The 121,896-nt window shown below is 42.4% G+C and overlaps 1 protein-coding gene and 1 pseudogene across 1 annotated transcript; both read right to left on the bottom strand.

Moving 5' to 3' along the window:
- Positions 1-630: 630 nt before the first annotated feature.
- PLCXD2 (phosphatidylinositol specific phospholipase C X domain containing 2) lies at positions 631-87,165 on the bottom strand. Its single transcript, XM_049875756.1, has 4 exons — positions 86,465-87,165; positions 26,721-27,181; positions 21,451-21,692; positions 631-7,185 (listed from the first exon to the last, which is right to left on the bottom strand). The coding sequence occupies exons 1-4, from the start codon at positions 86,625-86,627 to the stop codon at positions 7,026-7,028; spliced, it is 1,026 nt and encodes a 341-aa protein (XP_049731713.1). The 5' UTR covers positions 86,628-87,165; the 3' UTR covers positions 631-7,025.
- A 1,584-nt stretch (positions 87,166-88,749) lies between these two features.
- On the bottom strand, positions 88,750-91,905 carry LOC126057400 (nuclear factor interleukin-3-regulated protein-like; annotated as a pseudogene).
- Positions 91,906-121,896: the final 29,991 nt, after the last annotated feature.

Genomic DNA, 121,896 nt, shown 5'->3' with positions numbered 1-121,896 from the left:
TGATCTTTTACGTTTCTGCTAAATTGATACAAAGGACTTTCATCTTAACCCATTATTTTTGTAGGGTATAGGGCAAAAAAAAAAAAAAAAGTCATTCACTGAAATTAAGTGATCTCAGATATTATCTTACAGAGAATTAAGAATGAGGAAAATACTGGAATCTTCATTGCCAACAGAAACTGCAAGACATCCTCACTTATTATTTGTATACACAAGTGCATAATGTCTGCATTCTTCTGTGTCCTGGCATTTGGCAATCATTCAAAGTAACGTGGGCCAGAGATGGCAGTCAGGTGAGAATCTGGCTGTTGTCAGGACCCAGTCTAAGGCTAGTGGCTATACCTGCCGTGCTAAGGATGAAGCCTGGAACAGCCTGAATGACAAGGGTGTCTACCCATTCCATGTACCACTCATCCTGGAGACTGCAGGCACGTTTAGTTAATGGCAAAATGCGCTAGACGTGGCCGAGACGGTCTTTATCCAACGTTAGATAATAAGGGTTATATAAATGCTGAGTCTACAGCTCTTCCTAAAAATTTATTGTTTCTTATTTTTTGAGGCGATAGCTCTTTACAATAAAATTAGAAGTAGACCCATAATAAAATGCCCATTCAAAGGAAAAGTGCCTACCAAAGTTTTGTGTTTATTATGTTTTAAAGCTATTTAGATAAACTCAAATACAACAGAACACATCATCTCATCACACTGATTCAATTTTTTTTTCACAGTTACAATGAGGTATCCTGGCTTTACAATGTTGTAGGTTGGATTAAGCCGTTTAATCAAGGTTACAAGAAAAAAGGAGAGAAATATATGCAAACAATGATTTCCTGGGAGGGTGGGGGAAGCCAAGCAAAGTATGTGTGTGAATAAGGTAACCACAAAATACATTTCAGCTTCTCAAGCAGCATATATGCAAAACTTCAATCTAGCCTTAAAATTGATATTATTAAGCATTATTTTAACTTACCAAACAGCATGCATTATGGTAGAAAACAAGCAATAGAAGGCAAAATATAATATCTAGTAGAGCACTCATCAGATTCATGTATCATCTGAATTGACCAAGACTCATTTTCACTACTGCAATCTCTGCATTTTCTGATCGCTGATCAGTGCGTTAAGTGATATTACAGTTAGCATATACACAACACAAATAATGCACACGTAATCTGTATTTAAAACTTATTACCACTGGGGTGTAAGCTGGTAAGTGTAACAGCACTTGTTCTTAGGACTGTTCTAAGTCTGTTCTAAGATTTATCACACTGATACTAGAGATTCATGACTCAAGCGTTATTAGTGCTATAATCATGTAAATGGCAAAGGTACAAAGCTACCAAAGGCCTATTTGACTTTTCAAAGTGTTGTGCTTCTTACTGGGCTCAAAGCTTGTCAGCAAACCCCTGCCATTTGAATTAAGTATTGGCCCTAAGTTCTGGGCTCCAATCAGTCATATTTCTACCTTTGGGAGTGAGGGGTGACAGAAGAAAGCATTTGGGAAGAGTAAAGACCAATAACCACTGTGATAAGAGTGTGCTTGGTCTTCATTGAATAGATGTGCCTTCTACTCTAAGTCTGGCCAGCATCTTGTGATTAACAGTAATCAGATGACAGAGAATGGCCAGGGGACAAGAAGAGATGAGAAGGCGTGAGATAGGAGATGCCTCTCAACTGTTGATGGCCTGTCTCAACAGTCTGTGGGATTGAGCTCCTAGAAAAGGAAACTATTTCATCTAAAGGATTTTGCTTAGAAATGAGTTTGAAAAGTCCTAAGAACAAGTTGTGTTGGAGAAAATGCTAGAACACTGTATCTACCACAACACAGAAATTTATCTCAGACTGTTTTTTACTGTGTCTAAGATGGTGCTATTTGAACAAAAGCAATACCGTTTTGTAACATATTCTTCTGGGTTAGGGCCAGTTTAGAGATATGGTACCACTGGGCAGAGCCATTATTTCTAGTAGGAAGCTGGGGAATCCAGAGGACGAGGAGATAGCAGGTCTCTCGGGGGCAGTAAACAGCTGTTGGGTATAGTTTGGAATTTAGTGTAAAGTTGCCAATTAAAATTTCTTATCAATCAGTGTTGTCCCAAGGCAACACTGTGAGTGACAAAGCTGTGGTGGCGAACACCAGGGACAGCCCAAGACAGAGGACCAAAATGTGCTAGAAAGTTAGCGGAATTTAAAGGGACAACTATGTTCCATGCCATACAAAGCAAACTTAGTGTCAGCTTGGAGGCTCGATGTTATTAATTTCTATTGGTTGTCTCTTGGCATAACACAGCTACTTAGCGTGTACTTGGGAAAGCTCGCCTCTCAGGAGCAGATTTCCTTCTGCCCTGTCTCATTCTACAGGTCACCAAATGCACCACTCTTGGACAAGATCTGTCGTCCCACACACTTTTGGGAAACGAACCCAAGTTGTATTCTGCACACATACCACAGAAGGAAGAATTACCACAACTGTACACCCCAAACATAAAGCATTTAACCTCAGCACTATTGTGTGATGTCAGGTAGATTCCGAGTCACAGCAGCCCCATATAATAGAGCAGAACGTGCCCCACAGGATTTCCCAGGTTGTAATCTCTATGGGAGCAGACTGCCAGGTCTGTTCTCCTGTGGGGTGGCTGGTGGGTTCCAACTGCTGACCTTTTGGCTAGCAGCTGAGTGCTTAACCATTGCACCACCAGGGCTCCTTACCTAAACGTTGGGAACCTTGTGTTTTGGGTCAATAGAGTGTTGCAAAAACACTCTGCTCTCAAGTAGTAAACAGCCTCCCAGAACCTAACAGTGTGTTATCTACAGTCAGCCAATAGGGAACATTACAAAAACTTCAACTACAGCATGAGCTAAATCTGCAAGATGGCCTGACTTTGTGTGGCCCTTTTGCTACCCAGGAAAACGGAGGAGTTTACTTTCAGTCTTAATTTCCTCTTTTTCTCCACCTTTAGCTTTGGGTGGCAGCGTCTAGCTGGGTCATACTAACGTCTCTTTGGACAGCCCTTTCTAATGGTAAAATTCAGAAAACCAGAGATACAAAATTCTGGCAGACCAGAGAACCACATTTCATTCCAGAATGTTCCACTACCTTGTCTTTTTGGATAGAAACAAAACCTTTTTGTTCGGTGTGAATATGAGAAGGTCAGGAAGAGAAGAACTAGGAATCTTCAGAGTCCATTTCCTGGGTCCAGATTTTGTGCTTTTATTTGAGTTTATATGAAATCCTGGATTTGGACTGTGGTGTTAGGGTTCTCAAGAATTCAAGGGCCTGGGCTGAGACCTCAGGGAAATGACTAAACTTAATTCATATAGCATCTAATACAGGCAGTTCCCAGAATTCGAACATTCCAAAGTCTGTCCTTAAGTGGAATTTGTACGTTAAGTCGGAACAGTCAGGTACAGTTCATATCTAAAGTCAGTCAAACGTTTGTCTTAGTATATAGTATATAGCGTACCTTTCTACGCATAAAAAAATTAAAGAAACACTTCCAGATACACTGAAACATCTTTAACATAATAATACAGTAATAATAATATTTTCATGCACGTCACGAAGTAGAACCCACTTGTTATTACGAACCATTGTAGGTACCTCAAATTTTTAATACAATAGGCTTTATGGGGGTTGGCTCATAACAGGTTGTATGTAAGTTGAACGTTCGTTTGTAACACTGGCACTACCGTACAGCAAATACAAAAATATATATTTTTTGGCATGACCGGCTTAGATCTGCCATTAATTTAAAATTTAATCCTCAATAATTTATCATTTCCTTCCATCAATTCCATCTTGCCTTCTCTCTCCCATCCTAAGGGTATCTTCCATACCCATCAAAACACAGTGGTAGCTGTTCAGTGTTCCATCCTTAAACACTGCTCTAGACTAACAGAAATCTGTGATGGTCACCTTTCCCACAAAATCATGGCAACATGGCTACGTGAGAAATGGTCCAGGTAGCTCATGAAAAGCTCTCTGTATTTCCAAATAAACATGGTTCCAAATCCTGTGAAACGGAAGTCGTCTTTGGCTCAATCAAGTAGAAGTTTAGCCGATCCTGAAGTTAACGTGGAGCAAGTGTGATAGCCTCGTTCTGACAGGAGAAGCCCCCAGGAGTTGTCAGAATAAGTCGCCATTTTTGTTGTCGGCAGTTGCTAAAATGCGCCACAGAGTTAAAAGGTATTTTCTCTCTGTCCTATCTGCCTCCCTGAGATCTCCTACCTGGCTTCAGGGTCAGAGAGCAGAATGCACACATTATTTACATAATAATAATAAGCAACTTTATTCTGAAGAAAAACGCTGCCAACTCAAGGGTGTTTTTCTCAGGGAACTGTAAATGGCTTTCCACCTCCCTCCCAGGACTCCTCTGCAGACTTTCAAATGTAAGCCAGGCCGAGCGACAAAAAGCAGCGGGAAGGAGGGAGCACCTGCACCCACCACGCAGAGCACACATCATGTCCAAAGCCTTGGTGCAGTTCTCTGTGCTTTTGTGTCATGCCTGATGACTTTTCCCTTATGCAAACACTGAATTGCACTCAAAGGTTATAGCCCAAGTGAAGTGCAACTACAACAGGTGAAAACTAAAGAAGAAAATCAAGGAAACATTTCCCTGAACAGTCAGCAGCCTCTGGGTGCCACTGGTATCCCATGCAGATAGATACCTGTCAACACACCTGGCCTCATAGCACCAAGCACCTGGACAAAGCTGAGGCTCAAATAAAACAGAGCAGAACGATTCTCCTCTTGCCTCCTTAACTCTTTGCCAAGTTGTACAGGGTTAAAAGAGGGGAAACGACCTAATCCCTAGGCAAGTGACCTAGAATTAAAAAAAGAAACAAAGTAAAATAACAAAAAGATAACCCTGAGGCAAGGCCAGGGATTTTAGAGCTTGTCACTGGGGTTTATTAATAGAATCGAAGGGAAACCTAGAAAGAGAGGGCACTCACCTTCTTATTCCTATCTAGAGAAGCCCCTCCAGAATTTGACAACAGTATCCCACGAACCTCTTCAGGGAGACACTCAAATGCCAGAAAAGGGGAAGTGAAGCCAGATTTTCCCAGAGGCATTTGTGTTGTGACCTTGTCAAGCAGTGAAAGCTAAAGGTGAGGGCTTAAATTACTTTAGAGAAATAAAGGCTACAAGACCAAAAGCTGGAGGAGTGTAGGTGGATATCCCTAGGATACCCCCACTGCAGGTAACACGCAAAATTCAGCTGTGAGCATCGAAGGATAGAAACTGGGAGCTGCTGGGGGAAGGGTCCAAACAATCTTTACAAAAGCACAAATCCACGGGGTCCTGAGTTCATCTTTCCTCCTTGAGGGATTCTTAGACAGTGTCAGGAGCATCAAAGCGCACACATTCCCAGGCCTTGTCTTCCTTCCAACTCCTTCCCTTTTCAACTCTCTTCTGGAGGATCTAGCTCAAAGACTCAGAGTTCTTCATGACCCATCTCATCTTCTGTCCCAGTGCCTGGCTTGGTAGTGGCTTATCAGATCTGGACCACATGCACACATATCCACTGTCACCAGCATGATTGGGGTGGGAGAGTCAGAGGTCGCACACAGTCCTGAGATGTGTGGTCCTGTAGATGGGAGGAAGACCACGGCAGCATCTATCCTAGGTGAGAAAAGTTTAGGAAGCTCCTTTGTGAGTGCTCCTAAGGCAAGAAGCACTGCAGATACTTAATCTATAAATAAATAAATGCATGAATAAATAAATAAATACAGACAGATGCAGAGGGCGCGTTATAGATAAGCACCTCTTATCAATAATAATAATTAAAAAATCCCTTCTTGAGTTTCAAAGCTCTCATGCACTGGTGGGTGATTATAGGCTCAAAACAACCTGCAGAAAGTATAACAATCAAGACAAGAACTGGAAATGTTCCAACACTGGGTGTTGACCCTTGATGACCACGAGTCATCCTAAATGTTCCCGAGGTAGTCTTGTTTCCAGAGAGTTGCAGAATGGCTCCAAACCCACTCAGAGCTGCCTCCTTTAAAGCCACTGCACTTCCCCACATATCCGGTGTCTGCCTCCATGGTATCATGGACAAGGTGCCCTTCGCTTAGCATTGTGTCCCCAGAGTAGACCCAAGTCCTAGGCAGACAACAAAACGCAATTCCAAGATCTAGCTGGAAGATGCCACTCCAAGGAGGACACTGCCAAGATAATTCAGGTGCTTGCCTGGCAGCCCTTTTGGAGAAGGCTACAGAATTAAATCGAAGCAATCAGGCATGCAACAGGCGTTTACGTCTGTCTTCTGTTGGCCCCACAACTGAAAAGATCTCCCGTCACTGTTCTTTTCACTTTTAACAAGGGGCCAAAAGAAAGGGAAAGGAATCAATGTTTTAAAACTGGGAGACAAAATTCTGACCTCAAGGGCAGTATTCACTGTTTACAATCTGAAGAAATCAGGTGACCAGGCACCAGCCCAAGCTATGCCTGAATAGCTTGTAGCTGAAACAACTTGGTGATAAGTAAGTCGTTCTCTCTCAGGGAAGAAGTGGTGACATTCAACATTTCTAGAGAGAACACTGCTGAGCCTCTTCCTCACAGCAGCAGCCCAGGTTGGTGTTACAGCTGCCCCATGGGGCAGCCCACACCTGGAACGATCCATTCTTTGGATCAGGAATGAATTTCTGCCATCAGCCCTATCCCCGGCTCAAACAACTACCTGGAAGACAATAGGGAAATAGGCCAATTTGGGGGCACTCAATACCCCGGTGGAACTGGGAGCCCTGTTTCCATATTCCATTCACCATTGTAAGTAATTGTGGAGATCCTTGATCACATGAAACAGACTTCTTTCCCTGCGACTTAAGTTTTTAAAAAGTCTCATTTGGGAAAAATGCAATTAAAAGCCCTGTAATTTTACCCAGACAGTCCTGTGAGGAAGGAAAAAATGCCTTCCTCCTCTTCATCACTGCACCATCACTGCCCAAAGACCATCCTAACACGGAACCCTTCAGAACTCTACCCTGGATCAATAATTCAACATCAAGTTAAATAAAAATTTAGGTCAGCATTTAGCCAAAGCTTTGTCCTCCTGGAGGAGGTCGTTCAACTCAATGACGGTCGTGGCAAAGTCCACCAGGTCCACGAAGTCAGATGTGATGATGTTGACACCCATGGCTCCAGGTTTTTGAGTTTTCGCCCAATCCAGGATGGCAGGAAGATTCCTACACAGAGAGGGAAGACAGAACAGAGTACAGTTGAGAAGGACTGCTCCAGGACCTGAAATAAAACATGTCTGCTCTATAGCAAAGGTGTGTCAATCGAAGCACAGCCCCTGGAATTTCATCCACTTAAGCCTTACATCTCTCTTCTTCAGGGATGAAGTAATTTCTGTTTTGTCAGACAATCGTGTTTTCAGGGGTTTTTTTTTGCTGGAAGAGATTATTTGCCCAAGTGTCAGAGACACCACATCAACAGGAACTTCTAAAACTTAAGATTGAGCCTAACGATTGGTTAAAAAAAAAACACCAAACCCACTGCCATCGAGTTGATTCCAACTCGTAGCGGCTCCACAGGGTTTCCAAGGCTGTAAATCTCTGCAGAAGCAGACTGCCACGTCTTTCTCCCGAGGAGCTGCCGGTGGTTTCGAACCACTGACCTTTCAGTTAGCAGTTGAGTACCTTAACCGCTGCACCACCAGGGCTCCTTAAACCACTGGTAGGTTCTTTAATTCTTTTATTATGAAAAATTTTAAACCTACAGAAAAATTGGAAAAAATTTACAGTAAGTATACCCACCACCTAGATTCTACCATTAACATTTTACTACATTTGCTTGTCACATCAATCCCATCTTATATTTTTGACAAATTCTAACTGCAAACATCTATACATACCCCCTAAATACTCCAGTATACATATCATTAACATAGGTTCAATATTTGTTTTCAGTTTGGTTTTCTTTTGACATAAAGTTTACATACAGTAAAACGCACAAATCTTAGTGTACTGACAAACGCATACATCTGTGTAACCCAAGCCCCTATCAAGGTATAGAACGCTACTGGCACCCAAGAAAGTTCCTAGATGACCCTTGTCAGCGAAGTCTTGCCCCATCTTCTTAGAGGCAACCACTATTCTGATTCTTTTCACCAAAAATTAGACTTGCCTGTTCTAAAATGTCATATATAACCATCTAATGTATATTCTTTTGTGTGATGTATCTTTCACTCAGCACAATGCTTCTGAAATCCACCCATATTGTTGCATGTATCAGTAGTTTATTCTTTTTTATTACTGAGTAGTATTTCCAAACGGTTAAAGTTCGGAAAGGTGTGCATCAGGGTTGTATCCTTTCACCAGACTTATTCAATCTGTATGCTGAGCAAATAATCCAAGAAGCTGGACTATATGAAAAAGAACGGGGCATCGGGATTGGAGAAAGACTAACAACCTGCATTATGCAGAAGACACAACCTTGCTTGCTGAAAGTGAAGAGGATTTGAAGTACTTACTGATGAAGATCAAAGGCTACAGCCTTCAGTATGGATTACACCTCAACCTAAAGAAAACAAAAATCCTCACAACTGGACCAATAAACCACATCATGATAAATGGGGAAAGGACTGAAGTTGTTAATGATTTCATCTTACTTGGATCTACAATCAACACCCATGGAAGCAGCAATCAAGAAATCAAACTACGCCCCTGAGGGAGCAGGGGAGCACGGGACCCAAATTCTCATAAAAAGACCAGACTTAATGGTCAGACTGGGACTAGAAGGACCCCAGAGGCCATGGTCCCCAGACCTTCTGTTACCCCAGGACAGGAACCATTCCCAAAGCCAACTCTTCAGAAAGGGATTGGACTGGAATATGGGATGGAAAATGATACTGGTAAAGAATGAGCTTCTTGGATCAAGTAGACACATGAGACTATGTTGACCTCTCCTGTCTGGAGGGGAGATGAGAGGCAGAAGGGGCCAGAAGCTGCCCAAACGGACACGAGGAGAGACAGTGGAAGGAAGGATTGTGCTATCTCATTAGCGGGAAAGCAATCAGGAGTATACACCAAGGTGTATGTAAATTTTCGTATGAGAGACTGACCTAATTTGTAAACTTTCACTTAAAGCACAATAAAAATTAATTTAAAAAAAGAAATCAAACTACATATTGCACTGGGAAAATGTACTGCAAAAGACTTCTTTAAAGTGTTGAAAAGCAAAGACGTCACTTTAGGGACTAAGGAGCACCTGACCCAAGCCATGGTGTTTATAATCACTTCATATGCATGCAAAAGCTGGACAAAGAATAATGAAGATCAAAGAAGAAGTGACGCCTCTGAATTATGGTGTTGGCAAAGAATATTGAATATACCATGGACTGCCAGAAGAATGAACAAATCTATCTTGGAAAAAGTACAGCCAGAATGCTCCTGAGAGGCAAGAATGGCGAGACTTGGTCTCATGTACTTTGGACATGTTATCAGGAGAGACCAGTCCCTAAAGAAGGACATCATGCTTGGTAAAGTAGAGGATCAGTGACAAAGAGGAAGGCCCTCAATGAGATGGAACTGACCCAGTGGCTGCAACAATGGGCTCAAGCATAACAATGATTGTGAGGACGGCATGGGCCTGGGGAGTGTTTCGTTCTGTTGTACACAAGGTTGCTATGATTCAGAATCGACTTGATGGCACCTAAAAACAACAATATACCATTTTAATAACATACTGTAGTTTGTTTATCCATTTTCCTACTGATGGATACTCTGGCTATTTCCAGTTTTTGGCTATTATGATTAAAACTGCTATGGGCATTCTTTTGTAAGTCTTTTACAGACGTCTGCTTTCATTTCTCTTGAGTTAGTACCAAGGAATGTGATTGCTGGAGCAGAGGCTAGGATCACACTTAGTTTTACATGGAGCTGCCAGAACTTTCTCCAAAGTGATTGTACCATGTTATACTCCCAAAAACAAAATATGAGAGTTCTGATTGTTTCACAGCCCCACCAAAATTTGGTGCTATGAGTCTTCTTAACTTTTAGCCATTCTAGTTGGTGTGTAGAGGCATCTCACAGCTTTTCATTTGCATTTATTGTTGACTAATGATGCTAAAAAAATAAAATAAAATAAATAACATTTTTTTTTTTTTTTTTTTTAATGATGCTGGGTACTTTGTCATGTGCTTATTGGCCATTCTCGTATCTTCTTTTGAGAAATATCTGTTAAGTTCTTTTGCCCGCTTTTTCTTGGGTTATTTGTGTTATTTATTACTGAGTTGTAGGAGTTATTTATATATCCTGGATACTAGTGTTTTGTCAGATATGATTTCTGAATCTTTTTTCCCAGTCTGCAGTTCGCCTATTCATTTTCTTCATAGTATATTTTGATGAGCTAAACTCTTTAATATTGACAAAATCTAATTTATCAAATTTTCTTTTATGGTTTCTGTGACCTGTCTAAGAACTTCTGCCTGCTAAGACAGAGCCTCAAACAGTTTTGCCTTAAAATCCTGTTTCTTTTGCTTGGCTTTCTCCCCCGGCTTTGCACTGAAATCCTTGTTTGCTTGGAGGTTACGTGTGAGGCCCACTGCGCCTGTGTACTATGATTAAGAATGTTGCTGATATAACTCGTATGAACTCCCTTCTTGTAAACCCCTTAAAAGTAACTTTTCCCCTTGTCCTTGGGGAGCAGTCTTAGCGCAACAGCTCCGACTGACTCCTTTTCCTTGTACAACAAAATAAAGGTGCCTTTCCTGTTCTTCCACCTTGGCTTCTTGTTTATTGGCCAATTCGAGTCACATGGAGCAGAGCCTGGGGTTTCCACCCGGTAACGCTATTCCCAAGTCACTAAGATACGCTATGGTTTTATGCTTAGCTCTAAGATCTGTTTTGAATTGGTTTTTATATATGGTGTGAAGTAAGGGTTAAGGTTCATTTTTTCCATATGGATATGCAGTTTTTCCAGCACTATTTTCTAGTTATTCTAGCACCATATGTGCCTTCTTAATAGACTACTGGTTACTCAGCTGTCTGACAAACACAGTCTTCCTATTTGAAAGCTAGTCTGAATGTTTTGCCCAAAGACACGCAAAGGTTAGAGACATGAACAATTAATGACAACTTACTGTTATAATTTCTATATTAGTTGCAAGTATAAAGAACTGAACAGAATATTTCAAAGGGTGGCTCAAGAAGACAAAGTATTACAATGACACGTACAAAGATCTGGAGTTAGAAAACCAAAAGGGAAGAACACATCTGACATTTCTCAAGCTGAAAGAACTGAAGAAAAAATTAAAGTCTCGAGTTGCAATTTTGAAGGATTCTATAGGCAAAACATTGAACAACACAGGAAGCACTAAAAGGAGATGAAAGGAATACACACAGTCACTGTACCAAAAAGAACCGGCTGATGTTCAACCATTTCAGGAGGTAACATATGATCAAGAACCAATGGTACTGAAGGAAGAAGTCCAAGCTGCACTGAAGGCATTGGCAAAAAACGAGGTTCCAGAAATTGACAGAATATCAGTTGAAATGTTTCAACAAATGAATGCAGCACTGGAGGTGTTTGCTCCTCTATGCCAAGAAATTTGGAAGACAACTACCTGGCCATATTTGTGTCCGTTCCAAAGAAAGGTGATCCAGCTAAACGTGGAAATTATTGAACAATATCACTAATATGACATGCAAGTAAAATTATACTGGAGATCGTTCAAAAAATGTTACAGCGGTACATCAACAGGGAACTGCCAGAAATTCAAGCCGGGTTTAGAAGAGAACGTGGAATGAGGGAGGTCACTGCTGATGTCAGATGGATCTTGGCTGAAAGCAGAGAACACCAGAAAGATGTTTACTTCTGTTTTACTGATTATGCAAAGGCATTTGACTGTGTGGATCATAACAAATTATGGATAACATTGTGAGGAACGAGAATTCCAGAACACTTAATTGTGCTCATGTGGAACCTATATATACACCAAGAGGCAGTCATTCGAACCGAACAAGGGGATGCTGCATAGTTTAAAATCAGGAAAGGTTATATCAGGGTTATATCCTTTTACGATACTTATTCAATCTGTATGCTGAGCAAATAGTCGGAGAAGCTGGATAATATGAAGAATGCAGCATCAAGACTGGAGGAGGGCTCATTAACAATCTGAAATATGCAAAAGACACAACCTTGCTTGCTGAAAGTGAAAAGGACTTGAAGCACTTCCTGATGAAGATCAAAGACCACAGCCTTCAGTATGGATTACACCTCAACATAAAGAAAACAAAAATCCTCACAACTGGACCAATAAGTAACATCATGATAAATGAAGAAAAAACTGAAGTTGTCAAGGATTTCATTTTACTTGGATCCACAATCAATGCCCATAGAAGCAGCAGTCAAGAAACCAAATGATGTATAGTATTTGGGCAAACGTGTAGCAAGAGACCTCTTTAAAGTGTTGAAAATCAAAGATGTCACTTTGAGGACTAAGGTGTGTGTCTTCCTCATCTACTGCTGTTATAACAGAAACACCACACAGTGGGTGGCTTTAACAAAGGTAAGTTTATTCTCTCACAGTCCAGTAGGCTAGAAGTCTGAATTCTGGGTGCCAACTCCAGGGGAAGGCTTTCTCTCTGTGTCAGCTCTGGAGGAAGGTCCTTGTTATCAGTCTTCCCTTGGACTGGGAGCATCTCAGCACAGGAACCTCAGGTCCAAAGGACATGCTCTGCTCCCGGTGCTGCTTTCTTGGTGGTATGAGGTCCCCATGTTTCTCTGTCTCAACTTTAGGCACACCATTTTCCTAGCCCATCTGAGTGGTGACTCCACCCTTACAAACACCAGAAACCATGACTCCACCCTTTGAAGCCCCTGAGGTCATGGCCATACCTTTTGAGACCAAGGCAGCTCTGCTTCCTGTGTTCCTTGTCTCTTCAGCTTCTGCTTCCTGGTTTCTTGGCCTCTTGGCTCCTTGGGCTTCATACCTGCATCTGTCCTGCTGGGGCAAGTGTTCCAAAGCTCTGTAGCTCCACAGATAAGTGCCTGGAGGCACCCCACTTGGCCAGTAAACTTCAACCAGAAGGCACTCTGCTCTTTTGCTCTGTGGGTTGGCAAGCCCAGGTCCGCCAATAAGTGCCCAGAGGCACTCCGCTCCATCAGGAAGCCACCTGCGCCAAGGCACTCGGGTCTCTCACTCCGTGGGTTGGCTCCAGTGCAGTCTGGCGCAGGTCTCCTGGTCCTGCTGCTGCCGGTCCTCTGCTGCTGCTTCTCACCATCTATGCCATCTCTGTAGTTAACAGTTCTCCTCACTTCCTTCTGAGTCCTCTATCCATTCAGTTTCAAAACCATTTCCACATTTTAGGTATCTGTTAGAGCAGCACCCCACTCCCAGTACCAAATTCTGTCTTAGTCATCTAGTGCTGCTATAATAGAAATACAAGTGGATGGCTTTAACAAAGGTAAATTTATTATCTCACAATCCAGTAGGCTAGAAGTCTGAATTCAAGGCGCTGGCTCCAGCGGAAGGCTTTCTCTCTCTGTCAGCTCTGTCATCAATGTTCCCTCAGACTGGGAGCATCTCAGCACAAGAACCTCAGGTTCAAAGGACACGCTCTGTTCCTGGTGTGGCTTTCTTGGTGGTATGGGATCCCCATGTTTCTCTTCATTTGTCTCTTTTATATCTCAAAAGAGATGGGCTAAGACACTAATCTTGTAGATCTCATCAATATAACTGCCACTAATCCATCTCATTAACATCATAGTGATAGGATTAACAACACATAGGGAAATCACATCAGATGACAAAATGGTAGACAATCATACAATACTGGGAATCATGACCTAACCAAGTTGACAGATAGTTTGGGGGATACAATTCAATCCATGACAGTGTGCCGGACCCAAACCATGGTATTTTCAATTGCATCATATGCATGTGAAAGCGGTATAACGGATAAGGAAGACCAAAGAATTGATGCCTTTGAATTATGGTGTTGGTGAAGAATATTGAATACACCATGGACTGCCAGAAAAACTAACAAGTCTGTGTCTTGGAGGAAGTACAGCTGTACTGCTCCTTGGAAGCGAGGATAGCGAGACTTTGTCTCACGTACTTTGGACATGTTGTCGGGAGGGACCGGTCCCTGGAGAACAACAACATGCTTTGTGAAGTAGAAGGTCAGTGAAAAAGAGGAAGACCCTGGACAAGATGGACTGACACAGTGGCTACAACAATGGGCTCAAACATAGCAATGACTGTGAGGATGGCACAGGGCCAGCCAGCGTTTCATGTTATTGTACATAGGGTCGCTATGTGTCGGAACCTACTCCACAGTGCCTCACAACAACAACAACATAAAGTGTTACAGGAGGAGTAGAAGAGGGAGCAATAAGTTTAGCCATGGTTTTCAATCATCGTAAAGATAGCTCACTAAATACCCAACAGGTTGAGAATGCTTTAAGGAAGACAAACTAGAGCTTGCATTTGGTTAAGGAACTGGAGTTTACTTATAAAGAACCTGTTCTAGGGCAAAATTGGAAGTAAGCAAAGTTTTCATAATTGGTCCCTTTCTCTTCTTTTGGTTACACTCTCCTTCTTTGACATCTTCTACCCTCTCTTCTTTCAGCATGTATCCTGACTTCTCAGAGTCTGCTCCTAGACTACCCTAACAAGGTCTTTGTCCTTCTGCTCTTTCTTCTCTTTTCACCATGAGAATTGTTCCTGGGTCTCCTTTCCTCACTCAGTGAACTCTACAATCAGCCGTGGGCTAAAACACATGTCATAAATCAACTCATTATTCCTATATTAATAGCTGATTATGACTTAAGAAGCTACCTCTTAGAGGTACTTCCATTTTTAACTGGGACTCCTGAAGACTTAATAACTTCAATTTGACCTTGACTTATTGAATTTCTCTGTGCTTCAGTTTTTCCCCCTAAAATGAGGATAATAAAAATACTTACCTCTTATAGATTTTTTTTTTAAACTCAAAGTAACACATGTAAAGTGCTTAGAACAGCATCTGGGGTATAGGAAGTATACTATATTAGCTCTGGAAACCCAGATGGCGTAGTCGTTAAGAGCTACGGATGCTAACCAAAAGGTCAGCAGTTTGAATCTACCACGCACTCCTTTGAAACTCTATGGGGAAAGTTCTACTCTGTCCTATAAGGTCGCTATGGGTTGGAATCAACTTGGTGGCAACAGGTTTTACATTAGGTCTGAAAGAGCCCTGGTGGTACAATGGTTAAGCGCTTGGCTGCTAACTGAAGGGTCAGTGGTTCAAACCCACCAGCTGCTCCATGGGAGAAAAGACTTGGCAATCTGATTCCGTAAAGATTTCAGCCTAGGAAACCCCATGGGGCAGTTCTTCTCTGTCCTATAGGGTTGCTGTGAGTCAGAATCAACTTGATGGTACACAACAATAACATATTAGGTCCTTGGGTGGCACAAGTGGTTTACACTCATCTACTAACCTAAAAGTTGGCGGTTCAAACCCACCCGGCAGTGCCATGGAAGAAAGGCCTGGCAATCCACTTTCATAAAGATTACAGCCAAGAAAACCATATGGAGCAGTATGGGGTTACCGTGGGTTGGCAATGGGTTTGGTTTTGGGTTTATGTAAGTCTCGCCTTCCACTTGGGAGACCTGGTTTGATTCCCAGCCAACGTACTTCAAATGCAGCCACCACTTGTCTCTCAGTGGAGGCCTGTGTGTCGCTATGACACTGGACAGGTTTCAGCGGAGTGTCCAGACTAAGGTGGACTAGGGAACAAAGACCTGGCATGCTGCTTCTAAAAACCAGCCAGTGAAACCCCTATGGATCACGGTGATTCGATCCTGTTGTGCATGGGGTTGCCACGAATTGAGGGCCGACCTGATGGTAGCTAACAACATATGCCCGCTCCTCACTTACTGACCCTCTCCTTATCTGACATTTTACGTTCATGACAATAGTAAAAAATCTCGTATCTGACTGTTACGCACATTAACGACGTACATCTGGCAGTAACGAACACCGAGGTGCAAGGCAAGAGTAACGCTGGCTATGATGGTTAACCTTATGTGCCAACTTGGCTGGACCATGATTCTTAGTGGTCTGGCAGTTATGTAATGTTGTAGTCATCTACCATTTTTGCTTAATGACGATTTTTGTATAACAACCTAGACTTTGGAACCTAAACATGTTGATAAGTGAGGAATTGGTGTATAAGTGTTTGACGTGACAGAAGAGGAAATAATGGTAGAGTGTAAGGTAGAGATATTTGGGGGCTGGGGGTAAGAACCTTCCCTAAGGCCTTCACATCCAGCTGCTCGGAAGACAAAATGTTGTACCCTGAGAATGAGGGGCTGCGAATACAGTCTTCCCCTGGAGACAGAGGCCACAAATACAGCGGCGCACGTGAAAGACACAGCAGTACTGAGCCTCACACGTTCAAGGCTCGTCTACCTTTTAAAAAGCCCTGGCCAGTGTTTAAACATGCGACAGAGGCGCCATCTCCTGGTTATCATGGGGAAATGAGAATTGAACGGAGGCAACTCCAGCCAACTGCAGCCAGTGCCAAAACTGAGGGTCCCTGGAGCCTGGGCAGAGAAATGTGGGAAAGGTGTGTACCTGTGGTCTGCTGTGAGAATGAGCTCTGTGTCAGCTTCGGGTTGCATCTGCCAACCTTCCCAAAGGCAAGGATCAAATAACCCGGATTACACACAAAGAACAGAAATTGTAGAATTACTGTGAAGGGGAGCCACTTTATTTTCTTAACTCCTGGCATTTACCAAGACGAGAGATCTGTGTAAGAAGGCTGAGCCAGATATTGCTGACAAGCCCCTGAGGTGCCAAATCCTACTGGCCACAGAGCGTAGGTTATAAACTTCCCTTTGACCTTGAGCCCCTACCTGAGAACAGGGCTGAGCCACTGTGTTCCTGGGTCTCTTCACAAATAGGGAGGGCATGCCTATTTGATGGCAGGCACTGTGGTAGGCCTTTTCATGTTATTTAATCTAAGACTCCACAACCTTGCTTTTGCAGTAATATTGTTGTTACTGCTTTTAGCAGCGGTCCAGTCAGCCCCCAGCTCATGGCAACCCCACACACAGTGCCCTGGTCCTCTGCCATCCCCATGATGGGTTGTGGATCAGACTGTTGTCATCCATACGTTCTTCACTGGCTGATTTTGGGAAGTAGATTGCCAGGCCTTTCTTCCTAGTTTGTCTTAGTCTAGAAGCTCCATGGAAACCTTCAGCATTATAGCCACACACAAGTCCCCACTGACAGAAGGGTGGTGGCTACGCGTGAGGTGCACTGACCAGCAATCAAATTCAGGTCTCTCACACGGAAGGCAGGAATTCCACTGAATTCTACTGAACTACCAATGCCTCTGCAGTAACACTTAATCCATTTAATTGGTGAGAAAACCATAGCTCAGAGATGTCAGGGCCACTCCACTGGTAAGGGACCAAGTTAGGCTTCAATCTGAAGCCTTCTGATTTCTACCCATGTTCCCTTTGAGGGTCCCATGGATGCTATGTCCTCAGGCTTAAGTAAAATTGGCTTCCATTTATGTGGGAGTGTATGGTTTCTAAGACTCTGAGGGAAACCACCGTACACATTCTGCCAGAATGGCTGTATTTTTTGAGGTTTCCTTCTAGTGTGATGAGCCAGGGTGAACAAGATCTCAGGGCCGAAGTTCAACTAAGAGTTTAAGGTTTAACTCCCTACTGAGAAAATGACTTCCAGATTTGTAGTGAAATACACCTTGTCTTTTCCCCCTGGTTTGAGCTTACTGCAGTGCCCAGGATCAGTGTGACAGTACCCCTGTGTGGCTTATAAGTTAGGATTGACCACCAGGATTCTGGTGGTCAGGGGAAGGCCCCTGTCAAACTACTGGTCTCCTATGCTTGTTCCATGTGGTTGGGTTGATTCCAACTCATAGCAACACCATAAGACAGAGCAGAACTGCCCCATGGGTTTTCTTGTCTGTAATCTTTTTTTTTTTAATATTTTATTTTTTGTGAAAATTTACACAGCAAAACCTGTTCCCGTTCAACAGTTTCTAGACATAATGACCACTCACATTGGTTACATTCTTCGCATTGAGTCAACATTCTTGTTATTTCTGTTCTAGTTGTTTGACTTCCATTGACTTAAACTCCCTGCCCCTCAACCTTCCTGTCTAGCTTTAAAATAGCTGTTGTTCATTTGGTCTTACACAGATAACTTATTTAAAAAGCGCAATACTCAAGGATGACAATCCCTTTTTTTTTTTTTTTAATTGTGCTTTAAGTGAAAGTTTACAAATCAGGTCAGTCTCTCATACAAAAATTTACATATACCTTGCTATATACTCCTAATTGTTCTCCCTCTGACCAAATAGCACAGTACTTCCCTCCCCCCTCTCTCCTCGTGTCCATTTGGGTAGCTTCTGGACACCTCTGCCCTCTCATCTCCCCTCCTGACAGGAGATGCCAACATAGTATCATGTGTCGACTTGATCCAAGAAGCTTGTCCTTCACCAGTCTCATTTTCCATCCCCTATTCCAGTCCAGTCCCTGTCTGAAGAGTTGGCTTTGGGAATGGTTTCTGCCATGGGGTAACAGAAGGTCTGGGATCCGTGGCCTCCAGGGTTCCTCTAGTCCTAGTCTGACCATTAGGTCTGGTCTTTTTATGAGAATTTTGGGTCTGCATCCCACTGCTCTCCTGCTCCCTCAGGGGTTCTCTGTTGTGTTCCCTGTTAGGGTAGTCATTGATTGTAGCCAGACACCATCTTGCTCTTCTGGTCTCAGGCTGATGTAGTCTCTGGTTTATGTGGTCTTTTTTGTCTTTAGGCTCATAATTATTTCATACCTTTGGTGTTCTTCATTCTCCTTTGGTCCAGGTGGGTTGAGACCAATTGATACATCTTAGATGGCCGTTTGTTAGCGTTTAAGAGCACAGACACCACTCTCCAAAGTGGGATGCAGAATGTTTTCTTAATAGATTTTATTATGCCAATTGACTTAGATGTCCCCTGAAACCATGGGTCCCCAAACCCCCGCCACGCTGGCCTTTGAAGTGTTCAGTTTTTTAAGGAAACTGCTTTGTTTTTGGTTTAGTCCATTTGTGTTGACCTCTTCTTTATTGTGTATCATCTTTCCCTTCACCTAAAATGAAACTTATCTACTATCTAATTAGTGAATACTCCTCAATCTTTACTTTTTGAACCATACCATTATTTAGTTTAAAGGTGGCTTCAGTGGATAGTTTCAAGGTTTGAAGAATAACTCAGGGAAACAGTCTTGGGGACACCGCCAGCCTCATTAGGTCCAGTAAGTCCAAGGTCTCTTCCACTCTTCCACATCTGTCTCCCTTTCTATCAGGATTCATCTATTGTGTCCCTGAGCAGAACGTTCAGTAGTGGTTTGGCTGTAATCTTTATGAAAGGAAATCTCCAGGTCTTTCTCCCCCAGGGCCACTGGGTGGGTTTGAACTGCCAATCTTTTGGTTAGCAGCCAAGCACTTAAATGTTTGCACCACCAGGGTTCCATATGCTTGTTCCACAGCCCAGAGGAAACATTGCTGCACACTGTAGTGGCATTTGGGGACAAACTCTTGACCAGAGTTGCCATTTCCTGTTCAGTTGAAGGGCAGGCTTAGGAATGCATGCTCTATCCCTGTACTATTCTTGTGACCTGCAGGAGTCAAGATGCCAAAACATTTTCCAATCTCAAAGACATGCATCAGCTTGCTACCAGCAGGCAAGGACTCTGGTATGCAAGAATACCCCGGCTTTAGGTGCCTGCCACCATCGTTACCACTAAATGAAAGAGCCTAGGACTTCTTTTGCAGCCAGATTAAAGTTCTAGGGATTTACAAGTGTGAAAATCATTCTGACATTGTGGGTTAACAGTTGTAACCATTAAGAGCTGAGCAGATTCAAGTACCAGTAAGACAATTATAGGCCCTTGGATCAGAAAAGTGCAGGGCGCTGAAAAATGCCAGATCTAGTCAGTGTTGAACGTTGAAAAAGACAGTGGTCTGACAATCACAAGTCCAGAGTTTGAGACATATTACTGACTCTTACTGGCTGTGTGGATCTGGGTCACTTAACCTCATGGGGGTTAAAATAGAGATGATGATCTGCTCTAGACAACGCGCCCTCTACAGGCTGGCTTGATTTAAGACTCAAATGAAATCATCTGTAAGAAAACACTTTATATTCAGAAGGCAGTATACAGGTATAACTTATTCGTAAATATTCCTTCTTCCTTATTAGCACAGATCTCTGCACATACTTTTATTATGGTGATTTTTTCCACTGCTTTAGAGAAATTTACATGTTTGTTTTTCCTGCTAAGAGGGCAGAGACCATATTATTCACTAGTATTTTTGGACCTAGCTCCTTCTAGGTATTCAGTGTTTGCTGAATGAATGAACGAATTATGTTAATCTACAAAACACCAAAAGGCATGAGAAAAACGGTGGGGTTCATGAACATATAATTTAAAAAAAAAAAACTTGTAATTCTGGATATTTCAGAAAAGGTATCACTGGTTTACAACATTCTCTTTTCCAAGCTCAGCACTAGTCAGCCAAAGACTTGGCAGAGCCAGGTAAGGAGGGTTTCTGGTTCTGCCAACGGCAGGCGTAACCAGCAGCCCTCACCAAGAAAGAAAAATACAGGTGCCCTAGACTCCTGCTAGCTGAGTTCCTGCCATCTGAACTCATGTTATCCAAACTCAGAACCAAATAGATAGTGTCCCATTTTTGGATGAATCTCACTGTCTCAACTCTTATTGTGCTCCCCACTTGGAACTCGAGAACCAAACGGATCCTTGTAAATATCTCTTGCTACTGAAATTTATTAGGTTCCTGAGCTTGGATAGAGAGGGATGCATTATTATATGAATGTATTTATAACATTCTCTTTCTACATATACATGGACATGGACACAGGCCATATACATGCACACATATGTATGCACAAACCAACCTTTTTCTTGGCAGCATCTATTGTTCACTGGTGTCCAGGACAAAGACCATAATCGAATACAAACCAACTGGAGCTTTTCCTGCCTAATTGTTCAGTTAGGCTTAACTCTGCTCTGAGGAAGTAGTGAAAGCTGCGGCAGGGTAGGTGACATCTACAGTGGCTTCTTAGGACTGAATGTTGCCACGAAAGAGGAAGAGATGCTCCAAATACCTGAAGAGCCATCCCTGAACCCCAATACCTAGCACAGAGGTCTGTATTTGATGCTTCTCAAGTGAAGCTCCAAGCTGCAAGTGCAGGGGCAAGAACATGACGTGGCCATGGGCCAGAAATGAACGGGCATTGTGTTGGCTTAGAGAGCTTCACATTAGTGCCAAAATTTGTAAAATACGGCGTGATGTATACATTGTAAGGAAGTGTTTAGAGATCACGTGGACATGATTAACGTAATCCACCTCAATGGAAAGCTATTTATTCAGAAGAAAAGCTGAATTTCTAAAAAGTTTACTTGTGAAACGAAAGCAAATCCTTACCTATGAACCAGAGTGTTCTTGAGGCCACCCACTAGGCCTCTGGCAATGGTCTTCACTCTGGGGGTGAGAATAGCTTGAGAGACATGGAAGGTGCCACGTGGGGCCCGCTCACTGAGAGTGGTCTCCAAGAAGAGAATTAGCTTGCGCACACTTGTGGTATTTGCCCAGGGTGCTGGAATTTTCTTTCCTGGCCACAGGAAGGGGTATTGCTTGTAGAAGGGACAGTGGTAGAAAATAAGAACCTGAAAAGTGCGAAACAGAAAACATAAGAGTGATTCATGAAAATGCTGAAGGCTAACTCCTTGGTTTTCGACCGATGGTGGGGAGGGAAAACCAACAAATACAAACACATGTAGATATTCAAGAATTGAAAAAAATCGATTAGCACAGATTTACTGAGCACCTGCTGAGGGTCTTGCTAGAGGATTATTCACTTTTTTTGCCACGAATATCTTTGGAAGTACCATAAAATCACAGACTCCTTCTTAGAATAATGTTTTTAAATGAGTGTATACAACAGACAGGATGACACAAGAAACCAATGATACTGACATAGTTATTAATAATTACAAATTTATAATAAATATATTAAATAAGAGGATTTCATTGTGGGTCTAATAAAAACAAACAAACAAACAACAACAGCTGCCACAGCACCAGCCCCAACTCATGGCGACCCTGTGTGTGTCAGAGGATAACTGCGCTCCACAGAGTTTTCAATGGCTCAGTGTTGGAAAGGAGATCGCCAGGCTTTTCTTCTAAGGTGCCTCTTGGGGGGACTCCAGCCTCCAACCTTTCAGTTAGCAGCTGAGTGTTTAACTGCCTACACCACCCAGGGATGTCTGGGGGCCTATTAAGCTCCAAAATTCTGACTCGGTGATAAGTGCGAAGGATATTTCAAAATATGTGTGATAACTGAAATGTGATATAAAAATATCTGTGATTTCCATCAGGACAAAGTCACAGCTGACAGTCGCTACTGATGGGTATACTAATTTTCAGTTAGAAGTCAGCACAAATAAATATGTACTTTTTTTTCCCCATCTAAGTTCACAGACTTCTTACGTTCTAGCCACACAGCCTCCTTGGGAGCCCGAGGATCCCGTGCTGAGAGCCCCTGTAGCTAGTTAGAGAAATTTCACTTAGCTCTTAGAGTTGAGGTAAACACACTGAAATCCCTCGGGAATAACCAGACTCTGAATGCACTCGCCATTCCGAGGAAAGGGAAAGCCAGAGGCCACGGGCCTCCAGTGGGACCTCTCGGGATGGTGATGACTTTGAAATAATCAACAAGCCATATCCATGGCATTAATTACTTTCTGGGAGAGAGCTGAGGCCCAGGGAATTGCTATTTTGATTGTCCCAATCCAGAGCTCAGCTGTGTAGGTTTCTAAAAACCAAATCTGTTGCTGTCGAGTTGATTCCAACTCATAGCAACCCTACAGGACAGAGCAGAACTGCCCTACAGGGTTTCCAAAGAGTGGATTCAAACTGCTGACCTTTTGGTTAGCAGTTGAGCTCTTAACCACTGAGCCACCAGGGCTCCTTGAAGGTTTCTAGAACTGATTTCTTTTTTAATCTCATGGGCACTGGTGAGCTCTTCCTCCAGGAATGCTGTCTGTGTTTATTTATACTCCCTGGACTGCAATCCTCAGATAGCTGGCCCACCCAAGAGCACAGTCCTCCAGACACCCAAGAACGAGGGCTCCAAATGCCTGGCCTGTTTGCAGCATGACTAAGGTGTGTGACCAGCTGCTCCTGAAGGCCCAGAGCTAGGGAGCACCAGGCACGGTGCACCCAACAGGGCAATGGCTGTTGTTTTTAATAATATCTGGCTGACTGCTAATGCCATCTGAGGCAACCACGTGTGCTAATGAGGTTAATCACTGGCTCACGGTAAGCAGATTGCCTGGGAGATTGGGGAGGAGTTTCTCCTGACAGTCTGGCTGATTTGGAAGGCTGCGGCCTCCAGTATCCTGGGTGAGGGAAGCTGGTCTGTGAAATGCAACCTAGGAGAGTGAGGAGGCTGTGAGCCCCTGCGATCGGGCCTGTGAGCCCATCTTCTCGTGCTTTGCTCTGCCTTGGGAAAGCTGCAAAAATTACAAAGTACACAAAAGGGGCTTTATGCCTGTCTTCAAGGGCAGTCTCATCCTAAAATTACAGGGAAAATTTCTGCTCACAGAAGGTTGGCCTGGGTAAACCCAAAGCTTCTTCCAGGAGATTCTAGGCACGATGGCTCTCGCTCTGGCCTGGGTTTTGTTAACTGCTCCTGCGTCTCTCTCTGCTCTATTTTTCTCTGAAATCTCCCCGCTCCAGCTTAGCAGTTCACGTTCAGTTCTTCTCTTGAGACTCAAGTTAAAAGCTCATTTCCTTTTAAGAACTATCCCTTGATTGACCCCTCTTATCCCAATCATTCCTTGGCTGGGGACCTCCAGGATGCAGACTGATGCTCAGTTCTGTTTTTCAATTTAGTTCTTACACAAAGCCAGTCTTCATACAGCACAGTGTCTGAAGCAGCCTTATCTTGTCAATGTATGGCTGTTGCTTTGTATTTTAGTAGCGTCATGTATTCTTATCTTTCCTTTAAGATTCTAAATACCACCATGATGTAGATTAAATCTTCTAATTCATTGTACCCTCAAAACCCATAGCCACTAATGTATAAATATATACCTGTGAGCTGGGATGTAATTTCATGTGGAGTAAATGAAATCTGAATGAATGGTGGTGTACTTCTTGCGACTGAATTCTAGTAATAAAATACTTAAGTCCCTCCAAATTAGACCTGTGAGTCTGAACAGAGAAAAACTTGGGCTTTGGGGGAGAGGTGTGATAAATATTTGGCAAAATGTCCCCCACAAAAGTTTTAGTGAGGAAAAATGGCTTAGATGTATTTTAACAGATACTAAAAGTAAACTCATTGAGCCTCTGTGGAGTCAGGCATTTGCCACTTTTATGGGTGTGTAAAATTACCAGTACTTCTACCTAACAACAACAACAACAACAAAATAACCTGCCTCCATGTGTCTGTCCATTTGTCCTACTGTGGTGGTTTGTGTGTTGATGTGATGCTGGAAGCTAGGCCATCAGTATTCAGATACCAGCAGGGTCATCCATGGTGGACAGGTTTCAGCTGAACTTCCAGACTAAGACAGACTAGGAAGGTGGTGGTCTACTTCTGAAAAGCATTAGCCAGTGAAAACCTTATGAACAGCAGTGGAATACTGTCTGATACAGTGCTGGAAGATGAGCTTCTCAGGTTGGAAGGCACTCAAAAGACAACTGGGGAAGAGTTGCCTCCTCAAAGTAGAGTCCACCTTAATAACACGGACGGAGTGAAGCTTTCAGGACCTTCATTTGCTGATGTGGCATGGCTCGAAATGAGAAGAAACAGCTACAAACATCCATTAATAATCGGAAAGTAGAATGTACAAAGTATGAACCTAGGAAAGTAGAAATCGTCAAAAATGAAATGGAACGCATAAACATCAATATCCTAGGCACCAGTAAGCTGAAATAGACTGGTATCGGCCAATTTGAATTAGACAATCATGGGATCACCCTGAGTCAGAATCTACTTGGTGCCAAGTGGTGGTTTCAACGTAAAAAAACCTCCTTCAATTGGTTCTTCCTCCCTGACTCTTTCCCCCATGACCCAGAATTTATGAAGAGGGCCTTTTAAAATGTTAATACCCCTGAGATGAAACACTTCACACGCTTTTGTCAGCTTAACTTTACGTATCAGTCAACACCTGGCCATGGTTATCTGACCCAGCTAAGGACAAGGAGTAACAGACTCTTCTCGAGGTGACTAGCACAAACGCCAGTTGTCACTGAGTGGATTCCAACCCACGGTGATCCTCCTGTGATGCAGGGAACTGTTCCACACAGTCTTCAGGCTGTAACCTTTCAGAAGTAGAACACCAGGTCTTCCTTCTGAGGCAACTGTGGATGGACTCAAACAGCCAACTTTTCAGTTAGCAGCCAAGTGCTTAACCATTTACACCACCCTGGGACTGAGGGTAACTACCAAAAAATCAAAACCAGTGGTGTCGAGTCTCTTCTGAATCATAGTGACCCCACAGGACACAGTGGAACTACCCCATAGGGTTCCTAAGGAGTGGCCGGTAGATTTGAACTGCTGACCTTGTAGTTAGCAGCTGAGTTCTTAACTATTGTGCAACCAGGTCTAGGACAGTAAAAATGGACCCTGTGAACACAACAGAGAATCCCTGATGGAGCAGGAGAAAAGTGGGGTGCAGACCTCAAAGTCTAGTAAAAAGACCAGACCTCATGGTCTGACTGAGACTGGTTGGACCCCAGAGGTCATGGCCCCCAGACTCTCTGTTAGCCCAAAACTAAAACCATTCCTGAGGCCAACTCTTCAGATAAAGACTGGACTATAAGACAAAATGATACTGGTGAGGAGTGTGCTTCTTAGCTCAAGTAGGCACATGAGACTATGTGAGCAGATCCTGTCTGGAGGCAAGATGACAAGGCAGAGGGGGACAGGAGCTGGCTGAATGGACACGGGAAATACAGAGTGGAGAGGACTGTGCTGTCACATTGTAGGGAGAGCAACTAGGGTCACGTAATAATGTATATATAAGTTTTTGTATGAGAAACTGACTTGAATTATAAACTTTCACTTAAAGTACAATAAAAATAAATAAAAACAAAACCAAAAAAAAAAAAAAAAAAAAAGGACCCTGTGGGAGATAAGAAAATGGTTAACCGTCAACTTGTCCAATTTCACAGTTATGCATTGGGCCAGTTCTGGTGAGATCATTCAAAGTCAACTCAGTTGCCAAAAAGGTTGCCAAACAAATTTTAAATATTTGGCAGGTGTTCATCCCAGTTTAAAGGTGCCCAGCAGGGCTCCTGAAGCTATCCTAGAGCCCAGGAACCAGTTTGTGTATGTCTAATATTCCAAACAATCTATGCCTTCTAGCTAAGGGCTCTGGATTGAGCTGTTTTTGTGGTTGTTGTGTGCCATCGAGTTGACTGACTCCTAGTGACCGATTAGGACAGAGTAAAACTGCCCCATAGGGTTGCCTAGGTTGTAATGTTTACAGGAGCAGATCACCAGGTCTTTTCTCCCACGTAGCTGCTGGGTTGGTTCAAACTGCCAACCTTTCAGTTAGCAGTGGAGCGGTTAACCATTGTGCCACTAGGGCTCCTACTGAGCTGTCATACACCCAATGATATAGAAAAAGTAGAAAAAGCTAGGTTACTGTCCTTTGGAAGCTCATCTCGGGTTTCCCTCCTACCTGGCACTTCTTCTCCCACAGGGTTTGCAGCGTTACACTCTCTACACTGCAGGCCAGGCACAGCTTCTTTCCAAAAGCCTCATGGATCCTGAGAACCAGGCGTCTGTGATGGGCCTCATCCATGGCATAGAAGTGGTTGAAATCCAGGAAGATAATCTCTTGGGGGTGCTGTGTCAGAAATGAGTCAATCTCCATCAGCCCATCCCAGACCTTGATGCCAAAAAGCCCATGGATGAAGTAGATCTCCTGGTCGGCGTCCCCAGGCTTGGAGGACACACGCAGGTCAAAGTAGCGGATCCCAGCTTCCAGCTGCTCTCGAAATGTCAGGTTCTGTGTTACTGACCATTTCTTCATCAGCTTCTTCACCAAGGAGATCCTGGCGAGGCGTTTGATAGCTGGGGTTTGGTCAGGCCCCACCGGAGACTTTTCATCTACCCAGTAGCTGAATGAGTCGTGGGAGCCTACACAAAGCAACAAAGGTGAGGAAAGTAGTTGAGACAGAAGCTGGGAAACTGATCAGCCAATGGACAAGAAAACACAGAGATCAAAGTTTATTAGTGGTTACCTGGGGTGGGCAGGAGGATGGGGGAAGGAAGACACAATGCTCAGGGTGACATTCTGGTACAGGTGATGGAAAAAATCCAAACCGGTTTATGGTGATAGTTGAAAAACGTGATGAACGTAATTAATGTCACTGAACTGTACACATGAAGAAATGATATTGTTACCTATGTACTTACCACAATAAAAAAATATGGAAAGAACCAAAATACACAAAACAATTGCAAGCTAACACTCAAAAAAGATGTCCAAGCTTGCCAGAAATGAAATGAACACAAATAAAAGCAATGTAATCTAATTAGCCACTTATTAGGCTGGAGTGGTACTGCAATTCTTATATATTGCTGATATAAGGTGATAAACACCCTTTTGGAAAGCTAGTTAGAAATATGCTTGGAAATAGGGGCTCTAAAATATTCATACCTTTGAGGTAGTAATTTCATTTCAGGAAAACTGTTCTGAGGAAATAAAGTCTACCATTTGGAAAAACAAAGATGTCTGCTGAAGAATATTCCTAAAAGAGACAAACTGGAGGTTGGTTGTTTAAGTGTTCCATATACAGGAATGCTGAATCATGGTGTATCTATGTATTCCTCAGTCTCTGAAACAAAGGATATGAAAACCGCATGTCTATCTTCATGATTCTTATAAAACTGAATGAGAAAGGGAGACCTTAAAAACTGCCTTCTTTTTATACTCTTGAGTATACTATTTGTCTTGGTTATCTAGTGCTGTGGTAACAGAAATGCCACAATTGGATGGATTTAATGAAGAGAAATTTATTCTGTCACAGTCTAGTAGGCTAAAAGTCTGAATTCAGGGTGCCAGCTCCAGGGGAAGGCTTTCTCTCTTTGTTGGCTCTGGAGGAAGGTCATTGTCATCAATCTTCCTGGTCGAGGAGCTTCTCAGCACAGGGACCCCAGGTCCAAAGGGCATGCTATTCTCCTGGCTCTTGCTTCTTGGTGGTATGAGGTCCCCATGTCTCTCTGTTCACTTCTCTCTTTTATACCTCAAGAGAGATTGGCTTAAGACACAATCTAATCTTGTAGATTTCACCAATATAACTGCCACTCATCCATCTCATTAACATCACAGTGACAGAATTTACAACACACAGGAAAATCAAATCAGATGACAAAATGGTGGACAATCACACAATACTGGGAATCATGGCCCAGCCAAACTAATATACAAGTTTTGGGGGACACAATTCAATCTATGACATTTCATCCTTTGGCTCCCCCAAATTCATGTCCTTGCCACATGTAAAACACATTCACCCCATCGTATCATAGCAAAAGTCTTGAATGAGCTCCAAGTTCAAAATCCAAAAAATTCTTCATCTGTGAAATCTAGAATACAAGTTATCTGCTTCCCAAGTACAATGACAGAACAGGCACAAGCTAGACATTTCCATTACAAATCAGAGAAACTGCACGGAAAGAAGGTATAATACGCACCAAGCAAGTCAGCAGAACACATTACATTAGCCCTCAAGGATTTGAAAATAATCCTTCATTCTCTGAGATCATTTACACAATAGCCCTGCCCTCCAGACTCTAGGTATTGGCCACAGTCTTTGGATTCTGAATGGAGGTCCCTTGGCTCTACGCTTCAGCTTTGCCTTCCAGGCCCACTAGGACAGCAACTCTGCTCCCTCGGCTTTAGGCGCACCATTCTCCTAGTCCATCTGAGTGGCAACTCCACCCTCAGAAACCTCAGAGGCCATGGCTCCACCCTTTGAAACCCCAGAGGTCATGGCCATACCCTTTGAGATGGAGGCAGCTCTGCTTCCTCTGTTCCTTGTCTCTTCATATTCTGCTTCCTGGTTTCTTGGTCTCTTGGCCCTCAGGCCCCATCACCTGCATTTGCCCTGTTGGGGCAAGTGTTCCAAAGCTCTGTAGCTCCACCGATAAGTGACCGGAAGCAGCCCACCAGGAAGCCTCCTGTGCACAGGCACTCAGCTCTCTGGCTTCATGGGTCGCCTTCAGTGCTGTCTGGAACTGGTCTCCTGGTTTTGCTGTTGCCAGCTCTCTGTTGCTGCCAGTTCTCTATCCATTCAGTTTCAAAACCACTTCCACATTTTAGTATCTGTCAGAGCAGCACCCCACTCTCGGTACCAAATTCTGTCTTGGTTATAGTGCTGCTATAACAGAAATGCCACAAGTGGATGGCTTTAATAAAGAGAAGTTTATTCTCTCACAGTCTAAAAAAACCCAGTGCCGTCGAGTCGATTCTGATTCATAGTGACCCTATAGGACAGAGTTGAACTGCCCCATAGAGTTTCCAAGGAACACCTGGCGGATTTGAACTGCCAACCCTTTGGTTAGCAGCCATAGTAGGCTAGAATTCTGAATTCAGGGGACCAGCTCCAGGGGAAGGCTTTCTCACCCTGTTGGCTCTGGAGGAAGGTCCTTGTCATCAATCTTCCCTTGTTGAGGAGCTTCTCCAAAGAACATGCTATTCTCCTGGCTCTTGCTTCTTGATGGTATGAAGCCCCCATGTCTCTCTGCTCGCTTCTCTCTTTTATATCTCAGAACAGACTGACTTAAGACACAATCTAATCTTGTAGATCTCATCAATACAACTGCCGATAATCCATCTCATTAATATCATAGTGATGGGATTTACAACACATAGGAAAATTACATCAGATGACAAAATGGTGGACAATCACACAATACGGGGAATCATGTCCCAGCCAAATTGATACATAAATTTTGGGGGGATACAATTCAATCCAGGACACTATTTTACCATTGGAAAAATGTGAGTCAGTAGGAATGGTTACTTGACAGATCAGATAAACATTTTGAAGGTCTCAACACTGGTTAGTTACATGGCCCTCTTTTCTGGACTCAAGGAGCCCTGGTGGCACAGTGGGTAAGTGCTCGACTGCTAACCAAAAGGTCGTCAGTCTGATCCCACCAGCCACTCTTTGGGAGAAGATGTGGCAATATGCTCCCATAAAAACTGGGAACCTTCTGGGGCAGTTCTACTCTGTCCTATACAGTCTCCACAAGTCGGGATCGACTTGACGGCAATGGGTTTGGTTTTGGTTTGGTTTTCTGAACTCATATCTTGATTGGCCAAAACTGCTGTTAAATTATCTGAATGCAAGTTCTGTTCCCTTGCCTTAAAGAACAAGAGGGTGAGGATCCTCCTACACACTGAGATTACCTTATTGTCATAAAGTATGACTGGTCACAATAGACACATTTCTAACTACAATAAGAAAAACATTCCAATTAAAACTATTTTAAGGTGAAAATTATCTTTAACAAATATCTTTCATTGTATCACTGGTTTCTCTCCAATGTTAGCCATTACTGAGCTTATTATCCAGTAACTCATGCAGTAGGCCGGCTGGGTTAGCTCTGTAACCGGCGCCAAGACCCAGGGACTCCACATAGGTGGCTGCACTTGGCAAGCAAAATCTAGGAGGAAAAAGCCCTTGTTTTACCATGACCACCCATATTAAGACAAAAATTCTTGTACTTACATGATTTGATTGCCACCAGTTATTCTACCTACTAAATTTCAGAGTAGGCATTTCATACATAACACTGAATTTTTAAAAAATTCTACTCTTTCCAATTTCTTGAAAATAAATCATTCTGTGATGGCTTTACTGTTTTATCTTTGCAGAAATAAGGTAGAAAAAAGGGTGAAAATGATGCTTTATTTTTATGTAGCATCTAGGACAGGGAAGATATCCAGTAAGTATTAAAAAAAAATATTCACCCTTAGGCAAAGTGAATTTTGCAAATGAGAAAATTACTAACATATATCAGGTATAATAAAAAATGCCTTCCCTAATGAAAATGTGGAGCAGATCCCCCTGGATTTTCCGCATTGGTTATCTCTGCTAACGAGGCTGAGTGGATGCCTCCCTGACTCTCTGCTTCTTTTCGCTGTACAGAAACAGGACATTTTCACATCTCCTCATTGAGAGACGTATTATGAATACATTATATATAGATGGTGAACAGTCAGCTCTCTCTACTTTTTAAATTGTATTAACAGCCCAACTGTTCAGGATTGAGTATGTACTGTACTGCGAGCCACATACGGACTTAATTCTTTCCTGGCCATCAGGGAATAGCCCTTACCCAAGCACTGAGGAGGGAGGAATTCCCTCTGGTGCCCTCTGGTTGGTGCTGAGCCAGTTTCATCTCCAGAGAAAGATGTGCTAAAAACCGGCAACACTTTCTGCAAGTGTCTGAGGACTGTGCAGAAATGTGACAGGGATGGGGCCCTAGGCTCCATCCTTGTCCATCCCACAGAAAGAGGAGAGCATGCACATTCCCTGCAATATAAGTATCTCTTTACCCCTCTGCTCCCTGTTCCACTTCCCTGGTCCTGCCCATCCTTTCTGACACCCTGTGCACTGCCCCAACCCTTACAAGATGACTGAATAGACTGTTAATGGAATTTTTTGTAGCGGTTGTCCTACCTACTCCTACAGCAGTCAAAGCCAGCCATCACTCATTAATCACTATCGATATTTTCACTTTCTACTTATTTTTTCCCAAAGCTCTTCCTCATAGAAAGAGGTTGAAATAACATTCAAATACTTAAGTGGATTTAAGTACTTTATGGAAAAATGGGCTACAAATCCCCTCTCCTCTTCTGTACATATTTATAGGGCTGTAAATATTTACAATCTGAAAGTAATGCTTATATTAGATAAATATTTGCTACATATCTGTATATATGTATATTAATATATATAAACAATACTTTAAAAACCCTAATGTAGTGGGTTAGAGAGGGTCCCTTAAAGATCCATGCCCATCTGGAACCTCAGAATGTGACCTTATTTGGAAATACTGTTTTTGCAGATATAATTAGTTAAGATGGGACAATATTAGATTATCCTGGCTCCTAAATCCAATGACTGATGTCTTTATAAGAAGAGCATAGGACACGCAGACATACACATAGAAGATGATCACGTGAAGATGGGGGGAGAGATTGGAGTGATGCTACCACAAGCCAAGGAATGCCTGGTGTCATCAGAATCTGGGAGAGGCATGAAATGTGTCTCTCTAGACTTTCAGAGGGAGCATGACCCAGCTGGCAACTTGACTTTGGACTCCTAGCCATTAATATCCCATGCAAGTAAAATTATGCTGAAGATCATTCAAAAATGTTGCAGCAGTACACTGACAGGGAACTGCCAGAAATCCAAGCCAGATTCAGAAGAGGAAGTGGAACAAGGCATATCATTGCTGATGTCAGATGGATCTTGGCTGGAAGCAGAGAATACCAGAAAGATGTTTACCTGTGTTTTACTGACTATGCAAAGGCATCCGACTGTGTGGATCATAACAAATTATGGATAGCATTGTGAAGAGTGAGAATTCCAGAACATTTAATTGTGCTCATGAGGAATCTGTACATAGACCAAGAGACAGTCATTAGAACAGAACAAGTGGATACTGTGTGGTTTAAAGTCAGGAAAGGTGTGTGTCAGGGTTGTATCCTTTCACCATACTTAGTCAATTTGTACACTGAGCAAATACTCCAAGAAGCTGGACTACATGAAGAAGAGCTCAGCATCAGGTGTGCTGTTCTCTCTCTCCTACTTACTACTATATTCTTACAAATGTAAGCAGTCCTGCTGCCTTTGTTTCCTTGTATGCACACTCCTTATCATCTGGGCCACCTCCTCCCATCCTTCTACTGCTGCTTTCCATCCTGGCAACCTTCCAATCAACAAATCCAAATGGCTTTATTCTTCTTGGTTTCTATGAGAGTTCACCAAGTTCTTTCTTTTCTGAAATCTTCCTTCCCCTTGTGTTTGGTGATAAGGCTGTATACTTTTGGGTTTTTCCATCCTTTCTTTACTACTTGTCATGTGTTAAATTATGTCCCCCCCCCCCCCCAATGTGTGTATCAACTTGGTTAGGCCACCATGTGTAGTTGTCCTCCATTTTGTGACTGTAATTTTATGTTGAGAGGATTAGGGTGGGATTGTAACACCACTCTTACTCAGGTCACCTCCCTGATCCAAGGTAAAGGGAGTTTCCCTGGGGTATGGCCTGCACCACCTTTTCTCTCTCAAGAGATAAAAGGAAAGGGAAGCAAGCAGAGAGTTGGGGACATCATACTACCAAGAAAGCAGCACCAGGAGCAGAATGCGTCCTTTGGACTCAGGGTCCCTGCGCCTGAGAAGCTCCTTGACCAGGGGAAGACTGAGGACAAGGACCTTCCTCCAGAGCCAAGAGAGAGAGAAAGCCTTCCCCTGGAGCCAACGCCCTGAATTTGGACTTGTAACCTACTAGACTGAGAAAATAAATTTCTCTTTGTGAAAGCCATCCACTTGTGGTATTTCTGTTATGGCAGCACTAGATGACTAAGACACTACTCTCCTATCTACTCTGCTGGGCCCCTTCCCCCTTTCTTGTCCCCAAATTTAATTGTTTCCCCAAGGATCTGTTCTCCTTTGCTTCCTTTTCCCACCTTCAGAGATTTCATACTCTTCCCAGTTTACTCCAGCACCATTATACAGATGTCACAAGCTATCCCTCTCACCCCCACAAATGGTCTCTCCTGAATCCCTGCCAGTAGCTCACCCAGTTACTCAGACTTGAAACCTTGTATTCTATTTAAATTCTTTTCCCCTCACTCCTTAATCCAACCACTTATCAAAACTTTACATTTGACCTTTATAATACATAACAAACCCATCTCTTCATTTAACCTTCAACTGTCACCTCCTTCATTCATACTCTTGTTGTTGTTGTTAGATGCCATTGAGTTGATTTTCAACTCATAGCAACCCCATGTGACAAAGTAGAACTGCCCATAGTTTTTTGGGCTGTAATTGTTTTTTATGTCTTTTTCTTATTTTATTTTTTTAATTGTGCTTTAGGTAAAAGGTTACAGCTCAAGTTAATTTCTCATTCAAAAATTTATACACCTTTTGTTTTGTGACATTAGTTGCAATCCCCACAATGTGACAGCACACTCACCTTTCCATCCCAAGTACCCTGTGTCCATTCCACCAGTTTCTGTCCCTTCCTGCCTTCTCATACTGCTTTTAGACAGGTGCCACCCATTTGGTCTCATGTATCCGATTGAACTAAGAAGCACACTCCTCATGTGTATTAGTTTTTGTTTTATAGTCCTGACTAATCTTTGTCTGAAGAGTGGACTTTGGGAATGGTTTCAGTTCTGGGTTAACTGAGTGTGTCTGGGGGCCATAGTTTTAGGGGTTCCTTCAGTCTCTGTCAGACCATTAAGTCTGGACTTTTCATGTAAATTTGAGTTTTCCTCCACACTTTTCTCCTGCTCTGTCAGGGACTCTCTGTTGTGTTCCCTGTCAAGGCAGTCATTGGTGGTAGGTGGGCACCATCTAGTTCTTCTGGTCTCAGGCTGGTCGAGTCCTTGGTTCACGTAGTCCTTTAGGCTTTTGAGCTAGTATTTTCCTTGTGTCTTTGGTTTTCTTAATTCTTCTTTGTTCTGAGTGGGATGAGACCAACTGACGCAGCCTATATGGCCACTTGCAAGCTTTTAAGACCCCAGACACCACTCACCAAAGTGGGACATAGAACATTTTATTAATAAACTTCATTATTGCAGTTGACCTAGATGTTCCCCAAAACTATGGTCCCCAATCGCCAACCCCAGCTACTCTGTCCCTTGCAGTGTTTAGATGTGCCCAGGAAATTTCTTTGTTTTGCTTTGGCCCAGTTGTGCTGACTTCCCTGCATTGTGTGTTGTCTTTCCCGTCACCCAAGTTGACCCTTGTCTACTATCTAGTGATTTCCCCACCTCTCCCTCCCTACTCTCGAAACCATCAAAGAATGCTTTTTTCTGTTTAAACCTTTTCTTGAGTTCTTATAATAGTGATCTCACACATTATTTGTCTTTTTGTGAATGACTTATTTCACTCAGCATAATGCCCTCCAGATTCATCCACGTTGTGAGATGTTTTGTGGATTCATCATTCTTCTTTATCATTGTATTGTGTTCCACTGTGTGTATGTACCACAGTTTTTTTAGCCATTCATCTGTTGATGGACACTTAGGTTGTTTCCATCTTTTTGCTATTGTGAACAACGCTGCAATGAACATGGGTGTGCATATGTCTGTTCGTGTGAAAGCTCTTATTTTTCTCGGGTATATTCCTAGGATTGGGATTGCTGGATTGTATAGTATTTCTATCTCTAGCTTTTAAAGGAAGTGCCAAATCATATTCCAAAGTGGCTGTACCATTTGCATTCCCCCTGGGCTGTACCTTTATGGAAGCAGTTAGCCAGGTCTTTCCCTCATGGAGACACTGGGTGGGTTTGAACTGACAATCTTTTAGTTAGCAGCTGAGTGCTTAATTGTTGCACCATCAGAGCTCCTTATACATGCATAACCTGCTATATAATCAGGACTCAAAGAACCCTGTCTTGTATCATTTCATTACAGCCTCTTGCTACTCTTACTTATTTTTACTCAGAGGTTAAATTGTCTTAAGATACTGTGCTGATTATGTTCTTTCCTCCTCTCTGCTTCCTCCCAAATTGAGTTCACACTCTGAGCTCTGGTGCTCAGGGCCCTCTTCAATATGGCTCCAGTGTATTTTTCAGACTCATCCCTCGCCAGCCCCACACTTAGCCTGGCATCAGCAGATGTGCAATGGAGTTGTATGCAGCTCTCTTTTTGGAATCTGTTCATTTTCTTTTTTTAACACCTTCCTGTGAGACATTCTCTCACCCTGTTTACATCTTTGTCCCAGCCCTCATAACCCATATTAAATATCACCTTCCCTATGAAGTCCTTCCTGATTCCCTGATTCTCAGCCCCTTTTGAAAACCCATGACCTTTTGCTTATACGTTTTTTTTTTTTTTGGCCCACTTGTGACCTTTGATTTTGAGTTATTTGTGAACTTGTCTTATTTTCTCTTCCTTTCTTTTACCGCTAGAGACCACAGGTTTCTTGAGGACACAGATCCTTTTTTCTTTTAAGGTGCACTACCTTGGCATGAAGGAGCCCTTGTGGCGTGGTAGTTAAGAACTTGGCTGCTAGCCAAAAGGTGAGCAGTTCAAATCCACCAGCCGCTCCATAGAAACCCTATGGGGCAGTTCTACTCTGTCTATACGGTTGCTATGAGTCAGGATCGACTCAACGGCAATGGGTTTGGTTTTGGTTTTGGCCTTGGCATGAAGGCACTGCACCCAGGTGAGAGTGGGAGGAAAAGCCTCCCTCCTCCTCCCAGCCACCACCACTAGTGAAATGAATCATGGATGCATTCCAAAGCTTCTCCTATTGTTACCTTTGTATTCCTGAGTCTTTAAGAAGATAGAGGTATTTGAAAATCTTAGGTATTTACTTGATTTAAATCCATTTGTTCCTAGATAGGAAACCGTGGAGGTGTAATGGTTAAGTGCTACGGCTGCTAATCAAGAGGTCAGCAGTTCCAATCCGCCAAGCGCTCCTTGGAAACTCTATGGGGCAGTTCTTCTCTGTCCTATAGGGTCGCTATGAGTCAGGATCAACCAGATGGCAGTGGGTTTTTTGTTTGTTCCTAAGTAAGTTCTCCCTCCCCCAAACCCCTATCCTATGTTTTATTAACTTTCATTTCTATCCTTAATTCTGTAAATAACAACTGAGAGACATCTATTAAGTACAAACTCGTGATCTCTTTAAATCAGAGTTTAAGGAAGAAAGAAAAAGCAAGTTTTTATCTTATCTCACTCGGTCCAGTTAATTATTTTTCAGGTGTTACTTATTAATAGGGGAGACCATTAAACAGGTTTCCCTGTTCAATGAAGGCAGGTACCTGGGCTGCTCTCTTATCCCGGGGGGATGATGGAGGAAGTACTTCCAGTCCTCATCCCTGCTTTGTGTTCACACCTTCCGGGTGACTTGTCTCCTGGGGGAGTTTGGTGAGAGCCTGGCATGGGCTGGTCATGGCTCAGATCTGGGACTCCTCTGCATTTTCATTCAGGGAACTGACAGTCAGCTATGGAACCTGCTTTGCAGACTCAGCTCTTCCTCACTGAAGGTCTAGTTTTGAGGAAAGGCAACAGAAGGCCGCAAATTTGGACTAAGTTTCTAGCCAGTTCTACAATTCGGCTTGACAGAAAGCCCTATTTTGGGGGGAGTTACTGAACTTTCCAGGAAGAAAGGCCTGGCCACCTACTTCTGAAAATCAGCCAATGACGCCCTATAGATCACAAGGGTCTGATCTGCAACTTATCACGGGAATGGCACAGGATCTTTCCCTTTGGCACAAGGCATTGTGAGTCTGGCGCCAACCTGACAGCAGCTAACAACAACAATGAACTTTTGTTAATAAAGCTGATATTTGGCTTTCCAAATATCAGAAATTTGAATTTGTTAAAATTAATATACAAGGGTATGCACAGAGTACAATTCAATGAGTTTTGACAAATCTGTATATCATCCATGCAAAAAATACCCCAATCAAGATACATTACATTTCCATTACTCCAGAAAGCTACCTTGGGCTCTCTTCCAGTCAATTCTTCTGCGAAAGGCAACCAATGTTGTGATTTCTGTCAACATAGATTAGTTTTGTCTGTTTTTGAACGACACATAAATGGAATTATATAGTATGCATTCTTTTGTGTGTGGATCATTTTCTGAAATTTACCTGTGCCAAATTTCCTTTTATTGCTGGATGGTATTCCATTGTATGGATATACAGCACTTTGTTTACCATTCTTCTGTTGATTTGCCACTTTTTTTCTTCCAGATTTTGACTATTATGAATAAAGCCATTATGAACATTCTTGTACAATCTTTTGGTGGACATCATGTTTTTATTTTCTTGAATATATATTGTCATGGTCTGAATTGTGTCCCCCCAAAATATCTGTCAACTTAGCCGGGCCATGATTCTCACTATTATGTGATTGTCCACCATTTTATGTGATTTCCCTACGTTGTAAATACTATGATGTAAAAAGATGGATTAGCAGCAGTTATACTGATGAGGTGTACAAGATTAGCTAGTGTCTTAAGCCAATTTCTTTTGAGATATAAAAGAGAGAAGTGAGCAGAGAGACACGGTGACCTCACACCACCAAGAAATCAGTGCCGGGAGCAGAGCGCGTCCTTTGGACCTGAAGTTCCTGTGCTGAGATGCTCCCAGACCAAGGGAAGACTGATGCATCACAAGGAGCTTCCTCCAGAACTGACAGAGAGAAAGCCTTCCCCTGGAGCCAGCACCCTGAATTCGGACTTCTAGCCTACTAGGCTATGAAAGAATAAACTTCTCTTTGTTAAAGCCACCCACTTCTGGTGTTTCTGTTACAGCAGCACTAGATGACTAAGACATATACTAAGGGGTCAAACTCTAGGTCATGGGTTAGTTCTACTTTAAAATAAGCTTTAAAACAACTTTTCAAAGTGGTTGTAGTCCTCTACTTACAACATATTCAGGTTACAATGAACCGCACTTAAAACCGTCCTTTTTTTTTGTACATCTTATGGTTCGTAATACGTACTACATAGCTCATAATTTGCTGATGTTGTCATTTTCAGATGTTCCCTCATAGGTGTTTAATCTTATGATTTACTGTTCAAGACACTGCCATATAGATTTAGTTTTCTGAACTAGCTCAGGGGCTTCAGTTGTTTGAAAACATGGACCCAAATGCTGATCACTTTGCTCAAGTTGGAGCCCTGGTATCTCAGTGGTTAAGAGCTCGGCTGCTAACCAAAAGGTTAACAGTTCAAATCTACCAGCTGCTTCTTGGAAACCCTACCGGACAGTTCTACTCTGTTCTACAGAGCTGCTACGAGTCAGAATCGACTTGACAGCAACAGGCTTTGCTGAAGTTGATAGGCAGATACGAGAAGCAGTGAGATGTTACCTCGAAATAGATGAAGAAAAAAAGAAAAGGACCATACAGACAACTCTCACCAATCTTCTGACTAAAAAAACCATCCCAGGGATAGTCCTAATGATCCAGAACCTTCCACACATGGAATTATTACTGCAGCTGACAAAATGCCAACATTCTCCAACTCTTTTTCATCGTCAATTTTTATGATTTATGTATTTTTTACTGTATGTATTAAAATATATCTGTATGTTTATATGTAATGTTTCCAATCCCCAAAGGCAAATAAAGATTGGATAATAAAAGGCAATAATAATGAAAACTTAAAAAAATGAGGGATCCAACTTGTGCAAAACCAACTTATGACAGAGTCGTCAGAACAGTATCCCGTCGTAAGTTGGGAACTACCTACATTTCATACTTTGAACAGCAATTTATGCCCTATATTCTGCTCAACATTTAGTGTTGTCAGTCTTTTTAATTTAGCGATTTTAGTGGGTGCAAGGAGTCCCTGGGTGGTGCAAACTGTTAAGTGCTCGACTACTAGCCAAAAGGTTGGTGGTTTGAACTCAATCAGAGGCACCCTGGAAGACAGGCCTGGCGATCTGTTTCCGAAAGGTCACAGCCATGAAAACCCTATGGAGCAGTTGTACTCTGTACCCGTGGGGCTGCCATGACTAAGAATCGACTTAATCAAAGGCAACTAACAACAGTGAGTGTCAAGTGGTATCTCATTGCCATTTAATTTTCATTGCTTTGATTACTAATAATGTTGAGAACCTTTTAATATGACGTTTTATGTCTTCTTCTGTGAAATGTCTACTCATGCCCATTTTTAAAACTGAAAGTTTAAAAATTTTTTATTGAGTTCTTAATGTAGTCTGGATACAGATCCTTTGTCAAATATACGTATTGAAAATATTTTCTCCCAGTCTGTGGCTTGCCTATTTATTTTCTTGACGGTATTTTTTTTTAAACAACAGTTTATTTGTTGTTGTTTTTAAGAATATAAACGGCAGAATATACGCCAATTCAACAGTTTCTACATGTACGATTCAGTGACACCGATGAGTTGTGCAACCATTCTCACGCTCTTTTTCTGAGTTGTTCCTCCCTCATTAACTCACTGCCCACTATGTTTTCTATCTAATCTTTTGAGTTGCTGCTGCCAATTTGATTCTATATAGACCTTTTGTACTAGTTAAGCTAAACTATTGTTCTAAAAAGACTTCAGGGGATATTTTTGGTTTAAGGTTTGAAGATTATCTCAGAGCAATAGTTTAGAGAGCTCATCTAGGCTCCATGGCTCCAGAAAGCCTGGAGTCCATGAGAATTTGAAATTTTGTTCTGCATTTTTTGATCAGGATTATTCTATAGACTCTTAGATCAAAATGTTCAGTAATGCTACCCGGGCACCATGCAGTTCTGGTCTTCTGGCAAAGGAGGCAGTTATTCACGGAGGCAATTAGCCACACATCCCATATTTTCGTCCTATTCCTGACTCTTCTTCCTCTGTTGCTCCAGGCAAATAAAGACTATTGTTGGGCCCTTGGATAGCTGCTTGCAAGCTTTTAAGACCCCAGGCACTATGCAATGAACTAGGAGGTAGAACAGAAGCACTAAATATGTTATCGGGCCAATTAACTGGGATGTCCCATGAAATCATGTTGATGGTATCTTTTGATGAGCAAAAGTTTTTCATGATGATGAAGTCCAATTTGTCATTTTTTTTTTTTTTTTTTTTCCTGATTAGTGCTTCATCTTTCATGTTTAAGGAATCTTTGCCAAACGTAGAGGTCAAAAAAATATTCTACTTTCTTCTGGAAGCTTTACATTTTAGCTTTTATATTTAGGTGTACAATTCATCCCTATTTAATGGGAACGTTAGCTAGGGTAATGGTTAAGAATGTGGATTATACAGCCAGTCTGCATAGGTTTGACTCCCAGACCCAATACTGACCTTGGACAGGTTGCTTACCCTATGCCTCAGTTTTCTCATCTGTGAAATGGGCACAACTCTACCTGTTACCACAGAATTGTTGTGAATGCTGAAATGCACAAAAGAGTTAGAAAAATACTGACACATAGTAAATGCTGAATTATTATTACTGTTATCATCAGCCATTCTCTATTAGTTAGAAACCAGAGGGCAGAGAGGTTAAACTCTATCTTAAACACTTAAGTCTGGAAGGTTTTTTTTTCTATGGCCAACTCATTGTTCCTCTCCATCTTACTGGATAACATGTATATGACAGTTTAGCCTCCACTTTGTTGATCAGATTCACCACTCTCTTGGTCACAGCCTAAACTTTGCTGTTACTTCAGAAATTTTAAAACTCGATATCCTATTTCTGATCACAGCTTATTTCTACCTCACTGCAACCTGATTTCTGTATTTCCTCCCAATCTAAGGGCCCAGCTTCACTTCATCATTTAGCCTATATCCAAGGTGACTCACTTTCACCCGAAGAATTACAATAATTATTATAGTAACTATCTTATAAATAATAATATATTATTACTCCAGCAAAAGCTGTTAGGATCACAGTTGAGGCCCATGCATGTCTACATGTGCAGATCACATGTACATCTCCAAATGCACAAAGATGCAGTAATATAACATTTTCTAATACATTTTTTTACTAACTACAAATATTTTTTTCCCTCTATTCCAGTAACACCGATTTACAGAGTAGGCTCAATAAGGTTTTAGGGAGTAATGGGTACCAAATACTACATGACTATTTTCAGACTTCTCTCGGCAGAGAATTTTGTAAAATCATCTCAAGACAGAACAGGAAATTTGGACACACAAGCTACACTGCATGGACTGATATCACCCCGGTACTAACCCTAGAAGGGTGTGTCACTTTCTTAGGACTGCTGTAACAAATTATTTCACAAACTTGGTGGCTTGAAGCAACAGAAACGTATTCTCTTACAGTTCTGGAGGCCAGAAGTCTGAAACGAAGGTATTGGCTGGGCCATGCTCCCCGCAAAGCCGCAAGGGAGAGGTCCTTCCTTGCCTTTTCCAGTTCCTGGTAGCCCCAGGTGTTCTCTGACTTGTGGCAGCATAGCTCCAATCTCTGCTCTGTCTTCAGCTGGCTCTTTCTCCGTGTCCAAATTTCCCTCTTCTTTTCTTCTTTTCTCTCTTCATGCCAGTCATACGGGATTTAAGAAACATTCTATCCAGGAGGGCTTCATCCTACTTCAACTAACTACATCTGCAAAGATCCTATTTCCTTGTAAGGTTCTAACGGATGTGAATTCGGGGGGACATTATGCAAATGAGCACAAAAGGTGAGCCCCCCCCCATTTTCGAAAACTTATTTTTTCTGAATTCTTTGATGTTCACAATGACTACTTTTGCCTCTATTTCCTGATACAGCCAGCAGGCATTAACAACATTTCTCTTTCCTCTCTACGTATACAAAATTCTGGATAGTGTACGTGAAAATATTTTGTAACCTAAAGCGGTGATTCTCAATCTTAGAGGCCCAGCACAATCACCTCAGGGAGATTTTTAAAAAAGCACCAGCGCCCAAGCTCCCACCCGAGACTGAGTTAGGATCTCCCTGGAGTGGAAGCTGAGAATGGAAGACTGGAAAACTCCCCAGATGGTTCTACCGTGCACCCAGGCTTGACACTCACCGCCGTAAGTATAACACCATCCTTTCCTAACAGCTTTTCTGACTTGGGTATGCCTTTCTCTAGCTGGTCTTCTAGTACCTAAAAAAAAAAAAAAAAACCCACTGCTGTCGAGTCGATTCCGACTCATAGCGACCCTATAGGACAGAGTAGAACTGCCCCGTAGAGTTTCCAAGGAGCACCTGGTGGATTCAAACTGCGGACCTTTTGGTTAGCAGCTGTAGCATTTAACCACTACGCCACCAGGGTTTCCCCCGTACCTAAAGGAGTCTTCAGATAACAATCCGGTGGATTGCTTTTCCCGTATCTTGGTAGAAGCTTTCTTCACCATTCCTTTTGTTCCCAGAATGCCTCCAGCCTTCTGACCAACTGAATAACCACTGCTTGCTTATAGAGAAGATAAATCCTGTAAGGCCTCGCTTTCCTCATCCTGACTTCTATTAAGTGAAATTAGATGAGGTTACCTAAGGTTAGCTGGGGCCTTTGGGATGTGTCCTGGGTTACTGAGGTCAGAATCGAGTTGCTGGGGTAGAAGATTGGCCAGGGAGAAGAGATCTGACTGGGAAAAGGTTAGCAAGATCTTCGTTCAGTGTTACAGCTTTTTCCTCCTTGATAGCATCAGGTTACAAGGTCATCTAAGAGGTTAGGTATGAAAAAAACACCTGGTATTGTGAGGGCCAGGGACGACCACAGTTTGCTTCGACCTGGATCAGGAATCGCTGCTTGATTCTTTCTGAGACTTGTTATTTGGAGATTGGAAAATCTCGAGTGAGTGCACAGTAATTTTTAGTTAAAGCACTTTCATTAGCCATTTCTTGCACATTGGAGTAGCAGCCATTTTCTGAACTCAATTAAAAAGAATTTAAAGCAGGTGTTCTTGCAAACCTAGTCTCTAAATAAAACAAAAAATTCAAACTATAAGCCCTGAAATCATATATTTAGTTACAATAAAATGGCATTTTAGATTAGACGAACTTTATTTGCAGCCAAGGAGAAAAGAATGAGATGAGAATTAAGTGAAGCGTATGAGATGTGATAAAGGCAGCAACGCTCTCTACCGTATCTCTGGGTGGCATCCAGGGAGGTGGGGGTGCTGACAAGGAATTCCTGACCTCATGTATTTAAGAAAATCTCTTGTCCCCACCTCCCTCAGGTACTACTCTGCCTTTGGTGAGCTCTTCTAACTCTGAGGCCTCTTTAGCACCTGCTAGGTGGGTTCCCTGACCCCTGCCCTCCTGTCCATGTTCATTCATGTCTCTAGATTACGCTCCCAAGGGAGCAAAATTGCTCAGAGGAGGGCAAAAAATATACATACACAGTACATAGACAGATAGACAGTACATGTGTGGTACTGAAATGTCATGAGGAGCAAGTAGGATAAAAATATGAAAGGACCTTAAAAAAACCCCATTGCTGTTGAGTCGATTGTGACTCACGGCAATCCTACACGACAGAGTAGAACTTCCCCGTAGAGTTTCCAAGGAGCACCTGGTGGGTTCAAACTGCCGACTTTCTGGTTAGCAGCTGTAGCACTTAACCACTGCGCCACCAGGGTTTCCAAAAAAGACCTTAAGGGGACAATAATGAACAAAATTTTGAGAAATTCTGCTCTAATACGAGCTGCCTGGTAGTCAATGGACGTCTGATTGCCCAGGCTGACCATACCTCTCTTTTTATCCTTAGCTGTTATAATGGTTAAGACTGTGTGTCAGCTTGGCTGGGCCGTGATGCTCAGTGTTTTGTCAGTTGTATAATGTTGTGATCACTTCCCTGTTGACACCTGATATGTGATCACCCCCCACGATGGAATCTGCTGAGTGGTACCAGCAGGGGTGGAGCCCATGGAGGCTCACCACCCCTTCAGCCTTCATCTCTCCACCTTCCGTTGCCTCCCTCCTTCCTGCTCGCCTTGCAAAGGTGGTTGGCTTGTTCTGGATCCAGCAGCTGTCTCTTGTCTGACCTCTGGTTCTTGGGACTTGAGTTAGCAGCTTACCTGTCCATCTTGGGATTCCCCGATCTTCACGGCCTATGAGTAAGAGTCCTGCTCCCTGACCTGCCTATCTTGGGTTTGCCAGCCCCTGCAGCTATGTGACTCAGCACTTGCGGTTTGCCTGCCGACTTTGGGGATTCCTCAACCATCACAACCTATGAGTGGGATCCCTGCTCTCCAATCTGCTCATCTTGGGTACACCAGCTACTGTGGCTCCGTGAATTGGGAAAGGAGACTCTCCTGATCCAAGGACTTGGGGACATTCCAACCCCTACAATCACGTAATGTTTCCTTAATATAAATCTCTCTATATATTTATACACATAACTGGTTTTGCTTCTCCAGAGAACCCAGCCTAAGACACTTGGCACGCCTCACAATGGCTCCCAGCTACTGCTTCCCCCTGGACTGGAAGGCTCTGTTCTCATCCCCCACCCCAAGAACACTAACAGGATAGGAGCTAACTCAATTCCTGCTTTTCTAGCTATCTTTGAAGTATTTCCACTAGGTACCTCAGTATCGGCCTTTTCTCTGCCAGCTCAGTCCCAAAGGACCCAGATTTGCAGTTTACAAGATGTGAGTTTAGCAAGAAGAAACAAACTGTGACTCCTGAGACTTAATTTGGGGAATTAGCAAAGCACTGATGAACTGAATGGTGAGCTCCTACAGTGGGATTAAGAGCATGGGATCTGAAAGCAGGCTGTCTGCATTCATAATGCTGGCTCTATTGCTCACTAGCTGTGTGACTGAAACGCTGTGCCTCAGTTTCCTCATCTGTAAAGCGGGGATAACAACAATACCAACTTCACTGGTCTGCTGCAAAGATGAAATGAGTTAATTCAAGTAAGTGCTTAAAGGAGTCCCTGGCTTCCAGAATGAGCTAAAAAACTATTAGCTATTATTATTATTATTTCACTATTAAGCAATTTGTGTCATCTTCTACTTGGAGGACACTACCTGAGCAACAGATAATTCTGGTTTTTAAATAATACTGTGAAACATCATAAATTGTTTATGTGTAGGAGCTGCTGTGGCAGTTACCTTATAGAGCTGGGAGACATGAAGCCTGCTGTTTGACTGCTTCTCAGTTATGCCTAGAATTGGCATCGAAAGGAGTAAGCTCTGATCACAGTATCATAGAGTTTAAATGGCACTTCCCTTAAAACGATCAATCCTCTCTGATCTGCTCCTCTGTCAGTAAGGTGGGGAATAAGTAACTACAGCGACAACACTATTTGAACCTATAGGATAGGAAGGTCTAAGGACGTTCTTGAAAATTTTATTTTATTGTGTTTTAAGTAAAAGTTTACAAATCAAGTCAGTCTCTCATACAAAAATTTATATGCACCTTGCTATATACTCCTAGTTGCTCTCTCCCTAATGAGACAGCACACTCCTCCTTTCCACCCTCTATTTTCGTGTCCATTCAGCCAGCTCCTCTTCCCCCCTGCCTTCTCATCTCGCCTCCAGACAGGAGCTGCCCACATAGTCTCATGTGTCTACTTGAGCCAAGAAGCTCACTCCTCACCAGTATCATTTTCTATCTTATAGTCCTGTCCAATCCCTGTCTGAACGGTTGGCTTTGGGAATGGTTCCTGTCTTGGGATAACAGAAGGTCGGGGGACCATGACCTCCAGGGTCCTTCTAGTCTCAGTCAGGCAGCAATTTTTTTTAACATCATAAAATTAGACACCGGTAAGTGATTTCTATAGAAAAACAAATCCAACCAATTCCCAAAAACATCTTAGCAGCTTTTTGGAGAGTGAAAACCTATAACCCATTATTTGAAATGGGGGGAAACAAAACAAAACAGTAACGCCCTTCCAGCCCATGCAAAAACTCTTCTTGGTTTTCACGAAAACACTCAAAACACCTATGTAACCACCTACAAAGATTCTCTGCAAAGTAATAACACAAAGTACTCTGAACATCAAACACCAGAATCAGTAACACTTTCAGAAGCGTTCTGTATCTTCTCAGGCAATGAAAATACTGCGTGCATAGTTCATAGGAACATGAGTAAGGTCAAGCTCACATGGGTCTGCCTCTCTCAATACGCTTTATTACATTCTAGTTTTCTTCACGCAAGCGGGTGTTTGAGGGCTCTTGGGTTCACTTATTTTACCCACAGGCTTTTCTGCCTTTTTAGGAGACATGTTCACTCAATAACATGGTAAGCAGAGGACACTAATGCATGACTTGTGGGAAAACAGCCAAGCTGCGGATCCACCTTCTCACCCGCGTGTATCTGCAACTTGAATGGAATTCACATTACATAATGGGATTTTGATTCAGGTAGAGAATGCTGAGTAGAACAGATCTTATAAGCAGTTATTACAAATGTTTAGATAGCGAGGGTTCACACAGTAAGGGATACCTATAGACGTTACCAAGGTATTTCTGGGCATCAGTGTGTACATATTGCAACTAAAGCTGACCCATCTGCAGCTGAAGTCCAGAAACATCTCTTATAGGGGTGTCAGAGCTTCATTTATTCGGAACATACGTCTAAAAGACCTGAAAAAATCCACAATTTTACTAACCAGTTGCCATCGAATTGACTCCAATTCATGGCGACCCCATGTGTGCCAGAGCAGAAAATTTCAAGCATACTAACTGCTCTAGAGGGTTTTCAATAACTGATTTTTCAGAGTAGATTGCCAGGCCTTCTTCTGAGGTGCCTCTGCGTGTATTCAAACCTCTAACCTTTTCAGTTAGCAGCCAAATGGATTGACTGTTTACACCACCCAGTGACTCTAGCCACTTCACTCCTTAGTAAAAATATGCTTGCTAACCTCAACAGAGAGCTTCTAATAGATGTAGTAATCATTCTGCAATGTTATTTTAAAGGTAAATTTTATTTGAGCTCATTTTCAAAAGGGTCATTTACACTCCATATAAAATGCAAGTTTTGCCAGGACTTCATCATGTTATTCCTACCAAAACGAAGATGGCCAGGTCCACTGCAAGCCTAGCCTGTAAATGTACACTGAACATACCTGTATTTTCTATTAGGAAGAGTCAGAATGTCCAATTAGGGCTTCTCTATTTTATTTCAGTATGAAATATTCGATGGCACTGGGTTTTTATGAAATATTTCAGTTTGAATTTTAGGGCATAAGATTTATAAATTGCATATTCTTTGCCTATTACCCTATATCCTGTCAAGTGAGACCAGGGCAATGCAGGCAGTTTGCAAAAAACAGGTTCAGTGTCTTCCCAGTTAACCACCACAGCTGGTGTTACATAAAACAGCATTAAATGTGAAATTTACTTTTCCAAATTAAAATAAAATACATACACCAAAAATATGCTATCAGCAAATTAATGAGTCTTAGCTGCAAAGGCTCCTCCCCATTAAAAAACAAACAAAAAAAAACCATTAAATGTGCCCAAACGCAGAAGACCAAAAACCTTGCTCAGGCTTTATCTTAACAGAGCCAGGTCATTCACGTGATGCCAGCCACCAGAAGGTGTCTGGGCAGGAGTAAAGCCTTAACTAGGTCGGGAGACAGCCTGTGCAAATAGCAGAAGAGAGAAGCCCTAGCATGGTTTAGAGAGAAAAAGACATAAGTGTTGAAGCCAAAGGAAGAGAACAACGTGCTCTCATCTCTTAAGGCGGAAAAAAACCAAGAACGGACTTGGGAGAACTTGAGAGGCCCAGCTCAAGAGCATTAGCTCCTGAAACTCTCAACTCATCTTTGAGTTTCAGAGATTACTGCTGGTGACTTGTTAAACCATTTTAAAAGATTATATTTTGCTGAGAAAATAAGATTTTATGCTTTGATTTACACAGAGCCCAAAAGACTTATCTTTATAGAATTTCTATTAAGAAATCTCTCAGCAATATTTTCCAGAAAACAATGGGCAAAAAATTGAGATTTGGGCCCTCAAGCACATAATCTCACTAAAGGTCCTGCAGCTTAATGGAGCTGGCGATTTTTAAGCAATTCAGAAAAATTTCGAGCTTACTAAAACTAAGTCAAGCCATCCCCGCTCAAGATCATTTGATTAAAAACTCTGGCTATTCTTCAAAGGTTGTAGAGACCATTACTTAATTTTACTAATGATTAAAAACACATGTCTCAATAAACACATTGAGCTTATCAGCAAGGCCAAACTTCCTGAAGAAAAGCCATCTAGGTACTGCCTCACCATCTGTCAGTGTGTCACACTGTGGTGGCCTGCATGCTGCTGTGACGCTGGAAGCTAGGCCACCAGTATTTCGGAAAACAGCAGGGTCACCCATAGTAGACAGATTTCAGCAGAGCTTCCAGACTAAGACAGACTAGGGAGAAAGGCCTGGTAATCTACTTCTGAAAATTAGCCAAGGAAACCCTGCGGATCACAACAGAATGTTGTCCAATATAGTGCTGGAAGATGAGCCCCCTAGGTTGGAAGGCACTTGATATACACAACAGCCGCAACAATGAACCCAGCACACCAACGATTGTGGAGATGGTATGGAACTGGCCAACATTTTGTTCTGTTGTACATGGGGTCCCCCTGAGTCAGAGCCAATTTGACAGCAACTAACAACATCACTCCCTCAGCACGAGTATCCACCTTCGGGCCATGACAAGGAATATGCAAGGACAACTCTCTGGCCCTTCAGAAAGCACTGGCCAACTGGACTCTTGATCTTGGCTGCTGGACTCTGGCTTCCTGTGAAGGCCATCGCTGGGTCACTTCCCTCTCCAGCATCTTCCTGACCCATGACACCCAGCTCGGCCATAAGCATGGGCATAGTGATGAGGAGGGGCCGCACTGTCTACAAGGGGTGGTGAACCGTTGCTAGGGTACATCCCAAATCTGGTGCCGGCTGATGCAGGTTTTTACCAGTAACTCCTTGTTTTTGCTCTGTTAGGTATCCTCAAGGTGATTCCTGCTCAGTGAACCCATGTGACAGAGCAGAACTGCCCCACAGGGTTTTCTAGACTGTGGTCTTCACAGGAATAGATCTCAAGGTCTTTCTGCCAAGAAGCCATTGGATGGGTTTGAGCAGCCAACCTTTCAGATAGCAGTCAAGTACTTAACCTTTGCACCACAGAAAAAACTTCAGTAAATTCTAAAAAGCTCCCTTCAGTGCAGGTAGGAAAGCCTTTACCTTGCATATTAACATGTGATAAGAAAAAAAAAAATCACTTTTAATCCCCACTACCCTCTAAGCAGGATGGATCCTGGTAACTGTGGTATCTTCTGTTTGCCAAGCACAACTGAAATATTCTCTTTGGCATTAACCAGTTTCAACATGCTTGAAGCAGCATAAAGCAGTAGTGGGAGTGTGCAAGCTTGGAGACAGAAGCTTGCAAAGACCTAAACAGCTCTGTCTCAGAAGGGGAGAGAGACTGAGAAGCTCAGAGAGAAAACTGAGAAGGGAGCAAACTAGAGCGGAAGAAAGAGGGAACCATAGGCGCTGGAGAAGAGAGAAACCTAGGAAGATTTTTAAAAAATATAGTACAATTTCATTTCTAACTAAACAATGAGTAATGTCTTTAAAGTGACAGCTTGAAGGGGTGCCATACTACTGGCCCATCTGAAGCAAATACCCTGTTTCGTCCAACCCTATTTTAGGACCGTGACAAGCACCTGGCCCACCTCTGGAAGCCTGCTCTGCTGGACCTTCCCTCCTTGCATCACCTCACCCAAAACCTGGACCGAGGTCCCTAGGGCAGGACAGAGCTGGCTGGGGGGCCGGTGGCTGGGAGGGAGATAGCAGCCCGCCCACATAAAGGGGGGTGAAGGTGGAAAGGCGAAAGAGAAGGCTTCTCCCTGACTGAGATGGACTTAAAAAGATCCCTTAGCGAAAAGTTTTCTTGATCTGCTAGAATTAAAACTCCAGCAGGAGGGCTAGCAATATAAGCATTGATAAACAAGACAGATGGATCTGGGGGGCAGTCTAAGGAGAAAAATGATGTGTAAAGGAACAAAATCAACTCTGTTTGAGTGCTAGAAATACAGTGTTTCACGAGTACTATTGTGGTTTCTGCAGCAGCCAGGAGACATTGTTCACTTAATCACACAAACAGGAGACCTTCAGGTATGAGGCAGGGGATATCTTTTCATTAGCTGATAAAGATTTATGACCACAAAGTCCAGCTGAGGCTTCACACTGCCCAGCACAGCCCTAGATGGTGGAGAACGCAGCAGGTTGTCACTGCTGAGGCTCGTACTCTGCTTCTCCCCAACCATGGAGGGATCCGATGATGAATTTCCATAAATAATAAATGCCTGCCCCATGCACTGCACAACAGATTACCAGAGGAGGTGAGCAAGACCTTGGGCCCCAGGGAAAGGCTTACAAACCCTTAGCAGCCTATATCTGCTCTTTCAGATCTACAAGGAGTCCCTGGGTGGTGCACACGATGCCCTTGGCTCCTAATCAAAAGGTTGGGGGTTCGAGTCCACCTGGAGGCATCGCAGAAGAAAGGCCTGGTGATCTCCGTATGAAAATCAGCCACTGAAAACCCTATGGTGCACATTTCTACTCTGACACACATGGGATCGCAACGAGTTGGAATCGACTTGATGGCTATTGGTTTACTGGCAGATCTACATAATCTACATAAACCTGTTCATGATTGTTTTATTCAGAATAGGAATTTAGACAGCAGTGGCCAGCCCAATCCTCCTTTCACTTTCCCCTGGTTATGTAACAAGGAGGAGGCACAAGTGGTATGTTCCTTTCACGTGTCCCTTCACCATTCATGTTAGCGGGCTATTTCCCTCAGTTCTCCAACAAACTAGTGGAAGATACAGACAGAGTCGCCAGACTCCACACTTCCACTGACATCTAAAGTTCAGGCCTCCTTGTATCAGACATAATGATAAGCCCATATTTCGCTCCTGCATATACAAAAAGGATGGTTGTGAGAATTACTGGGGACAGGAGAGAACCTTTGAAAGTTCACTGGGGCAAAAGGACCTGATTTACTGCAATTCTGTTGGACACGTTAGCTGCAATAGCTTGTTTCATAAAGTAGAGTTAAAGACATTAAAATCTAAGGATTCATTCATCCGGCTATTGTTTTCACCTCTGTTCTTTATTGACTTGAATATAGTTAGCCTTTCACTAAATAAAGGCTTCTAAAAGAACTGGATCAATGTCATAAATAAATCTAGTTGTCAAATACAGTAAAACCTTGGCAAGCTGGAACCAGTGTAAGGCAGAAACCTGTTAGAGAAGGAAAACTCAAATAGTTTTCCACTAAAACAAGCAACAGAAAAGTGGCAAGACTGCACTCTGTCAAAGGTGGAAAACTTGAGAGCCTTGGAAAAACAAGGCAGTTGCGCTCAGTTTCAGCTCTCACAGGTCTCACTGTATTTTCTTTCACAGCAGGAACACCTTTTGTGGCTCCTGGGCACGTAATGCCAGAGACCAGGTGTTACCTCTGAAGACAGTCCATCTGTATGAAAGCCACTGGGCTGAATATCATTTAAATTTCCCATCTAAGATCTAAAAATTAAACACTTATGTTCATCAAAAGACTTCACCAAAAGAGTAAAAAGAGAACTTACAGACTGGGGAAGAAATTTTGGCTATGACAAATCTGACAAAGGTCTAATCTCTAAAATCTACAGGTAAATCCAACCCTTCTACACAAAGAGACAAATAACCCAACTAAAAAATGGGTAAAGGATACGAACAGACATTTCATCAAAGAAGGCATTAAAGTGACTAACAGACACATGAGGAAATGCTCACAATCACTAGCCATTAGAGAAATGCAAATCAAAACCACAATGAGATACCATCTCACCCCAACATTACTGGCATGCATCAAAAAAACAGAAAATAACAAACATTGGAGAGGCTGTGGGGAGATCAAAACTCTTATGCACTGCTGGTGGGAATGCAAAATGTTATAACCATTTTGGAAAATGATATGGCGCTTCCTTAAAAAGCTAGAAATAGAAATACCATATGATCCAGCAATCCCACTCTTAGGAATATATCCTAGAGAAATAAGAGCCGTCACACGAATAGACATATGCACACCCACGTTCACCGCAGCATTGTTCACAATACCAAAACGATGGAAACAACCTAGGTACCCACCAACAGAAGAACGGATAAACTGTGGCATGTACACAAAATGGAATACTGCACAACAATAAAGAACAATGATGAATGTGCAGGGCACTATGCTTAGTGAAATTAGTCAATCACAAAAGAACAAATATTGTATGAGACCACTACTATAAAAACTCATGAAAAGATTTACACACAAAAATAAGCAATCTTTAACGGTTACCAGGGAGAGGAAGGAGTGGGGAAAAAAACTGACTAGACAATACACAAGTGGTAACTTTGGTGAAGGGCAAGACAGTACACAACTGTCTTGGTCAGGACAACTTGACCATAGCAAGGTCATGGAAGCTCCACAGATATATCCAAACTCCCTGAGGGACCAAATTACTGGGCTGAGGGTTATGGGGACCATAGTCCTGGGGAACATCTAGCTCAACTGGCATAATATAGTTTATAAAGAGAACGTTCTACTCACTTTGGTGAGTAGAGACTGGGATCTTATAAGCTTAAAAGCGGCCATCTAAGATACTCCACTGGTCTCACCTCGTCTGGAGTAAGGGAAAATGAAGAAAACCAAAGACACAAGGGAAAGATTAGTCCAAAGGACTAATGGACCACAAGTACCACAGCCTTCACCAGACTGAGTCCAGCACAACTAGATGGTACCTGGCTACCATCACCAACTGCTCTGACAGGGATCCCAATAGAGGGTTCCAGACAGAGCTGAAGAAAAATTCTAACTCAAAAATAAATAAATAAATAAATAAACAGTCAGATTTACTGGTCTGACTAGACTAGAGAAACCCAGAGAGTATGGCCCCTGGACACCCTTTTAGCTCAGTAGTGAAATCACTCCTGAGGATCGCGCTTCAGCCGAGGACTGGACAGGTCCATAAAACAAAACAAGACTAAATGGGCACACTAGCCCAAGGGCGAGGAGGCAGGAGGGGACAGGAAAGCTGGCAATGGAGAAGAGAAGGGGAGAGTGCTGCTGACATGTTGTGAGGTTGGCAATCAATGTCATAAAATAATATATTAACTGTTTAATGAGAAGTTGGTTGTTCTGTAAACCTTCACCTACAGTTAAAAAAAAAAAAGCGCTTAAAATTAAAAGTAAGCAAATAAATAAATTTCCCCACCTGAAAGAGAAGTTTTTTTGGAAGGCATCACATGTTTAGTATGTATTTCTTTGAAAATGGTCTACCCTCCCACCTACGGCCCCCAAGAGCTCACGGACGCCTTCTCATCCAAAAGCATCCCAAAGGCATTTTGTTTACCTCCCCAATATTTGTACCTCAGTTTCTTCATCATTAACTAATTGTTGATCCCTGGTGGGGGCTGTTGTCTAAAAACAACTAATAACAACTTGAATTCATTGAGTGCTGATTACACACCAAATGCCAGTCTAGGCACTTGGTTTAGATGATCTCGTTTGATCTTCACCACAATCCTGCCGGGCAGTGACTACCTGCCTTTGACAGATGAGGAAACTGAGGGTCAGACTGGTTTTGCAACTGGTTCAAGGTTACAAAGATTGCGAGTGGCCGGGCTTGGACATAACCCAGGTCTGTCGGAACCAGGTCCACACCAAGCTATTCTAGGGATGCTATTACCGCTTCCATCTCCTTATTGAACACGAATTTCCTTGCTGATTAAGTAAGTCAAGTGCATGGCGCCTTTGTTTTAGCTAACATGGTGATCACAGGTTTGTCTCTAGAGCTAGATGCCTGGCCTTCAACCCAATGCAGAAAAAATGATGGTGGCATCAAAGTGATTTACACTTTCGTAAAGACCTAGAGAATTTCTATGTAGGGACACACGAGGGCACTCTAACCTTCTCTCAGTTGAAGAAAATATTTTCTTTGCAATTCCACAGCTTCGAGCTTTGAATTCCAGTGCTGGTCTACTCTGATTACTTACATGAATTTGGGCTTACAAATTCATGCTGGACCTCAGTTTCCCTATTTGTTAATTTAGGAAGGTGAGTGAAATGAGCCCTAAGGTCTCTTCTAGCTTAAGAATGGATGGCTCCAATTTATTAACAGCTCATTTAGGGAATTTATGACATTGTTTAACATGGATTCTCAATCACTGCATAGAAATAATACATGCTACTTTCTAACTTACAGTATTTAAGCAGCAACCATGCTTTAGACTTAGTTCATGATATTTGCAAAAAGCAAATCATTCCCAGGCCTGAGGGTGCACTTTATTTATTTTTTGGCTCATCTGAGATCTGACAAATTGCTGGAGAAACTCCACACTAAATCAATCCAATGCCCTGGCCTGTAGTTCATTTCTTACTTAATGTTATCAGGACATTTCCCTTCACTACAAAAACTGCTGCTTCATTGCTTCGTGGGGCATTTTTAAGAGCATTTATTGTGGGCACTTTGGGGAAAAAAATACCTTCTCATTATTTGTGGATTCCATGTTTGAAAATTTGCCTACTTGCCAAAATTTATTTGTAACCGCCACAAATTTATTTGTGAACGTGCACGTGTGCAGAGTGGTGGAAATTTTGAATCACCCGATGCACGCGTTTCCAACAGAGGTCAAACAAAGCCGCACTCTGCCTTCTTGTTTCAGCTCTCACACTGTAAACAAGTGTCCTTCATATAGCCGGGTCGGTGCCACATTTTTTGCCGTTCCATGTTTTTTTGATGATTTCACTGTTTAAAATGGCCCCCAACACAGTGCTGAAGTGCTGTCTAGCATTTCTAAGCGCACGAAGGCCACACCGTACTTTACGGAGAAAACGTGTACGTTTGAGCGTCAGGTAAGCTTCCTTTATACAGAGTGACAGCGCTGTTCACGGTGCATTCAACGTTAAAGAATCCACGATATAGACGTTAATAAGGTGTCTTCTAATAGAAACACTACAAAACAAAAACCAAAAAAACAAATCAAACCCACTGACATGGAGTCCATTCCAACTCATAGCGACCCTACAGGACAGAGTGGACCTGCCCCATAGAGTTCCAAGGAGCGCCTGGTGGATTCAAACTGCCGACCTCTTGGTTAGCAGCCATAGCACTTAACCACTACGCCAGCAGGGTTTTCTCTATAAAATAAAGTTACATATTAATCAGGTGACAAAATTGTTGTGACCAGAGGTTAGAAGGAACCTAACTCTGTACTTCCATGAGGACCAACGGTTCACAGTTCACTAATTCAGCGCTCATGGCAACACAACCTCCGTGAATAATGAGAATTGACTGTATTCCTATTATTATTGTTAGTATTCCGGTGCCTTGACAAGACTTTGCATTTCAGTTATAAGATTTCGTCTTATCCCAGGCCTTGTTATTTTCCTCAGTGTGTCCTGGTATCTCCTTAAGTAGAAATATCTCACTCTTTCTGTTCAGATTCCTTGTAGATGTTTCAAGATGCCACGTCTTTCTCTTCCCTCCCTTTTTTCCATAAAGTGCTTATTCTGAACCAAACCAAAACCAAACCCACTGCTGTTGAGTTGATTCCAACTCAGGTACTGTGAATGGCGCTAAGTACAGAAATGACAAACTGCGGCCCTGACCTGTGGAACCCAGTGAGGGACAGGTAACGGGCCCAGAAGTGCACAGAGGTAGAAGTTGAGCCATTTCTTTCAGGATGAATTGTTATTGGCCAATGACGTGGAGGTACTGGAAGGCAGGCTGTTATGGACTGAACTGTGTCCCACAAAATATGCGTCCAATTCCTAACCCCTACAGCTGTTCAGTATGACCCTGTTTGGAAATAGCAGTTTTCTTTTTATATATTGATGAGGTCATACCAGAGCCGGGTGGGTTCTAAACCTAATCATTTCTGAGCTATAAAGAGAGTAGAATAGACAGAGATACACACAGGGAAGATGCCACTTAGAGACAGACACACACGGCTGATGCATCTACAAGCCTGGAACTCGAAGGGCTGCTACTAGAAGCTGAAACAGGCAACGGAAAACCTCACCCTAGAGCCACACTCCGAATTTGGACTTCTAGCCCCGTGGGCTGTGAAAAAGAATCCCTGGGTGGCGCAAATGGTTAGGCGATCGGCTACTAATCAAAAGGCTGTCAGCTCAAATCCACCCAGAGATGCATCAAAAGAAAGGCCCGGTGATCTACGCCCCAAAAACCACAGCCACTGAACACCCTAGGGGGCACAGTTCTCCTCCGACACACGCAGGGTCACCACGTGTGGGCATCAGCTTGATGGCAACGGGCTTGGCCTGGCCTGTGAGAAAACCAATTTCTGTTCTTTAAAGCTACACCCTTGTGGTATCTTTTGTTATGGCAGCACTAGGTGGCTAAGACAAAATCTGGTACCAGTGACTGGGGGTGCTGCTCTAACCAATACCCAAAATGTGGAAGTGGTTTTGGAATTGGATAATGGGTAGAGGCTGGAGGGGTTCGATGCACTCGATAGTCAAAGCCTAGACTGCCTCGAAGAGGCAGTTGGTAGAATTATGGACGTTAAGGGTGACTCTGATGAGGGCTCAGAAAGAACCGAGAACTTCTATCATCATGAACAGAATGTTGCTAGACATGCCGGTGTTAAATGTTCTCCTAGTGAGGTTTTAAAAGGAAATGATGAACTTGTTATTAGACCCTGTAGGAAAGATGACTCTTGTTATACAGTGGCAAAGAAACTGAATTACGTTTGAACGTTTTGCAGAGGTAGAATTTGTAAGTAATAAACTTGGATATTTGACTGAGGAGATTTCTAAGCAAGATCTTAAAGGGGCCACGTGGTTTTTCCTTGCTGCCTATAGAAAAATTCTGAGAAAAGAAATAGATCGAGAAATGAACTTTGCAAAAAACAAATAAACAAACCCCAAAAACCAGAATTTAAAGATGTGAAAAATTCTGTTATAGAAACTAAGAGAGTATGTCCTGAAACTGACACCAAGGGTGTGGCTACACAATTTTTTGCTAAAGAAATTAGACCTATGACCAATGGGTCTAATCAACAACTTCAGCAAAAACCCTATCAGCTTAGTCTGTAAGAGCAAAGACAGGATGAAATGAAGTAAAACTGTCTGCCTCCTGGAATTCTACAGGCAGGAAATTGGCCAATGGAGGCACTCTGTTTCAAACATCTGTTTTCCTCCAAGAAAATGAAAGGACCATCCAGGAGCAGTACAGAGTCCAGCAGAACTGTCAGAAGGAGCATGGGGGGGCAGGAGGAGGGTAAGGCCACTGCTTCCTCAGTTTCAAAGGGTGGGGCCACCACACCCTAGATTTCAAAGGGTTCGGTTACCATCTATGTTTCAAAGAGTGAGGCAGCTGCCACCTTGGTTCTGGAGAGTGGCTCTTACATTCTTGTGGGCCAGGAGAATGGGGCCACCACCCAAAGTTGAGGGAATGGAGCCCTCTGCCAGTGGCTGGGAGAACAGGATGCCTAGGGCCAAGGTGGTAGGATCACCACTCCGGTGGACCAGGACAATGGGGCTGACTAGAGCCAAGGAGGCAGGGTCACAGTCTCAGTGGGCCTGAAACGTGGATATGATGCCCAGGGCCAAAGGCCCTCCACCCAGAATCTGAAGAGCATGGCCAGTGTCTCAAGTCCAAAGGATGAGGCCATTGCCCAGATGTGCCTGGAAATAGAGGATTATTTTCAAGCCTTGAGAACTAATGAGGCCTTCTCTGCTGAATTTTGGACAGCTTGATACCCATGAACCCTTCTTTCCCTCCAATTTCTCCCTTTTGGAATGGGAATGTCTACTTTATTCCTGGTTCCCCCTGTATTTTGGAAGAAGGTTAAGTATCTAGGTTTCACAGATTCACAGACAGAAAGAAGTTTTGCCCCACTGTGGAAGACACCCAGAGTCTCACCCATTTTGATTTAGATGATTCAGAAGATGAGATTTAGGATTTAGAGTTGATGCTGGAATAGATTAATGTGACAGGGTGAATGTGTTTTGCGTGCTGGAAAGACGTGAACTGGTGGGGTGGGGGGAGGATGCAATGTGTCCTGCAAATATATATGTTAAAGTCCTAACTCCTGTACCTGTAAATACAACCCTGTTTGGAAATAGGGGTTTTTGGGTTATGCTAATGAGGTCATACCAGAGTAAGGGGCGTCCTAAACAGTATCATTTAAGAGTTTCAAAAACAGCAGAATACATACAGAGACACACATGAGGGGAAGATGCCATATGAAGACGGATACACATGGCAGATGCATCTACAAGCCCAGAAACACCAAGGACTGCCAGCAGCTACTAGAAGCTATTGAAATAGACAAGAAACATTCCCCACCCCAGAATCACGCCCTGAATTCTGACTTCTGGGCTCCTAAACTGTGAGAAAATAAATTTCTTTAAAGCCACCCACTTGTGGCGAATTTTGTTAGGGCAGCACTAGGTAACTGAGCCAAGGGGGTTATGGGAGAGGAAAGAGGATGTTCAAAGACCTGGAGTCATGAAAATGGACTGCATATTTTTTTCATGATTTTCTTCAGGCCTTAATTCTCATTGCCCCCCTTTCTACAAATTAAGCATAACGTGCTCAGCATGACACTGAAAATCTCTCTCAATCTGCCTCAAGCCTGTCTTGTTAGTCCTTTTCCACTTCTTTCTCCTGTCATTTCTACAGTTAGCCATGGCAGCCCCTTCTCTGTTCCCTGACGGTGCCCTTTTTTTATCCCACCTCTAAGTCTGCTCATTGGTTCCCTCTGTCTGGAATGCCCTTCCTGCCCACAGTGAAAGCCTTCCTACCTCTCACAGGGTAGCTCACAAGTGCCCTCCTTTGGCAAAGCTGCTCCTTAACTCCCACCTGGAGGATGTTGTTCTTAGCTACTGTTCAGTTAGCCCCTGGCTCATGCAAACCCTATGTACAATGGGATCAGACCACTGTGATCCATAGGGCTTTCACTGGTTGATTTTTCAAAAGTAGATGGCCAGGCCTTTCTTTCTAGTCCATTTTGGTTTTCTAAGCTCTGCTGAAACCTGTTCAACATCATAGCAACAAGCAAGCTTCCACTAACAGACAGGTCGTGGGTGTGTGTGAGGTGCATTGGCCAGGATCCGAACCTGGGTCTCCCACATGGAAGGCAAGAATTCTACCACTGAGCTACCACTGCCAGCCTCCCTATCTGGAAATACTGTCTCCTTTTTCTAAGCCCTTGCTTGCTTATTTCTTTACTGTGAAACTCACCTCATTCTGCTTTGTACTGGCTTTATTTGAGCCATCACATCTCTCCTACAAGATTATGAACTACACCTTCTCTGATTTAAAAAATTTCCTACAGGGAATCAACATGGAGCCATAGACAGAAGCACCATTCTGTCCCTCCACAGCAAGGACCCAAAAAACTAAGTAAAACAGAAACAAACATCAATCCTGGAACCCTAAGTGTCAAAGGAAGGGATAAAGAACTTAACCAACCATCAAATGGAATAAGAAACTGACAGAGAACAGAGAACAAGGACAGCTATGGGCGGAGGCCCGCTATCAGCTAACGTGGCACAGATTTGCCATCTTGGACCCCTTAGCCACCAAGAACGGTGGACAGGGAGTATGGGAAGGCAGCTTCATGGAGCTCCCAGAGACAGAGCACCCAGTAACCAGGGATACATGCTTTCCCACCCTTCCACCCTTCTTTCCCCTGCATGACCTCCACTGCTTTCCAGCAGGCCACGGTCCCTGGGCCAGGGGGACGCCAGCTTCTTGCCACTTGGACTCACCCCACCTCCACTGGCTGGCTACTTTAGTGCCATTTTTTGTTGATGTTGTTGCTTTTTTGGTTTCTTCTCTCTCTCTCACCTCCTTCCTTTCCTTTCTCACGCTGTCTGCCATCTCTGCTACTTCTTGACGGGCTGTGCAGCACTGCTTCACTGGGGAAACACTTCCCCGGTCCACGCTGCCAAGCCAGTGGTCTCCCTCGGGGCTTTTTTTTTTTCTTTTTCTTCCTGGTTTCTTGTCTTCCTCTACTTTCCTCCCTTTCTTTTCCCCTGAATACCTGGCACCGTGTGCCATATCAGCTCCTTCTCGATGGGCTGTGCAGCACCACTCAGCTGGGGAGCTGTTTCCCTGGTCCGTGCTGTCACACCAGTGGGCTCCCTTGGGGCATTATTTTTTTCTCTTTGTTCAGTTTCTTGTCTCTCTCTACCTTCCTTCCTTACCCGTCTCCCCAACATCTGGAACTCTGAGCCATCTCTGCACCTTCTTGACGGGCTGTGTAGCACTGCTTGGCTGGGTATCCTCTTCCAGTTGGCTCCCTCAATGCATTTTTTGTTTTTTCTTTTTTTTTCTCAGTTTCTTGTCTCTCTCTTCCTTCCTCCATTTCCCTTCTCCCAACCACGTGGCCGCATGTGCCTTTCTCGCTCACTTTTTTTCAGTTTATTTCCTTTCTCCCAACTACCTAGCCACATGTGCTGACTCTGCCCCTTCCTGATGGGGTGTACCACACTGCCTGGCTAGAAAGCCACTGGCACACAGTTTCTCCGGGTCCACTCCAGTGGCAGGCTCCCATAGCACCTTTTTTGTTTTTCTTCTGTGTTATCAGCTTCTGTTTCTCTCTCTTCTTTCCCACTCCCACTTAGCTCCACACATCACATCCTCCCATTTCTTCTTGCCTATCTGCACCGTGCACTGAACACTGGGTCCTGTAGTGGCAGAGGCGCAGGCCACTGGACCCTGCTCTGTACTGCCCCTATCCTGTTGGATCCAGTACATGCCACAAAAGACCCCCTCTGCTGGACCTACCCTGCTACACCATAGCTGACCAACTGGCCCTGCCCATTGGACAAGGTGGTGAGAAGTATCATGCCCAAAGATAAGCAAACATAGAACACCCAGCCTGCCTGTTCACACATAACCAAATAAAACAAAAAAACAGGACAAAACACACAAATCTACAACCAGTAAGTGAGGAAAATAATTACTGAATGTCCTGAAGACAGAAGACAACACCAAAACATATAATAAAACAGGACAGGGTGGTTCCCGTAGGCATCCAAAATAAAACACCAGGTGATCTTCTGGTAGAAGAAAAGGCATTGAAACTACCTGGTCGGGAATTCAAAGCTCTAATATTCAGGGCTATTCAAGAGACAACAGAAAAAGCAGACAAAAATAGGGAAAAAAACAGACAAAGTCATGGAAAAGACAAACAAAACAATGGAAGAATTCAGGAAAATAATACAGGAACAAAATGTCAAACACACAACTAGAAATCCAAAAGATAAGCAAGATTTCAGAAATGGACAGTGTCACAGAAGGTTTGAGGAGCATGTATGAAACAACGGAACACAGGATCAGTGAAACTGAAGACAAACTTTTGGATGACACTATGTTTGAGGAAAAATCAGAGAAAAGAATGAGGAAAAAATCAGAGAAAAGAATGAAGAAAAATGAAGAAACCCTGAGAATAATGTGAGATACAATCAAAAGCAAAAATTTGTGAGTGACTGGAGTTCCGAAGAGGGGGAGAAAACAGAAAACACAGAGGGAATCACTGAAGAATTCCTGACAGAAAACTTCCCTAATATCATGAAAGATGAAAAGCTGACCATCCAATAAGCTCAACAAACTCAATTTAGGATAGGCCTCAAAAGAAAATCACCAAGACATACCATAATCACGCTCACTAAAACCAAAGACAAAGAATTCTAAAAGCAACTAGAGAAAAACAAAAATTCAAATACAAAGGGGAAACAATAAGACTAAGCTCTGATTACTTGGCAAAAACCATGTAGGCAAGAGGGCGATAGGATGACATACATAAAACCTTGAAAGATAAAAACTGCCAAAGAAGTATAATATATCCTGCAAAACTCTTGCTTAAATATGATGGCAAAGTTAGGACATTTCCAGATAAAGAGAAATTAAGGGAATACATAAAAACCAAAACAAACATACAAGAATTATTAAAGGAAGTCCTTCAGTTTGAGAACAAACAACATCAGATGATAGCCTGAATGTAGGACGCAAGACCATACCAGCCAGATACCAACCTAGGAAATGAACTCTCAAGGATTAATCAAAACCAAAAGATTTACAACAGGGAACCAGAGAGGTTAATCAGTAAATGACAACATCAGAATAATAAAAGAAGGAATAAACAGTGTAGGTATAGAACTTACAAACAGAGAGGAAGTCAAGGCAATATCACCTAATAAAAAACTAATTCAAACTTAGGAAAATAGGAGTAAATTTCAAGGTAACCTCAACCTCAAAGAAAGTTAACAAACATACTCATCAAAATAAAGAAGAAAAACATAAAGTCTTAGTAAACACAAAATCTACAAAAATGAAAGAAAAAAATCCAGAAACTAAAGGAATTCAGCACAGAAGAGTAACAGGAACAAAGAAAACATCAGCACCACAAAAAAAAGTGCTACAAAATGACAGCAATAAACTCACACCTATCAATAATCACAATGAACTTAAATGGCTTAAATGCACCCATAAAAAGACAGAGAGTACAGAATGGATTAAAAAACAAAACAACAAAAAAAAATCAATATGCCATCCAAAAGACACCTTAAAACAAAACAAAACAAAACAAAACAAAACCCAGTGCCATCAAGTCATAAAACACAGTCATAAATATATTAAATATCAAAGGATGGAAAAAAAAATATATCAAGCAAACAGCTACCAAAAAAGAGCAGCAGTGGTAATATTAATCTCAGATAAAAGGGACTTTAAAACAAAATACAACATAAAAGACAAGGAAGGACACTACATAATGATTAAAGGGACAATCCACCATGAGGACATAACCAGAATAAATATCTACACACCCAATGACAGGGCTCCAAAATATATAAACTCTAACAGCACTGAAAAGAGAAGTTGAAAGTTCCGCAATGATAGTAGGAAACTTCAAAACGCCACTCTTGGCAAAGGACAGAACATCTAGAAAGAAACTCAACAAAGATACACAAGATCTAAAAGCCATAATTAACCAACTTGACCTCATAGACATATATAGAACACGTAATGGATTGAATTGTGTCCCCCCAAAATATGTGTCAACTTGGTTAGGCCCTGTGTCATTGTCCTCCATTTTGTGATTTTCCTATGTGTTATAAATCATAATCTCTGCCTGTGGTTAAAAGGATTAGTGTGGGATTGTAACACCACGCTTATTCAGGTCACCTCTCTGATCTGATGTAAAGGAAGTTTCCCTTGGTTGTGGCCTGCACCACCTTCTCTCTCAAGAGATAAAAAGGAAAGGGAAGCAAGCAGAGAGTTGGAGGCCTCATACCACCAAGAAAGAAGCACCAGGAGCAGACTGCATCCTCTGGACCCAGGGCCCCTGTGCCTGAGAAGGTCCTCAACCAGTGGAAGATTGAGGACAAGGACCTTCCTCCAGAGCCAACAGAGAAAGAAGCCTTCCCCTGGAGCTGACACCCTAAATTTGGACTTTCAGCCTACTTTACTGTGAGAAACCAAGTTTCACTTTGTTAAAGCCATCCACTTGTGGTATTTCTGTTATAACAGCACTAGACAACTAAAACAGAACACTTCATCCAACAGCAGCAAAGTACACATTCTTTTCCAGTGCACCTGGAACGTTCTCCAGAATAGACCACATCTTAGGCCACAAAACAACCCTCAACAAATTCCAAAAAACTGAGATAATATAAAGCATCTTCTCTAATCACAATGCCATCAAAGTAGAAATTAATAACAGGAAGAGCAAGGATAAAAACCAAACATATGGAAACTGAAAAACACCTTGCTTAAAAACCACTGGGTAATAGAAAAAATCAAAGATGGAATAAAAAAATTCCTAGAATCAAACAGGAATGAAAATATATCATACTAAAACCTCTGGGACACAGCAAAGGCAGTGCTCACAGGACCATTTATGGCAATAGAGTCACACATACAAAAAAATAAAAGGGACACAATGAAAACATTATCTACACAACTTGAACACATATAGAGGGACAGCAAAAGAAGCCCATAGCTGCTAGAAGAAAGAAAATAATAAAGATCAGAGCAAAAATAAATAAGAGAACAGAAAAACAACAGAAGGAATTAGCAAAACCAAAAGTTAGTTCTTCAAAATGATCAACGAAATCGACAAACTGTTGGCTAAAATAAGAAAAGAAAAACAGGAGAGGAGGCAAATAAGCCAAAGAAGAAATGAAATAGGGGACATTACAACAGAGCCAACTGAATTAGAAAGGATCATAACAGAATACTATGAAAAAGTATATTCCAATAGATTTGAAAACCTAGAGGAAATGCACAAATTTCTAGAAACACACTACCTACCCAAATTAACACAATCTGAGATAGAAAATCTGAACACACCCGTAACAAGAGAAAAGATTAAAAAGGTAAAAAAAAAAAAAAAACAACTCCCAAGAAAAAAAGGCCTGGCCCAGACGGCTTCACTGGAGAATTCTACCAAACATTCAGAGAGCTTACACCAGTATCAAACTATTTCAGAACACAGAAAAGGAAGGGACATTTCTAAATTCATTCTATGAAGACAGCATAACCTCGATAAAAAAACAGGCAAAAACACCACAAAAAAGAAAATTACAGACCAATACCTCTCATGAATATAGATGTAAAAATTCTCAAAATTTTAGCCAAAAGAATTCAGCATCATATCAAAAAATTATAATAATAATACACCACAACCAAGTGGGATTCATACCAGGTATGCAAGGATGGTTCAACATTAGCAAATCAACATAATCTACCACATAAATAAAATAAAAGAATCACATGATCATCTCAATTGACACAGAAAAGGCATTCAACAGAATTCAATATCCATTCTGAGAAAAACTCTCATTAAAACAGTCATAGAATGGAAATTCCTCAACATAAAAATGGGCATCTATACAAAACCAACAGTTAACATCATTCTTAATGGAGAGACGCTGAAAACATCCCCCTCAAGAAAAGGAACAAGACAAAGATGCTCTTCAGCACTACTCCTATTTAACATTGTGCTGGAAGCTCTAGTTAGAGCAATAAGGCAAGAAAAAGAAATACAGGGCATCCAAATTGGTAAGGAAGAAGTAAAACTGTCCCTATTTGCAGTTGATACTATACACAGAAAACTCAAAAGACTTCACGAAAAAACTACTGGAACTAATAGAAAGATTCAGCAGAGTGGCAGGATATAAGGTAAACACACAAAAATCAGCTGGATTCCTATTTACCAATAAAGAAGACGACAAAAAGGAAATCAGGAAAGCAATACCATCTATAAAATCTATAATAGCCTCTAAAAAAATAAAATACTTAAGAATAAATACAACCAGGGATGCAAAAAACCTATACCAAGAAAACTACAAAACACTACTGCAAGAAACCAAAAGAGACCGCCATAAATGGAAAAACATACCATGCTCATGGAGAGGTAGGCTTAACATTCTGAAAATGTCAATTTTACCCAAAGGAATCTACAAATACAATGTAATTCTGATCCAAATACCAAGAGCATTCTTTAAAGAGAAAGAAAAAATAATCATTAACATTATATGGAAAAGGAAAAGGCCCTGGATACGTAAACCACAATTGAAGAAGAAGAATAAAGTAGGCGGACTCACACTACCTGACCTGAGAGCCTACTAACTATATAGTTACAGTAGTCAAAACAGCCTGGTATTGGTACAAGGACAGATACATTGACCAACTGAATAGAATTGAGAACCCATATGTAAATCCATCCATCTATGGTCACCTGATCTTCGACAAAGAACCAAAGTCCATCAAATGGGGAAAAGACAGTCTTTTTAACAAATGGTGCTAGCAAAACTGGATATCCATCTGCAAGAAAAATGAAGCGGGACCCATACCTCACACCATATACAAAAACTACTTAAAAATAGTCAAGACCTAAACATAAAATCAGAAACTATAAAGATCACAGAAAAAAAAAAACTGGGTCAATGCTAGAGGCTCTAATACACGGCATTGATAGGATACAAACCATAACCATCAATACACAAACACCAGAAGATAAGCTAGATAACTGGGGTCTTCTAAAAATTAAACACTTATGCTCATGAAAAGACTTCACCAAAAGAGTAAAAAGAGAATCCTTCAGACTGGGATGAAATTTTTGGCTCTGTCAAATCTGAGAAAGGTCTAATCTCTAAAACCTACAGGAAAACCTAACACCTCTACAATAAAGATACAACTAATCCAATTACAAAATGTGCAAAGGATATGAACAGACACTTCACCACAGAAGATGTTCGAGTGGATAACAGACATGAGGAAATGCTCTCGATCACTAGTCATTAAGAGAAATGCAAATCAAAACCACAATGAGATACCATCTCATCCTGACATTACTGGCATGACACAAAAAAAAACAGAAAATAACAAATGCTGGAGAGGCTGCGAGGAGACAGGAACTCTTATGCACTGCCGATGGGAATACACAATGGTACAACTTTTTGGAAAATGATATGGTGCTTCCTTAAAAAGCTACAAATACAAATACCGTATGATCCAGCAATCCCATTCCTAGAAATATATCCTAGAGAAATAAGAGCCGTCACACAAACAGACATATGCACACCAATGTTCACTGCATTGTTCACAATAACAAAAAGATGGAAACAACCTAAGTGCCCATCAATAGATGAATGGATAAACAAACTATGGTACATACACACAATAGAACACTAAGCAATAAGAACAATGATGAATCTTCAAAACATCTCACAACATGGATGAATCTGGAGGACATTATGCTGAGTGAAATAAGTTAATCACAAAAGGACAAATATTGTATGAGAAGACTACTATAAAAACTCATGAAAAGATTTACACACAAAAAGAAACAATCTTTGACGGTTACAAGGGAGGGGAGGAGTGAGGAGGGAAAAACACTAACTAGACAATAGATACGTGGTAACTTTGGTAAGACAATACACAATACTGGGGAACCAAGCATAACTTGTCCAAGGCAAGGTCATGTAAGCTCCATAGATACATCCAAACTCCCCAAGGAACCAAATTACTGGACTGAGGGATGTGAGGACCATGGTCTTGGGGAACATCTAGCTCAACTGGCATAACGTAGTTTACAAAGAAAAAGTTCTACATTCCATTTTGGTGAGTAGCATCTGGGGTCTTCAAAGTTTGTGAATGGCCATCTAAGATAGTCCACTGGTCTCACCTCATCTGGAGTAAGGGAAAATGAAGAAAACCAAAGACACAAGGGAAAGATTAGTCCAAAGGACTAATGGACCGCAAGTACCACAGTCTCCACTAGACTGAGTCCAGCACAACTAGATGGTGCCTGGCTACCACCACCGACTGATCTGACAGGGATCCCAATAGAGGGTCCCAGACAGAGCTGAAGAAAATTGCAGAACAAAATTCTAACTCACACAAAAAAGATCAGACTTACTGGTCTGACCAGGCTGGAAAAAGCCTGAGAATATGGTCCCCCAGACACCTCTTCGGCTCCGTAATGGAGTCACTCCTGAGGTTCCCCTTTCAGCCAAACACTAGACAGGCCCATAAAACAAAATGAGACTAAACAGGCACCCACCAGCCCAGGTGCAAGGATGAGAAGGCAGGAGGGGACAGGAAAGCTGGTAATGGGGAACCTAAGGTCGAAAAGGTGAGATTGCTGGCATGTGGTGGAGTTGGCAACCAATGTCACAAAACAATGTATATATTGTTTAATTAGAAGCTAGTCTGCTCTGTAGACCTTCATCTAAAGTACTATAAAAAAGAAAAAATTTTTTCTTTTAGTATGATGTTAAGTACATCACAGTAATCAAAAAGGATTGTTAATAATAGCAACAATATATCCAAAACTTATGCTTATGCTGTGCTAGGCAATATTCTAAGCACACTGCATGTATTATTTAAATCTTAAAAACTTTGTAAAACAGGTACTATAATTATCTCCATTTTACAGATAAGAAAACTAAGGAATAAATAGGTTAAGTTTTTTTATTCAAGGTTACATGACTAGTAATTAGAATTTTTTTTTTGAACATTAGATGGAGGTTTACAGAGCAAATTAGTTTCTCATTAAACAATACACATACTGTTTTGTGACACTGTTGCCAACCCCACAATACGTCAACACTCTCCCCTTCTCAACCCTGGGTTCCCTATTACCAGCCTTCCTGTCCCCTCCTGCCTTCTCATCCTTGCCCCCTGGGCTGGTGTGCTCCTTTAGTCTTGTTTTGTTTTATGGGCCTGTCTAATCTTTGGCTGAACAGTGAACCTCAGGAGTGACTTCAGTACTGAGTTAAAACGGTGTCTGGGGACCATGCCGTCAGGGTTTCTCCAGTCTCTGTCAGACCAGTAAGTCTGTTTTTTTTTTTTTTGTGAGTTACGATTTTGTTCTACATTTTTCTCCAGCTCTGTCCAGGGCCCTCTATTATGATCCCTGTCATAAAAGTCAGTGGCGGCAGGCGGGCACCATCTAGTTTGCTGGACTCAGTCAGGTGGAGGCTGCGGTACTTGTGGTCCACTAATCCTTTGAACTAACTTTTTCCTTGTGTCTTTGGTTTTCTTCATTTTCCCTTGCTCCAGACCAGGTAAGACCAGTGGAGTATCTTAGATGGCCACTCAGCAGCTTTTAAGAGCCCAGATGCTACTCTCCAAAGTAGAATGTAGAACATTTTTCTTTATAAACTGTTATGCCAACTGAGCTAGCTGTTCACCGAGACCATGGTCCTCCACAGCCCTCAGCCCAGTAATCTGGTCCCTCAGTGAGTTTGGATGTGTCTATGGAGCTTCCAGGTCCTTGCCTTGGTCAAGTTGTGCGGGTTCCCCAGTATTGTGTACTGTCTTAATAATTAGAATTTGATCCTAGATACTCTATAACAATAGAACTTTTTCTGATTACTTCTCTATACTGCCTCCCATGTGCATAAAAATTAAATATGGTGATAAAATACTTTAATATATAAGACTTAAAAATAAACATGTTTAGTACAGTATTTATAGAAAAAACATGTTGAGTTACATCACCTGGGTGGTGCAAGCCATTAATGTACTAGGATACTAACCAAAAGAGGCACTTCAGAAGAAAGACCTGGCAATCTACTTTGGAAAAATCATCCACTGAAAACCCTGTGGGGCACAGTTCTACTCTGACACTCGTGGGATTGCCATGAGTCAAAACCAACTTGACAACAACTGGACTGAATTTAATCTCTATGAATATTAAAATAAATTTCATATTGTTGTGGTCATTGTGTGCCAGAAAGTCAATTAATTCCAAATCATAGCAACCCTACAGGACAGAGAAGAACTGCCCCATAGGGTTTCCTAAGCTATAATCCTTACAGGAACAGATTGCCAGGTCTTTTCTCCCATGGAGCAGCTGGTAGGTTTAAACTGCTGATCTTTTGGTTGGCAGCCAAGCATTTAACCATTGCGCGATCAAAGTAAACCATAATTTCCCACGTTAAAATGTTTCTGTGGCCTGAGCTCACGTTGTTGTTGGGTCCACTGAGTTGATTCCAACTCATAGCTGACTCCATGTGACAGAGTGTAACTGCCCCATAGGGTTTTCCAGGCTGTAATCTTTATGGGAGCAGACTGCCAGGTCCTTCTCCCGCAGAGCCTCTGGGTAGGTTCAAACCGTTGAGCTTTCATTTAGCAGCCAAACACGTAACCGTTGTGCCATCAAGGCTTCCTGAGCTTACAACATACTCATTTACAGAAGTATGTACAAGAAGTACCCTTATGGTTACCGAATATAGCAGATTTGTTAAAAACAAACCAAGCAACAACACCCAAAAGACACTTACAGTCTCTGGAAAAATCCCATTGTCCCTTAACTTCCTAGTTTAATTACGTGTATGTGACCCCCCCTCACAGTCACTCTTCCGTCAACTCATCTGGCTCCATCAAGCAAATTTAACTGCTCTGTCCTCTGCGCTTCACAGCGTCTTGTTCACATTTGATGCCTTAGGAAACTGTGTGGTAATCATCTCCATCTCTCTCTCTGCCACCTGACTGTGAGTTTCTGAGATCATGATTATGCCCAATTCAAGCCCACATCTCCATACTTGGAACGCTTCTGGCATATAGCTGACACTGGACACATGTATACAGGATAAATGTAAGCACGCACTGTTGTTGTGTGCTGTATAGTCGATTCTGACTCACAATGACCCTACAGCACAGAGTAAGCTGCCCCACAGGGTTCCCTAGGCTTTGATCTTTACAGGAGCTGACTGCCAGGTCTTTTCTTCCACAGAGCTGCTGGTGGGTTCAAACCGCCAACCTTTTGGTCAGCAGCAGAGCATTTAAACATTGTGCCACCAGTGCTCTTTACAAGCATGTATACATAAACACATAGATGCTCAGAGAGCTGCCTAAGGCTGGAAAGATGTCCTGATTCCTCTCCCAACTTCCTTTGGTCCACCCATCTTCTCTAAAAGCTGGAGTTCACTCCCTGCACCTTTTCACTCCCGGCTCCATTCATCTCCATTTGTCCCTCTAGCTTTCGAATTATCTGGATCAATGAAGAGAAATGTGTCAGAAAACCAAAAAACAGGACAGGAAGAAAACAGAAAGGGGGATTAAAGGAGGAGCTATAATAAAATACCGCATTAACAAATTTAAAAGAATCCCAGAGAATAGATTTCCCGCAACTTCCGCCTATGTAAATTGTCTTCTGATAAGACCCTTGGGGCCTCCCCTTCCACACACCTCAATTAGGTGCCTGGGGAAAACGCAGCTTCTATAGAGACCTTGACTCCATATTGGCAAGTGCAGCAAGGCTGGGGCCCCTTCAGGACATATAGAATATAGCCAACATGAGGCCCAGGGTCAAGATCAGGGGGCCATTTGGTAGCCTCCAAAAGCAAAGACTAACATCTTTAAACCTTCTTGCTAACCCAAAGCGATAAACTGTGATCAGCCCTGGAAGACTTGATCTTCTCCCAAGGGGCATATGGGAGAGTGTTAATAATAATAGTCAAACTGCTGAGAGAGCCAAAATCGGAGCAGGCCATGCGGCCAATTTTGTTTTTAATCAGTGGCCTGTTAAATTCTTAATTATTTACAATGGAGCAAAGCAACTGTGTAAGGCCGAAAGCTTAGAAGCAGACAGTGTTTATCAAGTAATTTTATGGGCTGAAAAGCCAAGGAAAATTGCACTGTCTGAGGACAGACGCTGGCCTGAGAATCAAGAGAGATGGTTTGAGTCCACCCCCGACTGGCTGGCTGGGCTACAGAGGGATGGAGTAAAACCAGAGGTCGGAGCACTCTTTTCAGATCTGGAATATTTTCAAATGAAGTATTAATATGTGGAACAAATACAAGTATAGCTGCCCTTGTTAAAGGCCTCTCCCTGCCAGCCTCCACCCTGGCCCTGAGGGACACCAAGCCTCCGCAGGGCCCTGCAGGGCACCGTGTAAATTCCACTGCCCTAGATATCCTCCAAATCACTCCAATATCCTATAATTCAGGTGAGTCAAAGGGTGTCCAATCCCATGAATAGGAGATATTCTAAAGCCCTAAACATATGGTTGGGTATCTATTCTCTTTTGAAAGATTTTCTCTTCCTCAAGTGAAGTGTCCAATATATCCCAAACTCTATCCAAGCATAAGATATTGTATAAACAAAACAAAACAAAAAACATTGCTGTCAAGTTCATTTTGACTCACAGCGACCATATAGGTAATTCATTATTAAGAAATTATTTTCCTATTAATCTAAACCCCCTATTCTGCTTAATTAGCCTCCTGCTCTGTCTCTGGACAGATGGTATCATCTTTCGTAAAGTAATCCCTCACAAGGGGCTTCCCCTGATGAACCACCTCAACTCTGAGATAATCATATTTTCTTTACTAGCGTTTTGGTTTTTAACACCAAAGAAAGGCTAATTCCAAGGTTTAGGGGAAAATGGGAAAATGTTCAAGGCAGGAGGAAGTGCTGTATTAAATATTCTACTGAAGGAGTCTGCTGCTTGAATGAAGAAAACCAAAGACATAAGGGAAATATTAGTCCAAAGGACAAATGGGCCACAACTATCACAGCCTCCACCAGATTGGGTCCAGCACAACTAGATGGTGCTGGCTACCACCACCAACTGCTCTGACAGGGATCACAATAGAGGGTCCCAGACAAAGCTGGAGAAAAATGGAGAACAAAATTCTAACCTCACAAAAAAAGAACAGACTTACTGGTCTGACAGAGTCTGGGGAAACCCTGAGAGTACGGCCCCCAGACACCCTTTTAGCTCAGTCATGAAGTCACTCCTGAGGTTCACCCTTCAGCCAAAGATTAGACAGGCCCATAAAACAAAATGAGACTAAATGGGCACACCAGCCCAGGGGCAAGGACTAGAAGGCAGGAGGGGGCAGGAAAACAGGAAAGCTGGTAATAGGGAACCCAAAGTCAAGAAGGGGAGAGTGTTGACATGTCATGGGGTTGGTAACCAATGTCACAAAACAATATGTGTACTAATTGTTTAATGAGAAGCTAGTTCTGTACAACTTCATCTAAAGTACAATATTTAAAAAAAGATTAAAAATTTTTTTTTCAAAAAAAAAAGTCTCCTGCTTTTTTTATTAAACCTCTTGGTGCAACCCTGGTTGGAGGTATGTGAAAAAAATAGTATCTGATGACTGTGGTAAAGTCACTAACAGTTGCCAATTCCCAACTGGTCTGTGGTACAGTGCAAACAGCTAACCCCCAAAGAGATGCCAATATGGTCAGGAAAACTGTTAAACAAGAAATGCCAGAATTCATGCAGAACTGGCAGAAGACTGGATGAGCACAGGGGAACGTCATCTATCTGGGATTAGAAGTTCAGCACAGACATCCTGAAAGAAGTAAGATCTTAGTTAAAATGTAAAAAATTGTTATTAAAAAACAAGGATACCAGCCTGTTATGGATTGATGGTGTCCCCCGAAGATATGTGTTATAAATCCTAACCTCTATGCCTATGGTTAAAGTCCCATTTAGGAATGGGTTGTCTTTGCTATGTTAATGGACAGGATTAGCATAGGGTGTCTTGAGTCAATCTCTTTTGAGATACAAGATATTAAACAAACAGGAGAGATCAGGTACAACAGATGCCAAGACACATGGAGAACTCCAAGGAACCAGGAAGCAGAAGCCGAAGAGACAAGTACCTTCCTCTAGAGCCCACAGAGAGAGAAAGCCTTCCCCCCTAGAGCCAGCACCCAGAATTTGGACTTCTAGCTACCTAAACTCTGAGAAAATAAATGTTTGTTAAAGCCATCTACTTGTGGCATTTCTGTTATAGCAGCACTAAATAAGACAGAGCCTTACAACTCAAACCATCTTGTATAGGGTAAAATAGTAGATGTGGGTGTGGGTAGGGGTTTGGGCAAATTGTGAAATAGAAGATTTTGCTCTGAATCATCTCCACTGGGCTCTCTACATTCTTCTTTCAATCCTGAAATGTCCCACTGGTACCTTAAACTCAGTATGCCCCAAACTAAGTGTATTGCTTCTGTCCACCATGCCTAAACCTGTTCCTCCTCCTGTATCCCTATTTCAGGGAAGGCCATCACCTTCCTCTCAGATGCCCAAGCCGGTTATGCCTTCTCTTTTACCCTCCAACTAATCTCCAAGTCCTATTGATACTTCCTCCCAAATACCTCCTGAATCTGTTCTCTTTGCCCACACTGTCGTTTCCCTTCTCAGGTCAGTAACACCTCCCACTTGATGACCATATGAGCACTCTACCTGCTCCCCTTGTTTCCAGTCCTTCCTCAAACCAGTACATTTTGTGGACTGCAGCCAGAGGGATCTTTCCAAAACACAAAGCTAACCTTGTTACTGCCCTCTCCACTCCTAATAAGGTAAAACTAAATGACTTTAACATGACTTATTATTATTATTATTTTTTATTAGATCTCTCAACATCTGGCCCCTGACTATCGGTTCAGTCTGACTGCAAGTCATTCCCCTACTTAAAACTACCCAGTGAACAGTTTCAGTTCATTAAATGGGTCATTCCCTCACTTCAAAGGCTTCGCCCACAGTGTTCCTTCTCCTAGAACACTCCTGCTCTTGTTCCTCTTATCCTGGGGGCTGAGTCTATGTATTGGTCAGATTTCAGTTTATGCATCACTTTCCGCAGGAGGGGAGCCCTGGTGGTACGGTGGTGAAGCACTCGGCTGCTGACTGAAAGGTCCGCGGTTCGAACTCACCAGCTGCTTCGTGGGAGAAAGACATGGCAATCTGCTTCTGTAAAGGTTTACAGCCTTGGAAACCCTATGGGGGAGTTCTATTCTGTCCTATAGGGTCACTATGAGTCGGATGGTAACAGATTTGGTCTCCAGAAGGCTTCCCTGGACTCCCAACTCTTGTTAAGATGCTCCTTCCAGCAGTAACCTATACCTTTCCTATGATCCTTCATAGCATGTTGTGTTATAACTGCTTGATTAGATGTCCATTTCCCCAATAGATTGTAAGTAAAGACAGGGAACATGTCTAGAGTGTTCATTACTCAATCATCAGTGCCTAGGAGAGAGTCTGGTGTACAGAAATAACACATACGTGTTGAATACAGTGAAAGAACCCATGACTTTCTCATCATTACCCCTTAGTATCCCTAATACCTGATGGGCCATTTTGTTTCACTTCACCCTTATTATACAGTTATTTTAGGGACTTTCACCCATTCCTGACCAAGTCTTTCAATGGCTGCTTTTTGCCTTCAGGATATCATTCGATCTTGGCTGCCATACAAGGCCTATTAGGATCTAGCCCCCTCCTGCCTTCTCAGCCTCATCTCCGTTTCTTTAAAGTAATTCTATGCTCTGACCACACCAGACTGCTTGGGTTTCCACAAGGTCACCACTCCTCAGTACCTCTGCATTGTAACACTCTTCTCTACACCTGTAATACCTGGCAGCTACTCTTTGTTCTTTATGACTTAATGTCAGGGTCATCACCTCTTGGAAGCCCAATCTACCAAGCTTCCCTCCTCTGACCAGTAATGGATTCGGGTATTGGTTTTCTGAGTTTTACAGCAACCCTATGCATTCTTCTGTTACAGTGTTTGAAGTCTGACTTTCACCTCTCTTTTAAGATTATAACTTCATGAAGACTAAGGAGAAGAATCTTATTAATCTTTGTATTCACCTCATCTAACACAGCTTCTGTTACTGTAGTTGGGGTCATCAAGTCAAATTTCAACTCATGCAACCCCAGGTGACAGAGTAGAACTGCACCATAGAGTTTTTAGCCTGTAATCTTCACAGGAGCAGATCGCCAGGTCTTTCCTCCAAGGAGCAGCTGTAGGGGTTTGAACCAACAACCTTCTGGTTAACAGCCAAGCTCTCAACTGTTGTGTCACAAGGGCTTTTTATCTAACGCAGTACTTGGCACGAAAGGTCACTCATTAAATGTCCTCTGAATGAATGCTCTTCCTTTAAATGAATACAACGTCTTCTGATATAGGCAGTAAGAACCAAAAGAAGCAAAGCCAATAAAAAAGTACCAATTTTTTTTTTAACCAAATTAATACAACGTGCTCATATAATTTTCATGAGAATCCATGTGAGCACCTCCTGCCAGGACTGTGAGCTGAGCACAAACTCAGGGAGGAAGGATGAGAACACTGTCTTCATCTTTATCTGTCTGGCATTTTTAAAATCTGGTTTCAATTGCCTTTAAAAAGATTGCTTTCATTATATAAGCCTCCAAATCATATATGTTTATAAAATATTCATTTCAGGCTGACAGCTTCTAGGAATTTTTCAGTTCCCCCATTACTGCAGACTACTGCTCCATTCCAAGATATTTGCATACAGGGTACAAATATTTCCTTTTTTCTCCTTCGCTCTGATGCTGTCAGGTCTGTGGGGGAGCAGTACTAATAGAATATTCTCTCAGAAGAAATGATATTTTACAGCCAGGAGCTCTAGAATATTTAGAATGTAAAAAAACACTGCTACTCTCTTAAAAAGTTTCATCTGCTTGGGAGATAATGAATCCAAGAAACACTACCTGTGTTTCACTGCTGTTGTTGTTGTTTTTGGCTGCCATCGAGTCGGCTGCCCCTTCACGGCAACTGTCCTAGTTATCCAGTGTTCTATAACAGAAATACCACAAGTAGGCGGTTTTAACATACAAATTTATTTTCTCACAGTTTAGGAGGACAGAAGTTTGAATTCACGGTGCCAGCTCTCCGGGAAAGCTTTCTATCTCAGCTCTGGAGGAAGACCTTAGCCTCTTTTGAGCTTCTGCTCTTGGGCGACCTTCATGCGGCCTTGCATCTCTCTTCCTCCATCGCTGCTTCTTTAATCTCCTTGTTTAATCTCTTTTCTATCTCAAAACAGACTGATTCAAGACATGCCCTTTACCAACCCTGCCTTATTAACATAACAAATACAACCCATTCCCAAATGGGATTATAACCACAGACACAGAAGTTAAGCTTCACAACACACATTTTTATTTCAATCCGTAACAGCAACCCCACGCACAACTGAGCAAAACATTGCCCGGTCCTGCGCCACCCCCCTGATCAGTGTGGATCAGACTGCTGTGATCCATCAGACTTTCAGTGGCTCATTTTTTGGAAGCACATCACCAGGCCTTTCTTCCTAGTCTGTCTTAGCCTATAAGTTTTGCTGAAACTTGTTCAGCAACATGTAAGCCTCCGCTGACAGAGGGGCGTTGGCTGTGCATGAGGTGCCCTGGCCAGAATCGAACCCAGGTCTCCCATACAGAAGGCAAGAATTCTATCACTGAACCACCAACAGCCTCCCTGTGTTTCACAGATGACATAAACCTAGACATCATATTACAGCAATGCAGGCCTGTCTGGCACAACCCATTTTATCTTGAAGATATCTAGAGACCTACTAAAGTAATCCTCTCACGTACTCTTTGATCCTTACGGGTGTTAAGCAATACAATCCAAATTCCTATAGGTGTTTAATGACACAAGTGAGAAAGCAGGAGGGCTCCTGCTTAATCACACGTGTAAATGTTCAACCAAACTTAGTCACAGATCTCTGCCACTTAAACTTGGTTCTTGATGTGTGTTCAAATTCTTTTCAGACACACAAACACACCCACCTACTATCACGTCTTTCAATAATTCCTCCTCTGTAGGCCTGGCTGGAAGCTCTAATTAGGGTTGATCAGCATTTGTAAAATGGTTTTTACTTTCCCCAAAGGCAAAGTTCCAAGACTTTAAAGCACTCTGCTAGCATTACCTTTCTTTCCTGTGCCTGCACTCATAAGCTCCTAGAGGCTGGGAGAGACGTGGAGCCAACTTGGCCCAATTCAGTCAAGGTCACGTCCAATGATCACGTCACAGACACCAAATCCTCAGCCGCAAAAGCATGGCGAGAGGGCAGCATGCAGGTGGAAGCAGCCCATTCTAGGATCTGAAGTGTCAGTGGGCAGGTTTTGTGGGATATTCAGGAGAGATGAACCATAAAAGGCATTAGAATTTGGGCTCTTTTGAGGATGAGGCTGAAGTCATAGCTAAGTGTGTATGTGTGTGCGACGGGAGGGGCAATACGTACATGTGTTGGAGGGGGTGATGAGGGAGCTATTCCCATGGCTGAGGAGGGGGTTATAAAACATGTATAAATACCTGTTGAAAGGAAAGCCTTTTGTGATAGTCCCACTTTGGGGCTGGGAACAAAATGCCTGGGTTCAGAGGGCAAGTGACGGGGAATTCAGCAGCAGCAGGGTTCACGGTCTGGCCCAGCTACAGAAAGCCAAACTTTCCCAAGGCTTTGGATGTCATAAGGTTCCACAGTGTGGCAGCTGAACTTGGGGTGGCTAGACAGGACACAGTCAGAAGCCAGCGTTTTCTGGCCCCCTTGACCAGCCACCCTCATGTGGTATTTAATACTTCCTGGTAGTGATATCCTGGGCAAAGCCCCTGCATCCTTCCCTTGACTCTAAAGCCCTCTGGAGGCGATGACTGCTTCCGCTACCCCGATCTGATCAGTCACATAACAGGCATCTGGCTTACTCTGACCGTCAGCTCTTTATCAAGACCGTAAATGACCTGAGGGTATGGACGGCAAACCCTACCTTTTTATCTTTTAATAAATGATTATTGTGGTTGATAATGAAAAGGCACATAACACCAGCAATTATTATTATAATAATATAGTGTGTATTATGTGCCAGACAATATTCTAAGTGGGCTATAGGAATGAATTTATTTAATCTTCACACCAAAAGAGGTAGTGTCATTATTATCTGTTTTACAAAGAAGGAAACTCAGGCAAAGAGGTTAAGTAATTTACCCAAGGTCACACTGCTTAGGAGGGGCAGAACCTGGATTCAAATCGGATCTAGCATTCACACTTTTAGTTAATGGACCATGATCCCGCTCCTCACAGACGTGTGATTCTGGAATTCCATGTGGCTTTTGGGTGAGCTGTGCGTGGAGGGAGGGACTAAGGAAATGAGGAACCTTCCTGGGAAATAAACCTATTAGTGGCAATCACCAAAGTCATAATCTTTGCTTATTTCTCACCATAACCACTTAAAGAGAAAACAAAAACAAAAGAAAAATAAACTATTCCCACTTGAGACCATTTTGGAGCCATGTCATTTTTTTTTTTTCCCCTTGACTGAATCATCCTGGTAAATTCCGCTTCCCCCTTGGTTTTCCTGTCTCAAATTCTTTAAGAGACTGGATTTGTTCCTGGGCCAACTCATGGCTCATGATATCCTCAGAGTGTAGCCACAATTTATTTTGCACTATTTTGGGGGTGGTCTTCAAATCTCTGTTAGATGCACAGACCTAGCCCAACTCTACAAGTAGGGTTTGAGAAATGATCCTTTCATCCTGACCCATGTCACACATATGGGACATGACTGCATCTCCAGGGCACACCCCACAGGACCACAGGGAGACGAGAGCTAGAAATCACTAAAGGGCCAGGGAAAAATGTCATAAGCAAAAGGACAGGCTCCCAAAAAGGTAAGAAAGAAGAGACAGGAGTAAACATCGGCACAACGGAACCAAGAACCATCTGAGAACAGTCAGCAGTGAGGGGAGCCTGGGGCAGGACTGACACTGGAATGGGACAGACGGGGTTATAGGCCAGGTCAATGGAAGGACAGTGATGAGGGGAGCAAGAAATGAGAGCCGGGTGAAGGGGCTGCCAGAGAGAAACGATGTGAAGCTCTGCTTTGACAAGGGAAGAGAAGAAGGCAAGAAGGATTCAAGGCCAAAGAAATGCCCCCAAGACAGGCGTTACACAAGAGTTCTGCTTCTGACTCTTCTGACCACTTCACTCCACCTTAGAACTTTCATTAGGACAGGGTTCAGTGATGAACTCTAGCTGAGGCAATGGGGGCATTATGCTAAATAACAAGGGACGGACTGGAAAATCTTCAGGTGCCTCTTCAGGAAAGGTGAAACTGAACAACCTGTTCAGTTTATGGATTGGAAATGACAGTGGTTGCGAGCTACTTTTCCAGCAGTCTTACTCTCCAGTTTCATGCATTAAATTATTTGCCCAACAGTTGCCAACGACTGATTTGCTACCCTCTACTATCAAAAAAAAGAAAAAAATTTTTTTTTTCTTACTAGGCCTGAGGATTATAAAGAGAAAGAAGTCATGTTCTCTGTCTGTAGGCTGCTTATAGATTACAGGGAGACAGGCACCTAAAAAATAACAATGTGTTCAGAAGCATTACGATAAAGGTATAACGAAGGGTTATGGCGAGACAGAGAGGGAGTCCTTCAGCCATTTCCTAACTGCACCCCTATTCCTGAGCTCAATTGGTTCAGTTCACCTAGAAAGCCCCCTTCCCAACTCTGGCACCCATGCTGGATTCACTGAAATCCTGACTATTCTTCAAATCCCACGTCAAATGCCGTTTTGTTAACAAAGTATTACTAATTTTAAAAGCTGGAATTAATCTTTCCATTACGCCTGCTTCTATACACTTTATAACTGTTTTAACATTTACTCCAATTAGGTATTTTTTTATGATTATTTTTATTGTGCTTTAGGTGAAAGTTTACAGCGAAGATTAGTTTCTCATTCAAACATTATATGCAAATTGTTTGTGACACTGGTTGCAATTCCCACAATGTGTCAGCACTCTCCCCCTTTCCCTTTTCACTCCAGGATCCCCATGTCTGCTTGGCCAGGTTTCCTGACCCTTCCTGCCTTCTTGCCTTTGGGCAGGTGTTGCCCATTTGCTCTCGTCTACTTGACTGAACTAAGAAGCACATTCCTTACGTGTTATTTGTTTTACAGGCTTGTCTCATCTTGGGCTAGTTGTTTTTTGTTTGTTTACTATATATGGTGAAGGTACACACATGTAGGTCTCTATCAATACATTGTAACCTCCTGTGTCAGCAGGTAGATGCCTGATTCATCTTTGGGTCTCCAACAGGTCTGAGCACTGGTCCTCTTACAAGGCATGTGGCGTCTGCTGAGGTGAAAGTTTATATAGAATCAACAAATCTACAGCCCCTTCTAAGATGGCTAAAGTGAGCACACCCTGCTTCATGCTGGCAATTGTGCATCTTTGTTTTCACAGGCCAAAGATAATTTCTTGTTTTGAAGAGGTATAAAAGAAATGACCTTTAGATAGATCTAAAATGACTCAAATGTTTTTCTCATCTATGTTTACACTTGGACCAAGAACAGGAAAACAAAAATAAATACTGAATTAATCAAAGAATTTTAACTCTGGAAGTACTCTGTATTTCATTTAACCCAATATCTTAATTAAAAATTTTTTTAAAAAGCTAAGTACAGAGAAATTCAGATACTTCTGCTAGATCACAAAGCCAGAATCAACAATATCAATTTTCCAGACCCTGGGAGACTACAGTTGAAAAAAGAAATAGCACTAATATAGAGGAAAGGAATTCATTGAAAAACAGCCTACACTATAGAACAATATTTTCCTATATCAGCCCTTTTGTCCACAGAGAATATCAGGCTCTCATTAACGTTAATGAAGATGTTTGTAGGGTTTTTTAATTTAAAAATCGGATTTTCCTACTTCCCAGACCCTTTACCCTTACAGCATCGACTGATTCTATATAGTCGGCCATGAGAACTGTTCTGAGGTTCTTCCCCTGGATGTTCCAACACATGTGGGTGACGCTGCTCATCAGCAGGTGTTCTGAACAGTTGCAGAAGTGAGATAACCCATTGTGGCTCTGCTGAGAGGTACACGCTCACACGTCTCCCATCACGACTTAGGCAAACGCACACGTGGCAGGTACACTCCATTCTGACAGCTTACTCCATCCAGCTCTGCTATCTTGACAGAATCCCTGCCCCTTCCTTGCCCTTTCCCAGCTAACTGCTGCCCCACCACCATCCTGATGGATCTGATTCAGTCTTAGAGACGCCCCAGATCAGCACACACATGTATAACCACACACACACACGTGCACACACGCACTAAAATTTGAATTTAAAATTAACTGGGTTCCGATTCTGTACGTATACACACACACGTATACATATGTATGTATGTGTATACATATATGTATATGTGTGTGAGAAAAGACCTGGCAATCTGCTCTAACAAAGATTCTAGCCTAGGAAACCCCATGGGGCAGTTCTACTCTGTCCTATAGGGTTGCTGTGAGTCAGAAGAGACTGGATGGGACACAACAACAACAACATATATGTGTGTATGTATATATGTACACACACACACATATTTATACATACACACATACATATATAGTCAGCCCTCTGTGCCCATGGGTTCTGCACCCATGGATTCAACCTACCACAGATTGGAAAAAAAAACCAGTTCTAAAAAGCAAAACTTGAATTTGCCCAGTGCCAAGCACTACACTGAAATGCACATGAAGGAAGTGAGGTGTCGGCCTACCCTGCTGTAGCCTTCGGCCATTTCACAGATTCTCAGTCTTTCTCCAGCACTCACTGTTTGAGCGTTGTTCACCTCTTGTCTTGTCATTATTCCCTAAACAATACAGTCCTAAGAGCTATTTACACAGGGTTTACATTGTATTAATGAATGTAATTAATGAGTAATCTAGGGATGATTTAAAGTATATGGAAGGATGTCCGTAGGTTATATGCAGATACTAAGACCATTTGATATAAGTGACTTGAGCATCCAAGTATTTTGGTATCCACAAGGGGTCCTGGAACCAATCCCCTTGGATACTGTCATGGACTGAATTATGCCCCCCAAAAATGTGTGTATTAACTTGGTAAGGCCATGATTCCCCATACTGTGTGGTTGTCCTCCATTATGTGATTGTAGTTTTATGTTAAAGAGGATTAGGGTGGGAAGTAACACCCTTGCTCAGGCCACATCCCTGATCCAATGTAAAGGGAGTTTCCCTGCAGTATGGACTGCACCACCTTTTATCTCTCAAGAGATAAAAAGGCAAGGGAAGCAGGCAGAGAGTTGGGGACTTCATACCACCAAGAAAGCAGCACCGGGACAGAGTGCATCCTTTGGACCTGAGGTTCCTGCACCGAGATGCTCCCAGACCAAGGGAAGACTGATGCATCACAAGGATCTTCCTTCAGAGCAAACAGGAAGAGAAAGCCTTCCCTGGAGCCGGCACCCTGAATGTGGACTTCTAGCCTACTGGACTGTGAGAGAATAAACTTCATTTTGTTAAAGCCATCCACTTGTGGTATTTCTGTTATAGCTGCACGAGGTGATTAAGACAGATACCAAGGGATGGCTGTATATATATATATATACACACATATATGTACATATATACATACATATATACACACATATACACGTATATATACGTATATATATACATATACATATAGTCACCCAGATATATAATATATATACATATATGTGTCTATTTCTTTATCTCACAGTCGTATATAATCACTCAGATAAATTTTAGACCACCTACTTTCAAACATTCTTCCGTTCACCACAGAGGGTGGTCTATGAGAGCTGGTCTGTGTTACAGCCTGTTCCCCACTGCTCTGCACTTCCCAAGGCTGCCTTAGTGACACAGGAACAGTGCGTGGGTTTTGGAGTCAGCTACATTGTTAGTTCTGCCATTTACTGTTTGTGTGACCGTGCAGAAATTACTTAACCTCTCAGGGTACAAATTTCCTTATTTCCAAAATCAGGATACTGATACCTACTTCATGGAAGTATAACATTTTGAGGTAATGTAAGTGAATGGGTACTACATGGTAGCACTTAGGGTCATGGTTAAGATTGTGTGTCAACTTGGCTGGGCCACAATTCTCAGTGGTTTAGCAGTTATGTAATGATGTAATTTGGCAGTTATGTAATAATGTACTCATCCTGTATGGTGTTATCTGATGTGATCAGTTAGTTGTAAGGGGAGTTTCCTTGGGGGGGGGTGTCTATGTATATATGTGTGTGTGTTTATATATAGAGATAGACACATGAACTTTCTGGCAAAGCTCACTCACTTGCTCTGGATCCTGCATCCAGCTCGTCATCATCTGACCTCTGGTTCTTAGGACTTGAGCCAGTGGCCTGCCATAGTGCCTGCAGATCTTGGGATCTGTTGGCCTTCATAGCCTGTAAGCCAGCAGCCCACCGTCTTACTCACTGACCTTGGATTTGTCAGCCTCTGCAGCCCATGAGCCAGCCGCCTGCTGTCTGACCTGCCAATCTTGGGTTTATCAGTCCCTGGAGCTACATGAGTCAAGAGAAGCCTCCAGCCTGATGCTTGACCCACGGACTTGGGACTTGCCAGCCTCTATAACTGCGTGAGCCATTTCCTTGAAATAAATCTCTCACTCTGTTTGTATGTGTGTGTATACATATATATATGTATATATATGCTTCTCTAGAGAACCCAGTCTAAGAAACTTAGTAAATAATAGCTATTATGGTGAAGGTGATAATGAGGGGGGAAAGGAAAAGGGGAGGGGAGGGAGATGCAGGTCCCCACTTCCTGAATGCCTTCTGTATTTCAGAATTTCTTAGCAAGGCTTAGTAGGACATGATTGTTAGTCCTTATCTGAGGAGTAGTAAACTGGAAATAGTGGGAAGAGAACTAGTGGGGGGCGGGGGTGGGTCCATGAATGGCTAACACTTAACAAACTTAATATGTGGTTACTATTATGTGAGTTTATATATACACACACACTCACATCCATTCCCCCACTGGGAAATGGGCATATCACAATAGTGAATGCAGCATCTTTTGAGAGGCCCAGGCCATTTTTTGTTGATTAGCAAAACTGGACTTCACAAGGCAGAATGAATAAATTCCTAATCATAGAATTTCTAGTTACAGCAGTAGGTCTGGGCTGTTTACTCCTCCTGGAAACTCTAGTAACTGTGAGATACCCTATGGATCACAGAAAAAAATGCCCAGCTACTTTCTGGAGTCACAGAGTCAGAATACACAGCCAAGCCACTGGCAGAGCTGCTGTTACAGTCTAAGCCGTCCAAAGCACAGAAAGAAAAGAGGAAGCCCCAACCTACACTGAACATGCCCAGGAGAGAGCCATATAGGGCCTGCCTAAGATGACATTCTATTTGCAAACACATGCTAGCTGCCATACCAATCCACAATAAAAATTCCATAGCAAAGCCTGAAGACAAATGACTAATGTGAAAGGTGGCCTGTGCATCATTTTTGTGATGACTCCACAGGTGTCAACTAAACACGAAAAAGACCTGTTCTGAAGCATAGCCATCGGGCATTACCCAGCAAGCTGTAGCCAACAGCTAATAAAACACAAGTAGTCATAACCATAAAGAAATTCAGCAGCCCTTTCCTTGCTTAAAAGCAACCAGGGCCCATGGGGACAATGCACCTGGAAGATCTCCAAAAAAGAAGAAAGGAAAAACCTGCATTGGAAGCCAGTGCCCCTCTTCCTCATGCATAGAAAGCAAAGATCTGGGGTTGCATGAGGTCATCTTTTCAGCCAGCAAAACGGCAGACTAGTACAGGGAATGCCTGGGAGTTTGCCTGGTAATCTCTGGGCTATCTTCAATCGTTACGCCTCCAGGTGAGACACATGACTGGCAGTAATGGGTCCCCTGCTCTGAGGAGTGTTTTGTCCAGCATGCTAGGGCAAGATCACTGTAGCCCAAACTTCCTTTCCTAGAATTCATGCTTTAACCAGTATTTGAGTGGAAGGAAAAGGGCACATTTAACACATCGAATAAGAGTGCTATCAAGGTATAAAACGTCTGGCCGAGATAGTGGTTGGAGCAGAAGTGCCTTTCAAGGCTGCAGTGTGCCTGTGTGTATACAGACAAAGCTTCAAACATCACCACCTCATTGCACCCAATGACTGCCTGTGATGAGTGCTTGCATTCTCTATTTCTGGCTTTCCCAGCAACAAAAATATGCCTTCACACTCAGTCCTGGTTCTGAGACTATTCTCTATTGCCCGTCTGTTTTTTGTTTCTTTTTCCAACATATGAGGTCAGACAAGTCAGAAAGGAAATATTTTTTTGTTTTAACTTTGATTTAGATCTAAAATTGTTAATGATTTTTTTATTCACTTACCCTTGATCTCTCCTTAAGTGGTTCAAGTAAATGCACCCATCACATGCACTGGCCCCAACATTACAAGATAACAGTCTTAGAATGAGACTATCAAGTAAAAAAATAAAACAGCGGTGCTTCCATTCTCATGAGTCCCCTTTGCCAATGATGCAGTGTATTTAAATCTCTTCAAAAGAGCTGCTTCAATATTAAGCTTTTGGTTTGGAAATAAGAAGGGGTTTCGTTAAGGTCAATGACAATTATTTTCTTAGCACAAGAGAAAAGCAGCCCAGCCCATTAACAACGCTAAGATGGCAGAACTAAACAGTAGGAACAAGGAGGAAGAGAAGAATACCTGGTATTGCCAGATTGGAAAGGGGGACGTTGTGGAGGTGAGAGGGAAGCGAGGCCATCCAGTCGGCATTGCAGACCTCCGATGATGTCTTTGTCCCGCTGGGGTTCGGGGAGCAGAGAGTCCCCATCCTGAGTTTCCTCCTCGCTTTCCTAACTGCCAGCATCCCTCTCGTCAACAGACTGTCCGAGCTCAGCCCAGCGCCACTTACTCAGGGCTCCTCCCTGCCCAGGCCGGCTCCGGAGACATTTCGGGGCCACCTTTGTTACGCCCGTCTTTCTCAAATGCAAACGGCTGGCTCCCCATGCCCGCAGCACCTGCAGTCCCCGCCCTCGCCGGCCAGCCGCTGCTCCACTCCCTTAATCTGCTCAGTCCCAGCCACGTTAAACTTCTTAGGTTCCCTCCTGGTGCTGGGAGGAAGGTGGGCTCCAGGAGACAAATGTCACAGCAACCGGGCGTCCGCGGAGCTGCCGCGCCCGGGGCCACTCCCACGACACGTGCCCGCACAGCCCACGCCCACGCCCACGCCCGGGCTCCAGACACGTGTGCGCGCCGGGCACACACCTCCAGCCCGACGCAGGCTTCCGTGTAGTCACGGGGCCGGGCCGCAGGCTGGGCCGCCTGGAGCGCCCCGGCTTCTCAGCGCGGCTCCGCAGCCCCGCGGCGTCCAGGAGGGCGCTCCGAAGTGCAACCCGCCGCCCCGCGCCCCGCAGCCCCGGGCAGATTTGCCGGGCAGGACGGCCCGCGATTGGTCGGTTGCAGGGTGCGCTCCGATTGGCCGGCGCCCTTCCGGCTCGCCAGTCTCCTCCCCCGGCTGGCTGTCTCCTCCGCGCTCGCCTGTCTCCTCCCCCGGCTGCTCTCACCTTCCGGTGTGGAGACCGGCTCAGCCGCGGGCCTCGCCTTCCTGTGGCGACCGATTCAGCCGCGGGCCTCGCGTTCCTGTGGCGACCGATTCAGCCGCTGGCCTAGCCTTCCTGGGGAGACCGGCTCAGCCGCGGGCCTCGCCTGCCTGTGGCGACCGGCTCAGCCGCGGGCCTCGCCTTCCCGCGTGGACACCGGCTCAGCCGCGGGCCTCGCCTCCCTGTGGAGACCGGCTCAGCCGCGGGCCTCGCCTCCCTGTGGAGACCGGCTCAGCCGCGGGCCTCGCCTTCCCGCGTGGACACCGGCTCAGCCGCGGGCCTCGCGTTCCTGGGGAGACCGGCTCAGCCGCGGGCCTCGCCTTCCCGCGTGGAGACCGGCTCAGCCGCGGGCCTCGCCTCCCTGTGGAGACCGACTCAGCCGCGGGCCTCGCCTCCCTGTGGAGACCGGCTCAGCCGCGGGCCTCGCCTTCCCGCGTGGACACCGGCTCAGCCGCGGGCCTCGCGTTCCTGGGGAGACCGGCTCAGCCGCGGGCCTCGCCTTCCCGCGTGGAGACCGGCTCAGCCGCGGGCCTCGCCTTCCCGCGTGGACACCGGCTCAGCCGCGGGCCTCGCGTTCCTGGGGAGACCGGCTCAGCCGCGGGCCCCGCCTTCCCGCGTGGACACCGGCTCAGCCGCGGGCCTCGCCTTCCCGCGTGGAGACCGACTTAGCCGCGGGCCTCGCCTCCCTATGGAGACCGGCTCAGCCGCGGGCCCCGCCTTCCCGCGTGGACACCGGCTCAGCCGCGGGCCTCGCCTTCCCGCGTGGACACCGGCTCAGCCGCAGGCCTCGCCTTCCCGCGTGGAGACCGACTCAGCCGCGGGCCTCGCCTCCCTGTGGCGACCGGCTCAGCCGCGGGCCCCGCCTTCCCGCGTGGACACCGGCTCAGCCGCGGGCCTCGCCTTCCCGCGTGGACACCGGCTCAGCCGCGGGCCTCGCCTTCCCGGGTGGAGACCGACTTAGCCGCGGGCCTCGCCTCCCTGTGGAGACCGGCTCAGCCGCGGGCCCCGCCTTCCCGCGTGGACACCGGCTCAGCCGCGGGCCTCGCCTTCCCGCGTGGACACCGGCTCAGCCGCGGGCCTCGCCTTCCCGCGTGGAGACCGACTTAGCCGCGGGCCTCGCCTCCCTGTGGAGACCGACTTAGCCGCGGGCCTCGCCTCCCTGTGGACACCGGATCAGCCGCGGGCCTCGCGTTCCTGTCGTGACCGACTCAGCCGCGGGCCTCGCCTTCCTGTGGCGACCGACTCAGCCGCGGGTCTCGCCTTCCCGCGTGGACACCGGCTCAGCCGCGGGCTTCGCCTTCCCGCGTGGAGACCGACTCAGCCGCGGGCCTCGCCTCCCTGTGGAGCCCGACTCAGCCGCGGGCCTTGCCTTCCCGCGTGGACACCGGATTAGCCGCGGGCCCCGCCTTCCCGCGTGGAGACCGGCTCAGCCGCGGGCCTCGCCTTCCCGCGTGGAGACCGAGTCAGCAGCGGGCCTCGCCTCGCTGTGGAGACCGGCTCAGCCGCGGGGACTGCAGAGCTGGAAGCGGGCAGGATGGCCAGTCGGACCTCAGAGGAACTGTCTTCCCTCCGCCCTTCTACAAGCAGTCAGCACTCAGAGGTTAAACCTGACTCCGCGGGTTTCTTTCCTTCTGTCTCTCTCTAACCATTGCACAGAAAGTACACTACATTTTCAGTAAGCCAAAGAGGCAGCAACAATAGGAGAGGAAAAGAGGTGAGAAAGGTGTTGTCTTGTATCTGGATGAAGACATCAAGGATGGTTTGTACTTGAAGCGTTACATGATTAAGACCCACTTATACAACGCTTCGCGGCAGTTTAGTGCTGTGACTCCGGACTTACAGAGGAGGAGGTAATAAGGAGACTTAACATTTGCATTGTCCTGTTGTTTGGAACTCTCGTCCAAATCCTTTGTCCCCTTTGCTCTTCACTGTGCCACCAGAAGGCAGGGAGGGTTAATAAATGAAACGGAAATCCGGGGCATTCAGTCAACAATTCATGCTGGGGCACTATTTGAAAATGTCATTTTGGACGGAGACCGTCAAGCCCGGAGGCTTCCAGGCACACAAACCCGTTTTCCTGCTTTTTGCTTTCCTTGCAGTGCTTCTTACTCCTTCAGATGGTAGTTTCCCTTGGCAGAAAAGTAGTATCCACATCGACGTGTCAGGATTAAAAGATTACTAAAGGATGTTCGTCAGTCAACTTGGATTTCTCTACTTAAAAAAAAAAAAATGTATGGAGAAAATCGACTTGAAAATAAAACGATACAATGGAGAGAAATTTAATAAATTAGTCTCAAATACAAGAAAATTCATTGTTATATTGTTTCTTTCTTTGGAAGGTTTTGGGGGAAAAAAAAAAAACTTACTATAACCTGCCCAAACTAGAGGAATAACAAATTATTTGTTGAATTTACACTTCAGTTTTCTTATGTTTAGCAGAGATAACTCCCCCAAATAAGTAAAATGTAGAATTCCTTAATATCTATTTTGGTAGCTTAAATTGCTTTTTCTATAAGATTAAGGGCAGTTGCACAGAAGTTCTGTGTTGCCACTGATCCTTTATTCAAACTGGTAACATTTATAGAACAACAAAAATACTGTTCAATATATACAGCCTTTGTATGGACTTTATATCATGAGCCCTAGTGATATTGATAACACAATCTAATCTTCATAGTGACTTGGCACAAAAAGACGTCAAACAGACAACATATGAACATTGTGGTGAAATGACATCACAGGTCCAGTGGAAATTCAGCTTAATACAAAAATACTCATCAATTGCAAATGACATCTTCCTAAACAGACATCATTCAGTAGTAGTTTACCCAGAGCCTGAAGCAGAGACCTGTTGCTTGGTTGTCTCTTAAGTGAGGCAACCTCTGCAGGTATATTTGGTACCGCTGCTTCAAATACAAAACCTCTAGGCCAGAAGCTTTGTAGACACTGTCTTTAATTCCAACCACTTCAGATTTGAAACTATTCTGGGTCTTGCCACTGAGTTGTTTTTGATGCCAGTGTTCTGATTTGAGAATCCAATCTTAGAAGTTAGTGAGCTGCACAGAGAAAGAGTGAGACCAGAATGGGCCATATTTGGGGCTTTATGCTTTTCAAGTTCAAAACATCTTTTCAGTATCATGTTAATAGGGGAGAACAGTTTTTGCATGGCATCAAATTCACTATCTGATGCTTCTACTTTTTTTTTTGTCGGATAATGTTTCTACTTACTCTCATTCTTAAATTACACTTAAGACAGGTGTGACATTTTAATCAACATTTATGGCTACTTATCCATTGCCGTTTAGCATCAGAAGACTGAAATTGGCTATTAGTTTAACTCTTCTTTTTTTTTTAATAATTTTTTTCCGTGATACTATTTTTTTCTAAATTTTATTTATTTTGTTGTTCAGAATATTCACAGCAAAACATACACCAATTCAACAGCTTCTATATGTACAATTTAGTGACACTAATTACATACTTCAAGTTGTGTAACCATTCTCACCCTCCTCTGAGTAATGCTTCTGCTTTTATCTGCATGGCTTTGGCTTTGATCAGAAGCTTGGGTGGCAATGCAGAGGAATTCACTTCTGGAATTTCAGCCATTGTTACATGCCCAGATTCAAGTTCAACTGGAGAGTGGACTGGGCCCTTGGGAACCTACTATTCATCTTGTCCATCAGGTAACTTTCTTACCATTGCATCATCGGTCTCCAATGTTCTTGGAGAGTTACTGGAGGAGCAATTGACTTGTAATGGAGGTGGAGAGTGTGAGTAGCCAGGAAAAGAATTTCCTATGTAGTTTTGATAGATGGATGTCGGATCGGAGCCTCTGTCATCTCTTGGCTCTCTTGAATAGTTCTCCAGCTCCACTGGCTCTGGTTTCACGATCTGGAATTTGTCTTCAGGACTTCTGCAGCTATTCTGAACAGGACTCTCCTGAGTGAGTTCTACGGAGGACACCTCTGAAACGTCGGACAGAGAGTTCTGTGGAGAGTGCTTAATGACAGAAATACAGCTGCTTGCCACCACCGAGCGTTCGTATTCATCCACAAACGAACTAATGTTAGATTTGGAAGATGGATACTCTTGAAAGAACACAGCTGTAGAATTACTGAGTTTCTGAATCTCTGAGCATATGCTATGGAGCTAATTAAACCAAACTTTAATTTTAGCAAAAACAGTTCAGCTTTTAAAGCGGAATTTTCTTTTCCCAGTGCAATTAGTTCTCTAAAACCAGGTCATTCAGTCAACATTCCTCACGAGATATTTTGGCAGCTTTGTTATTTTCCTCCTTTTTTCCCAGGACACAGCATCTATGTTTTCATCAAGAATGAACTCTCACTTTCTCCAGCGTGCTGAAGATTTGTTTTTCCTCAGACTTCCTTCATTTAGTAGTGGGTCTTCCCATGTCGTCAAGTCTTCAGATACTTCAGTTCAAGCAGAATTAAATACTATCATCTCGTCTACATTGCTACTAGTTTCGAGCAGTGCCTGCTGTTTTTTGATGGTCTGCATTTTTCTCAGCTGAATCAGAAGCAACTTTTACCTATATGTATGGTGTCGGAGAAAAATTTATTTTCCCAGTAGTCTCAAAATGTTTAAAAACTGCAGTTCAAAATCCATTCATATATTTCCTTTCAGTTCTACAGCCCAGGATAAATGTCTCAGGTGCCACTTGTTGAACGGAGTAGGTGTCTTCTAGGTTACCTGCAATACATTAAGAGAAGCAGTTATCTACTTGATAAATACTGCTTACCAATTATGTACAGGCGATGACGCTAAGCATTTAGGGTATACGGATTTGAACACGTGTCTGTCAGTTTGTCAGACTGTGGTAGCTTGCATGTTGCTGTGATACTGGGAGCTTTGGCACCAGTATTTCACATACCAACAAGGTCACCCTTGGTGAAGAGGTTTCTGCTGAGCTTCAGACTAAGACAGGCTAGGAAGAAGGACCTGGCAGTCTACTTCTGAAAAGATTGGTGAATGAAACCTTATGAATAGCAGCTGAACATTGAGATAATGTCGGAAGATGAGTCCGTTTGGCGCTCAAGAGAAGACAGGAAGAGCTGCCTCCTCGAAGTAGAGATGAGCTTAATGACATGGATGGAGTCAAGCTTTTGGGACCTTCATTTACTGATATGGCATAACTCAAAATGAGAAGAAATAGCTGCAAACATTCAGTAATAATCAGAATATGGAATGTACAAAATATAAATCTAGGAAAGTTGGAAGCTGTCAAAAATGAAATGGAATGCATAAAGATCAGTATCCTAGGCCTTAGTGAGCTGCAATGGACTGATATTGGCCATTTTGGATCAGACAATCATGTGGTCTACTATGCTGGGAATGACAACTTGAAGAGGAATGGCATTGCATTCATCATCAAAAAGAACATTTCAAGATCTATCCTGAAGTAAAATGCTGTCAGTGATAGGATAATATCCATACGGAAGACCAGTTAGTATGGCTATTATTCAAATTTATCCACCAACCACTAAGGCCAAAGATGAAGAAATTGAAGACTTTTACCAACTTCTGCAGTCTGAAATTGATCAAATGTAGTCATGATGCGTTGATAATTACTGGTGATAGGAATTTGAAAGTTGGAAACAAAGAAAAAGGATTGGTAGTTGGAAAATACGGCCTTGGTGATAGAAATGACACCAGTGATTGCATGATAGAATTTTGCAAGACCAACAACTTCTTCTTTGCAAATACCTTTTTTCAACAACATAAACAGTGACTATTGGACCTTGTCAGATGGAATACACAAGAATCAAATCAACTACATCTGTGGAAAGAGACAATGGAAAAGCTCAATATTATCAGTCAGAACAAGGCCAGGGGCTGACTGTATAACAGACCATCAATTGCTCATATGCAAGTTCAAGTTGAAGTCGAAGAAAATTAAAACAAATCCACGAGAGCCAAAGTACACAATGTTGAGCATATCCCACCTGAATTTAGAGACTGTCTCAAGAATAATTTCATGCATTGAACACTGATGACCCAATACCGGATGAGTGTGGAATGACATCAAGGACATCGTACATGAAGAAAGCAAGAGGTCATTAAAAAGACAGGAAAGAAAGAAAAGACCAAATTGAATGTCAGAAAAGATTCTGAAACTTGCTCTTGAATGTAGAGTAGCTAAATTGAAAGGAAGAAATGATTAAGTAAAAGAGCTGAACAGAAGATTTCAAAGGACTGCTCAAGAAGACGAACTATTTGTGATGGTTAAGATTGTGTGTCAAATTGGCCAGGCCAAGATTTTCAGTGTTTTGGCAGCTTCTCTGTTGAGATTTGATAAATGATCACCCCCATGATGGGATCTGCTGTAAGTAGACAGTTGAAGGGGAGTTTCCTCGGGCATGTGGCCTGCATTGAGTGTGGGTGGACTTTCAGGCAGGGTTATGGGGCTTTTGCTCATTCTGCAGCCTGCAGTGGGCTCCTGTTACCTGACCTCTGATTCTTGGGACTTAAGCTAGCAGCTTACCTGCCATCTTGCCTGCTGAATTGGAATTCACAGATCTTCATAGCCTGTAACAGCCCTGTTCTCCAGCCTGCCAATCTTGGGTTTGCCAGCCACTGTGGCTACGTAAGACAGGAGAAGCCCCTATCCTGGCCCATGGACTTGAGACGTTACAGCCTCTACAACTGTGTGAGCCTTTCCATTGATATAAATCTATATATGCATGTATTTATATGCTTTACTGGTTTTGCTTCTCTAGAGAACCCAGCCTAAGACAGTACTATAATGTCATGCGCAAAGACCTGAAGATAGAAAACCAAAAGGGAAGAACACACTTGGCATTTCTCAAGTTGAAAAAAACTGAAGACAAAATTCAATCTAGAGTTGCAATATTGAAGGATTCTATGAGGAAAATATTAAATGATGCAGGAAGCATCAAAAGAAGAGGGAAGAGCAAGATGGCGGAATAGAAAGACACTCCCGGCAAGCCCTCTTTACAACAAAGACCAGAAAAAACAACTGGAACGAGTATATTTGTGACAAGCTGGGAGCCCTGAGCTTCAAAGGAAAGCTTAGAAAACGAACTGTGGGGCAGGGGGAGGAAGAGACCATTTAGAAGCCAAGAGCAGTTACCAGACCTGAATCGCGAGGAGCCCCCAGGCACCATTTCCGGAGCAGCGGCGGCAGCGGGCTGGTACTAGCATTCGGCTGAAGTTTCCTCAGGGAGAAGCAGCCAGCCGCACAGCCTACTCACACCTCCGGAACCTGAGGAGAACAGCACTCACAGCAAAAGCTAAGTACTTGCATATATTTTAACGCACCCCCCACCCACAAACCAGCTTCAGCAGCTGAATTCCCGGGGCCTGAGATAGGCACTGTTGAGCACCTAGAGCCATCCTCCCAGCCTTGGGGAAGGGAAAAATCAGCATTTGGGGGAAAAGATATTTGCTAGCTCCACTAACCAGGGGAACTCAGGACAGAAGCAGCTCCTGTCCAGGCATAAACCGTCCGTAGACTTTGAGCACCTTTCCCTTCTGTATGGACCTGTGTGGGCCTATTTCGGGAGAATAGCCCCTTGTTGGCAGACTCCAACCATTTCAGCTTTTTGGTGGAGAGGTGGGTATTTGATGTTTGACGTTGCTTTGTCTATTAAACAAGGTCGTCGCCTACCCACATGAGGGACCTAAGGACTGGTAGCTCCACTCAGGTCACCCAGCCACCCACGACAGGGGTCCAAAGATAACTGGTACCTCCCAGTCCTTACAACCAAAAGCTTTGGGTGCCCATGGTCCGTCTGCAGAACCCACCAACCAGCACGCTCGGGAACAGGGACGCGCTTTCCTCACAGACACTTGGGGGTCGGTTCTCAGACCCCTGCCTTGTTCAGAGCGTGGCCCCCTGCTGCAATCAGATACCAGTATATATGCCAATCACTCCTGCCCCTCTAAGACTATAGAACAGAGCCTGCACCACACACTTGATGATCAGCTAGCTGGAAACCTGAGCTGAATTCATGCAAGAAAACTGAATGGACTCCTAGACTGATACACCGGATAACAGCTCCAGCCATCTGGGGACAGGACATCAGAGCTTCAAAGGTGAAAATAATCAAGCTCGCTCACTCAAGCAACCCATAGGGTTACACCAAAACAAAACAAAGTAAGAAGCTATGACACAGTATGCAAGCATACACTAATACAATAACTTATAGATGGCTTGGAGACAACAGTCAATATCAAGTCACATAAAGAAACAGACCATGGTCACCTCAACAGGCTCTCAAAACAAAGAATCCAGGGTTCTTCTAGATGAAAGTGCATTCCTGGAATTACCAGAGCCAGAATACAAAAGTCGAATATACAGAACTCTTTAAGACATCAGGAAGGAAAGGAGGCAATATGCAGAACAAGCCAAGGAACATGCAGATAAAGCAATTGAAGAAATTAGAAAGATTATTCAGGAACATAATGAAAAGTTTAATAAGCTGGAAAAATCCATAGACAGACAGCAATCAGAAATTCAGAAGATTAACAATAAAATTACAGAAGTAGACAACTCAATAGAAAGTCAAAGGAGCAGAATTGAGCAAGTAGAAGCTAGAATTTCTGAACTCAAAGATAAATCATTTGGCACTAATATACTTGATGAAAAATCAGATAAAAGAATTTAAAAAAATGAAAAAACCTTAACAATCATGTGAGACTATCAAGAGAAACAACCTACAAGTGATTGAAGTACCAGAACAGGGAGAGATAACAGAAAATACACAGAAAGTTGTTGAAGATTTGTTGGCAGAAAACTTCCCCGATATTGTGAAAGATGAGAAGACATCTATCCAGGATGCTCATCAAACTCCACATAAGGTAGGTCTTAAAAGAAGGTCACCAAGACACATAATCAAACTTACCAAAACCAAGATAAAGAGAGAATTATAAGAGTGCAAGGGATAAACAAAAAGTCACCTACAAAGGAGAGCCAATAAGAATATGCTCGGACTGCTTGGCAGAAGCCATGCAGGCAAGAAGGCAATGGGCTGACACGTTTTAAAAAACTGAAGGAAAAAAATTGCCTGCCAGGAATCATATATCCAGCAAAACTGTCTCTTAAATATGAAGGTGAAATTAAGACATTTCCAGATAAACACAAGTTTAGGGAATTCGTAAAAACCAAACCAAAACTATAAGAAATACTAAAGGGAGTTTTTTGGTTGGAAAATCAATAATATCAGGTATCAACCCAAGACTAGAACACTGGGCAGAGCAACTAGAAGTCAACCCAGACAGGGAAATCCAAAAAAACAAAGCAAGATTATAAAATTAAAAAAAAAGCTCAAAACAGGGTAACAGCAATGTTATTATACAAAAGGACAACATTAGAAAAATAAAGAGGGATTAAGAAATGTAATCATATACCTTCCATATGGAGAGGAAGATACGGTGATACAAAGAAATAAAAGGTTTAATTTTAGAAAAATAGGGGTAAATACTAAGGTAACCACAAAAGAGACAAACTATCCTACTCATCAAAATAAAAAACAAGATAAAAATAGAGACCCAGCAGAAACAAAGTCGAAAACAACGAATATGAAGAAAGGACAATATATAATCTACTCAGGGCATAAAATTAAGTGGGAAAAAGAAACTGTCAATAACACACAAAAAAAGACATCAAAATGATAGCACTAAATTCATACCTATCCATAATTACCCTGAATGTAAAAGGACTAAATGCACCAATAAAGAGACAGAGAGTGGCAAAATGGATTAAAAAACAAGATCCGTCTATATGCTGCCTACAGGAGACACACCTTAGACTTAAGAGACACGAATAAACTAAAACTCAAAGGATGGAAAAAAAATATATCAAGCAAACAACAATCAAGAAAGAGCAGGAGTGACAATATTAATTTCTGACAAAATAGACTTGAAAGTTAAATCCATCATAAAGGATAAGAAAATACACTATATAATGATTAAAGGGACAATACACCAAGAAGATACAACCATATTAAATATTTATGCACCCAGTGACAGACTGCAAGATACATAAAAGAAACTCTATTAGCATTGAAAAGTGAGATAGACAGCTCCACAATAACAATAGGAGATTTCAACACACCACTTTCGGTGAAGGACAGGACATCCAGAAAGGTCAATAAAGACACGGAAGATCTAAATGCCACAATCAACCAACTTGATCTCGCAGACATATACAGAACATTCCACCAAACAGCAACCAAGTATACTTTCTTTTCTAGTGCACAAGGAACATTCTCTAAAATAGACCACATATTAGGTCATAAAGCAAGCCTTAGCAGAAACCCAAACATTGAAATATTACAACGCATCTTCTCTCACCTTAAGGCCATAAAAGTGGAAATCAATAACAGGAAAAGCAGGGAAAAGAAATCATAGACTTGGAAACTGAACAATACCCTGCTCAAGAAAGACTGGATTATAGAAGACATTAAGGATGGAATAAAGAAATTCATAGAATCCAATGAGACTGAAAACACTTCCTATCAGAACCTTTGGGACACAGCAAAAGCGGTGCTCAGAGGCCAATTTATATCAAGAAATGCACACATACAAAATGAAGAAAGGGCCAAAATCAAAGAATTATCCCTATAACTTGAACAAATAGAGAGAGAACAACAAAAGAAACCCACAGGCACCAGAAGAAAAAAAATAATAAAAATTAGAGCTGAACTAAATGCAATAGAAAACAGAAAAACAGTTGAAAGAATTAACAAGACCAAAAGCTGATTTTTTGGAAAAAATCAACAAAATTGATAAACCACTGACCAAACTGACAAAAGAAAAAAAGGAGAGGAAGCAAATAACCCAAATAAGAAATGAGATGGACGATATTACAACAAACCCAACTGAAATTAAAAGAATCATATCATATTACTATGAAAAATTGTACTCTAACAAATTTGAAAACCTAGAAGAAATGGATAAATTCCTAGAAATACACTACCTACCTAAACTAACACAAACAGAGGTAGAACAACTAAATAGGCCAATGACGAAAGAAAAGATTGAAAAGGTAATCAAAAAACTCCCAACAAAAAAAAGCCCTGGTCCAGATGGCTTCACTGCAGAGTTCTACCAAACTTTCATAGAAGAGTAAACACCACTACTACTAAAGGTATTTCAGGGCATAGAAAAGGTCGGAATACTACCAAACTCATTCTATGAAGCCACCATATCCCTGATACCGAAACCAGGTAAAGACACCACAAAAAAAGAAAACTATAGACCTATATCCCCCATGTACGTAGATGCAAAAATCCTCAACAGAATTCTAGCCAATGGAATTCAACAACATATCAAAAAAATAATTCACCATGAGCAAGTGGGATTCATACCAGGTATGCAAGGATGGTTCAACATTAGAAAAACAATTAATGTAATGCACCACATAAATAAAAAAAAGACAAGAATTGCATGATTTTATCAATTGATGCAGAAAAGGCATTTGAGAAAGTCCAACACCTATTCATGATAAAAACTCTCAGCAAAACAGGAATAGAAGGAAAATTCCTCAACATAATAAAGGGCATTTACACAAAACCAACAGCCAACATCACCCAAAATGAAGAGAGCCTGAAAGCATTCCCATTGAGATCGGGAACCAGACAAGGATGCTCTTATTCAACACTGTGTTGGAGGTCCTAGCCAGAGCAATTAGGCTAGATAAAGAAATAAAGGGCATCCAGATTGGCAAGGAAGAAGTCAAAGTATCTCTATTTGCAGGTGACACGATCTTATACACAGAAAACCCTTAGGAATCCTCAAGAAAACTACTGAAACTAATAGAAGAGTTCAGCAGAGTATCAGGCTACAAGATAAACACAGAAAAACCAGTTGGATTCCTCTACACCAACAAAAAGAACTTCAAAGAGGAAATCACCAAATCAATGCCATTTACAATAGCCCCCAAGAAGATAACATACTTAGGAATAAATCTTAACAGAGATTTAAAACACTTATACAAAGACAACTGCAGTACAGTTCTGCAAGAAACCAAAGGAGACTTACGTAAGTGGAAAAACATACCTTGCTCATGGATAGGAAGACTTAACACTATAAAAATGTCTATTCTACCAAAAGGTATCTATACGTTTAATGCAATTCTCATCCAAATCCCAATAACATTCTTTAATGAGATGGAGAAACAAATCACCAACTTCATATGGAAGGGAAAGAGGCCCCGGAAAAACAAAGCATTACTGAAAAAGAAGAACAAAGTAGGGGGCCTTACTTTACCTGATTTTAGAACCTATTATACCGCCACAGTAGTCAAAACAGCCTGGCACTGGTACAACAGATACATAGACCAATGGAAGAGAATTGAGAATCCAAACATAAATCCATCCACACATGAGCAGTTGATATTTGACAAAAGCTCCAAAACAGTTAAATGGGGAAAAGACAGTCTTTTTAACAAATGGTGCTGGCATAACTGGATATCTAACCGCAAAAAAATGAAACAAGATCCATACCTCACTCCATGCACAAAAATGAGCTCAAAATGGATCAAAGACCTAAATATAAAATCTAAAACGATAATGATCATGGAAGAAAAAATAGGGACAATGTGAGGAGCCCTAATACATGGCATAAACAGTATACAAAACATTATTAAGAATGCAGAAGAAAAACTAGATTACTGAGAGCTCCTAAAAATCCAACGCCTATGCTTTTCCAAAGACTTCACCAAAAGAGTAAAAAGACCACCTACAATACAACCCAGAAATCCCACTCCTCGGAATATACCCTAGAGATACAAGAGCCTTCATACAAACAGATATATGCACACCCATGTTTATTGCAGCTCTGTTTACAATAGCAAAAAGTTGGAAGCAACCAAGGTGTCCATCAACGGATGAATGGGTAAATAAATTGTGGTATATTCACACAATGGAATACTACGCATCGATAAAGAACAGTGACGAATCTCTGAAACATTTCATAACATGGAGGAACCTGGAAGGCATTATGCTGAGCGAAATGAGTCAGAGGCAAAAGGACAAATACTGTATAAGACCACTATTATAAGATCTTGAGAAATAGTAAACCTGAGAAGAACACATACTTTTGTGGTTACGAGGGGGGGAGGGAGGGAGGGTGGGAGAGGGTTTTTTATTGATTAATCAGTAGATAAGAACTGCTTTAGGTGAAGGGAAAGACAACACTCAATACATGGAAGGTCAGCTCAATTGGACTGGACCAAAAGCAAAGAAGTTTCCAGGATAAAATGAATGCTTCAAAGCTCAGCGGAGCAAGCGCGGGGGTCTGGGGAACATGGTTTGCGGGGACTTCTAAGTCAATTGGCAAAATAATTCTATTATGAAATCATTCTGCATCCCACTTTGAAATGTGGCGTCTGGGGTCTTAAATGCTAACAAGCAGCCATCTAAGATGCAGCAATTGGTCTCAACCCACCTGGAGCAAAGGAAAATGAAGAACACCAAGCCCACATGACAACTAAGAGCCCAAGAGACAGAAAGGGCCACATGAACCAGAGACCTACATCATCCTGAGACCAGAAGAACTAGTTGGTGCCTGGCCACAATCGATGACTGCCCTGACAGGGAGCTCAGCAGAGGACCCCTGAGGGAGCAGGAGAGCAGTGGGATGCAGACCCCAAATTCTCATAAGAAGACCAAACTTAATGGTCTGACTGAGACTGGAGGAATCCCGGCGGTCATGCTCTCCAGACCTTCTGTTGACACAGGACAGGAACCATCCCTGAAGACAACTCATCAGACATGAAAGGGACTGGTCAGCGGGTGGGAGAGAGACGCTGATGAAGAGTGAGCTAATTATATCAGGTGTACACTTGAGATTGTGTTGGCAACTCTTGTCTGGAGGGGGGATGGGAGGATAGAGAGAGAGGGAAGCCAGCAAAATTGTCAAGAAAGGAGAGACTGAAAGGGCTGACTCAAGACGGGGAGAGTAAGTGGGAGTAGGGAGTGAGATGTATGTAAACTTATATGTGACAGACTGATTGGATTTGTAAACGTTCACTTGAAGCTTAATAAAAGTTATTATAAAAAAAAAAAAAAAAAGACCACCTACAGACTGAGAAAAAGTTTTTATATATGACATTTCCAATCAGCGTCTGATCTCTAAAATCTACATGATACTGCAAAAACTCAACTACAAAAAGCCAAATAACCCAATTAAAAAATGGGCAAAGGCTATGAATAGACACTTCACTAAAGAAGACATTCAGGTAGCTAACAGATACATGAGGAAATGTTCACGATCATTAGCCATTAGAGAAATGCAGATCAAAACTACAATGAGATTTCATCTCACTCCAACAAGGCTGGCATTAATCCAAAAAACACAAAATAATAAATGTTGGAGAGGCTGTGGAGAGACTGGAACACATACACTCCTTGTGGAATGTAAAATGATACAATCACTTTGGAAATCGATTTGGCACTTCCTTAAAAAGCTAGAAATAGAACTACCATACGATCCAGCAATCCCACTCCTTGGAATATATCCTAGAGAAATAAGAGCCATTCCACAAACAGATATATGCACACCCATGTTCATTGCAGCACTGTTTACAATAGCAAAAAGCTGGAAGCAACCAAGGTGCCCATCAGTGGATGAATGGATAAATAAATTATGGTATATTCACACAATGGAATACTATGCATCAATAAAGAACAGTGATGAATCTGTGAAACATTTCATAACATGGAGGAACCTGGAAGGCATTATGCTGAGTAAAATTAGTCAGTTGCAAAATGACAAATATTGTATAAGACCGCTATTATAGGAACTTGAGAAATAGTTTAAACTGAGAAGAAGACATTCTTTTGTGGTTACGAGAGGAGGGAGGAAGGTAGGGTAGGAGAGGGGTATTCACGGGTTACATGGTAGATAAGAACTGCTGTAGGTGAAGGGAAAGACAACACTCAATACAGGGGAGGTCAGCATAACTGGACTAAACCAATGCAAAAAAGCTTCCTGAATAAACTGAATGCTTTGAAGGCCAGTGTACCAGGGGCAGGAGTTTGGGGACCATGATTTCAGGGGACATCTAAGTCAACTGGCATAATAAAATCTATTAAGAAAACATTCTGCATCCCACTTTGAAGAGTGGCATCTGGGGTCTAAAATGCTAGCAAGCAACCGTCTAAGATGCATCAATTGGTCTCAACCCACCTGTATCAAAGCAGAATGAAGAACACCAAGGACACAAGGTAATTACAAGCCCAAGAGACAAAAAGGGCCACATGAACCAGAAACTACATCATCCTGAGACCAGAAGAACTAGATGGTGCCTGGCTACAACTGATGACTGCCCTGACAGGGAACACAAGGGAGAACCCCTGAGGTAGCATGCGAACAGTGGGATGCAGACCCCAGATTCTCATAAAAAGACCAGACTTAATGGTCTCACTGAGACTGGAAGGACCCTGGTGGTCATGGCCCCCAGACCCTCTGTTGGCCCAGGACAGGAACCATTCCCAAAGCCAGCTCTTCAGACATGGATTGGACTGGACAAGGGGCTGGAGAGGGATGCTGGTGAGGAGTGAGTTTCTTGGATCAGGTGGACACTTGAGACTATGTTGGCATCTCCTGCCTGGAGGGTAGATGAGAGGGTGGAGGGGGTTAGAGGCTGGAAATGGACATGAAAAGAGAGAGTGGAGGGAGATAGGGGAGAGTAATTGGGAGCATGTAGCAAGGTATATCTTCTATACTTAGCAAGGTGTATATAAGTTTTTATGTGAGAGACTGACATATTTGTAACCTTTCACTTAAAGCGCAATAAAAATTATAAAAAAGAGGGAAGGAATACACAAAGTCACTGTATCAATAAGAATCGGTCAACATTCAACCATTTCAGGAGGTGATATATGATCAAGAACTTGGACTCAAGGAAGAGGTCCAATGTGCACTAAAGGCATTGGTGAAAAACAAGGCTCCAGGAATTGACAGAATACCAGTTGAGATGTTTCCACAAACAGATGCAGTGCTGGAAGCACTCACTGATCTATGCCAAAAAATTTGGAAGACAGCTACCTGGCTAACCAACTGGAAGAGATCCATATTTATGCCTATTCCAAAGAAAGGCGATCCAGCCAAATGCAGAAACTATGAAACAATATCGTTAATATCACACACAAGTAAAATTTTGCTGAAGATCATTTAAAAGTGTTTGCAGCAGTACATTGACAGAGAACTGCCAGAAATCCAAGGCAGAGTCAGAAGAGGATGTATAACAAAAGATATCATTGCTGATGTCAAAAAGATCTTTCCTGAAAGCAGAGAATACCAAAAAGATGTTTACCTGTGTTTTATTGACTATGCAAAGGTATTCAACTGTGTGGATCATTACAAATTACAGATAACATTGCAAAGAATGGGAATTCCAGAACACTTAATTGTGCTCATGAGGAACCTGTACTTAGACCAGGAGGTGGTCATTCCAACAGAACAAGGGGGTACCGCATGGTTTAAAGTCAAGAAAGGTGTGCATCAGGGTTGTATAGCTTCACCATACTTATTCTAACTGTATGCTGAACAAATAATCCAAGAAACTGGAATATATGAAGAAGAATGCAGCATCAGGATTGGAGGAAGTCTCATTAACAACATGCAATATGTAGATGACACAACCTTGCTTGCTCAAAGTCAAGAGGACTTGAAGCACTTGCTGATGAAGATCAGGGACCACAGCCTTCAGTATGGATTACACCTCAGCATAAAGAAAACAAAAATCCTTACAACTGGACCAATAAGCAACATTATGATACATGGAGAAAAGACTGAAGTTGTGAATGATTTCATTTTACTTGGATCTGCAATCATCGCCCATGGAAGCAGCAGTCAAGAAATCAAACAATGCATTACATTGGACAAATCTGCTGCAAAAGATCTCTTTAAAGTGTTAAAAAGCAAGAATATCAGTTTAAGGACTAAGGTGTGCCTGACCCAAGCCATAGTGTTTTCCGTCACCTCATATGCATGTGAAAGCTGGACAATAGATAAGAAAGACCAAAGAAGAATCGAGGCCTTTGAATAATGGTGTTGGTGAAGAGTATTGAATATACAGTGGGCTGCCAGAAGAACAGAGCTCTGGTGGTACAGTAGTTAAGTGATATAGCTGCTAACCAAAAGACCAGGAGTTCAAATCCACCACCAGATCCTTGGAGACCCTATGGGGCAGTTCTACACTATCCTTTATGTTTGCTATCGGTTGAAATCGATCCCATGGCAACAGATTTGGCTTGGTTAGTTTTGGCCAGAAGAACAAACAAACCTGTCTTGGAAGAAGTACAGCCATAATGTTCATCAGAAGCAAGAGGGTAAGATTTTGTCTCACATACTTAGAACATGCTATCAGGAGGGACCAGTTCCTAGAAAAGGACATCATACTTGGTAAAGTAGAGGGTGAGTGAAAAGGAGAAAGACCCTCAATGAGATGGGTTGACACAGTGGGTGCAATAATGGGCTCAAGCATAACAGCGATCATGAGGATGGCACAGGACAGGGCAGTGTTTCATTCTGTTTTACATAGGGTCCTATGAGTTGGAACCGATTGGACACTCCTAACAACACAAGAATAAGTATGAACAAAACACAGTTCCTGCCTTCAAGGAGTATACAGTCTTGAAGGGGAAATGAGTACCCAAGTTCCTATACTATTAAGTTGTAAGAGACAAATACCAAGTGAGATTCTCAGCAGAGGGATGTGTGGTTCAGGAGGGTAAAACAAAAGCGTCTGCCCTAGAAGTAGAGGAAGGATTATGGGAAGGAAATGGTAGATTTCCTGTGGCTGGTAAGTTTTAAAATAATTCTTACATATTTTGATGCTTCTGAATAATTTTAGATAACGTCTGTATAACTGCAAAGCACCAAGCTCACCTCTGAAAAATAACTTTACCAAGTAAACTCCTTTAACACCAATAAATAGATTTTTTCAATCACTGTACAAAAAATATAATGAAGGTAAATTTTTATTTCCACAAACACCAGAATAAAAGCCACATACAAGACTGATTAGTTGTTTTTTTAAAATCTGACCCTTAATGCAGACAAAAACAGTCCACCCTATCCCTGACCGTGTGACGCTGGCCTATATCCCACCTCCTTCCACCGTGTGACTTGCCACTCGAAATGAAAAGGATTCTTCTAAATAAAGCATCTTCTCAGAAGCATTCGTGCTATCAGATTCTTTTTTCTGATGCCTTCAAATTGATTTATGAAACACTCATTTAAGATTGAAGGATCCAAAATGCTTTTTATGGTCCTGAAAATTCTGTCATAATAGATTTCAGTTATATAGTAACTTTGGACTAAAATAAACAAGTAGTCAAAGGACTTTTTTTAAGTACAGTGCATTCTTGAAAGCTAAAATTCATTTTAAACTGAGAATATAATTATGGAAAGAATTTCTTTCATTTTTACTAATTAGTTTCAAATAAAATATGAGAACTCGAAAATAGAACCATCAGCTAGCTTCCTCTTCCACTGATTAAATATTTATAATCTGAATTTGGCTTGACATTTAGTTTGATGTTAGATAATAAATCCATTTCATGTTCCAATAACGATCTTTTCATGGTGGTTTTTTTTAAATCTAGACACTGCTTCTATTTTCTAATTTTCATCAAGTAGATGGGATGGGACAACTTCACTCAGGACTTCCCACGTACAGTGGCATTCTATCCTGCCCTATTAAAAAGATTTGATGTGTTTTTTGTTTTATGTTGCTATTTCTTCCTTATGCATAGTTTTATAATGACTAATGAAATGAAGTTTAATTTTATCAGCTGGTAAAAGCCTGCTTCTCTTGTCTTTTCCAGAAGGAATAGAAAAAATGACTTAATAATTTATAGGATCATAACAAAGTTTTATGCCATGTTCTTGTCCATCAAACTAAGGCTACATGGTTAAGGGAACAGCTAGTCACAACTTACTGAAATCTGTAATTATTAATATCAAGTTTCTGTGTGGTTTTTGATGATAAAACTTTAATGGGAAATGAATGGAAAAGAACCTCTCACATAGTTGACAATGATATTTCAGAGAAGGAATCTCTCTAGTTACCACTTAACAAAGCAATACTATTACCATTCAGGTTTTGTCTGCTAACACAAAAACTTGTTTTTCCCTACATAGTGAATGAATTCTTTCCTCCTGTTAAAAATTTCTATTCAGTTAGGTTGTCATTCCTAAAGTAAAATTAATGTTGAAGCAAAGAGTTAGGAATTCCAGCTAAAGGAAAACAATTACACTGATCTTTTGCAATTTCCCTCTCTACATTACCACTATACCTCAGATACTACTTTTTTTTATGGTCCTTTCTGGTACCAGGTGGTGTCAAGTTGACTCCGACTCACAGCAACCCCATGTGTGCCAGGCCTTTATTCTAAAGTACCTCTGGGTGGACTAAAACCACCAACCCTTCGGTTAGCAGCTGAGTGTGTTAATGATTTTTACCACCCGGGGACTCCGCTGGCCTATTAAAAAAAAAAAAAAAAAACAACTATTATTCCAGTTATTTTCTTTCTCTTCCATGAACTTTTATTTTCCCTTTCCTTAAAAAAAATTAAAAAAAAATCACATTCCTCTCTTGTTTTTGCTCCCCTTGTTTTACACCCATGCCTTGGAAATGCTCTGCCATTCTGTCTGTTCTAGTTGCTCTTCCTAAACGTTTCAGTTTCTGTCCACATCAAGTGAACTTTCTGGTTCAAAGGTGTACACTATGTGTGTGTGTCTGTTGGGGCACAGGGGAGATGGATGAGGCAGCAGTGGTCACGTTGCCTAGGGAAAATAATTCTACTTTCACTCCCATTTAACGTAAATATTCCGTTTGTCTTCAAGTTCCTTCAGCCTGTATCTCCTAGATAACTAAAAAAAAAAGTGCTATAAATCCACTTTACCATCTCTGCAACTCTGTTGGTACATTCAAAACCTACAGAAAGCCTCATTTCTTTTTAGACTTCTAGGAAGAATTTTGAATTTCACTTCCTGTACTGTAAATCTGAGATTCATTCCTCATCTGCCAGTACAGCATGTATTGTCTCTGAACGTAATTGGCAAATTACCACATAACTGTCTTATGACATTTTCTGTAACATTGTTTATCAAATAATCTAGTGGTGTTGCAAAAGAGTGTACCAGCTTTGTGAGATAATGTAGGGAGAGATGCCGATTTCGTACACTATGCATCCTTCTACATGCTTGTCTCCTATGCACCAACTAGACTGCAAATACTTTAGGACAGAAATCAACGCGTATTTGTATCCTTCTGGAAGCCAACTAAACATATTAGGTGCTCAACATTTTTTTGTTAGTGAACCAGTTATCCAAGAGTTTTGTGAACAAAAAACTTTTGGTTTTTTAAATAATTTTTATTGTGCATTAAGTGAAAGTTTACAAGTCAGTCTCTCACACAAAAACTCATACACAACTTGCTACATACTCCCAATTACTCCCCCCCACTTCCACTCTCTCTTTTCATGACCATTTTGCCAGCTTCTAAGCCCCTCTACCCTCACATCTCCCCTCCAGGCAGGAGATGCCAACATTGTCTCAAGTGTCCACCCGAACCAAGTACCTCACGCCTCACCAGCATCCCTCTCCAACCCATTGTCCAGTCCAATTCATCTCTGAAGAGCTGGGTTCAGGGATGGTTCCTGTAGTGGGTCAAGAGAAGGTCTGAGGACCATGATCACTGGGGTCCTTCCAGTCTCAGTCAGACCATTAAGTCTGGTCTTTTTATGAGAATCTGGGGTCTGCATCCCACTGTTCTCCTGCTCTCTCAGGGGCTCTCTATTGTGTTCCCTGTCAGGGCAGTCATTGGTTGTGGCTGGGCACCATCTAGTTCTTCTGGTCTCAGGATGATGCAGTCTCTGGTTCATGTGGCCCTTTCTGTCTCTTGGGCTTGTTATTATCTTGTGTTCTTGGTGTTCTTCATTCTTCTTTGATACGGGTGGGTTGAGACTCATTGATGCATCTTAGGTGACCGCTTGCTAGCATTTAAGACCTCAGGCGCCACTATTCAAAGTGGGATGCAGAATGTTTTCTTAATAGATTTTATTATGCCAATTGACTTAGATGTCCCCTGAAACTATGGTCCCCAAACCCCTGCCCCTGCTTCGCTGACCTTTGAAACATTCAGTTTATTCAGGAAACTTCTTTGCATTGGTTTAGTCCAGTTGTGCTGACCTCCCCTGTGTTGAGTGTTGTCCTTCCCTTCACCCAAAGTAGTTCTTGTCTACTATCTATTTAGTAAATACCCCTCTCCCACCATCCCTCCCTCCCCCCTCTTGTAACCACAAAAGAGTGTGTTCTTCTCAGTTTAAACTATTTCTCAAGTTCTTAAAATAGTGGTCTTATACAATATTTGTCCTTTTGCAACTAATTTCACTCAGCACAATGCCTTCCAGGTTTCTCCATGTTATGAAATGTTTCACAGATTCATCACTGTTCTTTATTGATGCATAGTATTCCATTGTGTGAATATACCATAATTCATTTATCCATTCATCCATTGATGGGCACCTTGGTTGCTTCCAGCTTTTTGCTATTGTAAACAGTGCTGCAATAAACATGGGTGTGTATACATCTGTTTGTGTAATGGCTCTTATTTCTCTAGGATATATTCCAAGGAGTGGGATTGCTGGATCGTATGGTAGTTCTATTTCTAGCTTTTAAAGGAAGTGCCAAATCGATTTCCAAAGTGGTTGAATCATTTGACATTCCCACCAGCAGTGTAGAAGTGTTCCAATCTCTCCACAGCCTCTCCAACATTTATTTTTGTGTTTTTTGGATTAGTTCCAGCCTTGTTGGAGTGAGATGGAATCTCATTGTAGTTTTGATTTGCATTTCTCTAATGGCTAATGATCGAGAGCATTTCCTCATGTATCTGTTAGCCGCCTGAATGTCTTCTTTAGTGAAGTGTCTGTTCATATCCTTTGCCCATTTTTAAATTGGGTTGTGTGTCTTTTTGTGGTTGAGTTTTAGTAGAGTCATGTAGATTTTAGAGATCAGGTGCTGGCTGGAGATGTCATAGCTGAAAATTTTTTCCCAGTCTGTAGGTGATCTTTTTACTCTTTTGGTGAAGATTTTAGATGAGCACAGGTGTTTGATTTTTAGGAGTTCCCAGTTATTCGGTTTCTCTTTGGCATTTTTAGTTATGTTTTGCATTCTGTTTATGCCATGTATTAGGGCTCCTAATGTTGTCCCTATTTTTTCTTCCATGATCTTTATCATTTTAGATTTTATGTTTAGGTCTTTGATCAATTTGGAGTCAGTTTTTGTGCACGGTGTGAGGTATGGGTCCTGTTTCATTTTTTTGCAGATGGATATCCAGTTATGCCAGCACCATTTGTTAAAAAGACTATCTTTTTCCCAATTAACTGACACTGGTCCTTTGTCAAATATCAGCTGCTCATACGTGGATGGATTTATATCTGGATTCTCAATTCCGTTCCATTGGTCTATGTGTCTGTTGTTGTACCAGTACCAGGCTGTTTTGGCTACTGTGGTGGTAAAATAGGTTCTAAAATCAGGTAGAGTGAATCTTCCCACTTTGTTCTTCTTTTTCAGTAATGCTTTACTTATCTGGGGCTTCTTTCCCTTCCATACGAAGTTGGTGATTTGTTTCTTCATCTCATTAAAAAATGTCTTTGGAATTTGGATTGGAAGTGGATTGTATATATGATGGCTTTTGATAGAATAGACATTTTTACAGTGTTAAGTCTTCCTATCCGTGAGCAAGGTATGTTTTTCCACTTATGTACGTCCCTCTTGGTTTCTTGCAGTAGTACCTTGTACTTTTCTTTATATAGGTCTTTTACATCTTTGGTAAGATTTATTCCTAAGTATTTTATCTTCTCGTGGACTACTGTGAATGGTATTGATTTGGTGATTTCCTCTTTGAAGTTCTTTTTGTTGATGTAGAGGAATCCAACTGATTTTTGTATATTTATCTTGTTAGCTCATACTCTGCTGACCTATTAGTTTCAGTAGTTTTCTTGAGGATTCCTAAGGGTTTTCTGTGTATAAGATCATGTCGTCTGCAAATAGAGATACTTTGACTTCTTCCTTGCCAATCTGGATGCCCTTTATTTCTTTATCTAGCCTAATTGCTCTGGCTAGGACCTCCAGCACAATGTTGAATAAGAGCAGTAAAGGGCATCCTTCTCTGGTTCCCGTTCTCAAGGGAAATGCTTTCAGGCTCTCTCCATTTAGGATGATGTTGGCTGTTGGCTTTGTATAAATGCCCTTTATTATGTTGAGGAATTTTCCTTCTATTCCTGTTTTGCTGAGAGTTTTTATCATGAATGGGTGTTGAACTTTGTCAAATGCCCTTTCTGCATCAATTGATAAAATCTTGTGATTCTTGCCTTTTGTTTTATTTACGTAGCGGATTACATTAATGATTTTTCTAATATTAAACCAACCTTGCATACCTGATATAAATCCCACTTAGTCGTGGTAGATTATTTTTTTGATATGTTGTTGAATTCTATTGGCTAGAATTTTGTTGAGGATTTTTGCATCTATGTTCATGAGGGATATAGGTCTGTAATTTTCTTTTTTGTGTGCTGTCTTTAGCTGGTTTTGGTATCAGGGTTATGCTGGCTTCATGGAATGAGTTTGGTAGTATTCTGTCCTTTTCTATGCTTTGAAATATCTTCAGTAGTAGTGGTGTTAACTCTTCTCTGAAAGTTTGGTAGAACTCTGCAGTGAAGCTGTCCGGACCAGAGCTTTTTTTCTTGGGAGTTTTTTGATTACCTTTTCAATATCTTTTTTTTGTTATGGGTCTATTTGGTTGTTCTACTTCTCTTTGTGTTAGTTTAGGTAGGTAGTGTGTTTCTAGGTATTCATCCATTTCTTCTAAGTTTTCAAATTTGTTAGAGTACAATTTTTTGTAGTAATCTGATATGATTCTTTTAATTTCAGTTGGGTCTGTTGTGATATGGCCCATCTCATTTCTTAATCAGATTATTTGTTTCTTTTCCTGTATTTCTTTAGTCTGGCCAATGGTTTATCAATTTTGTTAATTTTTTCAAAGAACCAGCTTTTGGCTTTGTTAATTCTTTCAATTCATTTTCTGTTCTCTAATTCATTTAACTCTGCTCTAATTTTTATTATTTGCTTTCTTCTGGTGCCTGTGGGTTTCTTTTGTTGCTCTCTCTCTATTTGTTCAAGTTGTAGGGACAGTTCTTTGATTTTGGCTCTTTCTTCTTTATGTATGTGTGCATTTATTGATACGAATTGACCTCTGAGCACTGCTTTCATTGTGTCCCAAAGGTTTTGATAGGAAGTGTTTTCAGTCTCGTTGAATTCTATGAATTTCTTTATTCCCTCCTTAATGTCTTCTATAACCATCTTTTCTGAGCAGGGTATTGTTCCGTTTCCAAGTATTTGGTTTCTTTTCCCTGGTTTTTCTGTTATTGATTTCTACTTTTATGGCCTTATGGTCTGAGAAGATGCTTTGTATTATTTCGATGTTTTGGATTCTGCAAAGGCTTGTTTTATGATCTAATATGTGATCTATTCTAGAGAATGTTCCATGTGTACTAGAAAAAACTTATACTTTGCAGCTGTTGGGTGGAGTGTTCTGTATAAGTCTATGAGGTCAATTTGGTTGATTGTAGCAGTTAGATCTTCCGTGTCTCGAGCTTTTTACTGGATCTTCTATCCTTCACTGAAAGTGGTAAGTCTCCTACTATAATTGTGGAGATGTCTATCTCACTTTTCAATTCTGTTAATGTTTGTTTTATGAATCTTGCAGCCCTGTCATTGGGTGCATAAATACTTAATATGGTTATATCTTCCTGACCAGTTGTCCCTTTAATCATTATGTAGTGTCCTTCTTTATCCTTTGTGGTGGATTTAACTTTAAAGTCTATTCTGTCAGAAATTAATATTGCCACTCCTGCTCTATTTTGATTGCCGTTTGCTTGGTATATTTTTTTTGCATCCTTTGAGTTCTAGTTTGTTTGTGTCTCTAAGTCTAAGGTGTGTCTCTTGTAGGCAGCATATAGACAGATCGCATTTTTTAATCCTGCCACTCTCTGTCTCTTTATTGGTGCATTTAGTTCATTTACATTCAGCATAATTATAGATGAGTTTAGTGCTGTCATTTTGATACCTTTTTTGGTGTGTTGTTGACAATTTCATTTCTCCACTTACTTTTTTGTGCTGAGAAGTTTTTCTTTGTAGAATGTGTGTTCCTTCTTTTCATAGTAGTTGAATTTATTTTTGCTGAGTGGTTATGTTTGTCTTGGTTTTTATTTTGAAATATGGAATTGTTAGACCTCTTTGTGGTTACCTTAATATTTACCCCATTTGAGTAAGTAAAAACCTAACTTATATCGCCCTACATTGCCTTGGTTTCCTCTTCATATGTAAGATCTCTGCCTCCTGTATTTAGTTCCTCTTTTTTGACTGCTGTAATCTTTTACATAATGACATCAATGATTCCCTGTTTTGAGCAATTTTTTTTTAATTAATCTTATTTTGTTTTTGTGATTTCCCTAACTGAGTTGATATCAGGATGTTTTGTTCTGTGACCTTGTGTTTTGTTGGTATCTGATATTATTGATTTTCTGACCAAGGAATTTCCTTTAGTAATTCTTGCAGTTTTGGTTTGGTTTTTGCAAATTCTCTAAGTTTGTGTTTATCTGTAAATCTCTTAATATCACCTTCATATTTAAGAGAGAGCTTTGCTGTATATATGTTTCTTGGCTGACAGTTTTTCTCTTTCAGTGCTCTATATATGTCATCCCATTGCCTTCTTGCCTGCATGGTTTCTGCTGAGTAGTTTGAACTTATTCTTATTGATTCTCCTTTGTAGGTGAGGTGACTTTTCATTTATCCTTGGCTGCTTTTAAAATTTTCTCTTTATCTTTGTTTTTGGCAAGTTTGATGATAATATGTCTTGGTGATTTTCTTTTGGGATCTATCTTGTATGGGGTTCAGTGAGCATCTTGGATAGATATCTTCTCATCTTTCACGATGCCAGGGAAGTTTTCTGCCAACAGATCTTCAACCATTCTCTCTGTATTTTCTGTTATCCCTCCCTGTCCTGGAACTCCAATCACATGCAAGTTATTCTTCTTGATAGAGTCCCGCATGATTCTTAGGGTTTCTTCATTTTTTAAATTCTTTAATCTGATTTTTGTTCCACTATATTGGTGTCAGTTGCCTTATCCTCCAGCTCCCCCCCTCTGCCTTCCAATTCCTCGAGTCTGCTCCTCTGACTTCCTATTGTCTAATTCTGTAATTTTGTTAATCTTTTGGATTTCTGAATGCTGTCTCTCTATGGATTCTTGCAGCTTATTAATTTTTTCGCTATGTTCTTGAAAAATCTTTTGATTTCTTCAACTGCTTTATCAGTGTGTTCCTTGGCTTTTTCTGTAGATTGCCTTATTTCATTTCTGAGGTCATCCCTGATGTCTTGAAGCATTGTGTATATTAGTTTTTTATATTCTACATCTGGCAATTCCAGGAATGTGTCTACATCTGGGAATGATTTTGACTCTTTGATTTGGGGGTTTGTAGAAGCAATCATGGTCTGCTTCTTTATGTGATTTGATATCGACTGCTGTCTCCGAGCCATCTGTAAGATATTGTAATGTTTTCTTTTATGTTTGCTCGCTGAGTTTTCTAGTTTTGTTACAATACACCCAGATGGGCTACTAGATTGTGCTGTCTTGAGTGCTGTAGCTTTTGAATCACTTATGTCCTGTTACCAGCTGGTCTGAGCTGTTACCAGGTATATAAGCCTATGAGACCATTCACCATTCTTGAATAGAATCAACTCAGATGTCATAGTCCTCAGGGTCACCTAGTGTTTGGTATAGGCTCTCACCTATTAACTTAGAGGAGTAGTGGTGACAGTTGTATGCGCCAGTTTCTAGCAGTGGCAGGGGGTCACACTCCAAGGAGGGCAGGATGCTGACAGCCTTTCCCCAAGTGTCAGTGAGGTAGGAGTGGCTCTGTTTTCTAGAGTGCTCTGGTGGGTGGACTCTGCAGCTGTACCTTAGGCACCCAATGCTTGTACCTCTATAGATTGGTAGGCATCGCTATCCTCGGTCCCCTTTAGCAGGTGGTTAGGTGGTGTGGGTGGAGCCTCAGCCCTCAGTTGCCTGGTGTGGATCAGTGAGGGCTCTGTTTAATAGGTAGAGAGGTATCTGACCTCCAAAACTTGCCTTTCCACTGCTCAGCTAAAACACTTACAGCCAGATCACTATCAGAATTGCCTTTGCATTATAATAGCCACCTGCTTACCTGTAGGGATGAAAGCCAAAGACTGTGGGTTTCTTATGCCTGGATGGAGCTGGTTCTGTATTGTTATTCCAGTTTAGGGAAGTCAGGGAAGGATTTTTCCTTTGATTGTTAAATGCTGATTTTCTCAGGCCAGGAGAATGGATTAGAAAAGAAAGAAGAAGAAGAAGAAGAAAAACCTGCAGTGCACTTCACTCTCTGGCCCAGGGAATTCCAATGTTAATGAAGCCAGCTTGGCCAGAGAGGGGAGTGATCAAATAGTTAGTAGAGAGTAGCGCAGCAAGCTAGACAAAGTTACTTATCTTGTTTGGTGAGGACTGTTTTTCTGAGATTCCAGAGGGGTGTGTAGCTTGTGTGCAATGGCTGGTTCCCCACTGAGACTGCCCCAGAGCTTTAGTGCTGTGTCCCATGCTTGTGCTGTCTCAGGAAGCCGCAATCAGCTCCTCCACACTTAGTCCAAAGCCCAGCGCCAAGGTTTCCTGTCTGGGACACCACGCTCCAGGCTCCAAAACCAGTTGCTGCTTCTCTGTGGTTTTTCATTTGCCTGTGAGCTGTGTTGGCGTGCAGCCTGCGTGCACTGGCTGGGTCCCCTCTGAGGTTTGTCCCAAGGGTTAGGCCTGCATCCATACTTGCCTTGTCTCAGTAAGCCACAATCAGCCGCACCACTCTGGCACCAGGGAACCGTGAGGGCCCAAGGCTGCAGCATGGCACATTGGCTCTGGAAGCGGTCGCTGCTTCAGCATGTGGCTTTTCACTCTCCTGTCACTCAGGTCAACTCCTTAGTTCTGTGTTTGATGGTCAGGGTTCATAGGTTGTCCTGTATGTAATCGATTCACTTGTTTTTTTCGAGTCTTTGTTGCAAGAGGGATAAGTGGAATCTTCTACCTAGTCAGCCATCTTGGTCCTGCCTCCAACAAAAAACTGTTGATACTTTTTTTTAATTCAATATTATTTTGTGAATTTTAAGAAAGATATTTTGCTTATTAACAGTGTCTCTTGTTCATTAACTGATTCATTCAATACACATGGTTCGCCAGCTGTCTATCAGGTACTAAGCTAGACTGGGCACACATAAAGATGGATGGAAAACCAAGCTCCAAAGGCTCGAGGAACTCTCCATCTAGAGTGGGAGACACACATGATGTGGTACACTGAATTGCTTTAATATGGCCCTTCTAGCCATGGTCTTGTAACTCCCACAAAATGATTGGGTGGGACTATGCAAACAAGGTACTTGTGGCCCACCAAGAGAACTGGACAGCCTCCTAATAATGGAAATAAGGAGCATGGGATGCTTGCAAGGGGGTGGGACCATGCAAATAAGGTGCACGGAACCCTTGTAGGAGATCTGTCAGTTTTGCCATCCCACTAGGTTTAAAAGGCACCAACTTCAGAGTGTCTTAGTCATCTAGTATGCCTATAACAGGCATATCACAAGTGGATGGCTTTAACAAACAGAAGTTTATTCCCTCAGAATCTAGTAGGGTAGAAGTCCAAATTCAGGGCATCAGCTCTAGGGGAAGGTTTTCTCTGTTGGCTCTGGAGGGAGGTCCTTGTCATCAATCTTTCCCTGGACTAGGAACTTCTCCTCATAGAAACCCCGGGTCCAAAGGATGGGCTTCGCTCCTGGCGCTGCTTTCTTGGTGATATGAGGTCCCTCTGTCTCTCTGTTCACTTCTCTCTTTTATATCTCAAAGAAGATTGGCTCAAAACATAATCCAATCTTGTAGTTTGAGTTCTGCCTCATTAACATAACTGCTGCCTATCTCACCTCATTAACATCATAGAGGTAGGATTTACAACACACAGGAAAATCACATCAGATGACAAAATGGTGGACAATCACACAATACTGGGAGTCATGGCCTAGCCAAATTGAAACACGTATTTTGGGGGGGCACAATTCAATTCATGACAGTGAGGGAGGGAGACCTCACTACTATCACAATGAAGATCCAGGAGCAGAGCATTTCTTTTGAACCCAGGGGCCATACGCTGAGAACCTCCTAGGCCCAGGGGACAGAGTTATAACACAGGAGAAGGCATGAGACAATGTGAAGTGACAGGAAGCACAGCAGAGTCCAGAGGCGGAAAAACACTGGCAGCAGACCCAGGAGATCAGTGGGACACAGCATGGTGGGCTTCACAGAGCAAGGCAGTTACAGTGGGTATGCTGGCCCATGGAGTGGGAGAGCTGAACACCTTCAGACAGAAGGCTTATTGGTGCAGTAGGGTGCCTCCGGGCACTTACTGGCAGAGCTAAACAGCTTTGTAACACTTGCCCAAGCAGGGCAGAGGCCAGGCTGAGGGTCGAGGGCTGGGGGCCAAGACAGGAGGTGTGTCCTGAGGGGGTCAAGAGGAAGCCTGTCCTGAGGGGGCTGAGAGGAGGCCTGCATAGCCAAAAGGAGCTGAGAGAGCTGCCTGTACTGAAGAAAGGAGACTTTCCCCATGTTTCCTGATCCTGAGTTATAACCTGTTAATTCCCTAATAAACCCCATAACTGTGAGTATGGTCTGTGAGTTCTGTGTGGCCATTGCAACAAATTATTAAACCCAGCAGAGAAGTAAAGAGAGCTGTGGGAGAGATGGCTGGTGTCAGAATTGGTAAAAAGGTTGGATAGAGGAGGTATGTCTGATCTCGACCTCATAGGAATCAGCTTCGGGCTGTTGATGACAATTCTCCTCTCTCCCCCTGAAGTTAGGTGAGGAGGTCTGACACCACATTATTTTTACACATGAGAATAACTGAGGCACATGCAAGGAGTTACACCAACAAAGGGCCTGTCAACAGATCACACAGTTTCTGGCAGCACTGCTCTTTTCTTGATGTGGTGAGAATGACAAAAACAATAATAACAGCTGCCATTTATTGAGCCCTCTGCTACTTGTTAGTTTGTTGTACTGTGGTAGAGTTTGTGTTCTATAGCACTGGAAGCTATGCCACTAACATTTCAAATACCAGCATGGTGAACAGGTTTCCATGGGGCTTCCAGACTAATACAGACTAGGAAGAAAGGCCTGCTGGTCTACTTCCAAAAATTAACCAATCAACACCTTATGGATCACAACAGAACACTGTCCAGCTCACTTGATTTGGGAGGAGGGATCAACTGCTGGAGGACATTATGTCTGGTGAAGTAGAGGACCACTGAGGATGAGGGAGATCCTAGGTAAGATGGATTGGCACAATAGACACAGTGATGGACTCAAACATGCTCGAGGTTGTGAGGATGATGCAGGACCACACAACGTTTTGTTCTGTTGTACGGAAAGTCACCATAAGTAGGAGTCAACTCAGTGGCACTGTCTATTTATCTATCTATCATTGATCCCTTAGGACCCAACAGGCACTGTGCACCTGACCTGAGTTATTTTATTAATCTTCACAACAATCATTCTCAGATGAGAAATCTAAGGCTCAATGAAGTTACTTGCTCAAAGTCACACAGTTAAGATTCCAGCTCAGGCCTGACCCCAGCTGGATTCCTTGGACAGTGCCCTCTCCTGGGTTTCACAGGACTGTTCTAGAGGGTACCAGGGCAAGGCATCTTCATTTGTATACAGACCCTCTTCTGTGTTATTCTTCTTTCTGAGAAGCAGACACCCATTAAATATGTTACTTCAAGAACATTAAGCACTTTTAGATCCTGTCATACTAATTTCCTCTGTAAACCTTTATCTAAAATACAAAATAAATAAATAAAGAATGCTCACATACAATCAAGAGGAGATTTTAAAAAACTCAGTAGAAACTTTGAGCTTCCAAGAGGATTTTCTAATTGCACTGAAAAATGAAAGGCATTTTAAATTAAGAAACCTTTCATCAAAATTCTTCCTCTAATAAACAGCTCACCATAGAGTCAGAGAGAAGTGAGAACTTGATTTAAACAGACAGACTCCCACTTTGCAGAATCTATCCTATCATAGCAACAAATTTACCTAGTTTTTCTGTCTGGGTTATCTGTACATAAATGTGTCAAAACCTGATTGACTTTCTGATAAATGAAAATATTTTGAGTTTTTTTGCTCATTGTCTTAGGCTTGGTTCTCTAGAAGAGCAAAACTAGTGAAATGTGTATATATAAATACATAGAGAAAGAGATTTATCTCAAGAAAATGGCTCATACTTTTGTGGAGGTTGTCCAGTCCCAAATCCATGGGTCAGGCATGAAGCTGGAGGCTTCTTCCAACTCATGTGTTTGCAGGGGCTTACGAACCCGAATCAGTCAGTCAGCTAGAAGGCTGCTGGCTCATATCTCAAGAACTGGGATCAGAGGAGGATGAGTCAGATGCAGGATCTAGAGAGAGTGAGATTTACCAGAACATCTGTACATATTGGATGCAGGCCACACCCCCAAGGAAACTCCCTTTTCAACTGATTAGCTGCTCACATTAGATCACAAAACAGAGGATGTCTACATCAGACCACAAAATGGAGGATGACTACATCATAACTTCCAAATTACATCATTACATAACTGCCAAACTACATCATAATTGCCAAATCACTGAGAATCATGGCCCAGCCAAGTTGGCACACAACCTTAACCATCACACATTTCATAACTATGATCACATTTCCATCTAATAATTGCTTGCAATTGCCACGGCAAGGCCAACTAGAAAAATCCACTCAGGTTGTGAGTCAAGCACATTGCTCAACATGTGAAAGTGCTTTAACAAAGGACTTTAGTTTTCACATTGTTGCATCACAGTGATGTTATAATTGTACTTCATGAAGATGAGCCTTTAACACAAAAGAGGAAATTGTTTCAAAGACTGCAGCGAGCTGGTACTCACACTCACTGAAAGGACTGAGATAGAATGGGGGTGTCATCAGCACAGCTCCCTCAGCCCCATCCCCTTTTCAGTCTCTGTGACCCTCATCGAGCTCTCTAAGTTTCCGTGTCTCCGTCTGTAAAATGGGGATGATAGTAGAGCATTCAGCACAGTGCCTGGCACATACATACATGGTAACGCTTAGTAAATATTGGTCTTAATCTCATTTCTAAAGAATAATCAAGGCAACAATGACAGTTGGTTCTAGTCCCTTTTATGTTTTCATGATTCTTAGCAAACCATTGCTCCTAGGTTGCAAGCACTGAGTTAAACCGAATGAAGTTTTCTCTCATATGAGGTAAAAAAAAAAAAAAAAAAAAGGTCAAATATTGGCAGTTTCACAGGCTTTAACTTGTTTTCAACTATATGGGCTACAAACATCCCCTTAGAGATAATTGGACTGTGAGTTCTAACCAGTCTCTACTGATCTCAAGATCATAGAATTTTAGATGTAGAGATTACCCAGGCCAAAGAAAATGAGTCAGAGGAAGGTTAAGTGAACTGGAAAAAGCTAAGCTGTTTGGCACCTTTTACATTTTTCCAGTTATTATCAACATCACCTCTCTGCTCAAAACAATTCTCCCAAACATTAACTTAATAATTTGGGAAGTTGGAGGTTCTGCAATCCCGTTAAGAATTTTCTTCAAACTTAAATTAACCTTGAATGTAATGGTGAACAGTTTTGAGAAAAATAAATTAATCATTAGCAGAACAAAAAAGTGTTTCAAAAAATCTTTAATTGTGGGTTTAAATCAAACCTTAATCTTTTATTACAGAGAGATTTAGGTAGAGAAAAATGACGGTGAATACCTACATTTAAAAGTAAAAATTCTGGGTCCTCGTCAATTATACAGGAAGTACCTCACAGCTGCCCGGCTGAACAAGTTTTATACCCGCAGTTTACCCTTGAGGTCAATGGAAATTGGAGTAGCATCCAAGATCACAGGGGTGGCAAGTGGAAAGCTAGGGCCTGGGACCTAGGGCTCTTCTGAGCTCAGAACCTGCGGTCTCTGCTTCTTGCAAAAGCGTGTTTCCTAACTGCTGAAAGTGGCCTATAACTCAGGAGAGAAAGTGATCAGTATGTGATCCCATGCAAGCCAAGTTTTCAGACCATTTTCAACAAAGAACAAACTGCATTGATGCTGTCAAAGAACATCTGTATTTTTTCCATTAATTCACTTTGAATGAATTACATGAACCCAATCACAGAATTCTTTGTGTGGAGTGAGGGAGAGGGGGAGGGATGAAAGTACTATACAGTATTAGAGTCTCTACAGATAAGAGAACTTTGCACGTGAAAATCATAGGAACATTGTCTTAGACTGGGCTCTCTAGAGAAACAAAACCAATAAGGAATATATATGATGGAGGGGGTTGAGGAGAGTGAGAGAGGGAGAGATTTATCTCAAGAAAATGGCTCACATGGTTGTAGAGGCTGCCAAATCCCAAGTCTGTGGGTCAGATGTAAGGCTGGAGGCTTCTCCTGACTCATGTAGCTATAAGGGCTGACAAACCCAAGATCAGCAGGTAAGGCTGCAGGCTGCTGGTGCACAGGCTGCAGAAGCTACGAATTCCAAGATCGGCAGGCAATATGGCAGGCCCCTGGCTCAAGTTCCAAGAACTGGAGGTCAGATGACAACAAGCTGGACGCAGGATCCAGAGATACCAAAAGCCAGTGAGCTTTTTCAGAACATCCATATTTCTAGGATATACGCCACATCTTCGAGAAAACTCTCCTTACAATTGATTGGTTTATCACATCAGATCATATCATGGAGGTGATTACATTATATCACAAAATGGAGGATAACTGCATTAGTGCTGCCAAACTACATCATTACATAACTGCCGAACCACTGAGAGTTATGGTCCAGCCAAGCTGACACACGCGTTAACCACAACAAACATCTTGGCCAACAGGCAAATCAAGAAAATCACCCTGCCCTGGAAGGTGGGGCCCTGGAGGACTTCAGGCCAGGCAGCTCCCCAGTGACTCAGGAGGGGCTTATGGCAAAATGAAACAGCAGCTTGAGCTTTAGAGAGACTGAAGGATCATATATAGATCCGTAGGTCAGCTGACATTTCATCATCAAATGACCCCAACTGTCTTAGTCATTTAGTGCTGCCATAACAGATATACCACAAGTGGATGGCTTTAACAAAGAGAAATTTATTCCCTCACAGTAAAGGAGGCTAGAAATTCAAATTCAGGGTGTCAGCTCCAGCGGAAGGCTTTCTCTTTCTGTTGGCTCTGGAGAAAGGTCCTTCTCATCAATCCTTCCCTGGACTAGGAGCTTCTGTGCACAGGAACCCAGGGTCCAAATGATGCACTCTGCTCCCAGCACTGCTTTCTTGGTGGTATGAAGTCCTCCTGTCTCTCCCCTCACTTCTGTCTTTCCCGAAAGAAACTGGCTCAAGACACAATCTAATCCCA

Source organism: Elephas maximus, chromosome 1, assembly GCF_024166365.1.
Source record: "Elephas maximus indicus isolate mEleMax1 chromosome 1, mEleMax1 primary haplotype, whole genome shotgun sequence".
NCBI classification, from domain to species: domain Eukaryota; kingdom Metazoa; phylum Chordata; class Mammalia; order Proboscidea; family Elephantidae; genus Elephas; species Elephas maximus.
The sequence above is the reverse complement of the archived record's forward strand: the minus strand, read 5'-3'. Positions and strand labels throughout refer to the sequence as shown.

Bases quoted from the DNA above. Each gene is read 5' to 3' on its own strand.
- PLCXD2 (XM_049875756.1), bottom strand. From the start codon at position 86,627: ATGCTGGCAGTTAGGAAAGCGAGGAGGAAACTCAGGATGGGGACTCTC. The intron at 21,693-26,720 runs GTAGGAGGGAAA...CGCACTTTTCAG, and splicing joins TGTGGGAGAAGAAGTGCCAG to GTTCTTATTTTCTACCACTG. The intron at 7,186-21,450 runs GTAAGGATTTGC...CTCTCTGTGTAG, and splicing joins AAGAACACTCTGGTTCATAG to GAATCTTCCTGCCATCCTGG.